This window comes from Manacus candei, unplaced genomic scaffold (assembly GCF_025592945.1).
Source record: "Manacus candei isolate 608988 ecotype Guabito, Panama unplaced genomic scaffold, ASM2559294v1 h1tg000019l, whole genome shotgun sequence".
NCBI classification, from domain to species: Eukaryota; Metazoa; Chordata; class Aves; order Passeriformes; family Pipridae; genus Manacus; species Manacus candei.
In genome coordinates, this window is record NW_026138067.1 from 7,883,187 (window position 1) to 8,027,365 (window position 144,179).

At 37.9% G+C, this 144,179-nt stretch overlaps 2 protein-coding genes and 2 long non-coding RNA genes across 6 annotated transcripts; 2 read left to right on the forward strand and 2 right to left on the reverse strand.

The window, feature by feature from the left end:
- Positions 1–11,996: 11,996 nt before the first annotated feature.
- Positions 11,997–34,942, reverse strand: EIF3E (eukaryotic translation initiation factor 3 subunit E). Its single transcript, XM_051785179.1, has 13 exons — positions 34,803–34,942; positions 33,015–33,129; positions 29,895–30,012; positions 26,723–26,765; positions 26,174–26,278; positions 24,060–24,185; positions 22,581–22,705; positions 21,317–21,443; positions 19,190–19,291; positions 18,672–18,781; positions 13,833–13,935; positions 13,225–13,359; positions 11,997–12,165 (listed from the first exon to the last, which is right to left on the reverse strand). Exons 1-13 carry the CDS (start codon positions 34,890–34,892, stop codon positions 12,127–12,129), a joined length of 1,338 nt encoding a protein of 445 aa, XP_051641139.1. The 5' UTR covers positions 34,893–34,942; the 3' UTR covers positions 11,997–12,126.
- Positions 34,943–62,598: 27,656 nt separating this feature from the next.
- Positions 62,599–77,497, forward strand: LOC127470082 (uncharacterized). 2 transcript variants are annotated; one of them, XR_007904163.1, is made up of 5 exons: positions 62,599–66,717; positions 71,408–71,509; positions 72,526–72,679; positions 72,861–73,021; positions 73,197–77,497. It is a non-coding gene; the product is annotated as an uncharacterized LOC127470082 (long non-coding RNA). The 2 variants fall into 2 exon arrangements; XR_007904164.1 differs by having other exon boundaries at positions 71,424–71,509.
- Positions 77,498–77,513: 16 nt separating this feature from the next.
- Positions 77,514–86,341, reverse strand: LOC127470083 (uncharacterized). 2 transcript variants are annotated; one of them, XR_007904166.1, is made up of 4 exons: positions 86,247–86,341; positions 84,038–84,296; positions 81,162–83,459; positions 77,514–81,055 (listed from the first exon to the last, which is right to left on the reverse strand). It is a non-coding gene; the product is annotated as an uncharacterized LOC127470083 (long non-coding RNA). The 2 variants fall into 2 exon arrangements; XR_007904165.1 differs by having other exon boundaries at positions 77,519–82,415; positions 82,539–83,459.
- Positions 86,342–104,232: 17,891 nt separating this feature from the next.
- On the forward strand, positions 104,233–141,817 carry EMC2 (ER membrane protein complex subunit 2). The gene is made up of 11 exons (XM_051785185.1): positions 104,233–104,358; positions 110,813–110,926; positions 111,593–111,657; positions 115,832–115,917; positions 118,765–118,822; positions 129,655–129,740; positions 129,908–129,967; positions 132,398–132,479; positions 133,616–133,726; positions 134,586–134,690; positions 141,419–141,817. The coding sequence occupies exons 1-11, from the start codon at positions 104,274–104,276 to the stop codon at positions 141,503–141,505; spliced, it is 939 nt and encodes a 312-aa protein (XP_051641145.1). The 5' UTR covers positions 104,233–104,273; the 3' UTR covers positions 141,506–141,817.
- Positions 141,818–144,179: the final 2,362 nt, after the last annotated feature.

The following is a 144,179-nucleotide window of genomic DNA, read 5'->3' on the forward strand; positions in this document are numbered from 1 at the left end:
ATTCCGTGGTCTCATGTACAAGGGGATCATCACAGAAAAAAAGCCAAGATGGCTTTTGAATATGTTCAAGGAATAGTCTAGGCAACCTATGCCAGTGTTTGATCATACTCAGAGTTAAAAAGTGGGTTTTCTTGTGTTTAGATTGAATTTAGTTTTTTAACTTGTGACCATTGCTTCTTACCTTGTCACTGGACACCATTGAGAAGTTTGGCTTTCTCTTCTTCGTCCCCTCCCATGAGGTATTTATTTATACACCAGGATAAGATCCCCCTGAGCCTTCTCTTTTCCTAGTTAAACAGTCCCACCTTTCTCAGCCTCTCCTCATAAGTGAGATGCTCCGGTCCCTGAAATATCATCTTTTTGCTGGACATAAATCCATGTCTCTCTTGAACTGGGAAAATGTGTGGTGGTTCTTCTGAGCTGGCACAGAAAGGCCAAGTGAGATGGACACTTATTCTGAGGTGTTAAGTCTGAGACTGCTTAGAAAGCCTAACAACAAAAGACCTGGACCTGGTTGTGGACACTTTAATCAGACAGATAAACTGTCAGGAACATACAATCCAGAAGAACAAAGGACATACAAAAATGACAGGACAAATATTATTTTAACATCTAACCTGGTAGTGTTGTTTATACAGGGTGAGAAATTTGGCTGAGCACACTTCAGCATGTTCAATTAAATCTCAAGTTGTCTGCAACTGTTTTTGCATTTGACACTGTGATACATACAACATATTTATTTTTATTATTTGCTTTTTCAATCTTCCAGCAAGATACTCAGTCAGTCGTGAGTTTTTCATAAAAACAAGTAGTACCTGAAAAGAGAAAACATGCCAGAGCAGCTAATGAAAATAATTTAATATTTTTAGTAAAAAAAAAAAAATTAAAACTCAAACTATGTACATCATAGAAAATCCTGCAATACTGTGTAATTTGTTCAAACAAATAGTAGAAGAAAGCCACCCTTTAAGCCAACCACCTGAAGTAAGCAATTAGCATAGCTATGCTAAGAATGATTGGTGTTGCAGATATCTCATATGTTTCAGATATCACTAGCTGATATTCAAGCCATTTTGTCACTCTGTTTACACTGCCGGGGAGTTTTGGTTATAAAAAAAACCTTTTTTATAAATTGCACTGTTTTGTATGCAAGCTATAGAAAGCACTTGTGTTTGGGTTACTGGGTTCTCAATCAGTAGATAGGTTTTGCTTTTTTCAGAGATCGCTGGTTTGCTGTGAACAAAGCACTTAAACACTGATTACAAGGGAATGACTCTCAAGCTTGCTAGGGCAGACCTGATCTGAAAATTATTTAGAAATTGCAAAAACAGAAAAAGGAAAAGCCACCCTGGTGCTCTCTGAGAGATGTTGAGGTTCAAATCCTTGTTCTAAATCAGGAAAAAGAGGGACATAAGCCTGGTGCTGAGTGACTTGGGCATGTGTTCAGGCTATACAGCAGACATATCTTCTTCATCTTCTTCATTTGTTTTCCTGATAGGCCAGGTCTCAGAGAGTGCCCACCATGTCAGATGGAATCCAGGTGAAAGAACATATCATCAGCTCCTGCAAAGCTCAGACTGCATGTATAAAATTGGGAATTTAGCTATATGGGGAATTCAGAAGTCTCAAGGGTTAGATTGCAGATATGGAAGGCAGAGCAGGTTTAAATTTTGGATGTAGGCACCTGAAAGTGAGAGGATTTTCTATCACTAATTCAACTTGTGGTGTCACACACAGACACTACTGGTGACAAGTGGGGTAATAGTTATCAAAGAGTTTCCCCATTTACTGTGATCCCACTGCCTGGCTGAAGAAAGGTTGAATACTGTGTTCTTACACATTTCTGCCTGTTAAACTAACCTTGTCTGCTAACTAACATGTCTCTTCCTTCTGGTTTCTTTCTTTAATTATGGTTGAAACCAAAAATTATAAATGAAGAAAACACCACTCTCTCAGTCCTAGAGGACCTGAGTAAACACAGCAGGAAACCCCCCTAGGCTTGATGCCAGACATAAATGTGTGGATAGCTATGCTATTCACTTGAAAGCAAGACAGTTTTGGGAACACATTGTGTAGATAGGACAATACTGCTGTAGGAGCCCTGGCACATCCTTACTTTCTGATATTTACAGGGCAATCCTAACATTGCTATAGTTTAGGGGATTTTCAACACACAGATAAAGTCTGCACTGCAAGTGAAACTCCACCAGACAGGTGCTAGCAGAGCACCAGTGGTTTAGACTTCACCGTGGGCTGTGCACACCTGCTGAGGACACCAAGACCTTCCTGAGATTCTTCATCTGCACCAAGTCTTGCAATGTAGCATCCTCATTTTTACTAATATCTTTAACAGGTAGCTTCAGGCTGGCATGGGTACACCCTCAGAGGTTATGGTCACACCTCTGTGTGTGTTAAGGACATACATCCTTAACTTTGCAAACGCTTTGGATTGTCCAAGCCCTGTTCCAGCACAGCTATTTACTAAAACTTTTAGGGGCAGATCAGGATAATGTAAAGAATAGGATTAAGGCTCTAGTTCTTCAGGGAAGTTTGTACAAGCTTCATTCACCAGCTTGACAGATGCATCTGGAACCAGCATGTGGAAGGATCCTGAAGGCAGGTCTGGACTTGGAAGCTCCTGACTGACACAACAGCTACATTTCTAGTTCCATGTTCCAGGCCATTTGACAGCACTGAGACACACAAGCCACCTATAGTGCTTGGAACAACTATGCTCTTGAAATTTTTATCCTCATTTTAGATCAATCTAGCAATAACAAACTGATTTTTAAGGTTCCTGGCAGGCTGCCCCGGTATGAAAACCCTTGTTGAAAGGAGGGATCATTCAGCCAGACTTCTTCTCTAGCTCTGGGAGTTTGGACTGCAGTGACTTCTTGCTCTGGGCCATCCCCACATCATGTCATTTATTTGTGGCATTTTGTATAAGAGCTCCTATGCAAATTATAGCCTGGAGCCTTTGTCCAATGGATACTGGGAGCTGCACTGGGCCGTTCCACCAGTGGCAAGCCTGCTTCGGTGTCACTTAATAAATCACCATTTCAAAAACAAGAGAAAAAATATAAGTATGTTGGAAATTTAAATTTGGACCTTTTCTGTCATTTTTCTCTCATCACAAATAAACCAAAAAGAAAAGAAAGATGCTTGTGGTACTAGAAACCTTTGGATTGTCATAAATACTAACCAAAACCTCCAATAAGCTGCCAACTAGACTACTTCCCTCAAGCTTATTATTCCATTTCTGTTTCTGCCATTTAACTCCTCAACTGTAATATTTCCATGCAAACAGCACGGTGTGCCCAAAATATCTTATCTTACATTAGAAAGAAAACAAATTTTTTCAGGGAGGACACTGTATCTCTTTTCCCCCATATGGCTGCAACTATGCAAAACCAAAATGGTTTGTCTCTTGGCAGGCAGGCGGGATTCCTAATGAGCCAATACACAGAAAACAGATAAAATTAAGAGACAAACAGCAAAGCATATTTTATCCTCTTTCCTTTCCCATCGTGCTTTGTCCAGGTTTTACATCCCAGTTATTACCACTAACTACCACCAACAGATATTTAGAAATTAAACTTCAACCAGTGTCATTCACTGATGAGCCCCGCATGTTGATGCAAATTTAACGCTTCTCCCCGATATTTGGGGCTATCTAGAATTTTTATCTTGTCCATATCTCTGCTCTGATTTCTTCCTAACTTTGCCTAGTGCTTTTTGATTTTTCTTATCTGACAACTTCTTTTCTCTTTCTTTTCCTCTAACATGTTCCATGTTCTTTCACAGTCTTTGTACTTTTCCCAGGCTTCTCCTCCATTTGCCTTATCCTGTTTCTTTGGACATCCCTTTCAAGCATTCTTCTGGAGTGGAGGCTTCCCTCGTGCCTTCACGTCCTTTGTCTTTACTCCCTCATAGGAGTCCATAATGATTCCTCAGTTTGAGAACAATAAATCCCACAGGGGGAAAATACTGCATCTCAAATTCCCTGCTGCTCTGGAACCAGCAGTGTTGAGTTGATGGGTCCTGCATCATGGATATTTAATGGATGGATGCTGTTGGTTACTTAGATGGAGCCTGCTAGGTGATAGATATCCTTCTATATCCTGTTTACTTTTCTCACAAGTGTAGCACTAATAGATAGAGGGGATGAAAGGGGAGGGCTGCGCTGGCTCCCTCCATGGGATGGGACCAACTCGGAAGCTGTAGGGCAACTGAAGATAAAGAGAACGTGGTGGGGTACTGGAATATGTGGGCTTAAACTAACAAAACATATATCTCTTTGTGGCTCCCTCTGCCTACACGTTCAACAGTCCTGCTGAGTCTGCCTCTATATATGAACAAAGCAATACATGATAGCCCATTAATAATGTTTAATATATAATTTTGCCCTTTTTTTTTCCCAGGAAAAAAGAATTTAGTATTTTATCAGCTTTCAGTTCTGCTGACTTCTAACAAGGTTTTTAGGGTTTTTTTGTATTGTTTAGTTTTTTTTCCTGAGCTGGTTTTGGTGGTGAGTAGGAGTGAAGAAAGAAATTCAATAAGCCTGCAGGCAATTGCTGTACTGGCAGTGTGCATTGCTTTTCATTCTGGAATTGGCATGAAGGCCCTCCAAGTAACATAAGCTCCCCTTTTTGACAGAATTGACAGATAAATTATATACACAAGATGCAGTCAGATAGTTTTTGGGGGGGATCAAGTGAAGGATCGAGTGAAGTCAAAATGGAAAGCTCATTTCACATCAGGGGTATTCCTTCACTGTACTATTGACACAAAGCACCTTTGATCCAAATGGCTCCTACAGCACTCCACAAAATGTAGCCAAGATTTGAAATGATGCAGCTGTCTAAATTAAGTTCCTCAATCTGTAGTTGGCCATACCAGTAACAACTCAATAATCGCAAGTGTTTGACCTCTCATAAATTCTGTTTACTTAGCAGGGACACTGCAAACTATTAGTACCTTTAAGCTGTGCAAGTAATTTTTGCTGAAACTGTATATTCTTTGAAAATACGGATTGAATTTGTACAAGAAACTAATATCTAACCTTGTTGAAAGCCAAAATAGATGAGTGTCCTTGTTTCTTCTAACTTAATTTGAACCTCCTGGAGACTCACAGAAATTATCTGACATTTCCCATTCTTGGTAACACTTGTTTTATATTCAAATTATACAACATATTGGACTGTATTTTCCCTACAATTTCCAATAAATGTTTTCAAAGCTTTGGAAGCTGTCTGCCCTGAGTGAGTTTCAGATCCTCCAGGGAGATTCATAAGGCAGTATGAAGTGGCAAATAGAGAGGAAAAGAAGTTGAAATAAGCCTTTTCCTTATGCAGTTAGGAAGGCGTGGCACTCAACAAATAGTAGTAGTTAGGTCTAAAATAAACCTGCGGAAAAGAAACAAACAGGTTGCTCTCTATTCTATATACTGCTCAAACCTCAAAATATCCTGTATTATAAATAAAACTTCTTTGTTCTTTTCCAAAAATCATTAGGAAAAAGGCTTTTACATCAAGGAAATCATGCAACATAAGGTTCATATAAGTGAGAAGGATGAACTGCAGTTTGACGTAGGATAAACTTTTACTGTCTAGGTGTCATCACCTTTTGTCTCTTCAAAAACACATCAATCTGGCATCACGGGAGGAAAAATGCTCCTTAAAGCAGTAGAAAGAGGGAAAAAAACCCCCTAAATTATGTATTATGTGAACAATTATTATCAAATAACACATTGCATTTATGTGGCCCCTACCGTTGAATGACATAAAAACATACAGAAATAATTAAACTAAAATCCCAAAACTCCCAAAAGGTACTTTGACTTCTAATTCCTAAGAGGGAACACAAATTATACATTTCTTTTCTGTGAGATTAAACAAGAAATCTGTGTCCAAGCCATATGTAGAATCTTAATCCTTCTGCAAGTAGCCATTCAATCACTTTGGTCAAAACTTCTACACGTTCAATGAATGTCTCTTTGTCACAGCACGATATTTCCTTAAATACCATAACTTCTGACCTCTGATATATCCTGCCCAGGGTCATTATTAGAGGAATATAATCTGCATGGACCCACAAACTCATGCAGTGCAGCTTCCTGCCCGTGGCCACTTCAGCCAAGGCAGTCAGAGCTGAGCAGCATGGCCAGCACCTTGCCAAACTACTACTGCAGTTTGTGCAAGCTCCCACAGGCACCACATTTTTTTTAATGAAAATTCTTCCATGTACAGTGGATGTTCACTGCAACAAGAAGCTCAACCTACTGAAACAAGCTTAAACTTTTATGTTCTTTGCATTAAAATTTTTCTTCATGGCCATCTTAGTACATTCAGTGTCGGGTAGCTCCAGGACAACAAGATCCAACATGACAATCATCTAATTCATACATGTTTATAAAACCCTTCAGTTGTGGAATTTCTGTATACTGCATTATGATTTCAACTGTTACTTAGGTTCAGCTTTGTCCAGTGGCCATACTGCACATATGGACACAAACCCTCACACAGAATATACTTTGGGACACACTGGAAAGAGAAGTTGAGACTCTTCCACCAGCACAATGCAGATGGGTGAGGTCTGCCATGCCTGGTCTAGTCTGCTACCACATAGCCTACTGCTCTTTTACAAGGGGAGATAGTGATTGTATGTTGCCTGACTTCAAAATATCCTATCACTGAGGATGCACTGAGCAAGAAACAAATACACTGCTTCTGAAGGTGTGTGTGATGTGAAGTCAGGGAAGACATGCTCCTTCACCCAGGCTTCTAAGGAACCATAGGCATGAATAACTTAATGGAGTATCTTTGGACAGCTGTACATCAGTGGTGGTTTTGCTCTTTGCAAGGCATTGCTCATTCTCACACAAAATGAAAATATTAACTAGGAGGCTTGCAGATTCACATTTCCGTATCTTTAAATTAAAGTTTATTTAGTCAGGGCCCCATTATGCAAATAAAGAAGAAACTTTACAGCCAGTCAGCTGGCTGCTCGTACATGCCAATGATTTTGTTTTACAACCCGGCTCCTGTTGCCATCCTTTCTTTCTTATTCATGAATCCAGCTGCAAGGAGCTCGCATGCACCTCCAATATAGTTTATGGGTGGCCTATTCTTGGAACTAACCACCTTACCATGCTGGTACCCACTGGCCTTGGAAGTCATTGGTGCATGGCCTTGTTCTAAGGAGGGAAGTTGTTGCCATCTTGTTTATTTACAAAGATAGTACCTACTCCAAATCCTCTGCTGACAGTTGCAAAAGGATCAGGGAAGCCAAGTTCACTTTGCAGCCATGCTGTGCTCTCAGTGCTTTCTGCTGATCTCCTACGTTTGCATATTCCTCCTTCTGACTCACAAGAATTCCAGCAGTCAGTGCCTTTTGTTGGCACAACAGAGTCTTAGGCTATAAAACCTAGTGACGACTTGGAGTAGAAAATTTCTGCCTTTCCAAGCTACAGGTGGGATTAAGTTTAAACCTTTTTTTTAATGTACAGCTCCCAGGCATCTGATTTTGCTTTCCTCATGGATATTAAAGGTTAAATAAATAAATGCAGGGTAGAAGTCCCTCATGCCATTCTTCCACTTGTACATACTATAAAAGGAGCCCTTTACCAGAAGCAGCACTGTTCCCCTTATCGCAACCCTCTTAATACAGATCCTTGAATGGCTTTTGCAGGCTTAATTTCTGATGGCACTTCTACAATAGGAATTGGGAAGACATTTATTGAAACTATTAAAATTTTATTAAAATAATTACAAACACAACATCTTCTCCAAATAAGATAGATGAAGTATTTCAACCTACAGAGATTCATAGCTTTACATGTTACAGTTGGTTCAAGAGAAAATTACAATCTTTATTTCCTACAAAAGAAGGAAAACTTGACAATATAACACTGTAACTGCTCAAATTTATTGAAAAAATAAACCAACTTCATTCAAAAGAATCCTTGCAGCACAGGAAGTACAAGAGCTCCCCATCTTCCACCCTTCTCCCTTCCAAAAAATAAAGGAAAGAGAGGGAAGTCTTAAGATGGTCTTCCTCTTTCCTTTCCAAGGCTTCTTTTAGCAGTTACTACAAATATTTTTGTAAAATCCAAGCCAAAACAAGAGGCACAAAGTGGACTTTATCTTCATGTAGTTTAGAGAACAACTATTCTTGGATGTTTATAAAATATTGCTACTAATGAGATTGCTAAAGCTTAGTCAATACAAAGTTGGAATTTGCAATTGTTGTGCTTGAAGTAAGTTTCATCTACTGCCAACCTACTGCAAACTCACACTCGGGCCAGTTTCCCCTTTGCCTTCCCCCTTTTGCTCTCCCCTCCCTGTGCAATTCAATCATAACTCAGTTATTCTGTGAAGACCTCCCAGATTCTCCATGCAAGGAGGACAGTGCGTTACCAATCCCTAGGGCAACAAGCTCAGCTAAGCACCCAGTTAGGCAGGAGGAAAAGCTGTCAGGTGACTTTTGGCAGGGGCAGACAGAGGGTGGTTCACCCTTTCACCCATCAAAACCAGGGAAGATCTATCCATTTACAAGAATGATTTTCAGGAACATTACCTTAACTGTGTAACAGCAGGTGGGCATCAGAACAAATGCACTCTTCTCCAACCACATAACCACCTTTATGGTTCGTGTTTGTTTTTTTTTTAAACAGTGACACGAATATTTTCAGAACTTCTAGGCAGAGACAACAAGAGGTGACTCACAGAAGTACTAAAAATAAATCGTTTGCTTAAAACCCCATTTATCTGAAATCATCACTTCAGAAAATTAGAAACATTATTTACAACATACTTGCAGGTACCTGAGATATCAACACTGAATATTACTGAACCTTACATGTTTTATGATTTCTATTTCAGTGAACTGACTAGCAAATGTCTCTTCTGCGAAGTGATACGAATTATTTTGAACTCCTGTTCTGAAACCCACCTGCGTGCTTAGATCAATTGTTTCAGTGATGACTGCACCAGGATTTAAATGCAAACCCAAGAAACTTCTCACTCACCACCCCCTCCAAAAAATCAAAATCAACCCACAAAGCATTAGTTTTACATGTAAAAGTTGAATAAACTTCATACCTTGAGCTTCCTAAGAAAGACCAAATAAAAAAGTAAGGATTGTTTCTTTACTGAATGTGAAGTTAGTAAAAGTGAAGGGTTTTCTTGTGAGCTGGACTGAACCCCTTAATGGGAGACCCTTTGACACTTAGAACAGCTTATTGGTGCAGGCATTAAAGTGTATAGATGACAAAAAGGTATCTTGATTTCCAATACTTCTACAGAAGGTACTGTTATCATTCTGAGTAGAAGTTTTCCTTTAAGGTTTACACATTTACTCAAAATTCTCAAGCCTGAAAACTTCATGTAACTGACATGTGACTCAGTATGAGGGGAGACTACCAAGCATTTCGGTAGTGTTACAATCTGCACATACCCCTTCTGTGCATACACACCTGGTAGATAAAAGGTTAGAAAAATACAGAACAGAAAGCTATGATAACACAGTATTGTACTCCTGAGATGATTTTTAAAGCTGTACTTTTAAGTAAATTCTTCCTGTCAAAGAGAAAGCTGCATGTAGGCCCTTTCCTTGCTGTTTACAAAGAAACATTCCAATTTTATCTCATTTAAAAATTCTTTAATTGTTACACAACCACACTTCTGTGATTGTGTTACCAGGGATCATGGCTATTACGCAATCTGGATTGTTCTAAACTGAGTGTTTTGGGGCTGTAATGATCTAGTGAATCTACAGTTAGCAATTTAGTCAATCCCCTTGAGAGAAAACTTGAGGAACAGTAAGAAACTTGGCATAGAGCATGCTCAGCCTTAAGAAACTGTTCTCCAAAAGCAACTTGTTAACTTCACCTCCAATTCAGGTTCTTCGTTCCCATCACAGGAACCAACCCTATACATAAATAAAGTGATTCCTTGTGCTGTAGACCAGCATTTTTGCTCTGGTGTTTATAGTCCAGCAGCAATCTACCTTTAACTGCTTATTTCCATGTCTTAAATTCCAGCTGCTCAGCCAACACAACTGCTTTGACAGTCATAAGACAAAAGACATAATTCAAGCACAACCCCCCAAGTTTATTATAGCTAGATCAATTCTCCAAAGGCACAGTTCTGCAGCACAACGGGTTTGCTCAAAAGGAGTGTTGTATGACAGCAAGAGCAACTGGTCTAGGAGCTTACACAGAAAAAAGTGTCAGAGAAGCTGCCTGCAGAACCAGAGTGCCTACTGAATGTGCTAGTTACCAAGACTTAATGCTTTCTAGGAAAAAGGTTTCGAGAAACAATCATTAATTACATCCCCACCCCACAAATATCCCAGTTCTATCTATTCTTCTACAGTCCTTTATGTAGTGGTAGAACACTTCTTGCAGATGGCCTGGGCATCTATTATCTTCTAAGTTATGAAGGTATGAATTTTGCCCCTTCCTCCTTGTTCTCTTTTTAAAACTGAGAGCATTACAGAATTAGACTGTCACACAATGAGAAGTCAGATTAAATCATCTGCTGGAAACCATTACTCTGCTGTATTATATTTTTAAATAAATTATTAGTATGTATATTAATATAACACATTAAATCATTAGTTTAGACTGGAAGGGACCTTTGAAGGTCAGAGTCCAACTCCCTCCTCAAAGCAGGTCCACGTCTACTGGGATGGAGAGGTATTTATTAAATTAAGCACCTCCAAAGGTAGAGATTCCATATCCTCTCTAGGTGACTGATACCACTGCTTTATCATCTTCAAGGTAAAAAAATAAAACTATTTTTTTTATTCCCACTTAGATCTAATTGGACTTTTCCCATGTTTCAATTTATGCCCACTGCCACTCATCCTGACTCCATGCACACTGAACACCGGTTTTGCTGTCAACGCTCCCATCGAAGGGACTGAAGATAACAGTAAAAACCGGTCTTAGCCTTCTTAAGCCTGAACATTAGTGAGCTCTCACAGTCTCTCCTTTCCCAGCCAACTTGTAATTTCAGACAGTAAGCAGGAGGGCTGGTGAGTTAAAACAACTTTACACATGTAGAGGAATCCCAGAACTTAAGGAGTGAAGAGGGAATCAGGTACACAGGTAAAATAAGGCAAAGGTGAGTCATTGATTTTTCCCCTCAACCCTAAATGCAGAATATTCATGCAGAGACAAGTGTCTCTTCCTTTCCAACATCCTCATTCACCTCAGTGATCTGTCATTGAGTTCACAAAATTCTAAAAAGGGATCTTTGATTTTCTCTTAAAGATGCTGTGGTACGTTCTGCAGTGCAAAGGTGCTAAGAAAAACCAGGAAAGCCTGAAACAGTAGCCGAAAACTCCAGAAACTCACACAGCCCCTTCTAATTCCAATAGTTGAAAAAGAGTTTTGTTCTCTTATGTTTGCATCATTAATTATAAGAACTTCAGATTTCAGAATAAAATCTTTAAACCATATGCAGCTCATTCGTCAGGCCTTTTGTAATCCCCCCTCCCAACCAAAAAAACTCTACTCCATAAAGTTTACAACATTGGGCAACATAAAAAAATAAGATCTCAAGCAGGAAAAATTCTAAAGCATGAACGCAGAGGTCTACTGAAATTACTCTATGTGTAGAGTATATTAAGTTTCATAAAGATGTAGGCTACACATGCATTCACTTTTTGAAGATTCTTCTGTAACAAACAAAAACATGAAAGTACAGAAGAAGATTTTGGTTTGACTAAATGTTCAGTGGGGATCCATTTGTTTGTACCACCCACTTTTAATTTTTTTAAAATGCAACATTTGCAATAGATAATAAAAAGCTATAAATCCCTGCCTCCAAACTCAGACAACTCTGGGAACAAAAGCATCCTTTGGTACAAACAAATCTCACAGAACTAACATTTAAAATTTGCAAAATGTGACCCAAAATGCTGTAGAATACTATGGTGCTAAAAACCCCATATAAAACGTAAGGATGTATTCAAGTCAGAGACACACAGACTGTTAAAAGTAGCCAATTTTATTCAGATTATGTTAGATCTAACATATAGTTGCCTTTTCTCAAAAAAGTTACATATTTATGTGCTTTTCAGTCAAATAAACTGATTTCTCCTCACTGCAGAAGTATTTCAATAGAAGCCAGAGTCCTGAGTAGCCCAGTTAGGTGCCTAAAAAATGAATAAATAAGGATTAGAAGTTGTTACTATATTATCTAATAGTTACTGAAATGCATAAGACACTAATTTAAAAGATTTCTAACGCTGTATATGGCTATGAAGTGGGAATGTTGGTAATTAGTGAAGGATACCCTATAAGTTTAAAGCAAGTGTTGATATAGGAGAAATGCATACTGTAATTGAGTTGTACAGCTTGAGTTCTCCAAGCTAGTAGTTTCAAAAATGAAAAGTTCTAGAAGATTCCAATATAAATTTAATTTTTTAGCTATATTCTTAAAAGAAAATAGTAGCACAAAAGTTTCACATGACTTCCCATTAACAGAATAAACTAATGCACCACTGCTTGCTCAACTTCCATCAGTATTTCAGCCAAGCAGTGAGAAAGCCCAATAAGACTTTTATGTTTAAGCTCTTTTACTGTGTGGTTTGTTTTGTCTGGTTGTTTTTCTGCTAGTTTTAAAGATGTATGGTTGGGTCCCTAGTGGACCACCTTAACAGTGGTGTTCTCCCTCACAGTTCCCATACTGTAATGTGGAAGGAGGCAAAACCAGATGATCTTGCCAACTTTCTCATTTTCACTGGTTCTACTAAAACCTTTTGATGATTCATTATATTCGCTAGAATTTCATTGAATAGGTTTAACAGTTCAGGTTTTGCACAACTCCTCCTTCACGTTCCAGTCTTAAGCACCATTCATTCTTCTTTCAGTACTACATATTCACCTACAGGAAGTACAACTCACTTGGAAAAAGTAACTACTTTCCTAGGTTCCTTCAATATCTGCCCTTCTCAGGTAAGGAAGCAGAGCAGCAAATGACAGAAACAGTTATGCAACAAAAGAAGTATCTAGTGACAAGGCGAAAGGTGAGAAGAAAGCAAGAACCGCTGTTTAATTCTCGCTATAAGAAAGTAAGCCTTTTCCAATTTAATTCCTAGTACAAATACAAGTAGGCACATCTGATGAATTAAGGCATAGATCAAGAATTATACTTAAATTTATCTCTCACAACAGGAAGATAGCAGGAATTCAGAAAAACACCTTATACCAACCTCAGATCTCCCACTCTGATTCAGTTTCTTCTCAATGTTCATAGCCAACATTTGACTACGAAAAGACAGACTTTTGGTTTTTTCAATCACTTGTTGGTAAGGTGAGACTGCATTGTTGCCCATGACCACATGGCCCTAAAACCCAGCAAAGACAGAATAAATTTAACAATCACAAAGAATGCAAAAGCCTTTAATGTAATGCTCTGCTTTCAAAACTTTCACAGCTCATCTTACAGACATGATCAAAACGCAATAAATGAAATCTACCACACTTTATACAGGAACAGAAACTTCTGTTTTCTACTGTTTGTTTTTCTTTGTCCATGAAGAAATTTAATGAAAAATTCATTTGTATCCATCTGACTTTAAACTGAAAGAGAGGAGGTTTAGTTTAGATTACTGTGAGGGTGGTGAGGCACTCAAACAGGTTGCCCAGAAAAGCTGTGGATGCCCTGGAAGTATTCAAGACCTGGCTGGTTGGGGTTCTGAGCAATCTGCTACCGGGGGAGGTGTCCCTACCCATGGCAGGGGGGTGGAACCAGATGATCTTTAAGGTTCCTTCCCACCCAAACCATTCTATGATTCTGAGATTCCATGTACAGTCTTACCAGTTTTGAATCCAATTTGGCATCCAATCGTGCATTTCGAATTAGATTGACAATCCATCTTTCTGCTTCTTCGGGAGTCATATTTAGTTTATCTGCCAACATACTAAAAGATAAAAAAACTTACCAATGGTGAAACAGAACCTCTCTGATGTTGGTAAACATGACTAGGGACTACAGAATACAAGTTAAACCACCACAAAATTTGGCACAGTCCAAGATTTGTATTCAATAAATACTGCATACCTAGGAAGCTTTTATCGACTGAAATTACTTTAAAACTTACAAACATTCTCTCCTGCACATTTCTCACCCTTAGTGCTTTACACTGCAAGGAAGAAATTCATATCCTGAAGTATATACTTAGTCTGAACTACACTATACTGCATTTAAATCTCAACCTGCACAATTTGCACATATTTCTATTAAACCTTGCCTACATGAACATTCTTGATTTCCATTTCAGTAATTTCACCACTAACATAAAACCACCACCATCATTATAAAACAAACAACTGAATTGCTTTTATTCTTATTTAAATGCAGTCAGCAGTCAAGAAAGTTTAGACTAATTAGTCCAGGAAAACATTTAGCAAGAAAATTTCTCTCCAAAGTTCAGGAAGAAGAGCCATGACACAGAGCTTGGTACAGAAGATGTGACAGATACACTATGCTCAGGCTTCTTGCAATTTCAAGGAAGGAAGGTGGGGGAGAACCGAGAAAGGAAAAATTCTTAATGAAACAAGCACTCTTGTCCAGGAATAATTCCTTCTAATAGCATTTCCTGTGGCTTTCCAGCTAACTCCTTTAGTTTCCTGCTGGCAGTTGGCTCATAGCAGGCATTTGTAACGCTCATTCTTCCATCAGCTTTCAGACTAAGGTAACAAACATGAGGTAAAGGGCTCCGGGCATGACCCCAGAGCCAGCTGGCTACGCTGAGTTGCACAAGAGGTCAAGTTCTCACCATGTTAAGCCATCTTGCCTGAACATATTTTTCCTCCAACTCAAGTGATTTTCTTCTTGACGATTATCTGTGTCAAGTAAATACTTTATAATCTATCACTTGTTACCTCATCTACCTGGCTTGAATATCTACATACTCTTCTTTATGCAGTATTCTCTCCAATATTGCCCTGATCTCTCACCTTTCTCCCAACTATAAAAGCAAATTAAATTTTTTGTCACAGATAAACACGAAGAGAGGTGAATAGAAAAAAAGAAAGTACTGGACTTGCATTGAGTCACTTCAGCAAAATAACACAACAAATGGGAAACAAAGTGTCTGAGCTTAGGGGAAACAAGGAGAAATAAAATCCAACCTCAGCTGATACCGTTCCAGTAAATTGTTAATCTGAGTTTGAACTGACAATTGTAAAGGCAGGCAAGAACAAAAAATATCAGGGATGTAAATTTTTCTGGAATTATCAGTCATCTAGGCAGAACATGAGGTATTTCAAGAGAATAAAGGTACAAATTGCTTTACTATGCCAAATCAGTGATGTTAAGTACTTGACTTGAAACTAAAGAAATTTCAAACTGAAAGAATGTGGTGTGTGTGTAATTCTCATACTTCTCTTTTAGAAACATCAATAAGATTCAAATAAAATAACACTTCCTCTAGATGCCACAGAAAGGCTACTGCCACTACAATGGGGAGGTAAGCAACACAGCTTTGAGATTAGTGTAGAACCTCTATTCTTGGACATAGTCAAGAATCAACTAGTCAAGGCCTCAAGCAGCATCATGGAACATTGCAGTGGGTCCTGCTCAAAGTTGTAATTGGGTTCACAGGATTTAACCGGATGACTTCCAGAGGTTCCTTCCAATCTACTGCACCTATATTTTACTTTTTTCTTAACATAAAGTCCCTGTGTAACTGGAGGGGAAGAGGGCACAGACTTCTAGAGAGTCATTCCAAGCCAGAAACTACAAAGTATTTTATATCACCTAGCAGATAATAGGTTAGCACTGTTTATAAAGATCATCACTATAATTCAATAAAAATGGAATAATTTTATTAATATGCAAAGACTAGTCTACCATTTCAAGTTACAGTTAATTTCAAAGGGTTGTTTCTCCAAAACAGTTGCAAAATAGTTTTTTAATAATTTCTGTACCTCTGTTTTATAAGGAAATTCACTCATTTGGGTCATGCTAGGGCAACTGTTACTTTCCCTTACTTAAAAGGCAATGTTACTGAACTCCACACATCATCATATACAAAGAAGACCATCTTGTATATAGTTTTCTTGTGTGTACAGTACAAAAGAAGAATGAAGCTCTTCAATTAAATACAGGCATAACAAACTAACCAAAACACGTTCAAAATTAACTTCATCTATTACTCCCTATTAAACATGATATTTCAAACAATAAACCAATTGCATGATGATTTGGGATGTATAAATTTTAACTTACAACTGATAAAGCTTTGTTCTTTGGAAAAATGTCAGCTGCCTAGCAGATGTTAAGTAGTTAAAAAAATTAAACAGGCATTTATTTTCCACTTAATATAAGGAATAGGCTTCCCACTAATTGTTTTCAAATTCATTCTGAATAGTTAAACAGTACTTATCAAGCACTGTGGTATAACTGCCTAGTTTTCAGCTCCAGCAATAGCAGTGGAAATCACTTGTGGACAAAGAAATGCAAGAATGATGCCTCAGTCAAACATCCAATTAAAAGCATTTCAGCTGGCTAATTTCTTCAGAAGCAAGTCTGAAATGCAATACTTATGCATCTCACTTAATCAGCCCAAATCTAATGATTGTTACAGCTTGCAAAGAAGTTTAAGGCTCATGTCCACCATTGAAAGCACAATAACCTACTGAGGACCACCTTATTACTGAAGATTGATTCCATGTGCAATTACCTCATTGGTATGTGGCAGGAATACCCATGTCAGCCTGAGATAAATGTCTCAGCACAAAATCTACCACTTGCCTCAGAACACACTATAATGCTTATAAAATAAGGACACTGCTACCTATATTTAGGAATCACACACACTAACAAGGACAGCCAACTACACTATCTCCTATCATACTTAAACTTGAAATACCACACATAGTACAAAAAATACGAACTGTAAAATAAGTGATATACACTAAATAAGTGACGGTTATCTACCATAAACTTTGATTTGTTAAATAAAGCTTGCTATTTCTGCTATAATGACTCACTGGTATGCTGCCCACAGTTTATCAGTATCTTTTGACAGAGACTTGAAAAATACTTAACACACATACTCCAGACTCTTTGCTCATTGACTTGAGACACGTAAGAGAAGCAGACTTCTTACAAAGACACCTAGTCTCCAGTTAAAAAAGTTTGAAGACCTAGTTTCATTGCAAACTTGTACTTGAAAATGTGCAGCATTCACAGCACTAAAAATAATTTATAGAAAACAGCAAGACACTACTGGCTTTCTATTTCCCAAAAATCCATCCTCAAGAGAATTATATTTACATTTTTTTTCTTCCAAAGGTTTATCCAAACCCCCTTTATGCTTAAATGTGCAGTACTCTGCTTAAGTGATTTCAGATGAAGCATTAGCCTTCCTATAAAAATGAAAATTAAGTATGGAAGAGTTCTATTCCCAGCATCTAGTTTCATTTACTATTAAGACTATGCTTAGAACCCTATACACTCAGCTGACTAAAATGTTCGAAATTCACTGTTTCCCTTTTACATCAGAGATTAACTACTTCAAGCTGATACAAAGGATTAAAAAGTATTTTCCAAAGGCAATTACAACAAACATGTCACCCAATGACTAGAGTTTAAAAGTAGTAAGAATCAGTCCTTTCTCCAACTATACCTATCCATAAAAAAGCAATCCTTTCAATAAGCTTGCAAAACTAAGATGATTTTTTTTCAGGTCCTTTTCTTTTGAAATCAGGCAGTGTTAACTCACTTCCTCAAAGGGCTAAATGCACACATTTGCTCTGGATGCAGGCTGATAACAAGACTCCACTGAGTTTGATCAATGTAACAGTCTTAATTTCTCTTTCTCTGCACTGTTCTCTACCACTGAGATTTTTATAACATTGAGAGTTTTTCACTTTTTTCTTTTTAATTTAAGGGATGTGAAAACATGGGGAATGCAGCAAAGGCCAAGTGGAAAGATCTCAAGCGCTCGTAATATCTTCCTGCTTAGGGTGTTTTTTTTGTAAGAAAGGCATCAGAGCTGATCTATTTGAAAAGTCTGCATTTATAAAATTAATCTGAGTGAACAACAGACATATTTGGTGATTAGAACATAACTCTTACAGATGGATCACTCACTTTGTGCCCCAGAGAATAAGATCCATTGTTTTCCATTTAATAAATGGAAAAAGCAACACGATTCTTATAATTTTCCAAAAACATACCAATAAGACAGACACGGGTATCTGTATCTACCAAATATAAATAAATTTAAGCAATTACTGTATTTGCAATTTGCATTAATTTAATATTAACACTCTACATCAATGTGTGGAACTGAGCTCCAAATGAAGACACCAGGACTTTGACACTGGGTACGAAAGTTTCCATTAAATCCTGTAAAGATCCATGGCAAATTTTTATCTTGAAAGCACTGCTTTTTTCGGGGGTTGGGAGTGGTGGAGAGAGGTTGTTTTGAAGTTAAACACAATAATTCAACTTTGAAATACGATTGTAGTAATTTAAGTATATCACATCAGAGTTATAAAACTAAAACTATGAAGAAAACTGTCCAAATGAGATTTCAGTTAGGATTTTATATGACAACTGAATATTTTACTACTAAAGTTTACACTGTCAAACTGTCATCCATGAGTAATTTTTCTGCACTGACAAATTGCAGCGCTATCTTACCCAATGCTGATACACTGATGGATGCGACAGAAAGTCTCAAATATAAAAAGACGGGCATTCTCAATGAAGTCCTCAAGGCAGGCCACTAAGAAGAAATCATTCACAAGCACCTGCAAGGGTAAGCAGAAAGAGAACACTGAGAACAAACATGGAACTAGTAATTTGCTGGTAGACACTGTCAATAACTAAGATCAGCTACAGTACATCTAAAAAAATTATTGCTATACTCCAAGATGTGGAAAGCCTGAAGCTCAGCCAAATGCAGGATGACCTATTTGCTCCTTGTTCTAGAACTTCTTAAACATAATGTTAAAGTCATGTTCTTACTAGTAAGTCTTGTTTCAATGTTACAAAATGAGTTGTCAGAAAACCCACTGCCAAACAACCATAAATTAAAGTTCATCAGAAAACAGTGGCAATGGAATCAAACACCACTTCAAACAAATTAGCTGGCCACTGTGAATTTTAGAGGTCTTCACTTAAAGGAAAAGGAGTCTTATTAAGGTTTTAAGTCTTACTGTTTCACACTCTCTCAGCTTCTTCTGTGCTCCATCAAAATCAAAATTAACATACAAGCATTCCACAAACTCTGTGATAGGGTCCCTGTATGTGTAGGACTCCTGTCAAGATAAAAAATTGGAACAACATTAGAAATCAAGGCCATGTGGTTACTCAAGTATTCCTTATATTCTTTAAAAAAAAATTAATAGCAGAAACAAGTCCATACATCACATTAAAAAAAAAACAAACACACCTGAACTTCCCAATTCCTCTTATAAAAGATGCAAAATTGTGCTTCCTCCCAATAGACTGGTTAAACAACCAGAGGTATAGTTCCACCTTCAGCATTTAATGCTGCAATCTTTGGGTTAGCAAAGTGTCAAGAGACTAGAACCAGCTCTGTATCAGACCTCCAAATTTCTAAAACATGGTAGAATAGTCTTCCTAAATTCTGATTTCACAGACAACTCCAATGCCAAATCCTTCATCTTTAAACTGAATGATTAGTGATTTACAGGGACAACATAACTAATAAAAATGCTACTTTCTATACACAAAATACTTCCAATTTACTTTGGCATTACAGAAGTTATTCAACGTTCTAAATTACCAGGCACAGACAACACTAGATCTATATACAACTGTGTAAATTCAGATGTAATTGAACATCCCCTTAAGTGTCTCTAATACATATTTTAAGACAGCTTAAGTCAATATCTGTCAATATCTGCTTTAGCACACAGTAAAATCAGCAGATTAAGGGAATTACTAAGAAAGACGTTTTTCTTTATGGATGAAAGTTATTTTTCCTACCCCAAAAACCTGTATTTATGGTCTCATTATTTAGTTTTAAAATTCAGTTTTAAGGGTAAATGTTTTTCGCATCAAAATTATACTTGTTAACCATTAATTAGTAACAATTAGTTAACAATTAATTAGTAATTAACATCCACTATACAAAATAGTCTTGGATTAATCATCTTTTAAATTTAACAGAAGAACAACAAATTGCTTACCTATCAAGTTCAATACTTGCAAAGATATTCCAAGTATAAACAATCTCTTATTGCTACTAGAGCAAACAGCCTACACACAAAATAATTATCCTGTCTGATCCACTTTCAATGTATAAAACCTCTACCACATCATGATTTAATATAACGAACCATACAGAGTAGAACAGTACTAAGAAATAAATATTTGGTAAGAAATTTCAAAATCAAAGCCCAAGTTGGTATTTTCCAGAGGAACACCCTAATGACCTTTTTTATTCCTGCCAACTGTACAAGATAAACAAAAGCAAAAGAAGTTGTAAAATGTTATTTAAGTATTAGAAGTTCATATTACATTAGAAGCTCGATGCTACAATCAGATTTTAGATAAAAGATGAGTCAATACTAATTTATAGCTTCTCATGCTACTTCCTTTGTGAACACTAATGCTTAAGAACAGATTAATGTGGGCTTAAAATTTGATCCTTGGGCTTTGACTGGGCTTTGCATAGGTAGTTACCTCAATGATTGAAATGGATATAACTGTAATAACTGCACTGTCACGTATGTATATGCATATATATATATATATAGTTTATTATTCACAATATTATCAAGTTGAATACAGGCATGATGGCTTTTATACAAGTTGCATGCTGATTTCAGCTAAAAATCTTGGCCACAACCCCACTGATTGCTATCAAGCACAATTCTTTTATTGCTCTTGTCCATGTCTACATCCTCATGTAACTGTGACAACAGAACCGTTCTCAAGAAAATGCACGTGAATGCAAATCAACACACACAATTCAGTGGTTTTAAAATGCATAAAGAACCCTTATTCATACAACAATTCCTTGCAGAGATAGCTCAAAAAGAATCAGATCCAAAGCCATTTCACATATCTCACTGAACAGAAAATAGAGTGCATACTCTATTGTACTCATTGCTCATTTACATGAAAGGAGGGAAAAATTATACTCTGCTACCACTGATCAATGTGCATGAATCAATGTTCAGTGAAAAATTAGTTCACTGACAAAAAACAAGCATCAAAATGCTGCAAGTCCTAACCCAGGCATATATTATTAGAAGAAAGTTATTATGAAGTCCCATTAAATGGCAGAAATTATCAGATATTTCAAACCTTACCTGTTGAATAACCTTGACTAGATCTTTCAGCACTTGCCTACGTTTACGAACATCCTTATTTGTTATGACTGCAGTAGTCAAATATCTGAGGATATGTGGGCACATTGTCTGAATTGCATTGAGATACCTAGAAAGAAAAAATACAGACAAGATGCAGGACTCAGAGGTATACTTAAATTTGCTGATGACTCTAAATTGGGAAGAGCTGTTGACTCCCTCAAAGGCAGAGGGGTCCTGCAGAGAGATCCTGACACACAAATCAGAAGGCTGGGCAATCACTGGAACAGGGCAACCCTGGATGTATGTACAGGCTGGGGAATGAAAGGCTGAAGAGCAGAAAGGGACCTGGGGGTCCTGGTTGATGGCAAGTTGAATATGAGTCAGCAGTGCCCTGGCAGCCAGGAAGGCCAACTGTGTCCTGGCGGGCATCAAGTAAAGCATCGCCAGCCAGTTGAGAAAGGGGATTGTCCTTCTCTGCTCTGCACGGGGGCAGCCTCACCGCAAGTACTGCATACAGTCTGGGGCACCACAATATTAAAGATACTAAGCTCTTAGTGTCCAAAGGAGGGCAAGAAAGATGGCAAAAGTTCTAGAGGGGAAGCCATATGAGGAGTGGCTGAGGGCACTTGGTCTGTTCAGCCTGGAGAACAGGAGACTGAGGGAAGACCTTAGTGCAGTCCACAGCTTCCTCATAAGGGGAAGCAGAGCAGAAGGCACTGGCATCTACTCTCTTGTGACCAGCAACAGGACCCAAGGCAACAGCATGAAGCAGCGTCAGGGAAGGTTTAAGGCTGGATATTAGGGAAAGATTCTTAGTCCAGAGGTTAGTTGGGCACTGAACAGGCTCCCAAGGGAAGTGGTTACAGCACCAAGCCTGACAGAATTCAAGAAGCATTTGGACAATGCTCTCAGGCCTATGGTGTGATTCTTGGGGCTGTCCTGTGTAGGGCCAGGAGCTGGAGTCGATGATGATCCTTGGGGGTCCCTTCCAACTCAGGATACTCTATGATTCTAATTTCTCAGTGTTAAGCTGTTCTAGATTCCTAAATCTACATATAATAAGTTGGTCCTCTCACAAATAAAGTATTTCAATTTTCATTTTTAGTCTCAGCTTTTCCTCAAGAATACTTCCTAAATAGCTTTTATAAAATCAAAATAGGACAATATTTTCCCCTGCAGCCCTAAGCTCAACAAGCTTGCATATTCAAATCATATGCCTTAATTTTGATTTAAAGACTCCCCCATATAGTACAACACAACTTACTGTGGCTGATAGAGAAAAAGGTCAATGATATTGTCTCTCCCTTTAGGATGATTAAAAAACACGAACAAAGACCAGTGGATGAGCCACGTTCTCTGCTGAAGAGACTGCAGTGGAGAGCTGACAGACTGAAGAAAAATGTAACATTAGTTTAAGTCAAACATAACACAAAGTTTGCTTGAACATTAACCCACGGGAACCTCTAATTGCTCAAAATTTTGTGATTTTCCACTAACTCCTTTTAACTATCATCACTCTCAGGCTGAGTTTGAGATAAATTTTCCAATATTATATTCCAAATTATTTGCCAAAGTTTGCATTGTTACAGCAAAAGCAGAGATTTTAGTTCTCCAAGACCACCATACTAACTTAAGGTATTACTTCCCTTTTTAAACTCGAATTTTGTTTCTTGTACTCCCTTTCCAGATGTGATCTGAGAAACTACTTGGCTTCTCCAGCTTTTCTGTTTTACTTTTTAAAGTCTCATAAAAGCTTTTTATTGCCCTACACCCTCAGACAATGATGAAATGCCATAATCACTTTCAGCCAAGAAATAAGAACGTATCTTCATTTAAACCAGCTGATAATGCACAAATAAGGGTTCAGCTCCAAGCTGGACCAAGTAGCTGTATTAGCTTCAAATTTCAGCAGCACTTCAGACAGACTGCAAAGCAACATGTTAAGAATGAACTGACACAGCAACTAATCATCACTCCAAAGAGCATGACAATTAACTACTATGATTCTATACTAAAAAAAAATCTTGGAGTGTAATGCCTAAGTCAAATATTCTATTATAACCACATAGAATCATAAAGGTGAAAAAATTAACAGAAGAAAATTTATTAACATTAGTTATCTGCCACATAGACAAAAAACAATTGGGGGACACCAAAAACCAAAATACCAAACATCTTTTCAAGCCTTTGGTTCAGGAGAGTAAAACTCCCATCTTTGGTCAGTGAAGGCCTATGAGCAAAGAGGAAGACTGAGAGGTCCCTAATCCCGTCAGCTGCTCTGAATTAGTACTGCAGTCCTACTCTCCCCTTGTGTTCTTGGTGCTCATCTGAACTCAGAAGCCGGTAAGAAACCTGAATAGCTGAGAACTGTTTCCAAAAACATTGCCTTCATGAGATAATAACACAGCCTATTTACATCCATTTTATTCTTTACAGAAAATTAATTGTAGAAGTATCTTGCTCTCAAACTCATCCTTAAGATTTTTTTGGTTTATTGGAAATATATTGGAAATACATTTGAAAATATAGCTTCTTTTTAAGGTGTTAAGAAGAAAGCAATTTGAAAAAGAAGGCTTCACTATTTTTCCACGAGCACCCTTTGATTCTCCCACAGCTAATATGAAGGTATCAAGTGAAAAGGTGGTAAATACTCCTAAAAAAGATTACAAGTGATTTATAATAAAACTTGAATACTAGCATGTCTAACATCTCACCTTATTAACATAACCAAGATTTTACTTACATTATTATCTATGGTCTCCTTTAGTCTTGTGAGATCTTCCATGGCTGCATCCCAATTCTGCATCAGTATTTCAGATGCCAGTTTTCCCCAAAGAGAACTCAAAGCATTTCTGTCTGTTGCTGGAACCTATTTTCAACAACAGCAACAAAGTCACACTATTATAATTTTTTTTAAATTATTATTTATGTTTAAAATTAAGAAAGATATTTTCTGGTCGTATTTTTAACGTACAAAATCTCAAATTTGCATGGTCTTAACTTTCCAAAATTAAGTGCTTTTTTAAGAAAAAGCAGTTTAGGCATAGAAAACAGCAGTAAAACTTCTGAAGTAGAAACCAGGAAATTCTGTCAAAGTAAGATAAAGCTCCATGCTGCTGCAGTTTAAGTTAAAAAAAAAAAAAAGAAAAAAATGAAATGGCTGAGCACCAGATGACACACTGGGTCCAAAATTATTTTTTTCCCACCATATAAAAATGCTTCTGAACTACTAAAACGAGGTTATTACAAAGCAGGTTCCTCAAGAACTCATGATAGTAGGTAACCACCTAAAAAAGTTAGCATTGCAAGTTCTTTCTGGTAACGCTGTGCCCAAAGGTGTCCTTGTTACAGAAATGTCCAGTAAAACTGCAACTTTGCAGCAGTGACTATTTCCTGGAAGGGTAGCCCTGAGGTCAAGATGTGTTAGTTTTATACAGGAATGAATTACACTAGGTCATTCACAGTGTCAAATTCTGTTCTCAGACTGGTTACAATAGTTCTTTCATAGATTATGTTACATCACACAGGACTTTAAACAAATCTTCTCCCATCAGAATTAGTAACAAAGTCCTATACCAAGCTATTACCAGCACAAAACCAATACTTCACTTTTTGAAATTAGTTACTTGACATAAAAGAACATAATGCTGAGCCCAGAATTAAGGCACAAAGAATTAAGGACAGCTGCCCACAAACCTATGCATGTAACTTTCATTTCCTCTCTCAGCACATAAAATGAACCTATAACACTGAAAGTCAGCTTTAGTATCAAAATTTAGACTAAGAATTCAACTCATTCCTATTTTAAACCCTATTCTTCTAATTAAAGATATATTTCCCAATTTTTCTTCTTTAATTATAGTAGATTACAGGAATTATTGTGGTTTACTCTAGCAGTATCTCAGAGTTAAGATTACTTGTAGATGGGAATAGAGATTAGACAGCATCAACATATGAACCACCACATGTTTTCAGCAATCACTCCACATGTCTAGGAGACACACAGCTTCTAAGTCAGTATCTTGCAGACAACTAAGGTGCCAACTTAGCAGATACTTTTAGTTTAGCAGGTTCATATGCACTGTGCTGATTCCAAATCACATAACTACAGTTAAGCTATTCACAATAACTGCTTTTAGATACTGCAGCTGTTCTAGCTACAGTACCTGGATTTTCAAGCAGTTATGTTAAATTTCCATTTGTTAGTAAAACAGCACATTCACTGGCCACCAACAATAAATTTACTGTGTTGAGATTCTTACAAGACATTAAATCTTCATTCTCAAAATTCACTCCCACCAGTAACAAATGATATGGATTACAACAACATGAAAAGAATTGCTTTAGAGATGATGGATCTGGTTCTACATTTTTCATTTAAGCTGTTTACATTTCCTAGGGAGATGACTTATACTCTTAAATCCATCACAAAATTCAAGAGAAGACAGATGAGAGTTCAGATAAGAAGCTGGCAGTTCACCACTACCACCAATTACATTCAATCCACCTGCAAGCTTTTCACTACTGTTAATTACATCTGTGCACAAAAACAAGTATTCACAAAAAAAAGTATTCATTTTGCCGTATTCCATAATTAAGTGTTACCACAAAACCTACACATTAAAAAAACAATTCTGAATTCAGCTTTAAAAATAAGAGAACTGCTGGACAATACTGATAATTATTAACAATTATTGTCAACTTTGTTGTACAGTAATTGCCTCAAAAAGCTCAAAAGTATTATATTCTAAGAATTAATACAAACAATTTACTGGTTTAAGTATTTCATTGAAAAAAAACCACCCAACAAACAAACTCCAAAACTAAACCCCAAACCAACAAACAACCAAAACTTACCAGAACCCTAAAGAAGTAGAGATATTCTGCAGCTCCTGAGTAATTACCACACTCATACTGAAATTTGGCATATCTGTAGAGTGTATCTAGGTACTCCTGCCTAAACTGAAAAGGAATACAATAAAAGTTTTATTCACTAGGAAAAAAGAAACATACTGTCACAAGCCAATTTTAATAGTAGAGTAAGCTTCAAAATCTGTAATTTTTCCAAAGACATTGTACACAGAAAAAGACAATAGAAAACTATTATGCTCTCAATCCATGCCATGGAAAGAAAGATTATACCAATATTAGAAAAAGGTGAAATTCTGTATTGCAAAGTAAAGCACATCGTAGTTACACAGGTGCAGCTAACATTAAATTTCAGCTTTGTTTGTATAAAAATTATAAGTTCAAAGGTATAAATATGTTAGCATTAGGCATTCTGCCTATTAGCTACACTGATAGGAGACAGGGCAAAATGCTAGTCCATAATTTCTCAAAGCTGTCAGCTTTGAGAGAGCTTGGGTGGAGATACTTTGAACTGAACTCAACTGATAAAACACTTACCCCGTGCTTCTCAGCTAAATAGTCAAACAGCATCCGACCATCTCTATAATAAAAAGATAGAAAGTGCTGTTTTTTCAAAGCAAACTGATAGTTACCATGCAACACACTACACAGTGCAACACAATTTTAAAGGTAAAATACACAAAATTGAGCACAAATTTTATGTGATCTTCCTCCACTTGTTGGTCAAAAGCAGCTGCAGAAACATAGAGCCATCAATTCCTAAAGTGTCACAAAGAAGCTTCAAAATCTTAAAATTATTCCAATTTTAAATATTTTTAAATAAAGAATGCCACTCAGCTCTTCCCACTTTCATGTTCTAATTCCAGAGTAGTTACTCTAGACAGCCTTGATTTTAACAGGAGACAGGAAAAAAACCAGCTAAGAATAAAGTAAATACAAGTAAAAAGGAAACTTATCCCACTGTTAGCACTGAGGCACAGTGGTTAGCAAGAATATCTCTACCACAGCAAATACCTGCAGAACACAAAACTATAAAAAATAATCGTATTACTAAATTCTAAACATCTAATTCACCCATGGTCACATCTCTGAAGACTATTTTTTATTCAACATTAATACTAAAAGGACAAGCAGTATTATCTAGATCAAAAGAAAGTCTGAGCCTCCAGGAGGCAAGCTATAAATTTCCTGGTACAAAGATACTCCCTTGCACACATATTTTACTGTATTTTCCCATTTACTCTGAAATCAACTGACTGCAAAGATGTTTGTTTAATTAGAACTTATGGTATAAGATTCTATAAGGAACTGGTACGTTGCCAAATGAGCCAAGAATGACAATCCCCAATAATACTTGTGAAAGCAATTAAATAATTTCATGGATTTGTTCCAGTGGAAGATACTTCAAGAATGAGTAATACTGACTGTTCCTCTAAAATTTTGAAGTCAACGTCCTCCAACTTAGAGAAGTGACATGTTTTGGCTTATTCATGAAAGAACTTTTACCTGCTAAGTCTCCTTTACACATCATTTCCCAAACTTTCATATTCCAAGCAGTGCTGTCATGGATCAAAAGCTGTGATCTAAAGCCCTGATAATACGCAGCTCTGAATTTGATAGAGATTCCAAATCACCAGTAGAAATTCACAAAAGGCAAGGAATCAAAAGTTGCTTTCTACAATCTACAGCACACTGTTCAAGGTCTAGACAGTTGGACATCTATCTGCCCAACTCTGCCCATTACTATCTAACCCCAATCATCTGGATTGGAACTACTGCCCAATAACCAAACCCAGAATTTCTGACCTACGAAGTTTCCAGACATTTTACAAACAAAAATCACATACCAGTTGTAAAACAAAACTTGCTGCATATGAGTAGCAGGGTTAATATTCTATAGCATTAGGCAAGTTATATTTCATGCATTTATTGACTTTATCTCTTGCTTTCAAACATGGCATTTTTAATCTGAAATAAGTACTACTGACCAACTTCAGTGAATCAAAAGTCAAGTAACAGAGCACATTTCCCAAGAAATGATAGTACTTTAGTAATTTGAATCCTAGGCCAAGTATTACTATAAAAACTGGATAAAGGCAAAGCAAGAATTGCACAACACCTCTATACACTCAATTAGATGTGAATAGTTGTGATAATACCAGGAATTCCTTCCTTTAAGACAGTCCCAGTTAATAACTTCAAGGCAGTTAACTAATGGTGATTGGGCCTTTCACTTTCAAAGTTACACTTCCAAAATGAGTGGCTCCTGGCTTTGCATAACCCCAAGCCATAAAGCAAATGTAATTATCTTACATGAATAGCTACTCTGAAATTAGATACAAAGGCAGCTTACTTAGTTAACGTTTTTTAAAGCAGAAGATTAAGTACATTCTGGTGATATCAGAATAGAAAATAAACTTTTTCTGATGTGCTGCAAAGTACATTTCATGATTCCTACTGACATGTTGTTTCATGTGCACATTGAGACACAATATACTGCACTTCACCATTTCTACACTAAGTTCTAAATTATTCTATAACAAATTCTGAAAACAATGCAAAGAGTGGAGAAAACACTGGGGAGAAAAAAAGAGGGGAAAGAAAAAAAGGATGATAATCTGTGTTTGAAATAAAGAGTAAATTCTAATCAAGTTCCTCCCCCTCCAGGGACCCATATTCTTCAGGGGATTTATTCCCAAACAAAGGTATACTCAAAGATTTCTGCAGACTAGAAAGAAGAGTTTGTACATTCAATATTTTTGTAAGAAACCAGTAAACCCGAGTTTATTCAAATTCAAGTTGAGCCATAGTTGCTCTATCTGGTGCAGTATGCTCTGTTTGAAATCTTAGGACAGGTAAGGCTGAAGAAAGAATCCAATTAATATTCCAGCGTTTGTCAGACACATTTACAACAGTAATAACAATGTTTCCCATGTACAGGCAACAAGCAGTAATTTATGTCAAACAAATACCTGCCCACCCCTCTATTGAAGGTGCAGGTACTCTTCAGTGATTACAGCTGAACTCTTTCCTACAGAACCCAATTCAAGCTTAACCACAACAGAACTCTCATAGACCTTAGATATAATGTACAGACAATTCATTCTACTTTAATTACTCCCATAAGCAAATTAAGAAGAAATGGATGCGCCTTAAAAAGACTATTATGAGCACCACCTAACACCAAAAAGTTGGAACAGTTTGGGGGTGGGAAGGGTAAGGGGCAAAAGGACAGAACTCCTGAAAGAAATATGTGCTCTGAGGCTGAACAGATGCTTATCCATCAGGCCTCCCAGACTAAGATGGCATTCCATAATGCTTTGTGGAAGGCAGAAAAGAGATTCTGAATTGGTTTTGTTCGTATTTCCCCTCAAAAAAGCCTAAATCCCTTCAAAACCCAAACAAAAAAAGCCCTTCCACCTCCCCAAAACAAATCTTGGCTGTGACTGGACTGCACTGAATGATGACTGTCCCTTGTCCCAAGTTGACTCATGAACATTAAGATCAATAGATGTCTTTTACACAGCAGGAAAAAGCACTGAAGAGAACAAATTATGCCAAGCAATTTCAGTTATCTGACCACAAGCACTACTTAAACACTGTCTGGAAATAAGTGTCCTTCTTTGTAGTTGTTGCACAGAAAGCACTCCTATCATCAACACCTCAGAGGTACCAACAAGCCACCCTGAGAAACCATGTTAGAAGTTACCTGGTGGACTGCATTTGCCTCGTGGTCTCTGGATCCTCAAACATCTTCACAATAGGTTCTGTTTCAGCCTGAAGCTGCTTCAGCTGTGCAACAACAGTTGTTCTCTTCTCACGCAAAGCTAAACACAAAAACAAAACTATTTTTATATAATGTCTTAAGTTGTGACAGAAACCAACGTGTAATTATATGGTGCTGACTTTTGAACACATCTTCCCTATTCCTACCTCGGTTGTCCTCTCAGTCAAGTCACAAACCCAGAGGTATCTAACAATTCTTTGACTTAATAAAAAGCTTCTAATATTTGGTTCTTCTCCTCCTGTGTGGAGTTCTAATCAGGCCACTAAAGAGCAGGTACAGGTGGAACAGAGTCTGTATTAGACAAGGAATCTTCAGGCTTCCACTAAGGGAGAAACAACCTTTTAATTTTAATTAAGTTCACTTATTCCAAGTAAACTTGGGAAAAAGTAAACAGTCTCATGATATCATTAAGATTGATTTTCTTCTGACTGATGATCAGGTTCTGAAAGCACATTCACAGAACACTAAACTGAAAATTGTCAGGAAAAATTTCAAGCAGCTCAATCTGCAAAATTATGATTTAGAGCACTCTGCATGCTTAATGGAAACATTAAGACTTTTATGAAAAATTGGTAGGAAATAGGGTGATTTTTTTACACAGATCCAAACTTCCTGACCAAGTGCTACCAATGCAGTAAAATGAAGCCTTAAATAAAATTCAGAAAAGTCTACGTGTTAAAAAAAAAATAAGAAAAAAATCACCCTGACACTGGCTATGTGACCCAAGAAACATATGGCATCAGACAAGCCAAGACCAAATCCCAGGAGAAAAATGCAGGAAATGTGAAAGTATGCCACACACCAGAACATTCAATGCCACAGTGAACCTATCAGACATTTCTTTTGTGATTTGACTAACCAGGTATTTGAACAGGACATCCAAAGTGGCCAACACCATAATGGTGACCCAACCTAAATCCGACTTGCCTGATAGGAAGTGTTCCAATAAGGAGAAATTATCTCCAACTTCTGTTGACTCTTGAGATTATAAAAGAGGAAGGGAAAACAGATGAAAGAAAAACCATTCAGTTGACTTACTAAGAATACGAAAATGTTTTCCTGCGACATCTCCTGGGTGTGTAATTGTAAGTTGATCTCATGGAAGACAAGACAAAAGCAACTATAAATTGTGCAGGGACATTTCTAAGTATAACCGTGTTAACTGAACTTAGCTTTGAGTACTTTAAACAGTGAAGTCTTAAAAAAAAATAAAATCAGCATAAACTTCTAATGAAGGCAGTGATTCCACAAATAAGAACCACCTGTCTGTACACACATTCTGATAAGCACTGATACATAAGGATGGTACACACCAGAGAGATCCCAGAGTAAGTTAAGGCCTTTGCATAGGAAGCTGTGCAAGCAAGCACCCCGAATAACTGACTCCACGTGCGAGAACTAGCTCTGCTTATGTTAACTGACTAAAAGCCACATATCAAACAATGGTAAGTCATCATATAAAAAAATCCTGCCAAACTGATGATGTAAAGTCTTAGAGATGTTTGAAAAGAGCATAAGAAAAACATTACAAGTGTGGAAATTGCTCGTTTATAATGAAGGCAGATGTCTCCTAGCGACAAAATTCATTCAATTTTCCTGCAGCTGTGACCTTATAACCTTAGGCAACCTGCCTAAATAACTGGCTGTAATCAGAATATCGAAGACATAGGCTTACTATTTCTTGTGCTGTTTACTACTTTAGTATTTTACTGCTAATTTACTACTTATTTACTACTGATAACAGTAATGTTCTTCAACAGTTTAGAAAAGCTGAAGCAGGGAAAGAAAGAGGAGAGCCAGGAATGGACTCGATGATCCCTGTGGGTCCCTTCCCACACAGTACATTATATGATATTCAGCTTCAAGATTTTTACAGCCCTGATATGCCCTTTTTAATCAGTAGAGCTGATAAGTAACCTGACAGTGAGGAAATCCTTACATCTGTTTCTTAGATTACAGAAGTGACACTCTGGTTCTCAATACAAGTCCATGCATCACTGCATATGTGCTCAGTACAACACCTAATGCCAGCAAAGGTTTGGTCAAATCATTGACTCCAATGTCCCAATGCTATCAGTTCTCTTCGTATCTTTCCAAAGAGATGAACTGCCATCTCTGCAGTCTAAAGGCAAGACTCAGAGGCAGAATGCAAAAGCACCCAAGTCTCTTCCTTCTAAGCTGCAGGCAAGACAGACTGTAGTCCCACTAGTTTAGAAAAAGGCAAGGAATTCCCCAAAACGAAAAAAAAAGATGGTGGATATTCAAAGACTAGGTCAGGGAAAAAAAAAGCCAAACAAAAAAAAACCCCAAACCTGAAAAAAGGAACAACAGGAAAAAAAAACAAAACCAAAACACCCATAAAGGATAGAAATTACAGAAAGTAAGATAACATAATTTTCTCCTTCTCCAAGACGCTCCTCAAGAAGATAGAAATTTAAGACGTAAACAGGAAAATTCCCAAAATCATGGATAAGATAGTAAGAGATTAAGTTTCATATTAATTATAATCTTATATACAATTTATTTTCTTCTAGACAAACAGCTATCTATATTTTGACAGAACTGAGGAAACATCTTCAGAAAAGCATCTTCAGAACCATCTTTCTCTCTCCAAAGTCTAAAAATCAGCCACACACAGACAGATTAATGGAGTTACTTACAAAGCAACTCTAGTCTTAACATACTGGATGCTTCATGAATAAGTCTAATGACACCAAATCATTGTGCAATAGTGTTTAATTTGACAGATGAAAAGTTAGTGCAGTGCAACATTAGGCTATACTTTTCAAGTGCTTGAAATTATCAAATCAGCATTGAAATACTTCAGACATCACTCAAAGATTACATTCCTGACAGACCAACAAACCCAAACTTCTCAGGATTAGGGAATTCTATCTGTCTCAGTATTGCACCTCCTTTTGTTAAGGCCAAAGTTAAACTGTATTCTAGTTTTTGAATGCAACAAGCAGATTACCACTAGTTATCTATTATTTTAGATAGAAAGGTGGTAAAACAAGTTTTACATCTAAATGAGCAGCTTACCGTGTGGAATTTCATCGGAATAAAGATTTTTGTACACATCCATGGCAAAATCCACCATGTTGGTATCACTAAGGAGATCCAATTTTCCTTGGAGTAGTTCTTTTTCATTGTATATCTAAAATAGAAATTATTAACAGATTTATCTGAATGGTATTAAAGAGTTTCAACTCACATTATGTAGTTATTTCTACGGCACAGTTTATAGACTCTTGTACAATTGAATTGTTTAAACACGAAATCTCACAGCTCTGTCATTAAATGTGCTTACTATAAAGCCTTTCTACATTTTCCATCTTGGCAGGATACCAAAAACTTCCTGCTATTTATGAAAGCAGGAACTTCAAAGACTAGTTAGAAGTTAAGTAACATTACTGTTCTCTTAACAGGAATAGTAATTCCTATTGCAAAAATTATATATCTATTTTAAAAAATAATAAAACCTTTGTCAGATTTTTCTTACAAAGTACTGAATGCTTTCCACAAAATAAAATGCTGAACAGTGCAGACTAGTTATATTATTTAAAGTGGATCTCAGAAGAGATGCTCAGGATTAAATTTATAATTTAATTGCAGCACAGATTAATCTAAAATATGCTGCCAGGTCTAAAGCATAAGAATAAATTCAGAGTAGCTGTACAACTGGATGGTGTGCTTTTGTACTTGTCAAACTCTTTTTTAGAGATCCTACCCCATAATTTAGCTGTGAGTTGCAAACTGCTCTTAGGTCTTCAAGATGTACGTGAGGGCCAAATCTGGAGTATTCCTCAAAAATACGTTCGCACAAGAGCTGTATTACAACTCACCACACCACATTTATGGACATCTCAAATATAGAACCTGCAAGTTTAACTGGGCTCTGAACACTCTGTTATTCAAGATTAACACTAAAAATAAGTCTGTTTAACTAACTTGAGCCGACTTACAAATGCTAAAATAGTACAAATGCCCCCAAGATGACAGACATTAAGGAAAATCCACGTGCTAGACACAACTAGTTAGGTCAAGTCTCGATATATGCATGGTCTATCAGTTAATTTCTGAAGGCTAAAAAACCATCTATTTTAAACTCAAAACTTATGTCATTTTATGCATTTTGCTTCCACTTTAAAGTAGCTCAGACGAGTACTTCGTATACTTTAGGCTAAACTCTTATCAGTCTACACTACCTTCAGCATTATTTGGTTCTCTGTAGCAATAAAACTTCGAAATATATAAGAAAACCCACAAGAGATAATTCTAGAACGGACTTGACATTTGTTCTCAACACAAATTTGTGATGACAAGCGTTTCAAATTGGAGTTAATCATCTACACTAGCGCAGGCCCACAGACCGCCCTGAGCTCCGCGGCCGCGGGGGTGTCCCTCGCTGTGGGAGTACACCTGCGGCTGCGAAGGAGAGCTTTCGCTCTTCTCTTCATCGAACACTGGGGAGGGAAAGACACTGCGCCAAACCCGAGGAAGGAGGAAGCGCAGAATGAGCTCAGCGCTGCCCGCACACGAGCGGCCTGGGCGCTGCGCAGCGGGATCCGGGACCGGCCTCCCCAGGCCCCTCTCGGCCCTGCTCCCGTCCCGCCGGGGCAGTCCCACACGCCTCGCCCTCGACCCACGAGACGCAGGAGCCCCGAGCTCCTCCCTGCGGAGGCTCCGAGTCCCCCACGGGCCAGGCCCGGCCCGCGCGGCGCCGGAGGAAGGCGCGCCAGGCCCACAGGAGGCACCGTCAGCTTCTGCAGAGCCTGCCGCTTTCCCGCTCCCGCAGCCGGCTCTCCAGCCCCTGGGACAGCCACGTACCTCCTTGACGGAGAGGAACTCCAGCAGCGGGAAGACCAGGTGCCGGTCCAAGAAGTGCGCGATGCGAGTAGTCAGGTCGTACTCCGCCATCTTGGCGCCGGCAGACGGAGGGGGGGGGGGGCGGGACGCGGCTCTCTGTGCGCGCTGCGCCTGCGTGGCCCTGCCCGGCCCCGCGCGGCAGCGGCGGCGCCTGCGCGGTGCGGCCCGTGTGTGTGACGGGGTGCGGGGGAGGCTCTGGGGTCCCGGAGAGGAGCCAGAGGAGGGAAGCGGTGTTTGGGCCGAATCTTGCCGGGTCCCTGTTAAACGGTCCCGCTCCTGTGTCCCCGGCGGCTGTGGGGCCCGTTCCGGTGCGCGCTGTGGGGCCGGGGCCCTTTGGGGCCAGGACAGGGCCCTGTCCTCACCTCGGGCTGGGTGAAGGCGCCAGTGGAAAGTGAGCAGGTCCTGAGGAACGTTTTGTGTCCTGTGGCAGGTCCAGCTTAATAAAGAGGGATTTCTGGAGAGGTGAATGTCTCCTGAAAGTGTTACAGAGGAGTTGTGAGGTGTGAGTCCAGCCCCCCCACTTTGTGCTCCGTCTGGGAGCTTGACTTGATTTAATCTGGTAAAGAGGATCTGAAAAGGGGTCTAAGCTGTCCTTGGCACCAAGTGAAAAGGTTGAGTATTGTTCCATGTTGGCCATGGTTCCAAGCCGTCAGTGGTGAGGCCATGCCAGATGGGCTGCAGTCAGGAGGCTGGGAAGCTGCTGGACAATGGCTTACCCAGGGAAATCCAGGCAAGTGCAGAAATGGAAGAATGGCTAATATTGATGATAACTTACCTATTTCTTGTAGCCAGAGTAGGGAAGCATTGGTACTGGCTGCCCAGGGAAGTGTTTGAGTCACCATTCCTGTAGGTACTTAAAAGACGTGGATGTGGCACGCAGGGACATGGTTTAACAGTGGATTTGGTGTGGTTGGCCCAGATCTAAGTGGTCTTTTTCAACCTAAATGATTCTGTGATTCAATATGTTGTTAACTCACCAGAACACTGAAAGATATAAAAGGTATGTTTACTTTTATACTTGATAAGTTTTCTACTGATTTTTGTCAGGACACACAGTTGGTTCTAGTGAGTCAAGCCTCATCTCTTTACACATTAAGTGTGACTAAAACCTTTGTCACGAGGAAACTTCTTTTTTTCTGGGCAGAGGCATTAAATAATTTGCTTAGTGATTCATATAACTACAGACTGTGTCTATGGTAGCTACAGTAGCTGTTTATGCAGAATAGCAAGTTAATACAGTTGAAGTACAGGTTAGTTCAAAACTTTTCTGGTTTATTTTAATGTTAATGGGAGATGAGAAATAAGGAGGCCTTATATTTATGAGGCCATTCTTCAGGCAGCTAGTGATGTTCTCCCTACCTCAACAGAAAGATGTAAAGGCTTCAGAATTAAGGATATGACAGGCTGGTTTTCAGACTTGAGTCTTCATTGCTGCTCCATGATTACAGTGGTAGAAGGTGCTCCATAAGGGAAAAAAAGTTTGCAGAATGAATTAAGTCTGTTCTTCAAATGACTCCAGTTATTAACACTTTTGTATAAATCTGTGGTGTGTGTAATTTTGTATTAGTAATGCTCTTCTTGGGATATCATCTGTAAGAAAGAATCCCTCTTTTATCTGCAAGACGACTTTGTATTTTTCATAGTAATTGTAGGAATCATTGAACTTGAAAAGGTACCTACGTATTGCTGATGACAAACATTATCTCTGATGGTGAAAACTATCTCCCTGTATTACTTTGCCCATTGTAACCATGTGGGTTTCACCAAGGCGTGTTCAAAGTTGCTGTTGGTTGTTCCTCCTCATGGCAGTGAGGTTACAGAGCTGCCAGTGGAACACAGGCTGTGGAGGTGCCAGTGGAAGACCCTCAGGACTACAAAAGGCTGAAGCATCCAAGGCACCAGGCAGTGCTCAATTCCAGTTGATGAGTGACTGTCTGCAAGACATAACTACAGTACTGAGAGAAAAGGTGTAAAGAACTAGCTGGGGAGAACCTGTTAGAGAAAGACTGTTACAATATTGTACAAAGGGGAAGTGTCAGGGAAACTGTCTTAAATTCCCAAAGTGAAATGTACTCTGTGCTGAGGACTCCTGAGAAAAGAGCATGTCTAAACTGCTTTAGCTGTATGATCTAGTGAAATAGCTGCAGCCTGGTGGAAATTGTTCTGAAATACATTTAAGCTTTCATGGCAAAGCAGTCTTAGCCAGACTTAATTGAATAGCAGGAAAATTGAGTTTATTTTGAACTCTTGCACAGACATCTGACTGAGGAATTATACAAGTTATAGTGACTTCTAGGCCAAATTTTATTTTGACATAGACTGGGATTGAGGTTGAAGTGCTTTAACCTAGCGAAGTGCTTCCCTTCTGGAAATTCAGTTCACTGTACTTCAGATTTCTACTTTAGTTCATGAAATAAAAGCCACTTGGCTAGAATTATCTGGAAGAATATTTTAAGAAAGTCAACAGGAATGTATCTTACTTGAGCTGGGTCTTTTGATTTCATAATTCTTAAATAGTGAGGAAATTTTGTCGAAAGGATTCCTTTTACATAATTGGTTGTTATTTATCTTATTGTTAACACAACAGTGGAATCCAACATTCTTTGAATTGTTAGAAGTAAATAATCACTATGAAATCATAATAAAATATATTTCTGTCTCACATTATCAAAGGGAAATTGCTAAGCTCTACATCCTTTGATATGATCCAAGTCTTATCTAACTTGTTTAATTTTTTATTTATTCTATTTGTTTTCAGAAATTATATTTCTGTCTTTTTTCTTTTGACTTTGTTTATGTCTGAAAAAGTTTTAAATCCTGCATTACATAAATATTTCTACACTTGTTAAAATAGAAATATTTCTAAAATCCAGAATGTGACATCTACGAGAATTCATTGCTGTCAACTATTTCTGGATAGCATTCAAATTTGCACTAAGGGTATCTTATAATTCAGCTGAATCATCATAAAAAAATTATTATGTTGATGTGCTTTCAAACTATTTGAAAAAAAAAAATAAGGAAACACAAGAGTTCAAAATGCAAGTAGTGGAAAGTGGCCCAGCAGAAAAAGACCTGGAGGAGCTGGTCAGCAATTAGCTGAACACGAGCCAACAGTGTGTCCAAGTGGCCAAGAAGGCCAATGGCATCTTGGCCTGTATCAGGAATAGTGTGGCCAGCAGGATGAGGGAAGTGATTCTTCCCCAGTGCTTGGCAATGGTGAGGCCACACCTCGAGTGCTGTGTCCAGTTCTGGGCCTCTCAGTTCAGGAAGGACATTGAGATGCTGGAGCATGTCAAGAGAAGGGCAACAAAGCTGGTGAAGGGTCTGGAGCACAAGTCCTTAGGGGAGTGGCCGAAGGAGCTGGGGTTGTTTAGTCTGGAGGAGGTTCAGGGGTGACCTTATCACTCTCTACATGAAAGGAGGTTGGAGCCAGGTGGGGATCGATCTCTTCTTCCTGGTAACAAGCGATAGGACAAGAGGACACAGTCTTAAGCTGCACCAGGGGAGGTTTAGGTTGGACATTAGAAAGAAATTCTTCACAGAAAGGGTGATTAGACATTGGAGTGGGCTGCCCAGGGAGGTGGTGGAGTCACCGTTTCTGGAGGTGTTTAAGGAAAGACTGGATGTGGCACTCAGTGCCATGATGATGTTCGGTGGTAGGTTGGACCTGATGATCTCAGAGGTCTTTTCCACCCTGATTGATTCTGTGATTCTGTACCACATTAAAACTTTTCAATTATTTGATATACTTTTTCTAGTTTAAGGCTATTAGTAAAGAACTTGTGTAATGGAATTATAATTAAATTACTGGAGTTACTCTGCATTTGTATTAGTGGAATGTGTATAAGCAGGTTTTCCTCACTTGAAAGTATGACCATATTAAGAAGCTGAGGGCAACAATGCTTACCTGGTGGTACTTTACCAGTGAGTGGTGTTAGGCTCTGTCTTCAACTTCCACGGTGATATTTTCTGTATTTTTGGAAATATTTCCCTTATAAAAAATCCCAAACAGTTTATGAAACTATTGTGTTGCAAGATTCATGGATAATTTGAATCAAGTGAACATTTGAATAGAAATCAGGCTAATAAATTCTTTTTCAGGGTTTCAGCCAAACTTAGGTTTTTGTAAAACAGGTAAATGAAACACTTTCCCCTCCCCTCCACTAAGGTGATGGGGAAGAACAGACGAAGCAAGGAGATAGTTATTTCATATGGAAAGGGGTTTTATGTTTACATTGCACTTGCAGGGAAAAATATTCCGTTTCTCATACCTTATAGATACAAGACACCTGTCAGAATAAAAGAGGTGAATCTCTTACACATATAGATGTCTCTGCTGACTGACATCCTCTTAAAGATTACATCATGTATCATAATATACTGACACATGATAGGGTTAAAATTATAGTTGTGAAGAAAAGCATATGTTCCATGGCTTTGGGCTTGTTCTTGGTCTATTACCTTGATTTTTTTAGAGAATACAGTAATATCAAAGAAATGGAGGGGGGAACCTTTTACATAGAAATAGTCTCTACCTTTCCATCCTGTGGTACAATTTTGATTTTGTTTGTCAAGGTAACAAGAAAAGGTAGAAGAAAGTATAATTTTATTTGAAAATAACAAATGCATCTTCAGTGTTACCAGCTTGTCCAATTCTGTGCTTTCAAGAGAGACTTTAAAGGCTTGTTGTAAGGTAGAACTATGTCTGGGAATTAGAGAGTACTTCAGTGAGCTTAGATGGATTGCTAAGGAATAAATGAATTTGGCTCTGTAAGTATGATATAGTGTACTTTAAATACACAAAACAAGTCAGAGGAAATTGTAAGTAAAGCTTTTTATCCCAGAGAATTGGAATCAGTGAGGAAAGGCATAATTTAATCTCAGATCTTTATTGTTGGTGATGATGGATGAGCATGAAAAAAACGGCTTTGCTTTCCAACCCCAAGTTGTTCACAGGAGAAAGATTGGGAGAAAAACCATTGGAGTTCAAGTATACTTGAGTCGGAGATCAGAGAAAAAATGAGACTTTTCAAAATAAGCATGTTCTAAGGTTATTTTTCAAAATAGCTTTATACATTAAGGGGTACAATTGTTCATGCATTAAGTAATTTAAAATTGTTACTCCTTTGATTTATTAAAAGGAAAAAAAAGAAAAGGGAAATAAAAAGGAGAGTTAAAAGGGAAATTTTCCCAGTGGGAAGTATTTTTGTATTTTATATCCCCAGGAAGTATTTGGGAAAAATAATAGGCTATTTTGAAAAAGTTTCAATATAATGAGTGAGCAACAACTTGTAGTAAATATTATTTTGTAAGTTACGTATGGAAAGAACACTACCTGCTGATGAACAGCCAGCAACTCTTACTGTATATTCTTTTTCTGTCCTTGACTGTTGGATCAGTTTAGGTTCAGTCATGAAATATTAAACATTTGTGGAATGATTGTACAGGAAAATCTGAGTTGAAGGTGACACAGATATTATATCACCAGGTTTTTTGAAACAATCATTTAAAAACCATCTGAAGTTGATATAAACCTGGTTGTAGCCATGAGTTTCATGACCTCTGTTCTGTTATATGGTCTTTTTTTTGTCTCAGATACATTTTCTGACTGGATTTAAAAATTTGCTTTCCTTTTCATTGCACAGCAAATGGAGCTTAAAACTATCTTAGCTTAAGATGTTTACCTCCAAGTGATAGTATTTTAAAATCTTTTAAAAATCTTTTTAATACATAGAAAATCAAGAGGATGTTTGTTTCATGAGGACTTGAGTAAAAGTGTTGTGAACTTCAAGCATTATGTATCAAGTGGGTGCATTTCTTGAAATGGAAGATATTCTTTGAGCTTTTTCCGAGTAAGGGAGGGTAAAACAATTTTTTGTCACATTGATGTATGTGAGATGGTACCTGCAGAAGTTTACCAATTTGTGAGGAAATAATTTTCACTGTGTTTTCATCTTTTATTATATTGTAAGTTTTTTAGTGCTGCTTTATTTAGTACTGCATTCGTTTCTTTATTTCATTACTGCATTATTGATCATCTTCCTTTTAGTAATTACTGCACATTATGGAGACTATATTACTCTAATAGGGGCTGCAAATATGTAACATTCATAACCCTGAATTTGACTCATAAGTACAAGATTGTAAAGTACCCAAATTTAAACATTGCACACCCTGCTTGCCATCTAGATTCATTAGAAACTGGTCAGCTCCAACCCAGAGGTCTACAGCTCTTAACATAAGCACGGCACAGCCGTCTTGGAAGCCCTGCTAACTGGAGCACAAATAGATAGATCAATCCCACAATAAACTAATGCTCAAGTAAGTCCCCCCAAGAGCTTATGGGGAGAAACAGGGAAAGAGAGATTTATAATGCTTCATACATGTTCCATCTTTTTCAAGTTCAAAATCCATAGCTTTGTAATCAGGTGGTGGACCTGGCCAAAAACTTCATGTCAGAAAACAGTTCAGAATCAGAACAAAGTGGAAGGGAGCTGTATCTCTTCTACTTCTCTTTCTTTTTTTCCACTTTCTTTTTTTTTTTTTTTAATAAGCCAGCCCACTGGCTTAGGTTGCCAAATAGGTAATTTAGTCTCCCAGAAGGATGAGGAAGTGTTCTCTTGCACCAAGACTAAATTCTAAGAGAAGAGAGTTGTTGGGTTTCTGTCTGGGCAAGTGGGCAAGACAGGTATGGTGTTGTGGACAAATGGTCTGGACATTCATTTCGGGTAACTTAGAAAGAGCTTACAATGAAAACCAGAGATACTCTTTAAATGTGTTTCCCTGGCAGCTGCATATTTACCTGCATTTACTGAAGGAATAATCTGTCATTTCTGAGGATTGTTGTTAATCACTCTGCTGTCAGCCTGCTCAGTTAATTGGAGTCCATTCTCCTGCCCCATTCTGTTGTAGGACAGGACTGGGGCTGGCAATTCTGGTTCTACCTGCTTGCAGTAGCTTCACAGAAGTGAGTAGCTCGGAAAAGGGTGGTGGTGAACACTTGTAGGTAGTGCTAGGTGCCTTTGTTGTGAGAGCCTCTGGGGTATATAAAGTGGATTTAAGGGCAATCTGGAGATATCAGATGAGCATGCTGTATAAATACAGTATATTTCATGTTTGGGTGCCTTATTCAGGAAGTCATGGTAATGGTTACAGTCACCATGGCAAATCCTACAAGAAACTGTATTCAGATCAGTCTAATACATCCACGGCCTTGTGCATCAGTGTCAAACAGACAGCATTTGCTCAGAAAGGATGGGATTCTGCTACAGGCTGCAGGATACTACCCTGTAATGTTCAAGGGCAAGGCAGAGGAACCAACAGCCCATAGTGGATCTGGTTACTTGGGTTCATTCAAGAACCAACCAGGTTAGTGGTTTTACCCTATTAGATTAACTCATACGCACTTGCTTGCCCACAGCATTATGTTCACTAGGTCTTGGCTTCCTTTCCCAGCAGGGAGGTCATGGCTAGTCCAGGAATGCTGGAGACAAAGTTGGATTGTGGAGTGCTGCTCCTCATGGCTACTGCCCTCAGGCATTACAGACCAAGGTCCCTGAGCACCCCCTGGCAGTTATTTCCACACATACCCCCTGACCCCTGGGATCTTTCCTCCAGCTGGGATTTCCACTGCCTTCTTTCCAGGCCCCTTTCTTCTCTCCCCCAAGCCATGTCTTTTTTTTTCAGGAGCCCTTCTTTGAGGCCCCTAGCCTCCCGTTTTCTCAAGTAGTTTGTGTAGAAACACAATGCATGATCGGCCTCCTAATTGGGGGTTCTGTCTCTGCATTAATTGAAGGAGTTGGGTTGTGCCACTCTTCAGTCACAATGTTATCAAAATCTGTAGCCAGATTGTACTGGTTACCAGTAGGAAGCAGCAGTCTTCCTGAGAGTTCAAAAATTCAGTTTCAGATATTCACACAGGTATAGACGTGGTTATCACCTACCTCCTAGTGCTTAAATTTTTTTTTCCTACAGCAATAATGCACCAAAGATGCCTGAAAATACAAAAAGAAGCCATCACTGTTCTCGGGCTTTGTCCATGGGAAGTGGACTGCGTCACCATGCTAACCACAAGAAAAACATTCCAGTCTTACAGTGTTCCCTGTACTCATCTCAAATTAACTTCTCTAGGAGGGATAACATTTTAGGCGCATTTGTTGAGGAGGAAAATTGAAGCAGGGAGATGATAAAGACTTACTGAGAGCTAGCACAATAGATTGGTGGCAGGACTAGGGAAAGAGGAAAAGATCTGACCTCACTCTGGTCTCTCGGAGTACTTAATTGTTGTAGGGGCCTCCAGTCGGTAATGAGTCTAAGACAGTGGAAAGCACAATTTCTCACGGGGGCGGGGGTTGTGGTGAAGATGTTCATTTCTCTCCTTTTGTTCAAGAGCTGTCTTTGAAGGCATTGTTCTTCCACAGCTGCAGTAGCCTACATTCATTGTGATAATTGTGGGACAATACGTAGAATGGATGATTGATACATGAGATAAAGTTGTGTAAGAATATTACTAGACGATCATATGGAGATAATAAATTACACAAGGACAGCTCAAAGAAATAAGCTAAAGACAATTTTAGTAGGGTTCAATGTGGGAGATGGTACAGCAGATCCAAATAAGGATGAAAATGAGTAAGAGAAACACCAACTAAAACATTTGCTGGAGCAAATCACATAAGAGGACATGAGTGGAAGTATTACAGATAGGTGTAAGTAGCTCCTGGGCAGAAAAGGAAACAAATTCTCCGTGCTCATGAAGACGCATCATGACGCACCATGTCATCTTTTTTCCATATCAGAAGGAGGTGTTAAGTGCACTTTTTTCCTTTGGTAGGAAATCCAGGTGTACAGGCAGAGTCTGGATATTTAGACAGTTGGGACTGAGAGACACCACAAAGCTTGCAGATCACTCTGGACACATCCAAGGAGGCAAGAAGGTGCCACAGTAGAAAGATTGCTGCCTTACAAAATGTGAGGTAAATTCAATGCTTTCTAAGCAGAGCACGTTTGTGTGTACTTACCTGAAGGGTGTAGGATATAGAAAGCAGTGAGCCGGCAAAGTTCGGTTTGAGTTTGATTTTTTTTTATTTTATTTTTGAGGTACCCTTTATAAATTTGTTACCAGCTCCATGTTAAGGCTTTTGAGAGACAGCCTTTCTTACATTTTCCAACTCTTCTCGCTATTTATCAATCATACTGTATGGCCTTGACAGTTGGAACTCTCAGCGAATTTAGTTTTAAGAACATCTTGAAAAATTTTGTAACAAGTTAAAAGAGTGAGTAAAAAAGGGAAGATGCCGCCTGCAGTGAGGAGAAATTAGTGCTACTAAAGGAGTATCTGAAGATACCAACTTGTTGTTAACATCCATCTAGTACTTAACTCAAGTTTTTTAGCAGATGTGTAATAAACATGGGTGCTTTAGGAATATGCAGTTGAAGGAGAAATGGTTTAGGCACTGTGGTTAAATGATCACCCTGTAGTCATGGGCTTCTCTTCCCTCTGAGAACAATAGCTACACACTAGTGCTGTGGTTGCCTCTCTGAGCTGGCTCAAAATCCCCATCTAAATGCAGCCTCAGCCAGGAAGGTGAAGGGAAAGCTGACTTTCCTTTCTCACTGTAGTACTTCTAATACAATGTCAATCCGTACAATTGGTATTACTGTTTTCAGTAAACAGACTATAATGTCTTAGATCTCAGTAATTATTCCCTCCTTGCCTAACAAGACTGGTATTTCTAAATGTCTGGTATATCCTGTAGACTAGTCTTCTGTGGCATGATATAATCTTACGGAGTTTGATCCAAACTTGTTGAAGCCAGTGGGATGTGTCAGTTGACTTCAGTGGTTTTTGGAGAGTCAGAAACAGAGGATTTGGGCCAGAGCATTAGCATAACAGATAATACTACCTGCAGCAGTACAGCATTTTCCCCACTGTACTAAATCACCTTAAGATATTTAAAGAGGTCTGATTTTTCTTCCCTTCCCAAAATACTGAAAATATTTCAGTTGCCTATGCTAATCTTTTACAATATTGTCATTTCAGAAATACAGGCATCATGAGCTACATAAAGGCAAAGAATATTGTGAAAGTTATACATTTTAAATTTTGAAGCAACGTGCATGCATGATGTTATGTGTTAAGTTTCGTCCCCTAGGGAAGGTGTGTGTGTGATTTTTGTTTTGTTTTGTTTTGTTTTTTTTTTTTTGGTTGGTTGTTTTTTTCAAGCTTAGTTATTAGGCCCTGAAAAATGGAAGTGCTGATATAATCTGAAATAGTATTTCCTGAAGGGCCCTGCTAGAGCAATATTCTAAGAGTTTAATAAGTCCCATTGTGAGAGTCATTTGTCATTTTATCCCTACAGGCAAATTTGTAAAGGTTAGTGAGGGCTATTTGTCAAAGTTAAATGCTGCTTAAAATTTTGCTTCCAAAAAGCAAGCATTTTATAAATATTCCTAGTTGTCCTCTTCAGATTATCTTCATAAAAATAGTTTTGAATAGGGTAGATGGGGAAGAAAGAGTCTCAAGTGAATTGTTCATATGCTTCCTTAATTTTGACTAATTTTCTGTATAAATAGCTTCTGCTGAGCTTGCACAGTTTTAGTCAAAAAATGAGGATAGTCTGTGTATAAAAACTGTCTGTGCCAATAGCCAATACTTGGAAAAATGCAGGTATTTTAAATAGGTTTGGTTTAAAAGGGGAAACTACTGTATTGGTGGCTAAAAGTGTAGGAATTGTGTATGTTGCTGTTTGTTCTCTAGATGCGAATGATGTTCTGCAATTCCAAAATGTTGTCAGTGTATGTTTCAAATATTTATACTTATAGATAGAAATTAAGCTTCCAGTCTAGTGAATTTCTCCTACTTAACTGTATTAGGATTTAATAAAGTTTCCACATACAAAGTATTTCCAATAGTGGGGAAAAGGCTTATACAAGAACTCTGCCTTTGCAGTAGCAAAATGATTTGTGGTTATTTTTTTTAACATGTTCTTTAAAGCATAATTGTATGAAAATGTCCACAAATGAAAATCATATTCCCCTTAACTACAGCATTAACATTTTACAGGGAGGTAAGAACCTCTCTCCTTTTAATTAGAGCAATCTAGGTTTTTCTTTGTATTTTTCATCAAGTTACTAGTTATTTTTCTGACAGTGCAAAACTGGAGAGTTTAGATGGTTGAATTCACGGTAAGCCTGTCGTAGGCTTATAGAATCTGATTTAACGTAGCCATGAGAGAAGTGATAGTCTTTCTGTGTAACTTGATAACCAGTCACCTCAGTTCATAAATACTGAAACAAAAAAGGGAGTGCTTATTTTCCTGAACGTTTTAATCAACAAACTCTTCCCTAAAGATGGATCAAATCCTCTTTTTTTAATTTATTCAGCATAAATGAATTAAATTGAAACCTGATTAGCCCACAGTTAGGAGAGTCTCTCTGCAATGACTTGGAACACTTGCTAGGGATTAACCTCAAATCCCAGGCACTGTATTCTTCTGCACTGCCTTTTCTAGTAGCATCATTTGTTCATGGTAAGAGACATTAGAGTCCTTCTTTTAGAGGCTACTGAAAGACTTATGTGCCTTTCACCTTTCAATATAAAAGCATTTTAAAATGCTTATATGTTATGATTGGACTCAACAATTCACCAGTAAGAATTTTCTGAGAATTAGTTTGTGTTTCAGTACTTATGAAGCCGAGTGTATGAGTTGCACAAAGGTATTATTATTTTAGTCTAAGCAGTAGAAGAATTGCCATGATTGTAAAGTAGTAATTCCATTAGCTTGCTGTCAAAGCTATGCCCCGCGTCTTTTCTGCGAAAGACAAAAGCCCTTGTGAAAGTGCTTGCTCATTATCGAGAAATAATAGGATACTATGCAGTTAAGTATGACAAGTTTTATTCTTACATCAACAATATGTTAATGATAAGCATAACATGAGCCTGTTGACAGACTGATTTCTTCAGAACAATCATTCTATGTCAAATGTTTTTAGAAATTTGATGAAGAGGTCTCATTTTTAAGGCCAGATCACAACCAAAAGGTGGCAGTATTCTATTCAATATTCATTTGTAAAACAGTATAAAAATGCATATATTTATTGACACTTTTCTTCTAATATCAGATCAAACTGGATGATTGTATCCTAAAAATAATGTCGGTTTATGAAAAGGACTTATTTAGAATGAAAGTAGAAATTAAATTTGTTGCTTATACCTTAAAGCTCACAAAAAATAATCTAGTACATAAATTTTAATTATTAGGTGTTTAGTGTTTCACGTGATACCTACATTGTCGCTAAAAGATAACTTTGGGGCCTGAGTGTTTTTATGGAGTGCGTAAGAGCATTAGAACTTTTTCTGTAAGTGTTGGCAGACTTAAATCATTTTTCCTTCAGAAAGAAAGAAATTAATCTCCACATGCTTTTAATATGAGCCAAAACTTCTGCATTAAAAACAATTTGTTTTATACACCCTAGAGATTCGTAATATTTTTCATAAAGTAAGTGCAGGCTTTTTTGTGCTGAGACAACAGTAAGTTGAAGAATTGTTGAAATATTGCTTTTCCTGCCTGCCAAGTTGTTTAGCTTTACATCAGTGGTTTGTGTCAGAATACTGTGGGATTAAAGTTTGAATATTAGTGGGAGAGAATGCCTGCAAGTGCAATTATGTTCAAGCAAATGTTTCCCTGTAAATCTTGATCCATGGTTACATCAGATGTAAATATGAATTTACTGTAGTTACAGAATAAGTTTAAGCCCAACACAGTAAATAAGTATTTTATTTTAATATGAAATACTTAAAAAAATCCCTTCTTGTTGCAGTCTTTTAGAAATATTTAAGAATCAAAGACCTAGTCCCCAAATATTGGCCAGTCTATTTTCCTGTTAGTATTTTCCATCAGTTTTTTTCAGTGTTGAAAAATTTTGATAAACGTATGTGAGATAGAAGAATTCAGTGGGCAGGACCTGCAAAATGGTACTGCTTTTTAGTATGCTTCCATATTCACCTCCAGTAGAGTATAAATCACACCTATCAATCTTTTGTAATGTCAAGCAAAACCTGGTACAGTTCCTGAGGGCACTGGAATTAATAAGCCTTTTGGTACATCACTGCCTTCATTTTCTGCAATAGCCCATTCACTGCATCTCTGAGGGCAGTTACTTTTTCCAGAAAAAACAAGGAAACACATTTTTCTTCAAGAATTATTTTGGTGTTCTCACATGGACAAGACAGTGATGTGAAATTTAATTCTTTGTATAACCAAATGAGGCAGAGCATTATATCAGTAGCACAAACTCAGGAAACATCATGAAGGTAAGGATGAAGGTATTGGACAAATGTAGTTGGATACCACAGATATAACTAAGAGACCAAAATGGCTGATATTGTTTTTTCAGCAACAACTCATCAGTTTTTAACAAAAAGTCCTAAGGAAGTACAAGTGTGGAAATGCTGACTTCCCTTATAATCTGTTTCCTGCTGGGCTCCAGTGTTTGTGATCCGTCTGCTTCTAGAGTCCATTCCCAAATAGTATTTTAGAAAAGCTTACTTGTAGAGAAAGGCCTAGAAATTTCCTGAAATTATTCTGGGAACAAATCCAGATAGCGAAAACTCTGGGTATATTCTTGTATGTTGATATCAGAAAGAACCATTGCTTATGGCAGTGTGTTCCCAAGATATTGAATATATCCCTGGAGGAGGGGAGAGAAATCCTCTCAGTGGTGTGTCACATTTTAAGGAAATTTGATCAGAAAGCACAGCACAACTACAGCAATAATATTTTTACATTACATTTCAAATTGTGAAAGCACATCTACATCTAAAAGCTGTGGCATGCACTTTCAATAAAGTGTAGTTGTTGCAATGGGCATCGTGTAGGTTTATGCATGTGCAATTACCTAAGAGAGCAGATGATGCTCGCTGTTTTCTTCCTATAATTAAACGAGCAGGGGTTCATGCATGCAGGTATTACCCTTAGCAGTAAAGTTCTTTGTGATCATATATAAGTAGAGCTTTAGGTTGAAGTTTTGTCAGCTAAGAGAAGCATGAGCTCCCTGAGCAGAAAAGAAGAAGCAGGGGAAGTATTTAAAAGGTTTTTGTGTTCATGCATGGGAAGAGGTTTGCATCTAGAAATGTGTGTGCTCTATACCATATACTTGCTGCTGTGGATGGCCTGTGCCTGTGCACTTGTTTCTAGGGGCTGCTCATTCTGCTCTTTAGAGAGGCTGTGGTTTCCTCTTGGACTTCTGCCTTTGCCAACACCTTGTTTTGCCTCTGTGCCAAATGCAACCATGGGTGGAATGGAGGAGGCCGTGCTCAGGGATGGCCATTCCTGAAGTATATGTCTTGCATCACATATTGCTCATCCAGTAAGAGTTATCCCTAAGTCTTGCTGATACTTCATTAAAAATATAACTGACTTGCAAATTTTTGTCCTCTGTGTTCTTCCAAGAAAAACTTGTGATGTGCAATAAATTAGCAGTTACTACAGAAGTGTGCTGGTGTTTCTGCAGTAGACCTTTCAGAGCTAGATTCCCAGCAGTGCTTCCAAGCTTCAGTTCTAATTGAACATACTTGTTTTACTTTAAAATATATTAACTGGTGGGCAAAACTTGCCAAAATCTGGTTTATTATATTTGTATACCTCTACTCAGGATTGCTTTTGGTGAATAAAGGCAGGGCAGGACATAGTTTCTAGGAAATTTTGTGTCTCTAAGGGGTTTTGATACTATTTAACTTGGGCATAAAATGCAAATCAATCTACAAGGGAAATATAATTCTTATGAAACAGTGCCCAGATCTCTTGGAAGTTATAGGGAGACTTTTTAGGGACTGAAATAGAGTTGCGTACGCCAGCATCTCCTTTGAAGATGTTGTTAATGATGCCATTGCTAAAGAAAATAGACTGTGGCATTGATCCTGTGCTGTTTGTGTGCTCTGAAGTTGCTGTGAAGTAATAGAAACTGCAATTTTTTCCTAACATTTATTTGTGGCACTCAGGTTTACTGTACACATGTCCTTCATGGCACATAAGCAAGAGCCCAGTACTGGTTTTACAAGAAAATGCTGTTTATATTGGAGATTATTGGAGATGGTAGTCCAGATTCTGTAGCACTGTCATCCTCTGCTTCTGTTTTTTGAGATTACTCAGATCATGTATTTTGAAGAAATACATCATGCACTTAATATGTATTTTTCTCTAGAGGATTAGGGGGTTTTGTTTTAAGGGCTGCTTTTCATTGTGTTGTATTATTGTAGTATTTTATCTTTTCATTTTTCTACCTAAAATTTAGAATGCTTTCAGGACATTTTTCTATTTTAGGAGACATTCCTAATTTACAATTTTTAGTAGCACTGTGCAAGGGATAAATATCTTGTTCTATTCATCACATTCTTCCTTCAGGTGTGGATAGGGAGGACTTGAAGGAGGATTATTCCTTGCTGGAGCTTTGAACTGGCATCCTCTTGTGGAGCCTTTAGCAGGGGAATTCACTGGCTTTAAAGAATTTAAAATAGTGGAAGTCGTGAGGTACTAACATAAGTGGGTTGCTAAAACTTAGCACTACCTCCTTTTGCCTCCTGTGAGCATGATCTGGCAAAACCTTAGTTAAACTTCTCAGATGAACAGTTATTCTTGCATGCAAAAGCCATTTCGTCATGTGCAGTAGTTTCTGGGATCACGTGTGAGTCAGTTTTTAACCTGGTTCTCTGAAGAAGTGAGGGTTCTTACCCTCTTAGTCCCTTTGTAACCTGCAGGCCAAGTCAAGTTTAAAAGTAGGGTAGAGACCCCAGAAGGGAGAATCATCTGCAATGATTCCAGGGACTGAAGACAGCCCCTGAACTTATTTATTCATCTGCTAGAGAATGAGAGACTTGATTTTCATCTGGATTTCCTGGCAGCCAAGTAGAGCAACACGTACATGTTAGCCAGCCCATCAGGTATGTAACCAGTGGCAAAATGTAGAGCATATGTTATGTCCAACAGAAAACAAGTACAAGTAGATAAGGAAGACTTGAAGATACAACTGCAAAATGTGTGTGTGTTGAGGGGCAGGCGGGGGCTGTTGGTGCTCATCCATGAGACAAAAAGACAAAATCAGCTTTTTCTTTTCAAGAAATAGTTGATTGCAGCTAATCAAGTATGCAACAAACGTTGAACACTGTTTTATTAATAATTGCTATCTAATGTAACTACAGTTGAAAATGTACCCCTCTACTCAGCCCTGAGGAGGCCACATCTGGAATGCTGTGTCCAGTTTTGAGCTCCTCACTACAAGAGAGACATGGAGAGCCTGAAGCCAGTCCAGCTGATGATTAAGGATCTGGAGCATCTCTCTTCCGAGGAAAGGATGACGTACTTGGGCCTGTTCAGCCTTGAGAAGAGACAGCTGAGGGGGCACCTCATCAATGTCTATAAGTAACTGAAGGGAGGATGTCAAGAGGATGGAGCCAGGCTCTTCTCAGTGGTGCTGAGCAATAGGACAAGAGCCAATGAGCAGAAAATGATGTGCAGAAAGTTCCACTTGAACATGAGGAAGAACTTCTTTACTGTTGACTGTGCACTGGAACAGATTGCCCAGAGAGGTTGTGGAGTCACCCTAAAGAACAGTTTGGACACAGTCCTGTGCATCGTGCTCTAGGATGACCCTGCTTGCACAGGGAGGCTGGTTCAGGTGCCCCACTGTGGTCCCTTCCAACCTTACCCATTCTATGAATATATGGTCACACAAATTAAAGAAATTTAATGTCAAAGAACTTAGCACTGTTAGACAATTACTGTCAGTTTTGTGGACTTCTATGCTGAGTCTCATAGTCATCCCAAATTTATCTGAAATTATTAAAAAAATCTACTTAATACAGTAGAACTTTAAAATGCTGGAAATCCTCAGGGAAAAGTACGTCCCCTAAAATGACAGGGCACATCCATATGGTTGACACTTAAAATATCTTATTTGATCTTTCTGGCAACCAGCCTATAATCAATCTGCAATAAGACCTTTCTATGTATCAGACTTAAGGAACTGCTGAACTCATGAGAAATATGACAGTAGAAGTGAACTTGTTCATACTTCTTTTCCCATAGTGGTGAAGTAGAGATCTAATACATGACTGAGGGAAAAGGTGTGGGTAGTTCTGCTTGAAATTATGACCCCAGGGGCCTTGCTCTTTTGGGTTTAGGTCAAGGCTAAAGCAAAGATGGTGTTCTCTATTCCCTTAAAAGGATGTCTGTGTTGCTAACACAGCCCCTTGCAGGCATGAGGAGTTACTCAGAGGAAAATGCTCGTGATTGGCAAAATATGTGTAGAGATCACAGCTGTTACTACAAATACTGAAAACGCCTTCAATAGCTCTGAGCTTGAACAAAAACTGTCTGGCTCTAGCTATTGCTGTTGTAGGAGCTAAAATTTATTTTCATCTCTGTGTTACTCTGACCTACCTGAGGAAAACAGAGTTTAGATTTTGAAACATTAAATGGTTTCCGTAGGTACAAAATGTAATAATATCCCTTAATGAAAGTGTTTAAGCTGATTTACACAATGGTAGCATAAATGGAAGCTATATCTGTTTTTCACAGAAAAGCCAGTAAGGTGACCGACTGCCCGCTTGATAACAAACTCATGTGAAGCAGCCCAGAGCAGAACATTTTGCAGATAGAGGGTTCCAGAGTTTATAATACACCTTAGTTTGTGCAAACTACAAAACACCAATAGGCTATCCTAAAAGGTGACTTCATATTTGCATATGTATTATTAGCTATTCTGTCCATTTATAATTCAGTATACTTTTAAGGTTTGCTAACAGGACTGTAATAAATACTGCATCGGCAACTCCTAAAACTGCAGGCTTGAAAGTATGGGATGATTCAACAGGCTACCTTAACAACAGCAACATGTCACCTCAGTTCACTAAAATAAAATTCGCTTTTCCAGATTTTAAACATCAAAGTTCAAGTTAGCTTAGAATACAATTCAGTGTATTTGTATTTTGGATTTCACTGCTCATAGCACAGTACATCACCCTATTTACATCAGTTATGCTGCAATTAAAAGAGTTGTAGGATCTGTATCAAAATACAACTGAAACATTATCTGGTTTATTAATTGTAATGGAACTACTCACTGAACTAGTGTGAACAGGACTGATTAATGCACATTTAAATCCATTCACTCAAGTGGGATAGTTTTCATTGGCAAAAATTTACACTAAGGAAAGTCCTTCTGTTTCTGCAGATCTTTGTATCTGTTGCAAATGAGGAATAACTAAGTTCAGGGTATGTTAATTAATTATTAAAATGCTCCTGATGTATTTCAAGTCATGTAAAATAAGGAATTGTCCCATAGGTTGAGAGAAGGGAGTGAAAAAAAATAATAAAATAAATACTTTTTTTGCCCTGATCATGTTAGGAGTATAGATCTGTGACCATACTTCTTCAAGACTTTCTTGTGTTTTGATTGATTGATCATCTTTTGCTTTAATATTCCTTAAATATGATTTTCTCACTGAAAGCAAACATACTAAATAGAAATGCAGTGTGACAAATACAGATTTATTATAACAATCCAAACTGTTGACTTAGAAATCCACAGTTTTCCTTGTAGAAAATTAGAAATATTTGCATGGGAAGCACATTCCAGTATTGCAGGAAGCCTTTCAGAGGTCAGAGGTAATGCAGTAGATCTAGCACCTGTAAAGCGTTGTGTTGTGGGAGCATCATGGAGATGAGGGAATTACAGCTGTTTAGCTCAGGGCCTAGAGCAAGTATCTCACACAATCAACCTGAAGCAGAATAGTAAAAAGAAGCATCTTGCAGATTTATTTTGCCTCTAATTTTGGAAGCTCCTTGTCTTTACTTGTCACTCATGTTCAGAGGTGTCATATTTCTTCTTTCAGGCCAGTGAGTATCATGGAAGAGATTAACCTTTTCCAAAGCAGCATTAAAACCTGTCCGTGATTGTAGGAATGTGATTTTGAACTTAGGGCAAATTGCAAAATATCTCTTACACACTTCTAGAGCAATGTAGATGCAACCTACATGTGGAAATACAGGAGAGCAGTCCTGGATGAGGTTCCACCTTGCCCATTCCTTCTGACTTTTAAGTATTCTAATCACCTTGGCCATTGATAAGGTTGTTGGCACAATCATCGGGGGGGGGGGGGGGGGGGGCTAGCACCAAATGATCACCAAAAGACTGAATTTCAATAAAAGTTCAGGAGGTGAGTTTGGGAAGTAGTGACCGTCTTTGAAACCCTCTTTAATGTGCCACAGCATCCTGAGTTTGATGCCTCACGTTTGACAATCTCTTTCAAAAGAGAGATTAAATTTTAGATGTACTTTTTCTGATGTTACCATTGAGCAAGGAGGAGAAAAATTTCACTCCAGGTGTATTCATGTTAAAGCAACTTTCACTGTAGCTTCGGTAATTGTTTCAGTAGAACAAAAAGTCAAATGACTGATCAGATGCCCCCATTGACTAGTCCTTCAGATTTTTCTGCTCGTCAGTAAGAATTTTGGCTTTAGACTGGAGGAAGTAGTTCTTAGGAGCTTAGTTTTAGAATTATTCATGATACAAAATAGTAACTGTAAAAAACTAGTAGGCTGAATAATTTAATTCACTGAAGCGCAGAGAATACATGTAAAAATTGTTTACCATTACTGGGTAACTAAAGACAAAGGCACCATGCAGGATAGCTGGCTGAAATGGCAGCTTTCAATAGTCTTTGCAAGTAAAATTGCCTCATTTTCCCCTTTGTTTAGATTTCATTTTGCATTGTATTTTTTTAAGGAGACATCATTAATCTTTCCAGTTTTTCTATCATCCCTGGGTCCCCCGTGGCTTGGGACTGCAGATCTTGATAATTTTGAAAGTTCCTGATGTCAGTACATCCATGTAGGACTGTGATCAGAAAGAGAAAAATCTTATGATGATGCTGTCTTTGTCCCTAAGAAAGGAGTTGCAAAACCAAGCAGTTCGCTGGAGTCTTAGACTGCAAGTCCCATAAAACAGTTTGCCAAATGTGCAAATTTGGAAACTTTGATGAATTTTCATCGTCTGCTCTGAAAACAAATTCTTTTTAATAGTCCTGTAGGCAGCATGGATGGGAAGATTCATTACAGTCTACTGTAACTACGTCTGTGTATCCTCTAAACTTTACGTGGGTGCTTAACCATTATTGTCAGGTGTCTGGTGTGGTTCATGAGCTGGATTCCTTCTGTCATCCACCCATCAGTTGCAGTTATGAGGTGCTGCCAGGAGAGAAGGAAATCTCTTGCTGTCACATTGACTGTGGCGCCGGGCCCGTGCAGGCAGACATAGGAGAAGGTTGCCTGTACTGGGGCATTGACTTGCTCTGCTAGAGCCCTTTTCTCAGTGACAGTTCTGTGTTTTCACATAGCTTTCTGTCAGGCTTTAAAATCAAACCAACCTGTGGAATTGAGAGCTTGCTCAACCCAGAAGGGTGTTGCTCCAGTAACGTAGGAAGCCTCTTTTTAAACTGCTGGTGAAATCTTGACAATGTTCCCATCAGTGGGAAGGTTTGAAGGCTGGAGGTTACCACTGACTTGAGCAGGATTAGACTTTTGCCTTGTGTGCCTATGCTTGGCTTATAATTAAGTTTCCAATTCATTTTATAGATGCTGAAAATGTGTGGTGCCAGTTGACTGCTGTAGGACCTCAGTAGGATGTTCACATTTCAAACAACAAATTTTTTTATCTCCTAACTTCTGATGAGATTTTAAGAGCAATTTTAGATGTTTAAACTTGACCTTTCATCCACTTCATTAATTTAAGGAAAGCAGTAGTACCTGTCCTACCTGTAGCTACTAGTAAGGTGAGCACAGAAAGCCTACATCATCATACAGCAGTCTGGCAATTTGCTGAAAGTGCAAATGTTCTCACTTGCCTACCAGTGAGTTGTCAGCTGGGATTTCCTTTTCTTTGCTGTATTATTCCCTGCTTTCTCTTTGTGCCCTTGCTGTTAATAAAAAACTCAATATAAAAATCAAATGGCGAAATCCAGAACTGATGTATGAATATGGCATTTAAGAACTTTTTTTTTCCTTTTTTTTTTAAAGACAGGTAATATTTGCTGAATATCACCAGTATGTATGGCTCTGTGGGTGTACATACCAGTGCATGTTTCTGAGTTTTTTTGCAATAAACTACGTGATCTTACTTTTAGCTTTTGTGATCCCAAAATCTTAACACCACCCTATAACAAATGTTGCATTTACATTAGCAGATCTCATCACTATATATCTGTGAGTGCTGTGGGGCTCAGATCAGTTGAAGACTGCTCTAGTTAGGTCTGTGAAATAAAATACATCTCCTAATCTTAGGTGGAGAATTTATGCAAAGATAATGTTTAACAATAAGGATGCCAAGGAGAAACTAATCTGAACTGGGTTCTTCACAAGGAAATTAGTTTGTTAAATACTGACAGAGAGACTGAGTAAAGGGTATTTGCTTTTTTTTTGGTACATGTACACACTATGAACACAGGAAGATAGCTGATTTTTATTAACTGCAAGGGTGCATTTTTTACAGTAAAGAAATCCATGTGCTTTGAGGAGATAGTTAAGATTGTATTTCCTCAGAATGATTAATGACAAAGGACATAGAACCAGACACCCAGGCTAACTTTGAGGATGAGTCATTCAGATACAAATATTAAGTAAACTGAGTTATTTTCATTGTGCTTCTCTGAAATGATGTTTAGTATATAGCCCAACAGTGACAGATTTTTGGTCTAGCACCTGCAGTGTTCTTTTTAAGCCTTATGGGTTTTCTTTCTCATGTAGTGATATTTTTTCATATCTTAAGAAGACTTACTGAATTTAAAAACAGTTACATACCCTTATAAACTTCTGTATGTTATGTATTCATTTGCTTATTTGAAGAGAGATATGACAAGGAGCCATTTCTGTATGTAGTGTATGAATTCTACTGAAAAGACTTAATTATTCACTGTGAAAATCCATTTACCACAGGGTAGTTAATTATCATATATTCACAGATGTTTTGACAAGTGAAGTTTGAAAGGTTTCAAAGGATGACATTTCCAGCATCATCTATGGAAGACTCTTGATAATCAAACAGGAACATCAGTATGAACTATTTCCTAGTTTCAATGTGCTCCTTTTATTTTAAATTCTTTATAAGGAAAGAAATTACTCAATTATAGTGCTCTTCTGTTCCTCCATTCATTCACGAGCACATCCAACAGTCCTCTAATAATATCTGAACAGGTAGCCAATTTCAGCCAAATTTGACTGAGAATTAGAGGTCTCAAAACTATTAAGGTCTTACACATTTCATGAAAATTGATACTAAAAGAGAGAGACTCAAGTTAGTGCCCTGCTGAGCAAAGCTCACTCACATCTTGCCACAGGGATTCTGCTTAAGTGATTGCAAACTCACACTAGTGAAGTTAAACAAATGTAAGTACTGGCTAGATCAAGCCTCCATTTTGTAGTGAACAACAATATTGGGTTTTAAAGTTTTTGCAACAAAAGTTTTTCGTGTTCTTTTTGCATTTGGCCCTCCCTTGACTTTTGTTTTTGGCAACTGAATTTTTGCTTCTTCAGCAAGAAGCTGCAAACACGTTTTTAAAACTGCCCTGGAATCGATGTCTGCTGAATTTCAGGCCCTTTGTAACAACCTCTGTGTTAAGCTTACAGTTCAGGTGTTACTAGCAGATTGTCTTCTGTGACTTGTTATGAGGAATCCTGAGAAGTTATGGCTTGATTCACTTTCATTTTAGATGGATCATTAAAACTTTTTTTGGATGACTGATATGATTTGTTTCAGAGGGATTAATGAAATCCCTCCTGGTAATGTGATAGACCAATTAAGGTTTGTTACTAGGATAAAACGTATTGCTTTAAATATTTTCAACATGGTTTAATTTCCTTTCTTGCCAAAGAACTCTCTTATTTTCATAGCATCTGCCACTTTTAATCTGTAAAAGTGCATGGCAGTATACCTTGGACTACATTCTTACTGAGGCAGAAGTCCCACTCATTTCAGGATTAAAATTTTATTGTTAATTATAATGGTTTTAATCTCGGTTAGTCCTCAGTGGGAATACAGACATAAATATTTGAATAAATCTCTTTATTAAACCATTTGTTCTGTCAAAGCTGAAATATTTAACACATCTGCCAGAAAGTGCCAGTTGAACATGCTGGATGCAAGCCTCCTATATTCACAGGCTTCCAGGCTGGTACCTTGGTACCACAGGTGAAAATTTATAGCCACCTGGCACCAGAATCACTGCCCTGCCATGTTGCTTGGCTTGCTGGACTTTGACATATCACCTCTCCATAGGTGACCTATATAGGAGTTCCTCTCTATGGTCACTCAGGGTCCAGGGCCAAGTGGTCCATTGACAGTCATGTCTCTTGCTTCTCTGGGAAGCTGTGCTTGCATGATACAAAGCAGAATGCACAGCTCCTAGGGCATTTTTCTGGAGTTGTTAGTGTATCCATGTAAGTCACCAGGTTTTACCAGGTCTGGAAATTATGATCTTTGCTGTTTTCATGGCCTTGATCATGAGCCTACCCACAAGGAAAATAAGGCTTAAGGCAGCACAGGAAACTTTTTCCTTAACTTGATATAACTTTAATACTATCTCTTTGCTTATAATCATCACCTTGGGTATTTTCCACACTTCCACTTTTGTGATTTGTAATACTGTACTGAACTGCCTTCACTATTGATTTAAAACAAAACTGCGTTCATTTTTCTCACCATTGTTGAATGAAACTGTACAAATAAGATCTGTTTGGTATTTGCATGCTTCTGGATACTAAAATATTTTGTGTCATCACTCCCTAAGCACAGGACTCATGACTAAGCATCACATCAGAGTCTGAGTCATAAAGGACTGTAAGTAATGTCTGAATTAATATATGCTTCCTTGGAAGCATTTCCACAATTATGTCTTGAAGCTTTCCCATCGGTAGGTACATTAATCTGTCCACACCATGGGAGAAGCAAGAACTGGGTGCTTTTTCTAGGTTAACTCTTTTATTTTGAGAAAAATATAGAAGGCACAGTTCATCAATTTAAGCTAACTTTCCAGCACAGTGTGTGCCAGTGTTGATATTTTAGTGCAGATAAGAAGTGCACTTTGAAACAACACCCCTGATTGTCCTTACTGACTGTACTTTACTTCTCGTCATGGGGTGGGTTTTGGAGCATATGGTCTAGATTTCTTTGGATGTAGCTAAATTGGAGTATAGATTTCAAGAGTGCACCTAAGGCACTCCATGACCACTAGGGCATTTAGTCTATGGGACCAACCTAGAGTTAGTCCAGAGGTCTCTAAAAAAAACCCAAGACAAAAGCAAGAAAAAAACCCCTAAAATGTGTGTACTGTGGATGTCAAGTATTTCACCCTGAGTGTTCTGCTCTACCAATGCTGTACTCCTGGTCTTCTGTGGATGTGAAAACCACAGCACACAATGCAGATGTTACATGCTTTTGAAGAAGAGAATATCTTGGAGTTATGAGAACAGTAGAACCACCTGTCCATGTTTCTTCTTTATCTCTTTAGAAATTGTTTAAGCTTCCCAAACTCCTTACTGAGCAAGAATGTATGGGCACTATACTGTCTTGTGTTTAGTGTCTGGTTAACCACTACAGCACTGAACCTTGTCAAGACACATACTTGTAATGTATGTTGCCCTTCACTACTAATTAAAATCATCAGCTTCTTTGTGTATAGGGAGGATGGGGAAAGCAGAGAGGTTTTCAGATGTATATTAATTTGTTCTTACACTGATTTTGCCTTTGTTTCAAAGGAATTATTCTAGAGTTGCTCTGTTTTAAACAATGAGAAAATTAAGGGTCATGGCTTGCCATCACCATTTTATTTATATGCCCCAAAATACCTTGGAGGTTATTCAAATAAATGCACTCCATTCCATTTACTTGACTGTCTGATGGCTTAATCATGCAAATAAATGTGAGGATGATATTTATTTGACTGTCCATCATGTAGTGTCTTTGACTGGACAGTAAAGCATACTTTCTTCATACTTTTTTTTTTCCCCAAAGAAAAAAATTAAATTAAATGCAAAAAACCCACCCCATGCTGTAATGCTACAGTTGAGATTTTAAACACACATAAGTCAGGACATTCAGAGTTATGACTCCCTAGAGCTTGTAGCTCAGCCATGTTGTACATGTGGTGTAGATTAAAACAGTGATTTCCTCTCCTTTCTGTATTCCTTTCTCTTCTATGTCTTTTCTTCTTTTTCTTTTAGCTCTTTTATGGTGTCTGTTCTGGAGCTCCTCTGCGGGATGGGTGATCCTGCAAAGGCTCTGGTTGACAGGCATGGAAGCAAATCCTGTACATGTGAGACTCTGGTACTGCTTGCAGCAGCAGAGGAGCACAGCAAAGAAAAGAGGGAGCCCAGGGACCACTTCTGGGGAGGCCAGAACCTCTCTGCATGGGGATGGTCCTGCCTCCACTACATACTCATCTCACACTAGCTATTCTGTGCTGTCCATATTGCAGAATTTTCCAGATATTTTCCTCTTTTTGCAGGCAACTAGCAACAGGACAAGAGGAAATGGCCTGAAGCAGTGCCAGGGGAGGTTCAGGTTGGACATCAGGAAGAGTTTCTTCACTGAAAGGGTAGTCAAGCTGAAAGGGTAGAACTTGCTTCCAGGCTGCCCAGGGAAATAATGGAGTCACCATCCCTGGAGGTGTTCAAGAAACGACTGGATGTGGCACTTAGTACCTCGGTCTAGTTGGACTTGATCTTGAAGGTCTTTTCCAATCTAAATGATTCTATGAAGTAGCACATATTTTTCTTTTTCTTTTTTTTTTTTTTAATGTATGTGCACTTGTCTTGACTCTCTTCCTTGCTGTGCTTTATTCATGCTGGTCTGCGTTACAGGGGGCGGCAATGGTGCGTGGTAACATAACAGCAAACCTGTAGGTCCTCATTCTGTGAATGTCACAGATACTCTGTGAATGAGATAACCAGACAATGTGATAACATTTCTCCAGAGCCAGATATAGCCCATGTTGACAGACAATAAAGGATGGATGCTTCTCAGCATTCATGTTGATAAAAATTATCTGAAAAGAATATGTGAGTTCCCACTATTATTTCCTGGATCTTACCCTTTTTCCTTGATTCTTTTTATATTCTGTATTCCTACATAACTTGAAGAAAGTATTATACACTCTTTCATGTGGTTACTGTTTCTTTGCTGGCCTCACAAATTACTTGCAGTGTTTTCTGACTTGGCATAGTAAAACTCCCAGAGTTCCTCAACAATATAAATTTCTGGAGACCGATAGGTGTAAATTGCCCTGAAGAGAATGCTGGTTTCTTTGCAAGCCTCTAGGCCAAATCCTGTAATGGAAGAGCTCATCTGTCCAACTGCTTTTTTTTTTTTACAAGTGCATATCATTATACCAGTCTCTGGATTTTCCAAAGAAAAAATACTTGTATTTGAGACTGTCATTATTAGTAGTTGCAGATTTTTAAATTTTATAAACATTGAAATAACTAAAATATTATTCTAAATCCTTTTGAAATAATAGTTTTGGTTTAGTTATTGTGTGTTAAGCACTTACTGTAGTAAAAATAAACACATTTCTATTTCAACTTATACAAGCAGGATATTATTTCCCATCTCCTCAGGGCAGGGATTGTACTTTTCCTTGTATCTGCAAATTATTTATTCGAAGAGGGGCCCTATCCTCCATACCGCATCAGCATTAATACTAAGTGAGGATCTTCATATGGAAAATATTGAATCTGAGTGCACGGAATTTTGTAAATACGAGCAACCTATTGTACAATCATGACAGCACTTTTCTGTTTCAGCTGCTCGTATTTCTCTCCTTGGTTCCTCTACATGTCTTTGTTTAATTGACTGGAGGGGAACAAAGCAGAAAAGTGAGAGCCTAAAATTAATATCTGAAATGCAGTTGCTCTGAAAAATCACTTTCTGGTGTTCTATGAGGTGGCTAAAGGATTTATGTTCTGCTATGTTGAGCGTGATGAGTACATGCATTGCTGATTTAAGGAGGAATTCTGTCTCAGGTCTAAATCTTCCCAGTGCTTCATGGACTAGTCTCCACTATGTGCCAGCCATGCTCACCCACATTCCCTTGGGAACAGTGTTCCTGGTGTTGTGGGACTGCTGTGTTTGTGACGAACTCAGAGCTATTGCCTCTCTCCATCCAGCCATGTGCACAGTGGCCAGTCACATTCAGCTCTGGAGCTGGTACACCTTTTTCTGATGGGTTCAGTTTATTGGGTTCAAGTTTACCTCCTTTCTAAAGATGGCTCTTTCCTCAGGCATGTAAGAAAAGATCATCCAGACATAAACATGCTGCATCTCACTGTGATACTGTGACGGTATCAGTAACAGACTAGCTACTAGTTAGCAATACTAGTCACATAATAGTGTGTCAGTAAACTGTCCGTAATTAGTGTGCTGTAGCTGTCTTTACACATTGGCTTCTTGTCTTTACACAGTGGCATTGTGCTTGGATGCCTCCCATGACAGCACACTCGGTGAGAACCTCATTGTATCTGTGTTGACCCCTTGGACAGTGTATTTGGAACCTTCCTGATGAACTCTGCCTGTTCCTGCAGGTCAATAGCTTTATCGTTTGCTAAATTCTTGCTTACTTGGTCATGGAGCCGAAATCTGAGCAAGGTTGAAGAAGTCCAAGAAATAAAAGCAGATGTAAAGGAATTAGGTTGGGTATGTGGTTTTAGTCAGTGTTGCCAGTTCAGTTTCTATTTTACAACAGGCTTTAACATTGGATAAATATTGTATTTTTAGTAAAAGAAAATACTTGCTAGTACAAAAGAAAGTGTATTCCAAGATTTAGTGGGAATTATACTACCTTTTTGTCCTTGGTCTGAAGAAAGAAATAAACTAAACTGATTCAGGGGCCTGGTTTTGATAAAATAAGAGGAGAAATTCAGGGCAATCACAAAATGGGAGAAAGTAACAGACATTATGAGAAAATACTGGCTAGAGCAGCAGTCATTGCCAGCACTATACTATAATTGAGTGTACCAGGTTATTGGGTTTGTTTTTAATGAAATCCTGCAAAATCCAGTACCTTTTGTCCCTGGTTAAATATTTACAGATTATATTTGAAAGTTGCTATCTGAATTAAGTTAAAAGATCCTACTATTTTGTATCTCACATGTTTGCATAAACCATATCAGTTCACATTTAATAAGGTTTGCTATCAAAAGAAACACAAACTGTTTAACTTAACATCTGCGGCTTTGTCAGGTTTTTAGGGGTTACATGTCTGAGTAGATTTATTTAACTCAAAGAAGGAATTATGGAAACAATTAAATTTCTTCCATATTTTTGTGTCACTGACAGGCTTCCAGTTCAGCTTTACAATATGGTGTTTCTTTGTATGCTGCTGAAACAAGACATTCTGCAGGAACAGAAATCTACCATTTTTCTTATCGCCACAAGCATATGATATCTGCCATCAACAGTTGGGAATGTTTCCATTAAAATAAATATAAGAGAAAGAAATATTTCAAAACACTTTTAAACTAAGTCCCAGTAGGTGTATATTGCAAGAGCACACACCAATGTAACTCTGGATTATATTGATTTTCATTTTTTTCATTCGTTGTGCTAAGGCTGCCTTAGATTATTTGTTTAAATACATTCACATATTTACGTGAAATTGCTCTGGTTATGCACAATGTGCCCACCATTAAAGGTTACAGTTTGGATTTGTACTTGCTTAGGGAAGATAAAATAAAAGCAACACACTTAAACATGCCAATTGTTGTCAAAGATGCATTTTTCAAAGGGCTCCCCATTAATTCTTTCTTTCTTTGTGAACTACTATTGTAAATATGATGCTGCTGTCCCACAGCAAGTATCTATCTGGAAAGCCAGGTTATTTTCAAAAGCAGTAGAAGACATGCATAGTGAGAAAAATTACTTGATAGTTCATCGTGTCCTTCCTGCTTCTAACAAAAAATTGTTCAATACAATGTATTTTCCATTATTTTGCCCTCTCCACTGGCATACAGTTCTCTATACTTTCCTGATGAAGTCTACTCTTGTGCACATCTAGCTATTACAATCTTTTGCAAGTCTGTAAATCCTCCTAAGAGAATCCCTCTTTTCTCTGTTACATACTCTTACAGTGCCCTCCACAACTTTTCCCAATGGTAGAAATTGTGAGTGGTTGCCACTGTCATGACATAAGACTAATTTACATTCTTCTAGTCTGCCGAAGAGGAACTAGTCCTTCATAGGGTTTGTAGGATCCAGCTGGAACCAGTTAAACTTTTTTAGAGCTCCATCTTTGTGACCAGCTCAGATCAACTAAGGAAAGGAGAAAGCTTGTCCTCTTTTTCATCTCATTAGCACAGGGCAGTGTATTTGAAATGTATCAGACAAAGCAAGAATATTCGAACTCTTTTAGGTACTGTAGCTTTATGCTAATCGTCATTGTCCTCTCGGTCAGCCTCTATGGAAAAAAAATGCAGTATCCATCATCTTGATTCACCTGAGAGAACTACACTGCCTGAGCTATTGTGAAGAGAGAAAAGCAGAAAAGAAAACTAGATTTAATTTTGGGCAAGATTTGTATTGGAGACCCCAGGTCTGGACACACCACTCCAGGTGGGGTCTTGCCAGAGTGAAGTAGAGGGGCAGAATCCCCTCCCTCGCCCTGCTGGCCATGCTGCTTTTGATACAGCCTAACACATGTTTGACTTTCTGGGCTGCAAGTGCACATTGCCAGGTCATGTCCAGCCACTCATCCACCAGCACCCCCAAGTCCTTCCTGGCAGGGCTGCTCTCCATCTGTTTAACCTCCAACCTCTTTGATACCAAGGGTTGCCTCGACCCAGGTGCAGCGTCTTCAACTTGATCATATTGAAGCTCATGAGCCACCTTCCTGAGCTTGTCCAGATCCCTCTGGGTGGCATCCTGTCCTTCACATGTGTCAACCACAGCACTCAGCTTAGTGTCATCTGCGAATTCGATAAGGGTGCACTCATTCCCTTCATTTGTGTCATTAATGAAGATATTAAATATGACTCATCCCCATACGGATCCCTGGGGGACACCACTTGTCACTGATGTCCATTGGGACTCTGAGCTGTTGACCACTACCCTCTGGATGCAACCAGCCAACCACACTTATCCATCTAATAGTCCACTCATCAAATACGTCTCTCCCCAATTTAGAGAGAAGGATGTTGTGGGGGCCTGTGCCAAAAGCTTTACAGAAGTCCAGATAAATGCCTTGTGGATGGCATGAAAATGTAAGAACCGCCAAAATAGAAGGGCAGCTGTCTCTAGTTTTTCACTGGTTTAAAAACTACTGATAATCCTAAAATAAGTTAAGGTCTGCTCAGTAACCTGAGACAGTAGGGTGTTGTTATTCTGTATGTCTGAATGCCAGTTTGAGCATTTTTTGGAAGGTGGAGAAACTCGAAAGGTTTCATCCCTTTGTCCATGTTCTTGCACCTGACACACATGCTCCAACACTAGGAGACTGGAGGACTGTTGGGTTGGGTCACTCAGCGTTCTTCAGACAGGAAACACTCAGAGGCACATCGTGCTTCAGACTGTTAAGTGAGAGTTTTGCTCCAGAGGGAAATGTCTCTGAATTAAAACATACTTGTTCTCACCTGTATGAAATTATCTGGGTTTTGGCAAGTGGAGCTTATTCTATCCCCCTGTGTAGTAGTTGGCTTTTGGATTTTTTAGGCCTTCCTTAGCAATGGGGGTCAGAAATCTAAGGAAGTATTCCATATCATCCTTAAGCGTAACACAACATAAAAATAAGGCACAGATAAGAGAGTTCACTCTCTTCTCTCTTCTGGTGCCTGAAGGCGACAGAAGAGAGACCGTCTCTCCACAGACGGTCTTTGCTTGTATAGGCCAAGGCCTGCCATTATCTCTGGTCCTTTTGGGAGGTGTGGGGAGTTGGCTGGTGCCTTGCACAATTCTGTTGTCTCGTTCAGGGAAGTATTTAATTTGTTTTTTTATTTGTTTATTTGCTAGCTCTCTATTAGCGGTGTATATTTGGAGGGAATTTGTTTTTAGGGTTTTTTTTATCCCTGTTTCCCCCTCCCTTTTCCCTTTTTTCCCCCTCAGGAGCTTCCTATTGTGTGTATAATATATTTAAATTGTATATATAATTGTAAATATATGTAAATATATATTTTTGATATAATTCCATTTTTGTTTGGACTTCCTTCGGTTTTTCTGTGGTTTGTTTTTTTTTCCCTCACTTGACAGAGTGGGAGGAGGGGAGGAGACAGCTTAGGCTGGGCAAGAGAGCCAGGTCAAACTTACACAAATTCTCTGTCAATCCCTCTTTGTGCCAAGTGGAGAGCAGAGATGGAAGATGATCTGCTAATGGCAGAGCTGAAGAAAATTGCCTGCATGCCTAAAACTAACAATGGTTCCAGCTCTGGAGACACTGGTTCAAAACTGGTATCACGACAATAACTATCACATATCCTTGCATTTGAAGGCGTTTACCATCATCAAGAAAGGCTGGAGAGGAGCCACCTCAGCTGATGGGAGGGACTCTCTGCACAGCCTGTGCAGCACAAGGGCAACACACTGGCAGGGCCTCTCCCAGTCCTCAGAAGCAAATGAGCCCTATATCCCGTTTTTAGCCTAAAAGACTTTTCTGCTGTTTTTTCTCAGAGTTTCTACCAAAACCCAGCAGTTTCGGGTGTGCCCGCAGTGCCTCCTGCCAGCCACGGAGCCGCAATGTGAGTGGAGCAGCACCTCAGGCTCGTCTGTCTGCTCCAGCAACTGAGAGATGTTGCTTTGCTTCAGCACAATGGAGTGGGGTTTTGTAATGAAACCAGCTCTGGTGAGTCAGAGAAGCATTTGTCACATATTCCCTATTTCTAAGTTTTCCTCTCCTTTTGTCCACAATTAAGTGGTGATCAAAATCAAAGCTAATTTAGTAATGTTAAAGATAAGTTGCCCCAAGCCCAATTTAAATTAAGGGGAGTTTTCTATTGATTTCATTAATTCATATTGTTGTGGAGGAATACACTGCCAGCAGCTCAGATCAAAGTGGCAGATAGGAGAAATAGAAATTTGCTGTTTCTTCTGAAGTCTTGGAGGAGGAGGCCAATATGTCAGTGCAGAGTATTTGAACCTCTCATGGAGCACAGTCCCTCCCTGTCCCTTCAAATTAACTGTGCTTTTGGCCAGTCTTGCCTTAGGTTTCCAGGTATACATGAGCTTGGGACTAAAAGCAACAGTAAAGGGCCAAACCTTAACATGATTGCTATTTTCTTTGCAAACAGAAAGCAGACTTCCTAACCTTTCCTAAAAACCGTTTGTCAGGCTGTGTACTCTTGAAACAAATCAGATGAGGTTTCTATCAACATGCATAATGATTAATTAAGAGGAATAATTCATAGAAATATAGTTCAACTGCAGTTCTTAATCAAATAATCTCTTGTATCAGAACATTTCCCAGACTAATTACCAGATGTGTGGAGTCATTCTCTTTCTATGTGCAAATTTAACTTATGAAAATTTCATGGAGCTAAGAAAAAAGGTGCAGGAAAGCAGAGAGTTTCCATCCTCCTACAGACCCAAAGGGGGATGACACTGTAACAGTAAGAGTCGGAAAAATCTGTAGTAGTTTTTAAACTATTTATCCTCAGGAGAAATTAGTTTTCCAGAAAGATGGGAGTTCTTTAAGAACAAACTTTTGAATGAGAGAAGTATCATCAGTATTCTTTCTTTCCTTCTTTCTTTCTTTCTTTTCTTTCTTCCTTCCTTTCTTTCTTTCTTTCTTTCTCTCTCTTTCTTTCTCTCCTTCTTTTTCTTTTCTTTGGGATGATATTTTTCCCCTAGGTACCTGAAGAAAAAGTGATGATTACAGTAAGATAAATTTAAGAGGTATTCCCTATCTAGGGACAGTGGTGACATTCCCATAAATCATGGGTAACCCTAACACATTCTTAAAGAGGCTTAGTTGTCATACATAGGTATGCCTGTTCCCGTCATATTTATCTTTCACTCCACAGCTTATAGAAACCAAATTGCTGTCATCAACAATTATTAATCATCCATTTACCCTGCTGAGACATCTAATAAAGCATCGAATACAGAGTTTGAACACTAGAGAGAAGGAGGGAAAATGGAATGCAAATTTTGAAAAGTAAAGGGAAGAAAAATCTCATGTAACATCTGTGCACCACATGTTCATAAATTACAGTGGGCCTGTGAACGTTTCTTCTCTCATCTATATGTCACGCAGATTTAATAGTTCATAATTTCATGAAAAACAACATTATTATGCACCATGCTTAAAAGTAAGTGTGATCAGCTCTGCAGCAGCACGGCAAGCTGCTTTCCACTGAGGGCAAGCTGTTATGCTTCAGCATCTCGTGGTGTCTCAGTCTTTGCGTGCAAATCCCCTTCTTCATGGCAAGACTGAGGTGAAGCTCCACTGAACTGCAGCTTGGGAGGCTGGGCCCGAGTGTGATAACCTGTGACTCTACAAGGAAATTAGTGTTTTGCGCTTAGACCACCAAAAAATGTTGTTGGAATGTGAAGGCTCTCCGAGAAACACGTCTCACTCAGAACACAGCCTTTCCATCAGCAGTGTGTTGTAGAACAGGGTTTTTTAGCTTGAGTAAAAAAAAAATAAGAAAATATTACAAAGTTAGCATATTTTACAAATTTTTTATCCAACACTATATTACAGGTGTTAATCTAAATATGTGTGCTTCCATCTACTGAACTGAGACAAGCCAAGGGTGTACAAAGGAATACAGTTAACCAGGTTTGCTTTCCCCTTTTATTTCTGGTGAAATGTATCCATCTCTGCGTAAAATCTATGTGAATCATTAAATCCCAGGTTTTGGGATGACTGTACACCCACAAGAAAAATCCGGCTATTGCATCTTGTAAACATTTATTCCAAGATGTGGAAGAAAGTGGTGATTTAGATGCAGAGCTAGGAGCAGAAAAGTGAGGGAGAGAGACAAGTCTGATGAAAGGAAATCGTGCTTTTATATTATCTCCCATTCTTAAAATAACCTTCTTCACCAAAATGATGACATCCTAAGGAAGAGGTAGAGCTTATAAATATGCAAGGGTTTTCCCCACATAGATATGGTTAACTAGCAATAAACAAATTGGAGACTACAAGCATTCCAGGGGTAGTGTGCTAAGCACACTGGCAATAGTTTGACTCCTCACAGCCTAAAACATTTAAATTTAATTTAGTTGTAATATACAACTTTAGAATCTTGTTCAAGAAAAATGCAGCTTGGAAACAGTTTCCGGCTTGAGAAATTTTCATCATTTCTCTTTTTCTGCAGATGATTGTTCTGATTTAGGAAACAATATAAAAGATGTAAGGGACTCCAGACCCAATTTGAAGCATTTCAGATTGTTATTCCAAAGAGAGCACAAAGGCACTGTCTTCCTCTGCTTAAGTCTTCATTTAACAAAGTGCTTTAGCACAAGCTTATAGAATGATTTAAGTAGGAATTTTGTTAAATTTGGTAGGAAATTTTGTTGCGGTTATCAAATCCTTGCAGGGGATTGATTTCTGTGTAATCAAATTACTTTGTTATATGACAGCCTCGTATTTCTCATCTGAGGGCTTGAGACAGCTACTGAATTTTACAAAAGACCATTAATGGCAGTGCAGGGCAGGCAGTGCCTCTCTGGCATGAAGATGACTTTCCTGGCTGACTTCTCCAAAGGAATTCTGAACCTGCCAGGGAGTTTAACTGGGTACTGCATGCATTGAACTTTCAGAGCAAGCAAAACCCGTGGATCTGCACAGGGGCCACCAGCCAATGAACTGACTCCCCCAAACCAAGTTAAAACAGGAGTCAGATGTTGGAACCACCTTGTTGGAAATTGTGTTTGTCTGCAGCTGCACAGCAGAGTACTTCCAGTTGCTCCAAATACATGTGTAATGCATTTTTGTATAGGAATTAAGAAAAACTGTGAGTCCAAAATGCCTTAGCAGGCCAAATTTCAGGTTTAAAGGTCATTGTAATTGTCAGAACAAATAATAACATTTTTGATTTGTCTTTTTCAAGGATAGAAAACATAGTGGCGATGTTTTCATAATGAGCAAAGTGAGACTGTAGTGTTTCTGGTTTACTCAGCAGGAAAAGATTTCCTGTCTCTCTCTTTCCACTGTACTGTTGACAGGTGAGCTGGGATGATGCTGTCTTGCAGACCTGCTGTCTCCTCACCCTCCAAAAGGTTCAATTCTGGGGTAGATGTCCTGTGAGTGTGCGAAATTAAGCCTTTTTTTTTTCTGTCCTGGGAAAATGGAGAGTAGAGATCAGTTCTGCAGTGAGCATGAAGAACTTCTGACTCATACTTAATTTGATCTTATCTAAAGCTTGTTGAGTTTAGGAGAATCCTAAGCATATGGTACCAGGAGACCTATAAGATGGGAATTGTGTGTTCAGGAAACTGATTTCAAATAGGAAACAGAAGCTCAGTGATACAAGTGCACCAGAGATAAAACAGGATGGGAAAATACACACCTTCCTGGATGTGGGTTTGTTCCCAGTTGAACTCCAAGTACAAGAAGGAGTTTTGTAGTCTTTGACTGACTGCAGCCCAGACAATTCCTTCTGCTGCTGGACAACCTGGCCCTCTTGTCAGCACTGGGAGAAGGATGGAGCCAGAAAGAATTTACCACAGAGGAGATGATATGTATGGGGAAAACACAAAGCAATTGTTCTGTTCTGATTTTGTTGGTGGGGGACTGCAATGATGCATCTTGCATGGGTAATATGGCTAAAAGTACTTTACACAGAAAATCCTGAGCAGAGCCTGTGTGAAGCATGTGCTCACTGTAACGGTGTGAGCTGCCTGTAAAATGGAGTTCTGAATATCCTTTCACATATTGCCTGTGCTATAACTCCAGAGAAATTCATACCTATTGCTGCTGGTGTGTCACAAGGTGGCTTTGCCCCAAAAGGATTTTGAATTGCTTTGTGTCCTGCAGCTGCAAGTCTATCCAGGAGAACATACTGACTCCTGGGACATTCTGTGCTGAGAAGGCTCTATGGGAGACTGAAAGACTGCAGATGTAATCAAAAGTGGTGAAATCAACAAGTAAAGTGGGGAGCATTTAGTCCATCCCTTAAAAGGATAAAATGTTTCTTTGCAGCCATGGAAATGAAACAAGGATCAGCTTAATACCTGAACACTTGTATCCTAAGCTAAAATGCACGAAGAAATCAATGTGTCATTGCACTTCTGTAAGATAAGAGAGGGAGATGAGTGATCGGCACTGAGGTCTTGGTACCTCGGTGTGGTAGAATCCAAAGATCCATCCAAGTCAGAGCTTTAATTTTCTAGCAGTGGAAACCAGCATTTTGGAATCTCAGAATGGAATTTTGTCATTGTACCCCAAACAGGTAAAAGGAGTTTCCCAGCAAAAAAGAAAAAACAAACATTAATTTTATTTTATGTTACAGTATTTTTCTTTATTATATATTTTATCATTTTATACAATTTTGCAGGAAGTAAAAGTGAATAATGTCAATTTACAGGAATTCATATTTCCAGATAAATAATAAAGGAAAAGTGGATGTTTCTGCCTCCTGATTCTGGGACTAACAGCTAAGCTTATTTCCTGATTAGTCCCTATACAAGTGAGTATATGTGAGAATTTTTTCACAAAATGTTTTTTTATTAAAATGTTGCTTTGGATTATACTGAAATACTTCCTTTAAATTTTATTTTGATGAAAAAGATATTGAAGGTATTGTAAAATTTAATTTAAATTATGAACATAATTCTTGCATTGTATTATATTAATTTTAATTTTTCTAAAATTTTTATTTTTGCTTTATTTAGGTATAGTAATGTTAATATGTATTATGCACATGCAATATCCATGTGTCCAGCTGCTTCATTATCAAACACAAGGTCTTTTGGCTTAGAAAGGAAATAAAAGATGTTTCAGTGAAAATTTTATGTGAGCTTAATGATGATATCTTTAAGGATTCTGAAAATGGAAAGTAACTCCTTTTTAATGAGGCATAATAAAATAATGTAAAATAAAATACCAAATAGAACATCACAAAATACTGTCTTGAAACCCTCTAAATGACAGCTTTCTAGCATGCAAGCAACTGATTTGGAAATACATGTTTTGTGGATTTTTGTCCAATTGAGTTTTTCCCATATATACCAGCGTCAACAAAACAGTATTTAGTTTTGTGTGAGCTTTAGTAGACAAATTCATTTCTGAAATTCTAAATAGAAATTGCAAAGACTCAGCTTTTTCTTCAGTCTCATTAGGTAGTTTAGAAAAAGTTAATTTACTTCTGCCTCTTGTGATTTAACTGCTTGATCTTCCCATCAAAACAACTCTAGCACTACCAAATTTGACAGCGCTGCATGCTGAGTGAGGATTTGGGGTTTAGAAGAAATCCCTAGAAGGGGCTGGGATGCTGAGACAAATGTGTTTTCCCAGAACACATTTTTCTTTACTTGGAAAAGGTAAAACACCTGAAGAAAATAAAACTCAAGATTTTGAAGACATCTTGTGTAGGACTTACCTGATTTTATTGTTCATCCTGCATTTTTTTGTTTACTTTTTTTTAGAGCCTCCATTGATTTTAACAAAATTAAGTTTATGACATATAAACATATCTACCTATAGGCTGCAGCCGTGTTCCAGCTTTATGTGATTGAGGCATCTGAAGAAGGCTCAAGAGGAGTGGCAGAGGTGCCTGGAGTATTGAATCTTGCAGTTCAGGGAACATGTGTTAGAAACAGTAGTGGAGGAGGATTGAACTGACTCATACACAGATCAGGTGTGTGTTAGTTTTGAATGTTTGTGTCAGTACTGGCAGGTGGTGCTTTGGGAGCAGGGCTGTGGAAGGTGTGCAGCACCAGCAGCAGCAGAGACAGTTCAGAGGCTGCACTTGTCGGGTTTTAGCTGGTATCTCTTGCTGGTGGTACCTCCCATGCATGTCTTGCTGCTTCCCCTCCCAGGGTCACAGTCTGGTGCTCACCAAAGGAGATAAGCTTCCTCATCTGCGTTTTGAGTGCAAGCACATGCTGAAAGTGGGAGGAGAGTTTTCCTGAGATGACAGAAGCATATGTGCAGATAATGTCTCTTCTTGCATCTAGCTCTCTTCTGCAAAATACCAGTGGTGAGTGGTGGTAACTGAAATAAAAAAAAAAAGAAACCAAACCAATGGAAACAATGAGAATGATAGATAAACTCAGTTTTGTATTACAATAGTTGTTATCAAGTTACTGTCACAGGATAGTTTTGCCTTGTGAAATTCCTTTTCTTATCAGCTCTCTCTTTGTCTTGTCTTTCAGATCAAGAAGATACTGGAGCTTGCATTGTAGATTGTTACATTTATGGAATTGAGAACAAGGATAAAAATGTAAGTAAAATGATAAAAAAGTCAAGAAGGGGAGAGAGCAAAGACCTGCTTGCGAGCCTTTACCTTGAAGACATGGCCATGCATGCCAGAGGGGTGAAAGGAATCCCTTGGAGAAGGCAGGATGGCAAGAAGCCTTCTTCAACCTCTGGATGTTCAGCACACAAATCCCTGAGAAGGCCAGTATTTCTTGAGAATACTTTCTTCCATTAATTTTTACAGCAAATAAAGTAGTTGAAGAACGTGGAAATACTTGGTAGAAGACACGTGGCTATGATGCCAGGTACAGAAAGCAAACTGTAGATTTGTTATAACTTTTTCCTTACATTTTAGGTTTGTCCCGAAGATTAGTTAGCTAGTGAACAGAAAATAGGTGTAATAGAAAGAAAAGCAGAAAGAGGCCACACTTAACATCACAGAGTAAGATTTTTTTCTCATTGGTATTTCAAGTTGGATCCTCAAATCCTTTTTCCAGACTCTATAGCAAATAACCATATCAGAGGAAGAAAGATAAATGTGACTATAATGTGCAGGCAAAACTGTGCATAGCTCATGCATAAAAGGATTCTGGATTTTGAGGTCTACTAAATCAGTTGAATTTTATTGCAATATGTTTCTTTGGTTCATTTGTTCAGGAAGAGAGCATATATTAAATATGAAGACAATATATCTAGGATAATAATGATTTTATTAGTTAAGAAAGCAAGGAAACTACGTAATACCCTAGTATTCCTTTATCTGCTTATCCAGTGCTAGTGTAATACATCTTCCTTCTTTAACCAGGATTCTAAATGAATGACAGTCCCAGTAAATTATTGAGGTCCTTCTGCCCACTTTATAAAGGTTGCATCATCCAACAAAGATTAAAAAAATAATAAATGACTCAGGTGGACAATGAAATTCTAAATTTCAAGTATGAAATGGCTACCCTCATTCATGTAAATTGTACCATGAATTTTTACTTTTAAGACAAAAATTAATTCAAAACAAATTTATAGCACTTCCCCTGTAGAAAATTTGCTGCAGGAAAGGGCTGAGTTCACTGAATAAATAAAATCCCCCACCCCTAAATATATAGCGCATTAATGCAAGGCATCTTCATATTGATGTGCTGCCAAACAGTCATGATGGCTTATTTCTTTTTGTCTAAAGTGTAAGTTTTTAAGCCATCAGCTGACAGTATTTTTCTTTATTGGCTTCGGTTGGACCGTGCTCACTTACTATGGGTGGACATTAAGCATTTAGTTTGAATACACTGAAAAGACTTAAAAAAGCCTTCCAGATATCCCAGCTTTCAAAAATTCCCATCTCTCATTAAAGATGTGCCAAAGCACAGTTTTAATTAATAGCCCTGAGTGATTTTTTTTTAATGTCAAGATTTTAATAGAAAAATGAATTAGTAGAAGCTTTGAACAAACTTTTCAGTAATTTAATTTTTTTACATTTAATGTTTAATATAAATTTGATGTTGAAGAGCAGTTCTGTCCCATACTGCCTGTGTGCCTGCTTTCTGTTGCTGTAGTACAGCTACTGGACACCAAACTGTGAAGCTCCCAGATGCTGTGTAACCTGTTTAGGAGAGGTGAGCTCATTCCTCTGGTTTCACAAGTCCCTTCAGAGAGGCTTTCTGTCACTCGTACAAATGGAGGCAGGTGTCCTGAGGTCTTTCTCACGACTAGAGAACTGTTTCAGAGATTTTACCATGCAGGAATTCATGGCGGAGGCAGAGATTTGAGAGTTGTGTGGGAAGAAGTTGCCAGCCTGGCTCCCGAGCTTGGGTCCACTGCAAGTGGCAGGTGCTCCTTCCAGCAGTGCCGCGCGGTGGCACATCCGTGTCACTCAGAGAGCGCCTGTGCACGGAGGAGGACTGTGGGAGGAAACACCTGCTCAGCCATTTGAGCTGTGCCTCATGCCAAGCCACGTGGAGCTGTCAATGGCTTTGTAATGCATTTGATCTGTGCTGTGTACTCACAAATATTGCTGCTGTCTGGGCTGGATTTAATTTTGGGGGGATTGCAAGAAAGTACCTTGGGAAGGACTGTATGAGGAGAAGACACATAAACCTTTCTTCCTGACTCAACTTTGTTATTTTCACAAATGTGGAACACATTTGGTTGGTATCCCATTGATTTGTTTACTGCTTTTGTGTCCCACATTTGCGGAGGCTTTCCAAACACAGATACTTCTCTCATCTGGCCTGGCTCTGACTACTGCACAGAAACCCCTGGATAGGTGGGTGGAGTACACGTCCAGGGCATTTTGGGTGGGCGTGAAAGGGAACACAGTGAACTTTTAAAGTAATCTGGCCTCTACTTTCAGGCTTGCCTGTGGCTCAAGTGTAAAAATTATGGGATTTGTTTGGGAAGTGATGTTAGACAGTATCAGCTATAAGCACTTACCTTGGTTGCACACAGCTCACTCTTTACATGATCTGCCCCTGGATGTGGAATATTACAGCACTGTTACAAATTATTTTGTCTGTGTGCTTTGGAAAGTATGCAGTATGGCTCGCTTTCAAACATCACTTCTGTTATAAAAATCAGTGGCTCCTACAGTGACCTGAAACTAGTCAGGTAGGATTTTAAAGAGCAAAGAATTTCACAGATGGCTGATTTGTTTCTTCATTCTGCTATGTGGAAATAGTTCTGTGTTTCAAAAAAATATTTCCCCCTTGCATTTTAGATAAGACTATTACTAGTTTTTCATATAAACACAATTCCCAGTTTGGGTGGGATGTATTTCAGTCAAATAAAACTGAAAGAAGGAAGAAACCCATCCTCTCAGCTCAGCCTTTTTCCAGCCAGAGCCCTCTCCCATGAGTCTTCCTGCTAACCATCATTTCAACTGGTCTTGCCCTCTTCAAATATGCTGAGAAGTTAAGTACAATCTAGCTCCACTGCCCTAACACCTGACATATCTGCCAGAAGGGCTGGGAGGTCTAAAGAGGGTATTTTTTTTCCTATGTATAACCTGAGGCCTAGTGTACAGACCCTGTTATACTGTAGTCTTTCAGAAATGGATTGGCTTCACTGAAATGCCTCTGCAATGGCCCAGAAGAAGACACTTCCCCAGAAGCAGTTGCCTAGCATGCATCATTCTTGGCAGTATCTGCAAATAAACTTCTTGTAATTGATTTAATAATTTTCAAATAAAAAAATTATGATAGCTGCGGACAGCTATAAATAACAGAAATGAAACACATTATTTGCACTGTGCCTTCACATGCACTTGTTTAGCTCTTTCTGCTGTTAAGTTAAAACATCTGTTTCTATGGAAGTGGAGCATTCCATGCAACAAACACAGCACTGGAAGTGACCCACATATTAAATGACAACATTTGACAAATTCTAGCAGTTGATTACCGGGGAGGAGTAGACTGTGGTTATAATCAGAGTAAACCAAAAAAATGTGTACCTTTATAAACCTAGAGTTTAAATGAAACATCTGTACTAAATCATGATTGTAGAACAGCACTGTAGCCAACTACCAGACCATATGATAATGGGGTGTTTTTAACGATCCCTATTTCCATCGCATCCTCCAAATCAGATCCAGACTGTGCCCACTGGCATGAATTCTGCTGGAAACCAATTGGGATAGTGTCAGGCTACAGTGAATATTGTAAGTTTAGATACAGATACCCATAAAATTTAGTGATTCCAATGCCTTATGGAGATTATAAGCACAGGTAGAAACTCAGGTGAATATTAGCAGTAGTTTTGTAGGCTACAGACTTTTCCAGTCATGTTTTAACCCCTAGAAATGGGGGATATGTTGCAGTGACTGTGGAATCTTATTTGTAAGGAAATATGAGTGTATAGCAAGAAAGTGAGTATTAGAATTACAGCAATGGGTCAGCTGGTGATAAACTAAGAGTATTGAGTCTGGCACCAAACTCAGGTTTGGCAGCTCACTTAAACATAATTCTTTGGGCCTGTGAAACTGGTATGCAAAAGTCAAGTAAGTACAACTGTCTTTGAGTGCTTTCCATTGCTGTTAAGTGGATACAAAGCAAAAGAAAACTAGTTTAGTCTAGCTCTTTATGTAGATTCTTAAACTGATGTTCATTAATAGCATCTGAACATACACATTTTGTTATTACTGCAGAATATTCTGTGAATTAATTAAAAAACACAAGCAAATGCCCAAACTTTGTATTAGCTCTACAAAGTCACTACAATCTTTCAAAAACGGGGGGAAAAAAAAGCAAACCCACTCTGCAACTGAACTACATTTTTCGTTTTAGGTGGCCTACAGTAGAAAAATTGCTGTTGTGTTACGAAGACCTGTTCATAATTCCTTTACCAAAATGAGTGATGTTCAATAAAACTGAAATATTGAAAGAGTGAAATATTTCTGAAGCGATGATCTAGAAATAGTAGTTAATTTGGACATGTAAGGTTCTCATTTGGAACAAGTAGATAAGTGCTGTTTGGCAGGAATAAAAGGACAGGCTACATTAAGAGGGAGCAAATAATACAATGAGTGGTAGTGTCTAAATTTAGCGTTAGCAGGACATACTGAAAATACTATAATAATCAAAGTATCTCATTTATTATAGCTAACCTGTCAGGGCATTATGTCCATCAGGAGTTAATGGGATTCTTATTTAATAGAGTCACAGAATGGTTTGGGTTGGAAGGGATCTTGAAGATCACCTAGTTCCAACCTCCTTGCCAAGGGCAGAGACAACTTTGACCACTCAAAGCCCATCCAGCCTGGCCTTGAATGATTCCAGGGGTGGGGCATCCACAGCTTCTCTGGGCAACCCATGCCACTGCCTCACCTCTCTCACAGTAAAGAATTTCTTCTTACTACCAATGTAAGCCTATTCTCTTTCAGCCTAAAGCCATTCCCCCTTGTCCTGTCAGTACATGGCCTTGAAAAAAGTCCCTCTTCATTTCTGTTGTAGGCTCCCTTCAGGTACTGCAAGGCTGCTATAAGGACAAGGGACAAGTTTTTAAGATAATATGCAAGTTGTAAAATGGGGGGTTAGGGAAAAATCTGTACAGTATTAATTTAAAATATAAAGTTGATGAATTTTGGTGGTCCGATACTTCATTTTAAACATTCTATTTAATTTTGCAAATAGTGAATGAGAAGCTTAACTACTTAGACCACTGCCACGGTGGAAATTGTGACTGGTAGGCTACTGAATTCTAGAATAACAACAGGAAAGTGGACAACCAGTGTCACCAATGTGCTTAAATACACAAGAAATTCTGAAATAAAAACTTTGATTACTTTGAAATAAACACTAAACTGGGAGGTGGGGAGATGGGGTGTGGGGAAATGTTAAAGCTCAAAAGACTTAGAAATACCAGATCAACTTTGGGTTTATATTTTATTAAAACTTTTTCACAGATTTCTAAATGTTATTGTCACAAGAGACTATTAGATCATCTCGCCTGACTTGATCTTTCATAAAAGCAATGTCTAGAATGTCTAGAGAACCTCTGAAAGGGCTTTTCCTCATTTGATACTGTGTAACTAATAACATACAGTGCCTTTACACAAAATTAAATGCTGTGTCATATAGATACTTAATGAAATAATTCTCACAATATATTTTGTGCACACCCATTTTGATGATGATGTTTATTTCAAAATCCAGTGCAAAAGTATTTACTTGAGTTTCAGTTCAACTGGTTTGCTTGTGGTCATAGCATTCAACAAATAACACTGCTTAATCAGGACCATCTAAATTTTCCTTATTTTTTGGCCTCTTTCAGTATCAGGCCATCAGTATCTATTTCAGTGTATTACTTTCTCTGCCATTTATAATGGCACAGATGAACTGTTGTATAAAGTTGAGAAAATATCTCTGAACCTGCCAACACCAGTGTCTCATTTCTCAAGCCTAACCTTCTGGTTTGGAAGATTTTTACAATGGTTGTATGTCTGACTAATGAAAGTTGTCAGCTTAATCTGCCTCGTCAAGTACACTACTAACTAAAGTTCTACTTATATTGAGGAAGAGTGTTAGTAATTGATGAAATCATTCCAAATTTTACATAAAGGTGGTTTCAGAGGGTTTTTCTACACCACAATGTGGAGGCTGCAAGTTACACACTATGCTTCATCAGTCATGAACAGAAGAGCTTTACATGAACAGTAAATAACAGCTAAATTAAAGGGAAGGGGTATTTTGTCCAGATAAATTTTAAGACACCTTTCTTAAAAATATGTTAGGCAGATATTCTCTCAACAAATGCAGCTACATCTTAAACTCATGATTTTTAGAACTCTCTGGTATTAAACTCACTCCAGCAGAAAAATTTTGACTCTTGTAAAATCAGTGAGCATGACCACTACCATTTTGTAACTCTACTGCATTTTTCTTCTGGTATCATGTACCATTATTTAATTCTACTTTACCATTTGTATGTTGTGTGGGATCCTGACTGTATGGCATGACAGCTGAAAGTCTGGCACACATTCTTGACAGCTGTTTTGAAGTGAAGGCTGAGATGCGTGCTGTGTCTGGAGGTGCTGAGGTTTGAGTGCAGACAGTCAAAAAGTCCAGTTTCTCTTTAGGGATGACTGGGATAGATTTACAATATCTAAGCTCTCATTCAGGAAGGGGACTTCATAAGGATCTACTCAGGCAGATGCTGTTGCAAAATCAAAGCCAAAGACTATGGCACATTTTGTGACACTACAGAATAAGTTAAATAAAACCAAATTAAGTATTACATTAGAGAACTCCTGAACATTGCCTATACTACCCTGAAATGGCAGCCAAAAGGTGTATATTCTCTGTCTTGTTTTCTTCTAATTTTTAAGATGTACTTTTGTTTAATTTTACTGTATGTCAGTGTAAAGTTGAATCTAGACTTCATAACAAACTTTGTGGATGACTGGAGAATTGCTAAAATGGTAATGCTATCAACCCCAAAAATATCAAGTCTAATTAATTAAGATGCAGTGTGTCTTAAAGAAGTATAGTAGAAGGGAAGGGAGTTCACAAATTGTTTTTTTAAACTTGGTTGGTTGACATTTTTGTTCTGGGAAAAGGATGATCCTAATATGATTGATTTCATGTTCTGTCCAGCCAAAATTTCTTAATGCACACATTTGTGTCACATAAAACTAGTACATTCTTATAGTTACAAGAAATCTTAAATTTTTAATGACATTATAAAAACACAATCAATGTTGCTTAATTTCAGAGCAAAGTAGAAATTCACTTTTTACACTTGCATATTTTAAAAATAAAGGTGCCCAAGTTCTTCTACACACTGTAGCCTTCAAGGAGTGATGCATTTTTGGAAATGCAGACCTTCCACCAGCAACACTTATTCCTGAGAGTAGTACTTGCCACATATTTCTGATTTCTATTTATCAATCCAGAATGTTCCTCCTAAACTAAAAGTATCATGGGTATGTTATAATGCGTGAGAAGGTGATAGGATTGGCTGGAAAGGTGACTGCTTTGGTTATTGACATTTCCTTGATTCTTTCCTAAATCTTTTCAGCCTTCTGGCTTTTGGAGACAGGTTGCTTCCAATGAACTGAGTGCCAGCCTTGAATACTGAATACATCTCTGAAGCAAAAGTGGGGTTGGTGGGGAGCTGAGGATCACTCATGTCTGCACTATATCCTTCTTCAAGGTTGTGTTGTGCCACATAACAACAGTCTGACCTCACTGTACCATATTATTCAAGGTGGATGGAGTGTTCCCCAACTCTGCACAGTTCCACAAATCCCCTTTTGAGCAGAGGATCTGGCATCAAGATGCCCCTTTTTTCTCCAGCACACATCAGTGCCCAGGACAGTGAAGCTTAACAGGCTCTGGAAGGAAGAACAGAACATTTGATAAAGCCAGCTAGGAATGCACTTGGGATGCACTTAGAAGCTTTGGTGATGGTCATTACAGAAAATCCAGACTTGTCTTCACCATTGTGCTTAAAGTGGTGATTCCTATTGAGTGCCTCCTTCTGTGCTGCAACAGAGCATATTCTTGTTCAAGCACAGCATCATACTCATTCTTCACTTCCAGTTTCAAGGCTGTATTTTCATTTGAAGCCAGTGGGATTGTATCATGGAAATGCAGGAATCCTTGCCAAAATCAGCCAACTAAGAACAGGTGGTCATCAAAATAAACTTCCCCTGCTGTCATATTTTGAGAAGTTCAGTAGAGCCTAGGACAGCCTGAGAGCACTACAACTCCTTGTTGAAGGCTCTGTAGCAAATAGAAGTACAAAATGTAAGTGTTTAGATTTTTGGGGTTAAATCCCATCCAGATCATTGCAGTACACAGAAATGTGCAACCTCAAAAGAAAGACTTTCTCCATCTGAAATAAAACATTAGTGTTGTTGAAGTACTCACTTTCCTGAAGCAAGCTCCATCATTAGATGGTCTTAGTTGAGTTCTGACACTCAATCTAATCAATCTGTATTAAAGAAGTAGAAAAAGAACTTGACTTTAGCTTTTAGGAAAATTACATATTTAAAGGATTTGAATATCAGCCACAGAATGATTTTACATGAAGTGAAAGCTACTGTTAGGAAAAGAAAATGGAGAAAATATCAAAGCTACTTAGTCAGCTCCATTTTTCTCTTAAGAAGAGAAAACTTGACCATAAAAAAGTTATTGTTTGTTAGATGAGAGACCTGTACATTCCTGATTGTTCTCTTATATTTAAGAAACCTTTCTTCTTATTCACCTTAATATCAGAGAAAGTTTAAATTACAATTTTACCTCTATGAAATGTTAATTTTCTGTTTTCCCTCATCCAGAATAGGTTTGAGAGACTGTGTAGTATTTCAAACTTGTAGGAGCTAGTGAGGTTTTACTTGCAGAATCAATGGCCAAACAATGGTTGGGTGATCTAGGGTTTTCTCTGCACCCAGATGTTATATGGTTTCCAGAACTTCTGTGGTTCAATATGAATATTTAATTTTTTTTTTATTCTGTGCACTAAATCATTATTACATATTATTCAAATCATTATTACATATTATTTAGAGAGTAATGGAAAACTGTTAGCTTCAGCATAGTATAATAATACAATGAAAGCCTGAATTATAATTTCTTTGACATTTAAAATATCACTGTGCACCTTTTTAATTGGAAAAAAATATACTTATTTTTAGCTCTATCAGTTGCTCTCATGGTCCCGTACATTAAGTCTTGAGAAAAATTTGCCATCTGAAACATAAATTGAAAGGAAAATTTGTGTCTGAATTAACAGATGACCTTGTGATTTCTCCAGTTCCCCATTAGATTCCTGTAAGTACTGAGGGCACTGTCTTCTGAGTGCCAAGTACCCACCTATACTGAAGTTCTCATATTTGAATGGTCACCCCGAATCAGTTCAGGGACCCAGAGCAACATCAGTATGTCTGACACTCCTATTCCACAGTCTGATACCTCCACCTCTGTTTAAAGAAAGAAAGGGAAAAAGAAGCAGTGTAGAGTGCATGCCAGTCTCTTCTGTTGCTAGTTTAGTCTTTCTTTCTTTCTCTTGGTAAAATAACAGGACTAGGAGAAGAGCAGATCAGTGCAGACATCTAGATCACACACATACACACACACCAAAATTCACTTTGAAGAATAGTCAGTTCTGGAGCTGGCAGAGATAACACTGCTTACCTGGCTGTTATGCTTCTAACTTTTTTTAAGTACATTATTTTTGGTTTCACTCTCTTTTACTTGGTAGTGTCTACAATGTTAGCCTGACACCAAAAAATCCCTTGATTATTCATTGCAGCTTCCAGGAGGCTGACTGCTACTTCTGCCAGTGAGTCATAGGTATGAGACTTTATTAAGCTTGAGTGCACATGATGCCTTGCTTGGCATAGTCATGGCTGTGTCATGAAAATTAATGACAAAATATTTTTAGATCATTTATTGATTCACTGATTTGATTTATTTTAGTCACGCATTTAAAGCATCTCTCTTTCATGTTCTATGTCAATTTTCCTAGTTAGAAAGAATGGACCAGCTTTGCAGAAATACTCAAATCAATCTTTATATTGATTATAAAAGACTATCTCTATGGGTAGGTCATTAAACAGTCCCTTTACTGAGTAAGGTACTTGGATATTGTAAACCCTGCACAGCAGCTCCAAATGAGAAATTGTACTTTTCCATTGTATTTTTTCACTCTGGACTCACCAGATGTAGCACACAGATGTAGTACTTGTAGTTCCAAAACAGCTGTCAACAGTGTGTTCCAAAATCTCAGTTGCCCTGGCATTCAAATGGTATTTCACAAGACATATAAGTGGTAATGTCAAATTAAAGAAACAAACAGCACTACAGAAATATCTAATGGATTGATGGAACAGTAAACAAGATCAGTGGAACTCTTTTCCATTTACCAACTCAACTGAAGTATTTATGTAAAGGACTGTCTTTCCCAAAAATGGCTTTCTCCTCTCTTTTTATAATTTTGGCATTGTTATATACTTCTTTTCTCTTAGTTCTGGTATCACATTATGTTTATTTCTTCTATTCCTATTGCAAAAACTGTATCCTAAGTAGGATTATTTCTTCAGTCATCTACTAAAATCAGCTTTCTACCTTCCCGGAAACTTATCACATTGGTTAAAACATTAATATTGTGATAACCTACCTTGATTAGGCAAACGTACCAGCATAAGACTATGTTGAAGAGCTGCACTTAAGTCATATCTATACAGATATTGTAGGGTGGACCCTGGGATGTGTTGCTGAATACCCTGCAAATCTTGCATTATGTAAATAGAAAAAATTTTGGTAGCTTCAAGTTGTGGAAACATGAACCAAAAATCTGGTGGGGATCATACCAGTATTTAAAGTCCTTCAGAGAGCAGGCACTCACACAGCTCTCTCTGGTCCTCCTGCTTCATGTTTCTAATCTGTTGTGTGTAGTCTGCATTCAGTTTATTGTCCCTCTCCCCCTCATCACTCTTCTGGTGTCAACCAGAAGCCAGCTGGCTGGTCCACTCTTCTTCAACTCAGCATAACTTTGGGGAGTACCAGAATAACACAGAACTCCCTCCAAGAGGCCCAGTGGCTGCCTTTCTCCAATCAGGCTTGACGGATCTGCCAAAGAATTCAAAGAATATCTTGTTTTACTACCACATAATGACATACAAAAAATTCTTCCCCTTTGAATGCTAGAGTTGATACTTTTTATCTGCGAAGTCTGTAAGACATGGCACAGCCATCTCCCCTTTTCCTTCCCCTGTTGGGTCTTTGCTGTGTGCACACCATGCAGAGAGAAGTTCGTGCAATACCATCTTAATGTACTTGAGCTCAGCCAAATGCTCCGTGAGGCAGAGACTGAGGCCAGGAATAGAGATTTAAGAAAGCAAGCTCTGGAATCACCATTTGTGGAGCCAGACCCTAAGCTAGAGGTACATGAGCAGCTCACTGTGGCTCTAACAGGCAGAGGTGGGTTGAGTGATTGCTTCCCAGTGAAACTCTTAGGAACAAGGAAAATGGTATTTCCAACTGAAGGACTAAGCATTGCCTTATCAGGGAGTTCAAGACAAGTCTAAAGCAGCTGAAAAACCATAGTCATAGAGAAGGATTGGAGATATGAACTTTGGAGTGGCCAGGCTAGTTTATGGCTCAGTGCAGTCCAGTGTGGCTGCAGTACCCAGGAGGGTCTGGTCCTCTCCCACCAAATACTTGGTTCCAGGATCCAATATGTAATATAACTGTTCAGTTACTGTTCAGCTGCAAATGGAGCTTGTAACTTTATGATTGTCAATTGTATTTACTTTGAAAAAAGTGTTTTGAGAAGAAAAGTGTCTAAGATAGTTGTGCTACAGCTCATGGTCTTTTGGTGTGGTTTGTGAGAAGAGAGAGAGAAGGCCATTCTCAGCCAAGACCCATGGGCCAGAAAACTCCTTATCCCAAAAATTCAGGACAGGGATGAACAGCAGCAGCAAATGAAATGAGCACACCCTCAGTAAAGTGTTTTAAAATACCTTCTTGAAAGTAATAATTTTCTTAGTTAGACCTACTGTGAAAAATTTATAATTCTTTCTCTGTTTTCTCCCCTGGTAAAAGCTGTACGTAGTTTTTAAGCAGTCATAAATGGTAGGGTTGCTGTAATCCCTTAGTCTTGCCTGACTGCTATGTGTATTGTATGTGGTATGTTATAAGCTGGTTTTCTGATACTGGTTTCCTGTCATTAGTCAAACATCATTTCATCTGGAGCAATGATTGATTTCCAGATGAAAGGTAAGGGCTCTGAGAAAAAGGACAGACCAATAATGTTTTCACACTGGTGAAAATCAGGAGAAAATTCAATTCAATATAGTTGTTCTGCATTTACATCAGTGCCACTTCACAGAATCACAGAATCACAGAATCTGCTGAGTTGGAAGGGACCCACAAGGATCATTGAGTGCAACTCCTGGCCCTGCACAGGAGCATCCCCAAGAGTCACACCATGTGCCCAAGAGTGTCATCCAGACACTTCTTGAACTCTGGCATGCTTGGTGCTGTGACCACTTCCCTGGGGAGCCTGTTCCAGTAAAGCTAGATACAAATGCATTGTTTTACAGTGGTAATTTTTCACACTAATTAGCGAAAGTGGAATAAAAAGAAGTCCTGTGTTATGTGGGGATGCTCATGAATCAGTATTTCTGGTTTTGTATTAGCTAGCTTTTCAAATTCTTGGAAAATAAATTCTCTCCAATCTTCTACATGATTTAGCAGAGAAAACAGCAAAAGATGACACCTGGGACTTCTACTTTCTGGATGTTAGGAGGTTTGGAAAAGCCTTTGGACTGGAGATCATGAAAGACACTGTCAGAAATGTTTAGGAGTATGAAAAAAAATACCACGTAGAATATTTGTCTGAACACGTCCACAAATCTAATACCTTTAGCCCTTTAATACAGTGGTAAGAGTCAAGGGTCTAGTTAGAAATATTTGTTTAAATACATGGCTTCTTGCCAGATATAGTGATTGTCATATACAGAGAAATGTGAGTGCTTGCTGGGAGGACCCTAGGGTGATCTGAAAGACTCATTTTACCTTCCCATCTGGCACAGGGCTCAGGGGGGTTAGATACATATCCCTGCTGAGCCCAGATCTACCCTGCCCGTGACAGTAACAGCTTTGGTCCGATCAGACTGTCAGTGGTTGTGGTGTCGCAGTCACATTCCAGCACCATCATCCTGCACTGAAGAGCAAACTGTTGACAGAAGTCATAGGAGAAAAGGAATATGAGAGGATTACATCTGATTTGACTGTAGGGACTTTGTATTTAGTTGATTTTTATACCATTTTAAAACTTTCTGTGTTAGAGAAAAGATGTTGAAAGGCAAAAGAATAAATCAGATTCTGTGCACGAACTGTTTACTGGAGAGACTGAAATCACTCTTGCTGCAGTTCCCTGTTACAACAGATACTGCAATAAGCCTTTCCAAAGATTTCCCTAGCATAGGCATCCAAGGGAGCATGGCAGCATATGTGCTTAGTAAGGGTTAATATAGTCTGGCACAGCTAGGAGGGTAATTGAAGAAGAAGACATTGTAGCTATGGCTCCTGGTGAGAAACTCCTTTCCTGGAGTGTGCTGGAAGTCATGAGGCCAAAGGCCAAGTGACTTCATTCTTCTCAGAAGAGGCCATGACACACATCCTGGAATGGCACATGGAAATTTGAAAAACATCTTACAGGGGCAGAGGCCTCCTACAAACACCAGTGTGAGCCCCAGGACATTTTTCACTTATGATTGTCAATTTAATAACCTGGCACATCTCTCTGAACAAGTAGGGGACAGATATTCAGCTAATACTTGTAGATTGCCCCAATACAATCACATAGTTTCATGCCTGTCTTTCTGTGGCCTTTTTAGATAATAAAACCAGGCTTTTTTACCCATTTAGTGAATTCTAAGTGCCAGCCTGTAGAATCTCGTCTGCTTCTTAATAACCTTGATAAACACACATATCTCTTACATGAAGGAGGATCTTTTCTTAGAACTGATGTTTTAAGGATTAAGTTACAGAGAAACTGCATTCCATATGGGCAATACAAAATAAAACCAAACCCAGCCCAAAGTATAATAATGTCAGAAGAGCAATAATTTGAAATGAGGTGGCTTGTTACAAACTGCAGTCTATTTGGAACAGAAGTCCAATCCAACTTCCTTCTCCCATGTCCTGGAAGGTTCAAAGGTTCGATTAGTTATGGTCTGTACAATGCTGTAAGATGCTCATGTAGTGCTCTGTAAAACAGCAAGTCTTTAATTTCCTACCACAAAATGATGCATTTATGCTCATCTGAAGCACAGAAATTAGGAGCCGCTGGAAAACGTGAGATGGACATCTAGGAGCTTGGGTATTAGTTAAGGTTAACAAGCAATGAGTATATAGTTATGTCTTTCATAACACACCTCTGCTTTTAAGGAAAACAGGATACTGTAGCAAATCATTGACTTCAGTGGAGTTATTCCACTTTGTACTAATAGAGGATGATGGACATTCTACCTTCTTAACAAAAAGACATGCTTCCTTGTAAATTCATAATCTGATGATTTCTAGGAGCATTTGTTCTTTCAAAGTCTATCTGTCAGTATGACAGTTGCAATAAACCAAGACAGTTACCTAAACATTACGTTATGGGAATGTAATTCATATACATCTACATAAGCATAAAAAAAAATAAAGAAAAGATAGCAGTACAGTACAAGACTCCATCATGTTCATAAAGATCTTCAGTATAATAACTGATTAGCTTTGGAAGGCATAGATGTCCATGCAAATGAAAAGGTTTCTCTTGGCTAAATTGCCGCTTTTTCTTTACAAAATTTTATAACAAAGACATGACCTATTTTTTCCTCTGATTCATAGTCATCTAATGGCTAATCTGTATAAATCCATTTTCTTTTATTGCTAAGTGTGCTCATTTGCTGGTGATTGACCTGAAGCCACGGTCCACACTCTTCAAGGAGCCTCCCTTTTAGAGAACAGACAGATGGGAGACGGCTTTGTAAAGTTCGCTGCAGATCTCAGAGCCCCTTTGGGTCCCTTATCTGGGAACAGTTTCATCCATGTGGGAACTTGGCATCAGAGTGTACCACAGAGGAGAGCCTGGCACCAGCCTTGTAGGACGGGGACTGGTTTTTCTGGCTGAAAGGTACAAGGAAATCAAGCTCTCACTGGGAAAGTATTTCTTAGCTCTGGAAAGCCTGGGGGGTTTTTTGTTTACTTTTCTGTATATCATGTTACATTCTTCAGAAATGCAATCATATCTAAGCAGAATGAGTCCAGTGTCTTCTTGTGTTATACAGATTTTGATGCTGTGTCAGACTTGCAATAAGGCTGGAAAATAGGGTGAAAAAATTGCCTGCAAGTACTTGCTCACCTAGAAGAAAAGTATTGGCAAATCTGTCATAAAGCAATGTTGCAATGTTTCCAGAAATACAAAAAAGCATTTGTTTTGCCTTGCTAGTGGAGCAAGAGCCCAGCATTGAAAAGCTAATGGGAACCCTCAACTACCGTCAGCTGTTATACTTTGATGACTTCAGTAACAATATAAGGCAGCTGAGGGTTTCCCATATGGGTCCTTGCTCCCTGCTCTGCTACTGACTTATTATATTGATGGTCTCAGCTTACTAATTTGTGAAGAAATGGCTGCAGCAGTGTTTTTTCACAATTAATCAGCAGTTCCCAAAATATTTGAAAATCATAGTGGAATAAAGCACTAATAGTTTAGGGCAGTTTTCAATGTGGTATGAAAATCAGGATGTTAATCCTTCTGTTTCAGATCAGTCTTACAGTTAAAACGAAAAGAATGTGCACTACCATCTTTCGTCTTGAGATAGTGGAATGTATTCACCTCTACTTGGAGAAAAAAATAACCATAAATTGCTTCAGCAAATTACAGTCTAGACTTGCTGATTTGTTTTAACAACACAAGATATCAAACCCATATGCAAGTATTATTGTTAACTGCTGTTCCTAAATGCCTGTAAACGCATTGTCCTGTAGACTAAGTATCACTGCAGCCAAGTAATTACTTAGATTTTATGTGGAATTTGTAACAGGAAAGGAATATTCGCTATGTCACTTGTAGGAGTCTGGTTTTTCTCTTCCCCTGACATCTTTAGACAGTGTGGCTGGGTCATCACTATCATTTGACAGCAATGCAGCTTGCAGAAGATGAGAAGGCAATTTGTGGTTAGGTAACACCGACACAGACAGTGAGCTGTGTACCTCCAACAGGAAAACGAAACAGGAGTCAGGCTGCATTTCATTTTTAATCCTTTTTTGTGGTTGTCCAAGTTTATTTTTATAATTCGTAGTACCCACAAGATGTACTCATTTCCTTCAGAACAACAGCTGTGGAACGATGGAGGATTACCTTTGCCGTTTCCCAGCAACTAAGCTTTGCCTCCTTCTAGACGATGGTGAAAGTTGCCACTGACTACAGTGTTCTTTCTTCCTTTGATAGGCTGTCATGTTCAGCCAAGCACATATATATCAATTAAAGGGCAGTCACAAGTTCAAATATAGTTCCAGTGAAAATAATATACAAAATAGGAGTGAAAACAACATAAGAAAACTCTGCTTTTCATGGGCCAAAGGTTTTTACAAACTATTCGCTATAAAATAGGTTGGTTCAGCTATTCAAGATTTTCAAAGCTCTGGACAAAGTCATCCGATTGTATTGTGACAGTGGCTTCTTCAGCTGGGACCTACTGGCTATGTCACTGGCTAGTTAATTTTGGGAACTGGAACAGAGTAATTGTGATACGGAATTTCTGTGGTAAATGAGTGGAGTTCAAAATTAAACAAAAAATGTCACATATGCACAAAAAAATCAAGTAAATCTGTTCCCTACAAGTGAAATGTTGCCAAAGGGCATTGTAAACATGGAGCAACTGCACCTGCAAACAAGGCATTACCACTCCCTGTCCTCTGCAGTGTAGATTTTGTGGTATGTGTTTGTTCCCTCATGTCCTACATACATTGCTTTCACAGAATATACAGGCAGAACAATGAGGCCAAAGTGATATTCTAACCAGACTGCTTCTTCTGCATACTGACCTTTTAAATGCTCACTGTGTAGTCCAGCATCTGACTAACTGCACTTAGCTCCTGCAGGAGTTATCCTCCCATCCCCTCAGGATAAGGCAACAATTTTTGGGAGAAATTTGTTCTGAACATAGCAACAAGGCACTTGCAATCTTCTTTATACAATCACTTTTTCAGTCTTGGCTTTATCAAACTCAGCAGATAAATAATGTATGCCCTTCCCATTTCCTATGTGAGATCATGAGTGAGGAGCTGCTTCTTGACAGATGTCCAGGGAGTATTTTCAGAAGTGTTTTTTCGGTCAAATGTAACCGTTATAGCCGTCTAGTCAGTTTAGCAGTGGCATCTCAGTTTTCAAACTTCAGCCAGGTTTCTCATAGCTGTGACTAAAGAGGTTCAGTTAGAACTTCCTAACAGAACAAAAGAGCTCTTTTTCTCCGCTTAATATTACTTCAACACATTTTTTTTTTTCAGTTTCAGAAAACTAAAAGGCGATGCCTCTCAACTAGGGAAGGAAAAAAATGAGGACATTTTGATAGTCTAAAGAGAGGAATGTAAAATGAAAGTAAGTAAGGCACAAATCCTGAGGTCTTTGCTTATAATTGTTACAGACATTAAGGTAGAACTTCTTTTGGCATCCGTGGGACATCAGGATTTTGGGCAGAGCCTTTCCTACAGAAAAAAAAGGCATTTTTGTTATTGAATTAAGACAGAACATGAGAACAGTAAAAAGGCACTGGTAGAATATCCATGCATACTAGGTTTGACCAAGATTATAAGTTTCAGTTGTTTGCTAAGAATTGATATCATTAACTATATGTAAAAATACAAGTACTAAATCCACACAAATTACAAACCAAGAGTTACAAAGATCTCTCATACCACCTCTAGTACCCTAAGCTGTAATTTCTGAGGAACTTAGACATTTTTACAGTTATAAAAATACTAATTTTCTTGTTTACTAGCAGGGAGAAGTGAGACAGTAAAACACATTCTATCTGAACATTGCCCACTTTAATACAGGTTGGAACCATCTCATTTGAACTTCCTACAAATGCCTAAATATACCATTCCATCATTTTATTAGTACATAAACTGTGCTTCATGCTTCAGGATCACAGCAGAACATAGTGTGACCCATAGGATGGCCTAAGAAACTATGTGTTGGTAACATATCATGTTCTCTCTTCATAACACAATTATGAAATGCAAATTGTCTGAGAGGTAAAAAGACCACAGTGTATAGCTCTCGATGACTTAATATTAACACTTTGGGCAGTATTAACATATTACGTCTTGCTTCTGATTTACTGGAAAACTATATTGCAATGTGTTGCAGACCCTTGCAATTTACAGAAATAAAAATTAAATGTATTGAGTAGGTTCAAGTTCAGTAAATTCAGGACCAAATAAATCCCATATGTTATCTGTGGATCTCTTCAATATACTGGTGAACATCAACTACTTCATGAGATCTTACATACTAGTTTGTCATCAGATTGTAAAACATTTTGCCTAAACTGTCAGTAAATGTAAATCTAAATAAATACTGAGTAAAATGAAAGATGGTACCGAAGTTAATGATAAATTCCCTTCATCAGTAGAGACTTTCTATCTCACTCTGTTCTTCAGAAGTAAAATATTTTTTGAGCAATAGTCTGAACTACTTGGCTGAGAAGTGGTCCAGTAGCAACACTTAATGTATGGTGAGGTGCACAGTAGCTATTTTTTATGACAACTTTTGCACATTTTTAGTTCAGAAATAGTTTGTGGTTCATGTAGTGGAATAAGTTCTTGTTCCTTTCCACATAATGTCCCTGGGGTTTCTAGCACTGATACCTTTGAGAAGAATGTTGTGGTTGAAACTTTCAATTGCTGTACTAATGCATCTCTGGTACTCATTGTAGAACTACTGTGCAATTGAGGGGAAGACAGTAACAACTATTATTTTTAGCAGCCATCTATTTGCCAAGCAAAGTGCTGATGACTAAATAATTTGTTACACATGCACTGGTCCAGATTCTGCTTGTCTTTTGCAATCAAAGCTCTCCTTGATGTGTTTAGGAGAACTGAGAGTGCAAGTATAGCCAATTCACTCCCCTAAGCATTGAAGGACATATTTTTCTACTTTTCTATCCACTGAGCATGAGCATACCCTGAAAATAATACTAGTAGTATCAGTCAAAGAGTGAAAAAACATTTAATGAAAGTGAAAAATTTTCCCTTAGATTTATAACAGGCTCGTGCAGGCAGAAAAAATATAAAAAATAAATACTCAAAAAAAAAGTGACAATCCATATTAACATCTAAAAGCAAGGATGCCACAAATCCTCTGCCACTCACAGGTCAGTGTCTGAGCTCCATTCCTTTGATCTCTGCCATATCTCTCAATTCACATTTGCTGGTAGTCTCATTCACTCTTCTTCTAAATGGTATCCTGTGACTCTGTCTAGGCTAGTAAATCAAACAGTGTTCCCAGGAAATTAACTGCCTCCACTGTTAAATTGCCAGAATAGTCCCTGGGATGGCTGTGTCCAAGGCTAGCTAGCAATCTCCCAAGTAATTCAGGAAGTGCTGAAGCCAGAGATCATTGCTATTTGGATGCAGCCACCATGTCTGACCCCATCAGACCACAGCCTCTGAGACCTCACCCAGGGTAAATGCAGTTCTTTCACTAAGAATTCCAGCATCTGACAGTCTGAATTCCATTGCCCACAGCCATGGGCTTCTTTGTATTACTAGAGAAGTACATGAAGTCTCAATAACGCCCTTAATTCTCACTACAAGGGGTCTTCCACCAGAAAGGTCTCACATCCTGGCATCTGGATCTGAGTTCAGGTCCTGGGATTGATTCACTAGAAGCAACTCCACTGTAGGAGTATCATGGAGACTTTTATCTCATAACATCCAGATGGTTCCTATTGCAGTAAGAGGTGATCTAGCGACGAGCTCTCACTTCTGTTTCTATTATGCCAGTTCACCAAGAGATGTTATGAGTGTAAATGACAACACAGTATGGTTTCTTACACTAGAGAGGAGCTGTTAAAATGTTTATATTCACCATTTTTTCCCTCTTGTCACATAAGCTGTGTTGCCCCCTCATCAGATTTTCCATCTGTGGCTTGCTTTCAGAAGCTGTAAGACAAGCAGTTGTTCTGCAAGGAAGGGCTGTTGACATCAAGCTGTGTTTGAGGCAGGTCTGGAGTGCAGTTTATAAGAATAAGTTATTCTTTATTATAAGAATAACTTCCCTTATTCTTTGGTTCTTTTTAGAAAAGTTGTAGTTAGACAAAAGGCAGTTGATTATTTTATAGAAGTGCTTTGGTTCCCTGATTAAGTCTGGATGAATAGCTACTCACGATCATCTAGAGATATTAAAATTTAAGATCTAGAGATGACTGAAGCAGAAATTTAAAAAATGATCATATGAATTTATTTTTTGTGGCCTTCAAAGATGTTAAATTTTACAGATCCTACACCAGCGTTCTACTTACTGACCTCTAAGGACACATTTTGCATTTTTACATTCACTGCTGCCTTTTCAAAAAATGGCAGTTTCATGGAGTGGCAAATAACTAATAAAAAAAGACATGCAAAGGAAATAGTTAAAAATAGACAGCAGAATTAATCATTGGACTAAAGGAAAAATAATGCATTTTTAACTCATACTTCCAGCACAATCTCATTAAAATACCTCTCTAGTTGGGTATTTGCTTCATCTTCTCACAATGATATTAACGTAAGTAATTTTTTATTACTTAGGACACAAAACAAAAGTAGTGGGTGTGTGAAAATACCTGGACAGAATATGCCCTTGAATTTCCAAAGAAGGTGGATGTATGCTTTCACAGTTTTGGAAAGGCATGATATTCCCTTCAACACTGTGCTACTGGCCTTTACCAAAAGTTAGTGAGATGTGAAAAAAGACCAAAGAAGTGCTTGCAGATATATTTTAGCATAAAAAGTAGCTTGTTACAGAATTTTGGAAAAATTTCCTCATGCTTATCAGCCTATACAGAAAATGAAATAATATACATCCTTTTGATAGTAGCTTGTGAAGAACTATATACTAAAATGCATCATATGAGTACCTCATACAATTTATTATTATTGCAACAGATTTTTAATGCTTGTTTGAAAGTTGTTAACCGCTGAGTGATAAATACTGGATCAATTCTGGCATTCAGAGAATGGGGCTTACAAACTGCAGTAAGGTCATAGATGGTACAAATGTACCCATTATTTGTCCTTCCACCAAAGAAGTCAGTGTGTAAGTGAACCATAAGAGGTTCCTTAAGGGCCCTGAGGACCACGGAGAAAGCTTATGAGCATCAGCCTGGGAGGCATTGGCAGGATATGCAACATGTGTGTTTGGAGCAGATAAGACACACAGAACCTTGGACAAGCTGAGATCTTTATTCCCCCCACTAATAACATTCCCAATAGGGTGCAGGTGCCTCCTGTTATTTCGAGGAATTCCATCTAGCTTCCTCAGCCAGGATGTAGAAAGCCAAATATGCACAAAGTGCATCCAGCCAGTGCATACTATTACAGCCTGTAACAATTGCAGAATGGTGGTGGACAATTCACTGGGAAAGCTAGAGGCAAGAAGGCATGGTTTCCAGAGTCACTTGAATGCCAATATTATAAATACTATACATATGATGATGACCTGCTTTACCTTTTTACAAAACATGGGAAAGTGGAGGTAATTTTATTTATTATTGGGATAATATCTGGATACTGATGAACTCATTAACTGATCTGAAAATCTGGAAAGGACTCCCAAAGGCAATGCAGGTCCTAGTTCAAGAGACTAGGGAAATTAGGAAAGTCACACTGAAACTTTAGTGTACAATAATTACAAATTTTTCAGGACCACTTTATGGTCAATAGCACTTTTATAGCACCTTTTGTTATTGAAATTCTTCACATTTTTTTCTTACTTACTTTTTTTGCCTTCAGAGAAAAGCATGAGAAGGACAGAAACTGTTTTACAAAAAGCAACACCACCTGTTTTATTATATGAAATGTAACACATATACTTCTTTCTCCTCTGCATATATACACCAAATAAATACAGCCCATATGGCACTCTGAGTATGTATATGCTCACATTCATGCCACACATAGTTATCGTTTCAAGAAGTCACCTGCTAACTTGTGCTATTCTGCAAACTGAAGTGCTCCTACTGCTGCAGTACTGCACTGTGGAAGATGCTGATCTGTAGGACAGATGTTATTCCTGATAAATTCTGATAGTGTATAAAACATTTATTTTTCTGCTGAATTAAGTATTGATTTAATTGGAATTTTTCTACCTCCAATTTTGAAATCATGGAACACTATTTCTAAGGCTTGTCATATTGCTTTGGTGGTTTGCAATATTTCAGTAATGTCTTTCTGTTTCATTGCAAATGCATTTATAGCAATAAATTGTTCAACAAACACTGAATTTTATTAAACTGGCAAAATAAGTGATAAAGAAAGCTAAACAAGCTCACAGTCAGCTGTGCCAAAAACAAACAAATGTTTTCTTTTAAATACTAAAATAATGTGCAAACGAGGCTCGACAAAACTAAAATGCAGAATAATTCCAAAACTGAAGTGTGTATAAAATTAAAGTTCAAGAGCAGAATAGTTACACTCTCCAGCTGCAGTTCCACTACAGAAGGGATTCAACATTCCATGTGTAAGGAAATCCTTCTGCCATTTTCTCCTATCCATGGGCACAGTGTATTGCTCTTTCAATAACTTAACTGAGCCTTGTCCCTGAGCTGGAGCAAAGATCCTCCTTTTAAAGCTTTTTTAGGGTTAATTTTCCCCATCTGTATTCACTGATATAGAACCAGAGAACAGTAGTACCAGCACAACTGAGGATACACTGTGCTCTCAGGGATGAGACAACAGGTCTGGATGGACAAGACAGACAACTTTTTACACCAGTCTTGCTGCCTAATCTTACATATGGTGTAAATATGGTCCCCCTAGAAATCATGCCCTCTACAGTCTTTTCCCTTTGCTTTGTACTTTCCCTTCCCATCTTTTCTCCCGTGAATAAGTGCGTAAGAAGAGGGGACAGCCTTGGCCTTGCAGTTGCTGAGCTTCTTCAGCGCCCACAGAACAACCATCAGGGTCCATCCTCTGGTCATCTGCAGCAGCACTGCCATATTCATGTTGATCAGCAGGCAACTCACCCCACAAAGCCCCATTCACACCCATTTCGGTGTGAAATAAAAATGGTTCATTCAGTGTTTTGTTTTAAATTAAGTAGATATAGTTTCTCCTAATTTCCTCTTCTCTCCTGTCTTGAGTATTACAAAGCTACAGTTTGCATTTTATGCTTTTATCGTGACTACTCATATCCAAGATGGGTAATGCAGAGGTGAACACTGAAAGGCAAAGCAGCTGCAGTCATATTAGAAGGTAAGTTATGGTATTCTTTTTCAATTGAGTAATAGGATGTCATAGAAACATGAATTCCATCTCCTAATGCAATCACCCCTGTTTTGTCTATTCTTAATACTCTCCAGTGAGAAAGACTCCATAATTTGCCCAAGGAGTCTCTTACAACATTTAATTACCTTCATCATCTTTTTTTCCTTGGTGGATTGCAATTTTCCTGAAAGTGGGACATAGTTATGGCTCATACAAAAGATCTCTTTGACTAGTCAGGGCTTCATTGCTTTCTTTTCAGTTGCTCATCTTGTTCAAAACATATATATGTTTCAAAAGTTCCTGCCTGGAAAAGCACTTCACTTCATGCCAGTGAAGAACCTTTTTCAAAGACACTCTTTTACAAGTCTGGTGACTGCAAATATTATATAGGAACAAAGGGGCACAATTGTTTCCTTAACTCACCAATTAGTAAATTTATAAAAACTTGCAAATATCACTTCTCTACAATGGTGAGAGAAAGGAAGAACATCATCAGGGTGAAGAAAGAAGATGCTCAGAAGCTTTGTGTTGAGAACTTTAATGGCCCATTCCCTAAGAGAGAGATATTTCGTAAAAGCAGGGTCCTCTGTCCCATTTTCAGTGGCTGCAGCAAGGACAGGATATATTCCTCTATGGAGAGTTCCTCTAACTAAACACAGACATTATCAATGAAGACATCTGCAGCTGAGTTAGTCCTCTTGATTCCCTTTACAGTTAATGGAAAGAAAGATCTGCTTTCGGTTGTGATTCAGCTTATGCCCTGGACACCTTCTATAGGATGAGATGCACCTCATAAATGCATAATTTGCTCCACTGACTATAAATTGAACCTGAGATCAATAGGTTGTATATAGACATCTAGACTGCATGCATTTAAAGTGAAGTGAGAGGAACCCTTCTACTGCTGACTTTTAGCAGGAATAGTTTCCATGGAAGGAGTCATTATTTGCAGGCAAAATCACAGCCTTGTTTTGATTAACTTTTTTTTTTCCTGAAGCTGCAGTCTGTTAACACTTACTCATGCAGATTGTAATGATGTATTGTATATTCTTTTTAAATCTTATGTAACAGCTCTAGTGTGTATCAATGTCAGGGTAATTAGAATCACAGTTTTGACTATTATGAGGCATTTTGAGCTTGGCTTGTGCTTCTAAAACACTATTTCTGTCATTTGGCAGCCACATTGCCAAGGATGTGGGGAGATGTGTAAATGATTCACTAAAGTTTCTATCCCAAGTCAAAGCTAGTGAGAGCCCAGGAAACTCAGAATCCTCTGTTTTCATTATCCTTCCATGAGAAAACTTCCTTCCCTCTCAAATTTTTCTCCCAAGATCAAGCAAAGAGGACAGAAATTGAGACTGCCTGGTAGCTCGGGGTGCGACTGAGGCTGTGCTACAAAAAGCATCTGCCGAGAAACTCCCCAGACCATCTCATGGAGCAGGGTCAGAGTGCACAGCTCTGCACTTGATGAGGGATACCTGCTATTGCAGTGTCCATATTCTACTACTGCTCTTCAAGTCTGTTTCTGTCTCCACAAAGAAGTCCCAGGCTGAAGAAGAACTGGACAAAACAAACAGAAGATTAGTGTGAAGAGGACTACCAAGTGTCTAAATTCAGGATTTTGTAGCAGGGTACATAGTCAAGTCATTCTTGGCCGTCTAATGAATTTCTTTTGATTCCCAGTTGAGCTGTTTCATATGTTTGTTGTGCTCGTGGCTCTGGTAGCAGCAGCTCAGGAGGCTGCTGCTAATACGTGCTTTACTACTGCAGTGCTTGTGTTCCCTGTAGCTCCTCCACACATGCCTCATTCTTTGGACACAGACTCTACTTTTCTAATCAGTGATTTGAGTATGAGAGCAATTGGTTGGCCTGGTAAAACAGCAACTAGCTGACAGTGTGGAAACTCATAAAAGTTGGCCAAGTAACCCTGAACAGTTTGTAAGGAAAATGAGGGGTTAAATGACAAATAACAAAATATACACTGCCACTAAGTTTCTAAGAAGTCAAGGCAAGAGAAGGCCTGGAATACCTAGAAAAATTAAAGTTTGACACCTCACAAACTTATCCAAACCACAGCAGGAGCTGGCAGTGTACGTTGGTGAGCACCATGTAAAACTGATGTCTGTGAATACCAAATAGCAAGATGGTTAAAACCAGGAATAAGGCATTTCAATTTAGATAGTTAGACTGTGCATAAATGGGGAGTAAGTCCTTTGTTTTGCTTTAGGAGTTTAGGTAAGTTACATGAGCTCCCCGTATTTTGATTTTCTCATCTCTAATACCAAACTGAGAAACATGTATACAGAAACTGGTTATTTTCCTCAGTATGAAGTGATTCCTTGCTCAAGGAACAGCATGGAAGCCACTTCTGCATCTGCTGAAGCAAGAATGGATTAGCTATCAAGCCTTCACCATCATTTTACCTTGGCAGGTAGGATAACCAGTCCCTGTGTTCACTACGGTTTATCTTTCTTTTTAATGGTAGAAACACAAACCACTGTATCCATGAATAAAACATACTGCCCTACAAAGAGATCGTTTTCTCTCCAAGTCCAGTGGTTGTCCAGACAAAGTCATCTCAGAAACACCACAAAAATAATGAGATGTAGCTGAACACAAGGAGAGAACTTGGGAAAGGGAACAAAGTTAATAAATAAGGACTGGGGGAAAGCACAGGAGAATTCTTTGTGAGACAAACACGTAGTTCAGAAATGAGAAGATTTTTAAGTGGTCAGGATGTCAGGAGGGCGTTAAAGAAACATTCCGAGAGCAGACTTCAGCCCAGGGAGAGTGCTGTAATTCCCCTAACTTCAGTACAATTTATTTCAAGTCAGTCAAAAAAGACCCCAAATGTATATGACACACTACTGCAGCTATGAGGAGATGAGTAACCGGGCTGGGAGCTGGAGAGGTGAGTGCAGGAGGGAACATCCAACCCTCCCTGAGTACAGGCCCACAGGCACACAGCTGCCTGCCGTGACCCCACCATCCTTGAAGGAAATCCATGGAACCTGCTCAGCTGCAGACCCCCGGCCCCAAGCCCTCCCTCTGGCTCTTCCCATCCGCTTCCCCTAGAACTGATGGCTTGGGAGTGCTGGCATGTCTGCTGCCCCAGGCAAGGGGCTTTCTCCAATCCCACTGTCTCTTGTCCTCTTTTCTAGTGCAAGAGAAAAGGTCTTGTCCCTGCAGCCACCTGGGCAAGACATTTATTTCTTCTGCTCTGCCCTCAGAGGGGTATTGCTGCTTGCTATGGCAAGCATGAGACTGCTGAGCCCTGCAAGCCTGCTAAGTAGAGTGGAGCATCTGCCTGAGAAATGGGATAGAAATTGGATAAGAACTGTGGCATTAGATCAGCCAGTGATGTGCAGAGACTGCTCCCTCCACACCTGGCGCAGCTGTCATGGAGCACTGGGGTGGCAGGGCCTGACTCTGCTCCCAGCAGGGCTGGCCCCATTCCTGGTGTTCACTGGGAGAGGAAGGAGGCCAGCAGGAGTGGAGGCTGCTCTGGCCTCGTGTCCCATCCTCACCTCCCTCCTGACCCCAGCAAAGGCTGGTCCTTACTGCAAATTTGTTCACTTTAGCTATGGGAAACAGCAGCTTCCAGCACCAAATTTAAGCCTCTGCACTATATTACAATTATTGTATTCTTACACTTCTTTAATGCCCACAGGTACAGTTAAGCCTCTGCAAAAATTATTAATTAAGCTCACAGAGAAGTGTCTTTAGGACAGCAGTGTCAAGCTTGTCAGTTAGTCAGCTAGTAAACATGAACTTTGAAGCATATACTACCTTACCATATGGACTCAGAAACTTGGATCTGTGGTGTTTGTTCATCTCATGCTCATTTTAAAATCAGTCTCAGAAGGCTCTCAGGGTACAGTTTAGAGTATCAAGCCATAAAGGAAGTGTTGTTTGACTTGCTTAAGGATTGTTAACAATGTCAATTCATCAAGTTGATTTATATTTCTTGTTTTCCCCAGCTTTCCGAAAGTGTCTCCTCTTTTCCTTTTTTTCACGGCATGCTGAATGATGTGATTCTGGCATGTTCTCCAGTTGTGGTTGTCAATAGCCAGGAAGATTTATAGCCTAAGGATTGTCCTTTAGCTTAGGAGTCAGAAAGAGGGAATTAATTTTAAATTGGCTGTAAATAGTAACTCTGAATTAAAAATTGAAAATCATACTGCTTTGCTATGTGTGTTCCAATATGTAATAGTTTGTGCTGGTCAAAATGATATGAAAATGCCTCAAACTTTTCAAGATGACTTACAAAATTTTTACCTGGCATTTCTTATTGTGGTGATGCTGTGATAAAACTTTAAAGCATGTTAAAATGTTCTCCTCTATATATTACCTGTCATAGTAATTCCCTTAAAGTACATGTATTAATTTATTTTCTTACCTATTTTTTTCACTTTGGTAAGTTTTAAATTTGATCCAAGAAAATATCTGAAGTTCTAACACTAACAGATGAATGCCAAGTAGGGTCAGACTCAAAGGCACCTACATTAAAGTGCAAAGTCCTTAAATTGATTAATGATTCAAATTTTTTGAATTCCCTGTAATTTTCATCCACTAATTTAACTTCTGTAACTGATCTTTAGCATCACTAAACAAGAGAATAGTATCTTTAAATGGTCCATACAGAAAGTTTGTCCATATCTTGCACAGTGGGAAAGTGCATCTTAACAAGCAAATGAATCATTGATTCACACAGAAGATAAACTGTCACTTTATTCATTCACAACATACACAGATCCTACACATGTACATTCTTCCTTGTGCTGTGACTGTCCTGGAGTTATTTTCTCCTATGTCCTACCTACTAAAAGGATGCCACCACTGATACATTAGTAAACTAACACCACCACCCTCATTACCGAACTAAAATAGATCCTAGGCCCTATTTAGTAGGTGATGAGCCCAAATGTCTCTATATGCCCCATATCTCATGCACAGGACACAGACTTCCATGTTTTGCTATACTGGTAAACTGCAAGTTAAATTACTACGCTTTTTTTCCTTGGCTGGTATCACTTTTCTGAACCATAATTCTGATGGGATTATTACTGAACTGACTCATTGGTTTCATAATAAAAGAGAAAGGTTTTTTTAGTAGCACACCAAAAATATTTTTTTTTCATTTTCATTTGATAATCTGTAGAACTAGCTGTGGTACCCACAAAAAGTAGGTAATGACTTTTCTACACTTTTAAATAATCCCCTCAAAAAAACTGTGCATTTACAACTTAATATGTGAGATTGGGATCATTGCCTTTCCACTTAGTTCCTGCAGAAGTGGCACAAGAGCAGAAAATGACAGATCCAGAAAAGAGATTTCACATGACTCTTCCCTTTTTAGAGCATTTTAAGCTTTATTAACAAAACACTTTGAATTAAATGATGAAGCTCCTTGGCATAAGAAACTGCTTTAAAAACCAGTTTTAGTTTCCAAGAAGAAAAAGCTTAATACCAAAAACATTTCTGTTTCCAACTATAACAGTATCTGGCATAAGGGGATATTGTAACAATAATTCCCATCTCTTGGTGAGTGTGGATGGTTTTCTACTCCACAGTAAGAGCAGAGGTATGCAGTGGAAGGGTCAGCCTTGAGCTCGGCAGAACACAGTGTATGTGATTTTAGGCAAGTCGTTCGAGACTATGTCCAAGAAAGGCAGGAGGCAACACTTACAGTGCATAACTTCAGGACCCGGTCTCGTCTTACAGTGCAGGTGGAGGGCTGCACGTCTCGGGAAGGAATCCAGAATAACTGGGGAATTGCCTAAATCTAGCTAGGAGAGAGATCTGAGTAATTTCTGAGAACAGTAACGAGACTGAGCCCCTGTGGGGTACCGTCTCCAATCTCTTGCCGAGACGAAGTTGTGGGCAGGTGCAGAAGTATAAAGCTGGATATCCAGGGAACAGCAAGTTCAAACTCCTCCCAAACACTTCAAACACATGTTTCTGAAATTTCAGCTCCTTCAGCACTAGGTGACAGCTGACAGGGCTTTTAAAAGCATCAAATTTTGGATTTATATGCTTAAAAGTTCTGTCTGTCTCACATTAGGCATTATAGCTAGCTCAGCAATCCAGCAGCACTGAACTCTGCAAGTTAATTTTTCATTTTACCTCAGCTATTTCAGTGTTACCCCGTAATGTGCAGAGCAGGTGCGTGCTAAATCCTTTATGGATCTAGCCTGTAACCATTCCATAGTCACTCCTTTACCTGTAAAACAGGAATAGCAGTTCCCTACTCATATACTATGAGAATAAATACATAAATGTTTTTGGAAATGTTCAGATAATACAGACACTGGCATTTTAAAATCACCTGGAAGTACAGCTGCGCTATACAAGGCCTAAACAATTCAGTCACCTAGAAAATCAAAAACCACTTTAGAGGAAAGAAAGTTTAGGCATACATAGTATTTTTAGATCACCATTTGAATTCCAGTTGAGGCCTTTTAGCTGTCAAAATTGTGACATTTAATTACACTGTAGATAGTATTAAGAATTAGTAGTTTATTCTAGTCAGGGGAAGGAACATAATGAATACAGAAACAGCGTTCTTGATTCTAGAGTTCATTTGTTGATGGAGCTAGGGGATTAATTTTGAATATGGAGTCTGAAGCATTTCCCATAAGAGACCTTATCAGAGTTAAATGTCAAGGCAATTACGTTTCTGGTGATATTTTCTAAAATCCAGTGCCTTTTGCCTATAGAATCACAGAAGCAATTACGTTGGAAAAGATCTCTGAGATCAAGTCCAACCCATGACTAAACACCTCCATGTCAACTAGACCATACATGAAATTAAAAATCCATCGCCTTATTTTTTAACATCTTCAGTGGAGGCACATTTATCTGCTGAATACATTTATCCGATTTCAACAGTGAAACGGGGAGCCTCATTTACTAAGAAACCATCTTTGTGTCTGGTGGTCGGCAGAAGCCGTGATGTCGGAAGATAAATCGCGGAGAGGACACAGAGGTGGGCACGGCTGGCGGCCCACAGCCCCACTCTTGCCTGTGACCCCCTCAGGGCTCCTCCGCCCCATGGACACGAATTTGTTATGTGGTGTTTCACTGCCCACGGCGGGTCTGGGGCAGCTGCAGAGAACCCGACGTTTCATCCCTGACGGGTCGTGGCGCCTCCAGGATCCCGGGCAGGGAACGCTCGGGCTCTTCTCACGCCGCACCCAAACCACACCAGGCGCCTCCTCGCGCGCCGCCTTCCAGGTGCACAACCTGGACGTGGCCAAGTTATGTGGAATATAAAACAGGAAATTAACCTGCAGCCCTCAGCCTGGGCTCAGAGGTTTTAACCCCGGCAAGGCCCCTCGGCCTGCGGGCGGGACAGGACCGGGGATCGTGCAGGTGCCCCGTCGGTGGGGCCCCGGAGTGAACACAGACCGGCACAGCCCCGAGCCCCGACGGGGCAGGCGCCGGCTGCCTGGTGCTCCGGCCCCGCCAGCTCCAGCCCTTCGGAGGCTCCGGTCCCACGGGACGAGGCTCTTCCCGGCCGCGACGCCGCGGGCGGGCGCAGAGGGGACTCAGGGCCGGCCCCGCTCCCGCCTCCCGCCAATGACGGCCGGGCCCGTCACGCGCGCGTCACGGGGCGGTGCCAAGATGGCGAAGGTGTCGGAGATGTACGACGTGACTTGGGAAGGTAACGCCGCGCAGCCGGCGCTCCGCTCCCGCGGCAGGGGCCGTGCCGGCACCGACCGGCCCCCGGGGCGCGGGGATAGGCGGCGCTCCTGGAGCCCCGCAGCGCGGCGGGCCCGGGGCGGGCCGGCGGGCCCCAGGCGGGCCCGGGGGGCTGGGGCGAGGGGCGGCGGTTCTGCCTTCCCGGGCTGTGGGCGGCCGGCCCGCCTGAGCGGCCAACAGTGCTCGGCCCCTGGGTGCCCGCAGGTCCGGCGGTGAACGCGCACCTCGCCCGGAGCGCCCCGCCGGCCTCCCCGAGCCTCCCCACCGAGTGCCCCAGCCGGCCGCCTCCGCTCCGCGGGCTCGGAGCCCTCTGTCTCCATGGCTCGGACTTCTCCGTCTCCATGGCTCGGACCCCCCCGTCCCCAGGGCTCGGACCCCCCGTCCCCAGGGCTCGGACCCCCCGTCCCCAGGGCTCAGACCACCCGTCCCCAGGAGCCGGCAGCGGCCCCTCCCGCCGCCCGTTCTCCCCTCAAGAACACAGCGCCACCAAGAGAAAATGGCCTCTTGGCTGGGTCAGCAGTTTGTGTCATAGTTCATCTCTTGGTGAACTGAAAATTAACTTGATGTTTTCTTTAAATTTGATGATAAGCGTTTCTGGGGGAACTCTCAAGAAGCTCTGAAGTGACACAAAAGTTTTTTAAAATCCTGCCCCCTCGGGTCTTTGTAGCTTTCATGTCTGCTTGATCATAATGATGGTTTATTTTTCATATATCAATACTGTTTGAGGTTTGCTCGACATTCTCAGTGGTCCTTCTTTCATAAGCAGTACGTGTTCACATGTGAGCTCAAGACAGCACTCAAGCCCATTGCAGTCTCCTATCAGGAATAAATCAATGGTTCTCCATAATTTTGACCATAAACAGGGAACCTTTAGCTGTGTACCATATGCTACACACATACAGTAGAGAAGATAATGCAGAGAGAAGCTGTGTGATCATTGGTTTTCATTTATTTACTGCCAATCTGTGAAGAAATAATTGAGTAATAGAATAATTCCCTGATCATGAATCATTACTTAGTTTGGTTTTGTAGATAAGAGGAGGAATATTGAAGGGGATGTATTTTAGCAGATGCCTGTAACTTGTTCATTGAAATACTGCCTATGCTGTCTTTCTTGCACTTTTTTTTGTAGGACTCTGAAGCAAAACAAAATGGAGTTTGACACATTAAGTTTTTAGCTCAAATTGCATTAATCTCAGAAAATATATCAGCTGTTTCTGAAGAAAATAATAGTGTAACTGGATGGATAAGGATGAAGAAGTGGACTTGCTTACCAGTCTGTCTGGTGGTCAGTTTATAGGTAGTGTTGCTCTGGTATTTGCTTGCATCACCATGATGTCGTTGACTAATTGGGAAAAGCTTGGTTGCCTGTTCTTCTGTATCTCCTGTGAAAAGGTGTGTGAAGCTCAGCTTGGATAGTGAGCAGGCAGGCTGCTGTTTGGGAAGGGAGATTGCAAGTTGTTAACACTGCTGGTGTTATTCTTAGACTTACCCAGTGCTCTAAAAAACCTTGTGTAAAAAACTTTTCTAGTTTTTATTTTACTTAAGCAGCCATTGTTAAAAAACCCAGGAATTTAGGTGGGTTTATTTTTCCTCCTATTGTTGTCAGGTATCAGTGATGGAAAAAAGAAATGAGATTTTTTCACAGGATGGGTAATGTGCACTGTGGACAGATCTCTGTACATTTAGATCTAGTTTTTTTGGCTGAGACCATTATGGAGTGTATCCTCTTATGTAGAGGCCAGGTGTAGAATGCTCAAGGTTGCTGCTTTTGGACTTGGCTACTTTATGCTGAGATTAGAGTCCTACTCTTAGAAATAACCTCCATGTTCTATTTCCGAGAGTTCTGATTGACATTTGTGGCATTGTGTGTATAGTTTTGCATATGGGTGTGTAGAATGAGGAATTTTGGAGGACCAGCTGATGAGTTTTATCATATCAGCTTCTCAGTTGGTATCTTCTTCTGTCTAAATGGAAGGGCTGGTGTGTAGGGGAAGATCTGTGTTAGTACAAGGGGCTGTCTCCACTTTAAAAGCACACATCTGAAAAATTCTGGGTTTTTTAATCTCTGTTTTAAGAGATGAAAAGTAAAGTGGAGTCCTGCAACAGGTAATGGAAAGACTCTTCTTAAAGAAGAAGTTTTTTGTCTTTTCTCTCTGTGAGCTTTAACAGATCCCTGGTGCAATGTGGCTTTTCATGGGTGGGGTGATCCCAGCACTGTTGTGACCTAGTCCCTAGCAAAAAACTTAAACACAGTTCTAGGAATTTAATGTAGCTCATTTTGAATCTTTCTAGAATGCTTAATTTCTGTGAAACCAGGTGTATGGCTGATATTTATCTTAAAAAATGTCTGTTATATATACTCAGGCCTTTCTAAACAAGATGTTTTATACTTACATACTGCTCTAAGATGAATGTGTGATTCAAGGTTTGGGAAGTAGAATAACATGAGACAAATGAAATAGTTTGTACCTTGCTTTGGCTTTTACGCAGGTTCTTTGAGACAGAGGTTGGAGTTCAACCATGATTAAATGTTGTTAGGTAAATATGTTGTATGGGGGATTAGGAAAGATAGCTGAAAATAACTGTGTTTTCCACTGTTGGAGCTATTGTCTTTATTTTTTCTTTCTTTACTTTGTTGCTGTGTCTCAAGCTTTAAAGTGTATTTGGAAATCTGTGGAGCAGGAAAACCTCTCAGTTAACTTTAGGGTCTTGATGGACTTAGATGATCCAAATATGGATTCAGGATGCTATGATATTAAAAGAGAAGCTTATATATGGTTATGTGTCATATATTTTACAGCTTATTTACTTGAGACAAAGATGATATGTGCTCCTTTTCTGTGGTCACTCTTGCTAATTATCCTATGGAAAATGGCATACTTCCTGCTTCCTTCCATAGTATTAAAGAAACTATGTGGAGTGACAGGGAGCCAAGAACTGCAGGTCTGGCACAGGAGCATGATGTAGTAGATTAGCACATCAGATGGCAACTGATGATGTGCAGCCTCTTACCAGGAGTTTCTTGAGCTGCATAGAACTTCATAGAGTAAATATTTATCATATTGTCAGTGGTACGTTGAGGATGAGTTTGTACCATGAATGGAAATGTTAAAAGAAAGCAAACACCTGTGTAACTTCATTTTAGGAGCAGGTTTTGGAGCACACAAGTTAGTCTCTGTGCATAGAATTAGAGTGATCTGCAAACAAGCACCAGTCATGATAGTAAAGAACTACTAAAATAACAATTGGCTTTCACAGAAAATGCATCTGACATATTGTCAGAATTGGGCAGAATAAACTAAGTTTTCTTTACCTTGCGGAGAAGCATCGTGGCATTAACATCTCAAACCCTGCTAAAATGAAGCAGTGACTTTCAGCTAGTGATGGCTGAGCTTTGTGGAGATCTTTGAGTGCTGTCACAGCAGCTCTCAGTCAATAATTCTCTTCCCTGGATATCAAAACCAAAATGAGAAAGGAATGGCATATTCTCAAAACTAGATTTCTCTTTATATAAATTGAAAACAAGTGAAAAGAGTATTTTTTTAAGATTTTTATTAGATCATTATGCCTGTTGCTTAAGTTCTCTGTATTGTTAAATTAGTATTGCTGTTTTCTGTATTAAAAATTGCACTATTTAAATAGAGGCACTTTAAGAATTTTCATTACATTTTCATGTGAGATACTTTTTCCAAGGAGTTCTTCTTAAAATAGCATATATGTGAGGCCATTTTCTTTCAGATGCATATATCTGGGAACATGTTATATATGAAAAGAGAAAGTTCCTAACAAATTTAAAAACTTCCACCCTTCTATTTTTAACGTCCCTAGTCATTAGAGTCCACTTTAGATGACAAAATTGTTTCCTTCCTGTGACTTAGGAACTCAATTCATATTTTGTTTGTTTGGAAAGAGTAGGAAATCATTTTATCTTCATCATAATCTGTGTGCAGTTAAGTGTTGTTGAGGTTGTTGTTCTGTTCTGTGCTGTCTTTGCTTTTTTTTAGCTATTCCTAATTTAGAGTTGTAATCAAAGGGACAGATTAGTTTGCTCTGGGTTTTGTATATGAATTTATGGGGTTACAGCAGACATAGGTGAGTTGCTGGGGTTTTTTGCTGTAGTTGAGGCCCCATTGACAGCTGAGTTGTCAGGGTTAGTGGCAGCATCCTCAGCGTCCCACTGAGCCGACTGTGCCTCTGCCTGCACCTGCCGTGTGCGAGTGGACAGAGGTGAGCTGTGGTAGGAGATCTGGTGGCTGTAACAGAGGAACAATATACAAATGAGCTCTGGAAATATAATGGCCGTGGGGTCCCTGAGCGACTGTGGTAGCAGCTGTATGTCAAGGTGACATTTTGGAGTTTGCAAGGGATGTCTCTGCCAACAGTGGTAATTTCATTCATTTCATTGAGTGCTTTTAGGTGTCAAGGACTTGAAAACTATGATCCAACTCATCAAGGAAAGTATAAGTATTTATAGGAGGATTACTTCATATCTGGTTGCTCAGGCCAAATGAACTGACACCTTAAGAGACACAAAAATAAAACCCAGGTTGTATCTCTTGGCTTGCAGTAGACTGCTTATGGGCTTTTAGGAAACAGCAAACATTGTGACAAGTGCATCTGCTCCTTTGAACTTGTAAGGTTTTGATTAATATGTGCAAAGATTGCCAATTTAGGAAAACCCAATGTATCAATTGCTCACCATCTGCCTATATATGTGACAGAAGTCATAATTAAAACTAGACATTTCTCTACCATACTTTTTTTTCCCCCTAAAATCCCTGATTGCTCCTGCCCAGCCTTGTATTAGATGTCTCCAAACTTAAGTTATTGTCTGAGTCTTTGGATACCTTTCTTAGTAAAAAATTCATTGTTTGACAACATTGTAAAAAGCCTTGTGTAAGTTTTACTGTAGTTTTTAGTGTTTTCTTTCTTCTACCTTTTACATAAAATTCAGTATTTCTAAACCAAGAAGTCTTTCAATAGATTCACATTAATGAGAACCTTTTTCTTCACTTCATTTTTCAGTCATCAGCTGACGTTCTAGTCACTGTCCTACAGGTGTTTTTGTGTTGCTGTAAATGCCGTACTTGTGTGATGAATGGTAAATGTGCATTCTGTTAATACATAATTCAGACACTATTCCATTTGGAATCACACTGGAATGAAGGGATTGATAATTTCCAAGTAAATGAGTGTGTGGAAATCAGACAGCTTATTTATTTTTAGGCATTTAAGTTGTCAACTTTTGTGAATGTTTGTGTTCTCTCACATTCTTGCTGTCTAACGTTGAATTTCCAGGGACCATCATGTGTCTAGAACCATTTAACTTTCCCTGTGCATATGAAATGTAACACTGTGGTGGTTTTGGTTGAATTTCAAAATACAAAATGTAGCACAATAACAGTCTTATGAGTGAACCGAGATCACTTCAGGTAGATGGAACAACATTCAGTGCTTAATTTTTAACTGTCATTTACATTAGCTGTGTTTTGAAGTGCAAGAAAAACTGACAGTGTTTAGGTCTATCGTTGTATTTGTTTTTCCAGCTGTTGTAAAGTTTTTAAAAAATATTGGCAATAGTTATCCTGGTACCTTCTTATTAGTAAAGCCACTATTTTCCTTACGTTTCCTCAAAATCTGTTCTTGTATATAGATCATCTACATGTATATAAATGTATGTGTATATAAAATCACAGTCTTATCCTGGTCCAGAGGATAAATAAAGCCTAGGCTAGGCAGTGCTCTCTAGCTGACTCCATGAATGTGCCTGCTCTCTTGGAAATCTGATGCATAGTAAATGTAGTCTTGAAACAAAAATCCTAATGCTAAAATAAACTATCTTTTCTGTCTTGCCTAGATAAACAGTGATATTTCTTATACCTTTGGGCATTTCTCTGGTATGGAAAGCCTTCAATTCCATGTCTGCCCTTCTTGGAGCTCCTTTCTCTATGAGTGTCTAGATTCATTTTAGAGTGAAAGTTATAATAGTTTTTCTAATATTTCAATTGAAAATTTATTCACCTGTAACAGAAATGCAATTTTAGTGTTGTTTGTAAATGCATGAAACTACTTGGAAGAAATCTCTTGTAGCCTATTTTACCTAATCATGGATAAATTTTATTTATTGGATAACTAGGTATAGGGTTTTTTAGTGCATATGTTACTTTCATGAGAGACTGCAAACTTTGAAGGTGGATTGATTATATTAGAGCATGAGCACAGTTTGTGTAATAGGGTTTCAGAGGTCTGGTACATCTATCTGTTCTCTGGTAGTTTTTTTAATATTAGTAGGAGTCACGTTTTTAGGTCTGTTGCTCTCTAAACCCATTCTTCCTATGCATATGTCCCAGAAATCACATTAAAATTCTATTACTATCTGTAAATATTATTTTTTTTCTTCCCTTTGCCCACAGATATGCGTGATAAAATGAGGAAATGGAGGGAAGAAAACTACCGAAACAGTGAACAGATAGTGGATGTTGGAGAAGAGTTAATTAATGAATATGCATCTAAACTTGGAGATGACAGTGAGTAAACAACTATTATTTTTAAAATTCCCATTGTCTTATTTGATTACCTCTTTCTGGTCTCTATTTTATTTAACAGCCTTTTTGTTGTCTTTCTGTATGTCATATTGATAAAATATATATTACTTTCTTAGTCTATTAGGCTGTGGTAATTCCAAAAGTTTATTTTTTTCCCAAATATGGGCTGCAGAGAAAACATGTAAAAATTACCTGATAGAACTGTTAGGTTGCTATATTTGTAGTTGGACTGTTATATGAAAACTTTTGTTACTTAGCCATTATTTGACTGATTTTCTGTTCTTCAGCACTGTGGCAAAAATTGAAAAGTGGCTGTTCTGCAGGGCTGATCAGAGAGCAAGTCCTAATGGGGACCTGTTTAGAAGATTGAAATTATAGTGTTGGGAAAAACAGAGAATTAGAGGTTTTTTGCCTTTCAAGATGTCAGAAGGTGCTTTAGTACTAAAAGCACTAAATTGATTAAATATATTTTTAATTAATTCCAGCAGTTTCTTAATTTGTCCTTGTTTCAGCAGTGGTCCATGAGAGTAGAAGGGGAAAAATATACAGACAGAATTCATTAATCCTATTTATGTTATAGGTGTTTCCTTTTATCTTAAAAAAAAGCAAAAACCAGTTATCTTCATTTATTGTCTCTTTTTTGTCCAGTTTGGATAATTTATGAACAGGTGATGATTGCTGCCCTGGACTGCAGTCGAGATGATCTGGCATTGGTAAGTTTTCACATTGGCTTTTCCTTCACACTGTGCGTTTTTGTCCTGGGTATCTCTTCCAGATAGTTTTTTGGATATTCTGAACTCCACAGCTTGGACTGGTGGAAAGAATATCTATCAAGAAATACACTTCTGGGAAGAAACCGCCACCACCTACCTTCTCTAATGTGTAACTTTTGTTTAGACAGATCACATCTCTTCCAATAGCCATGAAAATATTTACAGCTACTCTGGTATGGGCTAAATGTCAAGAATAATATTGAAGTTACCATATTGTACAGAGAGTGTTTGTTTATTGAAAACCTCTCGAATTATATTGGTTTTTTGAATGTTTTGAGGTAAAATGTCCATTCATACATATCATGTGTTATGTTGGCTACCATCAAAGAAAGTCATTGACATGTTGGAGCAGGTCTTCAAGATGAATAAGGAGCTGGACTGCATAATGTATAAGGAAAAGCTGAGATCTGAGTTTGTTAAGTCTTGAGAAAGCCAAGAAGGGATTTTATTGCTGTCTTTGAATTTGTACTAATGGGAAGGTATAAAAAAAGGTGGAGACATGTTTCTGTAGATGTGAAAAAAAGAGTGTGAGACAGAAGCTGAAACAAAGGAAATTCCAATTAGATATTAGGAAAAACTTAGTGAATGCTTTATGATAAAGGGCACAGAAAAGCTGTGGAATCTCTGTTGGAAATGCATGAAAATAGATTGGGATATGGCCCTGCACTCCCTTGGAAACTGGCTCTATTTTGAGTGGGATTTGGAGCAGTGAACTGCAAAGGGCCCTTGCAATCCAAATTATTAAGTAATTGTTGATAAAAATATTATTAATGGATATTTGAGTTTTATCAGTTTGTATGCAAATTTATTTGAATGATACAAATAACAATTTAGATAAAATTAGTTTATTTTGAACTATAACACCTGTTCGTTAGATTAAAAATAAAAAAAACACTGAATCGAAAAAAAACCCCAAGTAACCTTAGCTAATCCTTTAAAGGCATCAACAGGAAAAAGGAAAAGTGTATTTTGCAGAAAAATTTTAATAATCTTTTTACCCCTCCTTCACACAACAGTTAGAAAAAAACAGAGGCTTGTCTTGTGCCCTTAAAGGCATCAAACTTGAGCTTATTGTAAGTAAAAAGACATTTTCAGGACTCCATATCTTTCATGGGGATTACTTCTCCAGTGCCTTGTTCTCAGTCAGATGGCAAAATACCTCATAAAGTCATTTGGGTGAAACTTAATGGAAGGAGTCAGACTAGAGGATGCCGTTGGGAGAAGGCCATTTTGAAAGCAGGCAGAACAAGTTTATCTTGCATCCCAAATGCATACAGCACAAGACTTTGAACTTGTTGTGAACCCACTGAACTTCCCTCTCTTTTGTTCCTCAGAAGAAAATACTAATGTAGTATAGCTGTCTGTTTAAACAAAAACAAATAGACTTACTGATTAAATAAATACATTTCTATGTCCTGATTTATATGTAAAAGGGTTTTGGTCTTATTTTCAGGGTCTTTTAAGGAAGACTTTCACAAAGTTGTTGAAGGAGCCAGTGTTGAAAGATCAATTGTGAAACACTCTTTGTTTTTACTAACCCTGGCAGGGATTTTAAATTTCAGTTTCTGTGCCCTTTAAGGAATAATACTTGAGATGAGGGAATGCAACGTTTTATATGCAGCTCAGAAAGGAGGTTAAAAGCTTAGAGGGAAACCTTAGGTTTGTTTCTTAGTTTTTAATTTGACTGGTTTATAATAAAGAAGTAGTTAATTCAAACAAGTCAACATCATACATGGCATTTTACTGCAGCTGTAGCTCCAAAGTAGACAAACAGCTCTGGAACTTCTGTTTTTTTCAGCAGTGAGCTCTTGACAGCTGTGATGCATTTTGCTTAGGGGGACAGGTCTCATCTTCTCCAAATGAGAAGGCTGAGGTAGTTTTCAGTGGTTTATCTGACTTTTGTTTTTTCTTTTTCTTTCCTCGTTTCCTTTCTGTCCTGCACAAACTGACTGTGTAATGCATGTCTCTGCTGCAATCAGCCAGTTGTTTCACGCACATTTTAGTGCAATCACCTTGGCAGCACTTGTACTACCAGTGTTTTACCTGCTGAAGTTCAGGTTTATATTTCTTTGCCTTTGTCAGACCTTTAAAATTAAAACCCGTGACTAAAAAGTCAGAATGCAAATTAAGTGCAAATTAAAGTTTCACATACAAATAACATTTGCCATTGCAACTGCTGAGTTTCTGAGAGAATCTCGAAAGTAGATTATTGACGTGGTGCCGAACCAGTCCTCAATAACATAAATGACTATGGGGATTACAAGTTAAGTTTAAAAAGAGGGTATTCAGTGCTGCTGAGTCCAGAACATTTTGAAGATGTAGCTGATGTAGTTAATCCATGCACTTTTTTTTTGTGTTACAGTGAGTTGTTCATAACTTTCTCACAACTTTTCCTGTGACTTTATTATGTCTGGTAGTGTAATCTGCGGGAGTTTATTTTGGCCTTTTGGCTGCTGTGTTTGTTTGGGTAGTGATTGTGTAGTCAGATCTAATGTATGACTCCTGCACTTGAACACTAGTTCTTTCATATTGTCAATGAGATTTTTTTAAATGTAAATGCCCATCTTCAGATTTTGGAGTTCAGTATTGTAATGTTACAATTATTGTAAATGTTACAATTTTTGGTATTTGAACGTTTTATTGGAGAAGGGTAGTAGGTGTTTTTATATTAAAAATCACCATCCTTCAGAATTCCCTGATCACTGGACCACAGGTGGATTTATTGTCCACAAAAGTTCTTTTTAAAGCCTATAATGTTGTTTGGGTTTTAAGCTGAAGTGAAACTACTTTTCTAGAGTTTCATGTAAATTGTCCTGTTTCTTAAGAACATTCACTGATTCGTTCGGACATCATATAACATGCTGCTAAGTACATGTAATTTTTTATGACTAGAGCAGCAGCAGTTCTCCTAGACTTCACTCAAAGTGCCAGTAAACCATTTCTGTATTAAATCTGAGCCTTTCTGTGTGAAATTGTCTTGTTAAGATCTTGGTCCTTTGCAAACTAAGTTGATTGTGATAAAATAGTCTATGCTTACTTGAGGCTAAGCATTACTATTTTGGTTACTGTTTCCTTTCTCTCTTCCTTGTTTTTTAGCATCTGGGAGAGATGTGAATATTCCTCTTGGATGTACTCTAGCAACCTGTTTACAAAAACAAACTATTACTTCTGTACTTTTTCCTTTGACCACTGGATGTGATGAGATGGAAGAGATTATGTCGATAGGCCTCTGCTAGAACCTTAGCTCTGAAGAACAAGTTTCAAAGCTGAGTTGTATAAAGTGTCTAGAAGAGGAGGATTCAGTGTGAAGGTTTTAACATGATTTAAACCACTGCTGTCTTTGAGAGCTGTGGACTGTTCTGCCTCCCACCATAACGAGTCAGCTGCAAACTTTGCAGTGCTAGATATCTAGCCACGTTCATGATATGGTTACAAGTTAGTTTTGCTCTGGGGAAGTTATGACTCAGTCCCTCTACCAAACATCCTTTTTCACTAATCCAGAGAAATCTTCCTGTGATGAATTCTTTTTATCCATCCCAGGTGTCTCACTGATTTCAGGAGTTAAAACCTATGCCTCTTCTTCCAGCAGGCTGTACCCAAGCCAGTGACAAACATTTTCTTTGGATTTCAAAGTTTTATTTTAAAAATAAACACAGAGCTTTGTATTAGCATAGTTTGTTCCATTGTGAGATATCCATTTATTAAAGAAGTATCACATAAGCTCTTACTGTCTTTTTTTTGTTTTTTTACTGTCTTGTGTTATTACGCAGCAACTGAGAAGACTTAAAGTTTTAATAGTATCAGGGCTGTTTTAGTAGGTGAGTTTAATTTTCTAAGCAAATAACTATTTCCAAGGAGGCCTCAGAATCTAATGACCTGTATGGAAGATATTTCTTAAAACCAGTCTTCTATCAGAGTTTCTGTTTCTGACTTTTTCTTTATCAATGCGTTGCTTATATCAAAAGTTGGTATTTACTTTTACTTAAAACTGCCATTCCAGGTTGTTGAATTATCAACCAAGGCCTTTTTTTTATTTCTTTTTTTTTTTTTCTTTTGTTGTCTTCTTCTGTGTAGATGTTTGTATTCACAGTAGTGTTTTTGGTTCTTTGTATAGTTTTGTCTTCAGGAACTAAGGCGGCAGTTTCCTGGGAGCCACAGAGTTAAACGATTAACTGGAATGCGATTTGAAGCTATGGAAAGGTAAAAACTGATTTTTAAAAAATGTACTTTCTGTCTGGAAAAGTGTTTGCTCTTTCTTAAAAAAACATTCAGGCAAAACATGAAGTCATGGCAAAGTCATGGCAAAACAATGCTGGGCAGTTTCCTTATAGGAAATAACAGTGGTGCCATGATCATATTATAATTTTTAGACATCTCTGTTACATTTTTGCAGGTAATGTGCAGTGTTTCATTTTTGCAATCTTCCCATCAGATTTCCTAGACCAGAAAGATCTCTTACTTGACAGTAAAACACTGCACGCTTTTTTGGCAAATTCTGTGAGGTATATATTTCATCTCTTAGAGCTAGAGAAGCATATGAAAATGAGTGCCATCATTTTTTTGCCTTAATTGTTCTTCTGTGCTCCTCATTACTGCAGGGTGCAGCTGTTTACCCTTGTTTTCTGAGTGTGGGTAAATGAACTTAATAAGGAATAAATCTATGGAGTTTGTTACAGAAACAACTCAAAAAACACACGGAGTAGAATGGCAGAACCTAAATATCAGACTGACCTTTTTGAAATATCCTATAGAATGGTTATAACATATGAAGTTTAAAAGGAATTACTAAAGTAATGAACAGATTAAAACTTTTCATCTTTCTGAGATGAATGACCTCAAGGCTAGAGGATGACCTTTATTGTCCACCTTTTCCTTGGTTACATAATTGATATCAACATTCTGTTCTGAAGCCCTTGTCTTGGGTGTTGAGAAGGCCTTCCAGCTTTCAGTGCCTTTGAATACTGGCAGATCTGTTCTGTGCCCCATTTTGCATACAGAGTTGGTGAGCTTTGGAGCCTTTGGGCCATCTTGATACAGAGGAGTTGGAAGTACACCCTAAATGCGTTTTTAAAAAATATTTATTTAGCAAATGTTCTTCTGTTACATTCTTGCAAAATTAACTTTGAAAATGGTATTTGATATGAACCACCAGTGATTGTCCACTGCATGAATCAAAAAGAAAGAATAACTGGACTTCATCCACAGGAGCCATCTCAAGGTGACTAGATATTTCAGGTTTCACACTCGCTTTATATTAAATGTGTATTCTTGAAGAAGTTCCATTAATCTTAACTCTCTTGTCTTCATTTTATATAGGATAGGAAGACAGTGAGAGAATGGCAGCAGATTTTCCCCCTCCTGAAACCTATTCAGAAGTACAATAGATCATAATTCAGTTCAGGCTTATGTGACTGCATTGAAGATGTTATTGCATGGGAACATATCTTTGTGGGAGATGACTGTTGCACAAACATTACTTGTGGTTTCAGTAGTGAAGTGCTATTAATCCACAGTTTTCTGAAAGTGCTCATCAAATTACTTGACAAAAGATCTCTGTCAGGATAGATCCTTGAGATTGGAGTATCAGGGAGCAGAGGCATTAACAAAAGCCGAGGTTTCATCTTCGTAGATTTTCTCTAGAAGTCAAAGACAGAGGTTTCAGCTTTGGGTTGTGTTGAACAGGAATCCATCTGCCGATGCTCTAAACCATGCCCTGGTGAAGCCTGTCTGTCTCCACTGACTGTAAAAGAAGTCTAGGAAAACTTAGGTCATATTTTCAGTTGAAGAAGGGAACTTCTTGTTAAATTCTAAGTGACTTGTAGGATCTAAGAAGGGTCCTGCTTTCCCCAATAGGAAGAGGAAACCATGAAGAACATCCCCACAGACTGAGACATCCTTGTAGACACTTGCTAATCAAAATAATGATATCCTGGAACTTCACCATGTAAAGCTGGGATTATGACCATCATGTTCAGTCTTCTAAAATGCATTTGATAAGGTAGCAACTAACAGAGAACATGAATACAGCATTTTACAGCACATCTGCTAAAGTCTGTCCCAGTCACCTTCTACTCGTTTCTGCTTTTGTGCTTCCTTTCACATTTCCTCTCATACCTTATGGTAACTGGACTGGACAGCTGAGCTCTGCTCATGGCAGCAGTGCCCACAGAACAGTGAGAGTACGTAAATGAATGTCTGAGGTGAGAAGGAATGTGTATCCTCAAAAATCAGTCAGCAGTACCACTGAAAAACAGCTTGTCAAACTATACCTGAGGACACAGTGTATGCCCTGGTTCTGTGGTGATAGCACAACAACTGTGTAGTCAAAGGTGGTTTGAATTGAATTATTTCATTTGTCAAGTTTGGGTCATGTACACTGCTGACTGAACACACAGATCTCTTTCCCAGAATGTTTGAAGCGCTCACAGCACCTGAAGTAACCTGTTTTGAGCATACTTCAAATAGCAGAATTAATTAATTAAAAAAAATATAAAAAAATATGGTGGAAAACATTTTCTTTCAAGACTTATGTTATAGTCTGGGGTAGATTCTTCTGTGAATCTTTTCAGTTTGATGTATGCAGCTGCTTTTACTTTTTAGAAGTCACAACAGAAGAAACTTACATGAAGTTTTAAATTATAACAGTGAAGTGAAATGTCATTATTTTGGATTACCTTTCAAATTTTGGAGTTTCTGTTTCTTGGGAGATGTGAAAGGGAGTGTAGGGATGTGATGGTTGGATCTGTTGGGTATAGAAAAAGAGAGGTCAGGAGACTAAGATATTGGGTATAGAATATCTAAGTTGCTGCTGAAACAGTATTCCATGAAATAATTACCATGTGGTTTTTTTAACTTGGTAACATGAAATACTGCTGTTGATATTTAGCACTCACTCAAAAGATTTTTTTATAAATATAGTTTGCTTAGTATATGTGTATTATATTTCAGTATAAGAAGTGCAGGTGGGTTAATAACTATTGCAAGGACAGTCAAAAAGTCAAGAATTCTGTCTTAGCAGAAATAAATGCAAACAATTTCTTTGAACAGGTATGATGATGCTATCCAGTTATATGATAGAATTTTACAAGAAGATTCAACTAATACAGTAAGTTTAAAAGATAATTCTAAACTGAAATGTTTTGATGTTTGAAATTTTAACTGTTTTCTTTGTCTCACTGTGGAAAAATGTGTGTCTGTATTACTGTGTTTGTTTCCTTTAGTTTCCTAGTATAATAACCTATGTTACCTTCATTTCATGATGAGAAGACATGATGTAATACCTGCTTAAACACTGATTTTAAAGACAAGGTTATAATTAGCAATCTTTCCAGCAGTCTTAGTAGCATTTAGATTGGACCTTTCAGCTGTTTCATTTCCCTGAATATTCGGTATTTAAAAGACCAGTATAGTTTGCCATTTGTCTATTGTATTCCTAATGCTTTATCTTACTTAAAGATTAGCTGTGACTACACTCAGGTAGTGCTTGAATAGCACCTGTTTTGATTTATTGTCTGGGACACTTTACCAACTCTTGAATCAAAGTGCATAAAGCATGCCAGTCGTATAGAACAAAGTGTGAGGCAGACTGTACTGTTCTTTTAAGCGTTTTTCAAATACTGGTTGTGGAAGCCACAGTGAGCTATTAGATGCCAAAATAAAAGTCTAGAGAAACTTGTTGCAATATATTTTCATGCGTTTTTTCACACAAGGATAAAATTAGAAATATGAAGAAACTATGGAGTTTCAAAATTTTATGTGACATGTTGGAAAGTATTGAGGGTATATGTTTGTGTTACTTGGTTTTGAACAACTGTTTATTGGGTAAACTTCTGTGTAAATGTAATACTTGGGCTATTGCAGATGTTTTGGCAGTCTCAGGTAGACTTTCCTAGGTGTGTGTTGAACCTCTCCCTTTCTTTGGTCAGCTTATTTGATGGGCTGTGCTATTCAGGAGGGGAAAACCCACAGAAACACAGATAACTGGGATTAACTAGGGTATGCCAGAGCTGGATGTAGATCAAGTGCCATCAGTTAAAGTAAATAAACCATTAAAAAACCCCACGAAACAAATTAAAAAACAAGCAGCAACAATAAAAAAACACCCCAAATCACTGGAAAGTTACTTTCAAGGCAACACATCTGAAAACCTTAGTACCAAGTTAAACACTCGGACAACAGCTAAGTTTAAGTCTGTCTGTTAGCAGTGATAGAACTGAGAGATTTTGTGCAAGAGTAAAAAGAACTATTTCAGTTCTTCATTCTTATTTTTCACTCTCCCTGGAACAGTAGAAGTTTGAGCTCAAGAAGTTTTGAGCACAAGACATGTATCTGTCCACAGTAAATGGTGGATTTTATGAGTGTATGGCCCAAAGAGTTTCAGAGACACTAAGTTGTAAGAACCATGGTAAACCAGTATGGAACCATTTACAGTGTAGTCACAAGAACAGGTCACCAAGGTGCATTTTATGACCTTTTGCTGACGCCAGTGGAAAATGGAGCACCATATTACAATGACTTCTCTGGACCACAGATCTTTGAAGTGTGCATTTCTGGCAGTTTTACTCTTCAGCTGTTGCAACATAGCTATCATCATCCGAGTGGTTTGTTGGATGGTTTTATAAAACAAAGTGATATATTTAAATAAGTAGAATGCAAGATTATTTCCTAATTTGGATTTTCTCTGTAACAAAATTATGAAGATCCAAAAAGTTGTAATATTTAGAAACATAAGTTCTAAATATTAGAACAGTTGCATGGTTGGATTTCTTAAGATCTGAGAATAGAATTGGAGAATGTTAAATGCAAAGTGGAAGTTCCTTGCTGTATAGCTGTAGAATAGGTTGGGTAAGCCTTACATGTGAAGAGTGAAGGGTAAGTAGAAAGTTTTGATAAATTGTCATGTGCAGGTTTCTGTGTGTCTTTTACCTGTTAATTATTTCCATGCAGACATGTGGCTGCTGTAGAAGATAAATATTTCAAGATTTTAAAAAAACAACTGTTGCTGAGTTTACCTTGGCACTCACCTTACCTTATAGACATTTCTTCTGGTCTGCTGACACATGGAGTTGCTCATATACATTAGACATTTTGGCAAGTCCTTGAAGTGAAACATAGACATTTGTTCACATGAATCATGTAAAAATCATACCTTGCGTTGACTGATCAAATAGAAGCATGGGAAAAGCTTTTCCAAAAAATTATTTCTTTTAGACACATAGCAGACTTTTCCAGTATGAAAAGTGAACTTTGAACTCAAGTTATGTAAATGGACATTTACACTTTTGAATGAGGTTTTGTCGCTTGCCAAACACCAAAATTAAGATAACAGTAATTATTTAATTTCATTTCTTACGATAGAATTCAAAGTAGTCTTTGTTTTTAAAATATCATCTCTCAGTGTTTTATCTCACTTTGAGCTTACTTACTGAAAAAGATGACTCATTTGACAATGGAGCAATGTTAATGTCACTTCAGAGATTTTGTTGTATTTTTCAAAGCATGTAGGTGTTGAGTAATGATCTCTCTCTTCTAAAGACTTTAACATTAAGGAATGAAATGTGACTTCTGTGAAGTGCACAACTTGCATACATTTCAACAGCATAAGATTTGGAACCTTTTCCATTTTTGTCCATTTTGTTGAAATGAAGGCATATTAGAGCTCAAGGTGGCAGATTACTCTGTTATGAAGGCTGCATAATATTTTCTATTTTCTATTTTTTATTAAAATTTCACGTAGTATCCAATTGAAAATCTTTATACTGATGCTGTATAGTGACTAAGTTGTTTGTAGATCTTCAGATAAAATGCTTATTCAGACAATTATTCAGACAATGCTGTTCAGACAATTATTGTCTGAACAAAAAAAAGAGGGTCATTGTTTTTTTAGTAGCATTGGTATAAGGACTTTTTTGTTTGTTTTTGCTGTTAATGTATTTCATTGAGAAATCCTTATTCTGCTCTGCTTTAGAGAAAAGACTTTTAGTTAGGCAGCAGTCGGGCCCTTCTTGAGGTAGCCTGTCCAGGAATGCAAAGAAGATTCTTGATGAGAACAGAAATTGAGTTCATGTCTCAAGACTTAGGCTGGTGTCTGTCCCACTCCAGTCATCCTGGTGCATTGGCAGTTTCTCCTCATTGTTCAGCTCAACTATCAAGACGATTGCAGAGCATTTGGTCAACACCAGGGGAAAGTGAGATAAGACACACAGTTCTACCTTAATTCTAATCCGCAGAAAATCTGATGTCTTTATTAGGATAATTCCTCTGCCGTTTTTCTTGCCACTTTTTCAGCTAAGCTTTTAATACAAGAAGACACTCTGTATGCTTGCTTAGCTTAGGGCATGTGAATAATCTCATTAACTTCATGGGTTTAGTAATGAAGTTGTGTGAACAAAGAATTAAAAATTAAGATTTTCATAATAAGATGGTGTTCTGAGTGAAGGTGGTGTCTTCCAGTGTTTATAAAATAATTCACTAACAACTCTGTTGTTTATGGGAGCGGGCAGGAACAAGTGTATGCATATGGTCACATGAAATTACACTTTCCCTTACTATTGAGATTCTTTTTGTAGACAAGCTGTAGAAAGACATCTTTCAGAAGAGGCACAGGAGATGATTGAAGACCTAAGGGGATACAGAATACTGGAAAGATTCAGAGCAAAATCTTAGTCCTTAGTATCATGTAAATAGTCAACAATATATTTCATGAACATCCGAGTTTATTTCTTTCTGTGATTGTGCATTACCACCACTGACTGTATAGGTAACTTTTTTCCCCCCAGCTCCTTGTTTCTAGAAAATAAGATGGGAATAATGAGCACTAATTTTGAGCGTTGGATATCTATTTATTATCTGAACTGTGATAATTCCTTAAAATTGCTGTAGTAGCTGTGCATTCATTTTGAACAGAGACATCCTGTGACGATCTTGCAGCTTTGTACCTTGACCTATGGGATGCTCTAAGTTGCAAAAAGGAAAATTGCTCACCAAATGAAATATCTGCTAGTAGAGGGAATTTTCTGAGGTGATGTGTATGTTTCATTAAATATATGGCAACACTGCCAGGAAAGACACAACTAGACCTAAACTTAAATGTGTATGGTGGTAGTTTTAAAGGGAGTCAAAGAGCTCGGCACTGTGTCTGATGCAGGATAGAGTTGGTGAGAGATGTGAAGAACTGCAGCTGCCCCTTCGGTTAGTTCCCAGTGAGAATTGATGGTTAAGCTGTGAATGCACTATGTGGTTCCTAAAGAAATGTGCTTTACTTTTGACAGAGCATCATTTATGCTTGCAGGGGTTTTTTTTCTTCTTCTTCAGTCATGATCGGTGAAGTGAGAGAGCAGAGTGCATTCCACCATTTTCCCCATGTTTGGAGTCTCTTTTAAATGCTGATGGAGATTTTGTCCCTCGAAATTAAGTATTTGAGAACATAAGAACAGCTGTCCTTGAGTCGTGGTGAAAGTCCATTTTACTTGTCCTGTGCCTGATAGTGACCAATAGCAGATACCAGAAGAGTGTAAGATAGGGCAATCACAGTATGCTCTGGTCTGTTCTATTCTACCAGTTTCTATTCATGTTGCAATTTTCCTGTGCCAGAAGTGCCAACTCTGTTTTTAATAGCTCTTCATGAAGTTTCTGCATAGATTTATTTTTAAACTTGTGAAAGCTTGCTGCACCTGTGTCTACATCATCATTCAGAAATTAAATTTTGTAATTTATTAATTAATGCCTCTAAATTCATATGTTACTGTTGACAGTTATTTTCTGTTCACTTTATTAATGCTCATGACTTTAGAGAGCTTTTACTCTTTTCTTCCCTGTAAGCTTAAGAAGTCCTAATGTCCATCATTTATTGTTGCCATTCTGTGCCTTGAAAGCCTGTTGCTGTTCTGAGTGTCATTTTTCCCTATATTTGGGTGAGAGATAAGAGGACAGAACAGCAGTCAGTATTAAAAATACAAGAGTATTAAGGAGTTACAAGTAACAAAATGGTGCCAGTGATTTGTTCTCTTCTGTGTTCTTTTCTGATAATTCCAATATCACAGTATTTTTGGTTTGGAGTTTTGGGGCAGGGTTTTTGGATGTTTTTAAGACCTGTTCTGAACTGATATTTTATAGAACTGTTTGTTGCAACTCCAGCATCTCCCTCCTAATTTGTCCCTGGACAAATTCAGACAGCTTTTCTGTGTATGTTAAATTAGTATTGTTTTATCCTATATGTAACCCTTTATCAGTATTAAATTTCAGACGCTGTTTTATCATGCTAATATTCATTATTTTGAATGCTATTCTTTGCTGTTGGCTTTTGTTCTTTATACTTAAATAACTCCTTATCATCATTTAATTTTACATCACTATTACTTCCCTTGTTAGTTATGAGTTTGCTGAGCAGTAGTTTTTAGTACAGGTGATTTTTGGGTTCTCGGTGCAGAGAACTCTTTTCTCCTCTATTTTATACCTTTTGACTAATTTATTTATCCACATGAAGACCTTGCCCTGTTAGACTGTGGCATCTTAGTTTCTTTCAGAGCTTTCAGCTTCAGAGTGAGACATCGTGTTGAAATTATTTTTTAAGTCAAAGTTGACTTTTAAATGGATCTTTATTCATCCACACTCTTAGTGTCCCCTTGAAGAACTCCAGTAGGTTAGGGAAGCCTCACTTTCCTCTGTGTAAACAGTTCTTAGTTTTTTTTGGCATATAACAGTTTTCATGTTTTGCAATTCCAGGCTTTAGTTTTTTAGCCTTTACAGCTTCTGCTGTATGCTGATGTTAGACTTTATAGGCTGTTTATTGGATACCCCCTAGAATTCTGTAAAAAGTTATATCTTGCTTTGACATTATCCCTAAAGAAGCAGCTTGAACTCAGCAGCTCTGTGCCTGCATAGGTTTGCAAGATGTACCCTGATTTAACTGTCTTCCATGACTAACTTTGAAAAACTCTGAAGTCTGGTAAGAGTACATTTGTTATTGTGGTTGTATTCAGATTATGTGGTATTTTTTGATATCTTTGTTGTAGTTGTTGACACTTCTGTTTTGATTTACATATTGCAGTTTGAAGGAAAATATTTCAATGTATCAAACTCTTGGATCAAATACACATTTTTTAAAAGGTTAAAAAAATGAAAAATTTCTTTTTAAGATGAAAAATGATTTGTTTAATGCTCTAATAGTTACACAGATAGGAAATTGTTTCTTTCTTACACCTATCAGTCCCTGAAGGTTCTCCTACTGGTACTTTCTTTGCAGCCATGAAATTTAGAACACTCTTAGACTTTCCATTGGTATGTTTTACTGATAAAATGCAAAAGTTGATAAATGTTCAAGTCCTCACTTCATTCTGAGTCTACTTAATGATAATTAAAAGGAATCATGACAAATATAGGATTAGTTCTTGTGCCAGATTGAGGATTATTAGTCTTTAAAAGAAATAGCTTGGAAAGGTTCACTGTTTAATAAATATGTACATACTGAAGTTCATTAGTCCATATGATACTGATTACAGTGTAAGTGTTTCTTTAAGATGCATATATCTTTCAATTAAGAATTCTACATTTACAGAATCAACCAATAACCATTCTAGTGGCTTTTTTAAACTCTGGAAAATTGTTAGGGGGAAATTCATATCATAGGATCTGCATGGTCAAAAACTGCAGATCTTGTTATAGCACAGAAAGTTTTGCCTTTTCACTTAAAGTAGAAGGAGAAGGGAGATTGAGTTAATTTTTGTATGAGGCTTGTTCTTAAAAATCTTACTATTGTGAAGAACTGAAATGAACCTCTGGAATGTTATTTTTTTATCTTTATCAGTGCAATTGTTGTGACTATTTTAGTAGGCTTCTTAGATTTCAAAATAATCTCACATCCCTATAATTAAAAATAAATTTCTTATTGATATTCTTGGTGGACTTGAAATTAATGATTGAACAGATTTGAACTCTGCATTTTGTAGGTTTTTAGTATCTTGCAACAGGTACCCTAAAAGTGAATTTGTATTTTGTAATGTGAGGGTTTTGGTAAAAAGGGCCTTAAACATAATAAAACATGAAATTACCTGGTTTTCTTATATCAGCTGGCTGTAAGGCAGATAATAAATTGGATACATTAAATAAATGGTAGGTAAAGCTTCTGTAGAATTCGTAGGAGTCTGGCTTTTCTTATCAAATAACTGTTTTTGTCTGGTAAAGTGGTTATTAGTGTTGGCAGTGGTTTTGCTCAGTAAAGCCTTTTTTTTTTAATTTGTATGGAAATAAAAATTGATGCTGTGTGTGTAAATCCTCATTGGTTATGCTGCTGTCCTCAAGATGCTCTGCAAGCACACCGTGTGTGAGCCCCAACTCACAGAGCAACACTTAAGCTGATGCACACAGGGAGCTCAGGGGCAATATAAATCAGAACAAGAATTAGAAGTCTGCAGCACACAAAACAGTGCATGTTTTGCTTGTAGTGCAGGCCTTGTTGTATATATTTTTCTTGAAGTATTGACTACTGGAGTCATTGAATTTGGAGTTTTATTTTAAGAAAACCTGCTAGACTTTGTGATTCAAAGAAAAACTAGGAAGTCAGATGGGAGAATAGTCTGTGAATACAAATGAAAGCAATAGTAGTTTGTTTTCATGTGTTTGTTTTTTCACCTGTCATATCACTCCTGTGAATCAGAGATCTGAATACTTCAGATTTATTGTATGTATCTTGGCTTTATGGTTTTATTTATGTGATGGAAAAGTGTTACAAATTGCTTTAAAATAACCTCTACATCCTCACTGACTTGTTTCCAGAGTGTTTAAAGAGACTTTAAAAAATTCTATGCTGCTATACAACATTTTTTACTCCTCTGTTTATCAGCACTGTTGTAAGTGGTTGAACCTCTCTTTTGCAAACTCAGAGTTCTCTGTAAATAAAATTATCCCAGCATTTTTAGGGTGACGAGAGCATAGATTTAAAGCCCAGATGCTGCTTTGTTTTTGGTGATAAGGAAGGTGGATAAAAAAGGAAGTTTAAATACTATTTTTCCTCAAATAAGAAACAAAAGTGTAATTTGGAAGAAATTTTTCTGGGATTTGGTGCAGTGGGGAAATTCTGTCAAATGTATATATAACTCGTTTAACTCCTAAGTGCTACCACCAGAACATGTTAATTACGTCTAATGCTTCTGTCCTGATTATTTGATTGCATTAGATGACATGCTTGCTATAGGTAAACATCAATTTATATTTGTGACTGGAAATAGTTGTAGCTTTTCATAAATTAACATCTTGAGGCTCCAGTGATTTATATTACTTGGGAGTGCTGTGCATAAGAAATAAAGCAGCCATGGAGAAAAATCTATTTCCAGGCTCTTTTGGAGGACTGACTTGGATGTGATTGAAGGAGTTGCCTCAGTAACAAAGAGGAGGGTGACTTATGTAGACTGGTCCTGTTTGCTGTTGCAAATTAAGTTGTCATATGAGTTAATTGATTTTATATATTTAATAGATTATTTTAGCTCTCAAGAGTTTACTTGTGGTCACTCTTGATTTCTTTTTCTTTAAATTTTGAAAATAACAAGCGAATTGTTAATCCAAGAGCTATATTTTAAAGTCGATAGCCTGTTACCTGCAAAAAACCCTCTGTCTCCTGTGGCTGTGCAGGCTGTTATCCCCACTTTTCCTTCTCTCCTGTTTTGGGCTCAGTGAGCAGGTCACTGGGCTGTGGATAATACCAGCTCTGGGTAGTGAGTTAACACTGCCCTGGTGTTCCCCCTGTAGCAGGGCGGTGACCTGCTTTACGAAACACTGTGAGAACTCTTCATAAAACGTGATAGAGAACAATGGTTTTGATCCGGGTTTTTTGTTCTTGTTGCTGTTACTTTGTGGTTTTGTTTAGTAATAGCAATATGATAAGTATTTGGGATTATTCTTTTTGTATTTAAAGAAAATCTTAGAATCAACCAGGTTGGAAAAGACCTCTGAGATCAAAATAAGTTTAATTATGCTGTTATCTTTATTTAAATAAAGAAAAAGCAAAAATAAACCGTGTGTGTTGTTACAGTGATGTGTCAGCAGTTAAAATTTCCATTTATGGCTTTTAGCCAAGTGTCTGCCAGTAAAAGTAGAATGGTGTATGTAACTTCACAGGTTGCAGTTTGACAAAGAAGCAGTGGGGAAAAAAAATTACTGTGGATAAACCCACTACACTGCCTGTGTCCTGATTTGTCCCCTGGTTGTTCTGATGAGTCTTCTCCCTGTGTGTGCCTTACGTTTGAGCAGAAGAGTGATGTTGAGTTGTTTTCACCAAATTTTTATCGAATAGGTGTTCATGGGGGAAGTAAAGGGGGTGAACTCAAAGGAAAGAATAAACCTAGAATCAGTGTTAAAAGCATTTCTATCTGGGCTATTTTGGTGCCTGAACTAGTTTGCCACTCTCCTCTTTTGGAAGCAGTTGACTTGTTCAAATGATGATCAGAGGATAAGAAATTATTTAGGACTGTAGTTATGTTTAAAATACTGTAAAAATAAAAGAACTCTTTCAGGGTATATGTGGCTGTGAACTTAAGGTACATCATGAAGAAATTGATTTCAGAGCTATCTGAAATTCAAATATTAAAATAATATAGGATTTTGCTAAAGAGTTGTCCATTCCCGTGCTATCAAGGCTTCTGTAAGGTGATACCCAACTGTATAAACTCTTTATTATGAAATAGGATGAGAGCTATGAAGGAAATAAGCAGTGGGCCTTAGTTACCAGAAAAGTGTGCTTTATATTGTTTTGTCATTAATGTTATCTCATGGAGAAATGGCATCTCGCGTCTGCCTGCAGTGGTTGTGATCACCCAGGAGAACAGGGGTTATTGCTGAGGCAGGAGGCTTGATGGTGTTTGTTTGAGGCATGTTATGCCAGAATTTGATTTTACTTTCATTCTGTCAGATTCCCAATCTGATGACTTTCAGGCTGGCCAAGGTGTGGTGCTCTTTGCTCCGAACTGGGAAGATTTCTGTTGTTTTGAATCACACCTCAAGTGCATCTTGATTCTCAGTTGGTTAGAGCATGGTGCTAATAACACCAAGGTTGTGGAGTTGATCCCTTTGTGGGCCATTCACTTCAGAACTGGACTTGATGATCCTTGTGGGTCCCCTCCAACTCAGAATAATCTGTAAGATTCACAGCCTAGAGGCCTGAAAACTGTAACCAACATCCTTCAGAAGCTGGAATATTGGATTGGAGTACAGAATAATCAACTATAAGAATTCTGTATATCTTTTCTCCTGGTGGTCTGTAACAACATTTATGGACTTCAAAACTTAAATATATTGTAATTCTTATAACTTATATTTCAATTTAAAAAGTATAAAAACATGTTCCACCCACATATCAAAGCACTGCTCAGGTTTTGCCATTGAAATGGCTATTTTGTATTCCCTTTACATTGCAGAGTCTGCTTTCTGCTCCAAGAACGATGAGAGACTTGTTTAGGAAATTGGTGTGTATTTAACATTAATTAAAGATGGCATTCAGCACTCCAATAAGAATATTTTTAAATGGCTGGAAGCCATACTTATGCTATGGAAACCCAGATGCATCTGTGGGATTCTCTAAGACTCAGTGGCCATTTCTCCTCTTTAGGCATGGATCTTGTGAATGAAAAGGTGGGGGTCTTTGGAATGGCTGAAGATTAGCATCCCCTGCTGTTTTGTAATTATCAGAATCTGGACAGTCATTTATTTGAATGAAATAATGCATACAGTTTATGCCTCCAAAGAAAAGCCTACATAATGTGATTGTAAGGAGAGGTTTTCAATCTCTCAGTGGGATGTCATAGGGTATGTTTATAAACTTCAACCTAGCAGTTTCTCTGCAATGGAATTCCAGTGGTATTGAGATAATAATTTGCACAGTCAAATTGCTTTCCTTACAAAAACCCAGGGAATTATGAGGCCTAATCCTTTATTAATGTCAACCCATAGGCAGCAAGAAAGCGTAAGATTGCCATTCGAAAAGCCCAGGGGAAGAATCTCGAGGCCATCCGAGAGCTGAATGAGTATCTGGAACAGTGAGTGTCTTACAAGAAAATACGGATTGTGTTTTGCTATTCTGATAAATCTTTTTAATTAAAATGGAATTTGCATTTAATTTACGCTTTTGCTTCCATGCTGATCATTTACAGAATCCCTTGCACATTCTTTCCTTTTTTCCTTTTTTCCTCTTGTCTTTATACAGATTTGTTGGAGACCAAGAAGCTTGGCATGAACTTGCAGAGCTTTACATCAATGAACATGAGTAAGTTGTTTGCTAGGTCCACATAAAAACTGTTAATTTGAAATCCACTCCATGTAAGTCAAAAACGTCAGTGGTTTTTTTTGAAGGACTACTGTTACAAAGTATCTCATTTCCAATATAGCAGGCATCAACAGGAAATAATTACCAACCTTATTTGACTACCAAAAGCTTTAAGAAGGCATTTGATTTTAAAATGGAAACAGTTTACTTAATTACCTGTATGTTTCAGTGATTTTTAAAAATCTGATATTTTAAAAGAAGTGGTTTGAATGTAGCAGGGAACAGCACTTATTTCCTGTTATTTTTCATTCAAGTGATGTATTTTACTTTTTAGATATGTTAAATTCTTTACTTCTAAAATCAGTAGATCACAGCATCTGAAATTCTGATTTTCTTTTAGCCTACCTCTCCAAGAACTTTTAGTAACCTTTTTAAAAAAAAAAAGACAAAGGAAAACATGGATCCAGAGTCAGAGGCATCTGGTCGCCTGGGTACAAAACCCAATGCAGTCAAGAATGCTGAATGTTGTAGTAACTTGCTTATTGGATATTTAATGTTTTTGTTAGCTTTTTTTATTGCTGTAGTGACAGGAGGAAATCCCAGTGTGAGAGGATTAGCTCAAAGCCTTAGTGCAAGTTTTCTAATATCACAGCATTAATTCTAACCTCCACCCAAAGGCGTATCTTTTTTTTTCCTCTCTTTCTTTAGTTCTTCAGCCCAGCCTGAATTATATCGCATTGTTTCCTTCCTTCCTTTCCAGAGGGTAGTAAAAGAATCAAATTGTCAAGGAAGAAATAGCTGTTCTCACTGTGATGAAAAAATTGTTCCCCTGTTACCTTTCCTTCCACTCCATTCTCAAAGAAAATAATTACTAAACTCTTTTAAATGCTGACTTAGACCTAAGGAATAATGTAGAATTTTGATATCCAGATTTCCATTTGTTTGAGGAAATTTACCAGCCACTTTTCCAAGAAAATAGCTATTAAAAAAAAAAATTGGCTAGAAAGGTATTTAAGCTTGTCAAATCTGTCGGTACGAAAGTGAATGATAGAGTGGTGCAAACATACGTATTCCATTATTGGGTTTGGGGTTTTTTGCTATAATATTTATTACAAAATTGTGCAATAAAACCTTAGAAAGGAATTGGTTTTGCTTGTATTAGTCTTGGTCTGTAATTCCAATAAAAAATAATATATAAAACTCTCTTCAGTTCATTGAAAGAATTTACTCTGCTCACTGTACTTTTATGAGCATCATTATCATTATTTTGATGATTAAATGGGGAAAAAATTGTACTCTTGGCTTAAAAGCAGTTAGTTAATTTTTTAAAAAGAAGACAATTCATCAGCTTCTTTGTTTTATCAGGCTCACAAATTTAGTCTGGTTTGTGAAATCACCATGCGCTTATTGTTGTTCATAAGCACACATAGGTATACAAGATTTATACAGTCCTCAGTTCTGCTCTGTTCTGCAATGAGAACTGTGACTTCTGCTTTTGGTGGCTATCCTTTTATCTCCAGATTAAAATAGGTACACGAGTATCATATCGTGCATGGGAGAAAACCTCAGTATATTTATTTTAAGATACAAGATTTTACAGATTACATGGTTTAATACAGTCTCATAATATCTAAATTGCTTTTGCTGCTGTATTAAATATCTACCCACACTACCATTATAAACATTGCATCTCTGAATTTTAGAATCTTATCATGTAAACTGTGGAATAATGCTATCACATATCTGTAGACAATGCAAATTCTGCAGAAACTTATATTTGTTGAAAGATTATGAAGCTAAGATTCTTCTAAATAAACCTACATTTTGAGCTTGACTTCTTAATTCTTTCTGAAAAAATTCTTTCTGAAAGCTTTCACCAAAAAAACCCAAGGGCTAGTCTTTTCAAATGATAAGTTTTTTGCCCATTTGGTCCGATGCTGTTTGCATACATAGATTTGAACTGCTCTTAGTATGTTTTTTTTGGTCTCACTTCTATGGTTGATAAAGTTAACTGTCATTGTAAATGTTCTGGTCTGTAACTTGGTTTGTGGATCCTCAGAATTTTCTTGTAGGGAAAAAATGAATTAATTTGTAGTCTCAGTTCACTGCCTTATATCTGATTCCTGTTTCTACTCATCACTCTTGTTGATAAGAAATAGCACTTATTAATGAGAGATCAGGATGTTAAATTCTTTCCATGAGCTGTTCCATATATACTCAGACTATTAGATTTTGTGTATTTTTTCCCTGTCTATAATGTAAATGGAGTAATTTGATTCCAAACATGATTTAAAAATGAAACATTTTTATTAATTGTGAATCACAATTTTATAGGGGGGAAAGTAAGACTTTTATTGTGCTGTAAAAAAAACTGAAACAAAGAGCTGCATATTCTTGTTTCATTTTGTCACTGTTTTTTATATTCCTCAGCTATGCAAAGGCAGCCTTCTGCTTAGAGGAGCTTATGATGACTAATCCACACAACCACTTATATTGTCAGCAATATGCTGAAGTAGGTATTTTCAGAGAAATCAATTATGTTTGACTACATTTTCTGTTTTTATGTTACAGAAGTGGTGAAAATGGTTTCTTTAATTTTTCCCTAGGAGATTTAAAAGAGTATACAGAGAATGTTGACATCTCATAGAACTGAACATGTTAAGAAAACTATGTTTTCTTACTCACTGTGACTAAGCTAAGAGTTAGGGCAGGAATTATCGTAGATAAAAACTCATTTTAAATGAACTTTTCTTGTTGAAGTGTTTATGCACTTTTCAAATTAAGTGCATGAGAAGTTAAAGTTCCACAACAATGCTGCTTAGAGGGTTATGATATATTGCCTGTTACTGTGGAGTCAGATCTTGGAATCCACATACGAAATTTTGCCTGAAGGAGCACTGACGGAAGAGAGGCGAAAACTAGAGGTAAACTTAGAAGTTTTAGCTCAAGGTTTTAGCCATTTGCAATCTTGTTTTTCTTTTCCAGAGTATGTATATATTTTTTTCTAAATTGTACTGTTAAGTCCTTAGGTTGGGTTTAATTTGTTAATGTGGATAAAATTGGGTTAACATTAAAACTTGAAAATCTAAATAGCTTTTGGGTAGAAAGACTGAACGTGTCTTCTAGTATTTATCCCTCTTTTTGTTGATCTAATAACTGGCAAAATGAATAGAAAATCAATGGAGTAATCCTCTAAACTTTGTGTGCTATTTTGCAGTTGAATACATAATGGAAGGCATTGTGGTGGTTTGTGTACTGGTGTCCTGCATGCTCAGGGAACACAGGGTCAGTGTGGATTTCTGGTAGTCAGAATTTAGCTTTAGAGTTTGTACTATTTTTCTCAAGAGACTATCTCAAGGTTTTTAGTCTTTATAGGTGCAAAATAATTACTTTTGATTCTTGTAGCAATAAGTTAATTAAATTAATGCTAGCTTTTTTTTTTTTTTCCTATAGTGAAGTAATTTAAAATTCATATAATGAGAAAATCTTGGATTTCTCCTAAGCCAGTATTTGGCCTTTGGTAGGACTCTCTGGTTTAAAACAACCACGTGAAACAAACCTGAAGTGAATTTTCATAATATCTTTGCTTCAGAGCAAATGCCTGAGGTATGAAAGACATGCAAGTTTCAAGAGCTTATCATTTTACAGGTTAAATACACTCAAGGGGGTCTTGAAAACCTTGAGCTATCAAGAAAGTATTTTGCACAAGCACTGAAGCTTAACAACAGAAATATGAGAGCTCTGTTTGGACTTTACATGGTAAGCATGAGTATATATTTTCCGTGTTATCATTTTGAATATGTCTGTGCAGGTGTATTATCCTTTACCATTTGCTGGTTTGGTTTTTTTCCCCCATTGGTTTAACATAATAGCTCATATTATTAACACTGTTTTAATACTGGCTATGGACAATTTTGTGCCAGTAAGTACTCCTTACTTGAAGTGCTCTTACCCTTAAGTGTTGCCTGTGTTTTCCAAAGAATTGTAATTATTGGCACATAAAAGTACGTTCTTGGAAAAGGATTTAAAGTCATATTCCTCTCTTCCACTGAAGAGTACCAGCACAGTAGCACTGGTTCCTTGCATAGTGGATTTATTTATATAAGTGAAAAGTCTCTGAGATGAGTTTAGTTCTTAAGTAATATTTTTTATTTTTTCAGGTGAGGGTGTCCATAGTTTATGTAGAGTCTTACCTGCTTTTAAAATGTGTTTTCTGATGCCACAGGGAAGAATGTCATGTTTTTAATGGCAGTTTGGACACACAAATGACATATTTTGTACTGTCACTGGTACACACATTGAATGGGGAAAACTAATCCATAACTCTGACTTTAGGAAAAGCAAATTAGATTAGCTGATCATGTCCATGTTTGGTTCTTAACTCAATACATAACTGAACTGCAGTCTAGTGTAGCTTTAATTAGAACAATTGTTTAAGAAGTTTAGCTGCTTCTTATCTGGATGCTGTTTGCCAGCAACTTTTAAAATCGTTTGTCTTTTTCCACTGTCACTGTGTCTGGGACTAGGTCTGCAAAGATGCTGAATGTTCTCAGTATATTCAATGTACGTAAATTTTGTGGTTACACTGGTTTTTGTTCTTATTTTATTGTATTCATAGTCTGCCAGTCATATTGCTTCCAATCCAAAAGCAAGTGCAAAAATGAAAAAGGATAATATGAAATATGCCAGCTGGGCAGCAAACCAAATAAACAGAGCATACCAGGTTAGTACATCATTGCTTTATGATACTCTTAACTTGCTGTATAGTTCTTTTCTGCCCTTTTATCAGCTGCTGTTCAAGAGGTTAGATATGACATGTAAACCAGTGTCATTTGCTTGGATTTTTTTGCATTCTACTTGTTTGGTTTCCTAGAAGCCATAATTAATATAAGGTTGGTATTTTCCATTTATTAATTAGTATTATTTACTTAATAGTTTTAAACAGATTTTTTTCTACTGACATTAACTGAATGTAGACTAGTGTAATGTTGGCCTCCAAGACTTGGTTCTACAGCTATTTTAATAAAACTTGGTGTGCCTTAATTCTTAGAGTGACTTTGTTACCCACTTCTATTTTACTAAAAAAGAAGTGGAAATTCTAGAATTTGGTTTTCCTCGAGTTTGCTCTGACATTTCAAAATCATATTTAATGATGTTTCTAATAATTACCTTAGAAATTGTGACTGAAGTTGGTTTTGCATAGTTTTGTAGAAAAATGCCTGTTGAATTGTGAAAATGCACTTTGTAGGCCACAGTCAAAGCTTGCTGAAATCTTTAGGAGTCTTTTCAACTCTTTGGAAAATTATGCTTAAAATTTTGTATTTGCTATTGTATTTTAAATCTTTATTCTTTTCTATAACTCTGAATGAAAACACGTGTTAAGACATAGGTTCTGCTGTCTATGCATCCCAAATATAGTTTGTCTATTTGACTCCCTTACAAGTATTCTTAATAATCTGCCAATTGAAGTTTATATATAAGTAATCCTGAACATCATCATCATACTGTCCAGTTCTCCTCAGAACTTTTTTTTGATCAAAAATGTTCATATTAAAAGCAAGACTTTATATGCATGTAACATTCCTTTCTTCCTGCAATATTTCAGTATTGGAACCCCATATTTAATTTTTCTCTTGTTGCTTCTATTTCATGGTTAATACTACCAAATGGCCTTTTTACCAGCTCCATCTATTATGGAATTAAATTAAATTTTCCTTTTATGGCCAATGGAGTTTTCTTAGTACACACTGTATGTCAGTTCCTTGCCAGCAGTGCAGCTTCTTGGGGCTAACACGTTTTCAATGTATTCCAACTTAGAGGTATTTTCCATTTCTCCTAATTGGCCCTGTAGCCTCTGACTGTACTTTACAGTGAAGAACATTGTAACCCTGAGTATATAATTAAGGATTTTATACCTGTGTACCTAAAGTTTATTTCTCTCTTTTACTCTTTAAATGACTCTGCTTTAATAAACCATTTACTTGCTCATGCTGGGAAGGTGTGTATGAATTAACTGCTTTGTCTGATGTCCCATAAATAACCAGGGCTTCTTTTGACTGAAATATGTCCGACATGCCTGTAAGCATAATGCTGATGGAAAACTCAAGTATTGCAGAATTTAAAAAAGAAAAGGGAAAAAACACAAAAAACCCCCAACCAAAAGAATCAAACACCCACAAAAAACCCCTTGAAGAAAGGAATTCCTATGGACTCACCACTGATAGAACAAAACAGGTTTTAAAAGATGTGTGGATTTTTAGTGAAAACTACTATCCAATGCTTTACATCTTAATAGAATAAACTACTTAGATTAGAGTGGATTTGCACATGTTCCATGTAAATATTGTGACTGAAGTTCAAAGCACCTGTTAGCACTTTCAAGTGTGTCAGGATGGAAATGTAAAACCAGTGTTGGCTGTGGAATGACCTAGAAGACCTAGAAATAGGCATCTCCTGGTTCTAAATATAATGAATGTTTAATTATGACAGTTTGTATGTAATTGACTCACAGCAAGATAGGCATGCCTGGGTTATTGTTTTGGTTTTTTTCTTTTCTTTCTCTCCACATAGCTTTCTGTTAACATCACACAGTGTCTCTAATATTAAACATGAATTTTATTGGGAGTGGTGGTGGTGCTGGGGGGGTTTCTAGGTGTGTGTGGGTTTGTTGTTTTTTGGGGGGGGGTTGTTTGAAAAAACTTTTTTTTTTTTACTGTTTTTTGTGGAGTCCTTTTGGATCCTACATTTAGCATTTTTGTTTGATGCTTACCGGCATAGTCCACATTAACACAATTAACATATCTATATATATCTTTCTATCTATCTATCTATCTATCTATCTTTCTATCTATCTTTCTATCTTTCTATCTATCTTTCTATCTATCTTTCTATCTATCTTTCTATCTATCTTTCTATCTATCTTTCTGTCTTTCTATCTATCTTTCTGTCTTTCTATCTATCTTTCTGTCTTTCTATCTATCTTTCTATCTGTCTTTCTATCTATCTTTCTATCTGTCTTTCTATCTATCTTTCTATCTATCTATCTATCTGTCTATCTATCTGTCTTTCTATCTGTCTTTCTATCTGTCTTTCTATCTGTCTTTCTATCTGTCTTTCTATCTGTCTTTCTATCTGTCTTTCTATCTGTCTTTCTATCTGTCTTTCTATCTGTCTTTCTATCTGTCTTTCTATCTGTCTTTCTATCTGTCTTTCTATCTGTCTTTCTATCTGTCTTTCTATCTGTCTTTCTATCTGTCTTTCTATCTGTCTTTCTATCTGTCTTTCTATCTGTCTTTCTATCTGTCTTTCTATCTGTCTTTCTATCTGTCTTTCTATCTGTCTTTCTATCTGTCTTTCTATCTGTCTTTCTATCTGTCTTTCTATCTGTCTTTCTATCTGTCTTTCTATCTGTCTTTCTATCTGTCTTTCTATCTGTCTTTCTATCTGTCTTTCTATCTGTCTTTCTATCTGTCTTTCTATCTGTCTTTCTATCTGTCTTTCTATCTGTCTTTCTATCTGTCTATCTATAGGTATGTTAAACACATGTCATAACTTCTTTGTGACTTCATACATTTGTGATATGTTGCATACTTCAGCTGCTCTTGTTAGCTCTTTGGGACATAAAGTGAAGTGTGTGATTGGAATGACAGGGGAAACTTAGCTATTGAGAAAATATAAGTGCTCAAGCTGGGATCTGGCAAGTAAGTGGGGTGAACTCCCCTTCCTCCTCACAGAAGTCCCGGGAGAAGCTCTAATGACTGGGCTGCACAGGGTCGCCCCAGCCCATCCCTCCTGACCGTGTTACAGGGCTGCAGGAGCATTTGGCTGCTCCAGTCTGTGTTTAGAGACTTGTAACATCCAGTGGCTACAGCAAATGGTGTTTGGTGATGTAGTAGGTGTGGGTTTCCCCTGTGAGTCAGTGTTGATTTGTTGCTCCCTTGGTGAGCTGAGCAGTTGGAAAATGTCATCATTTGGACCTGAGGATAAAACCTTGGTTGCTTGTGCCAGGGGAAGCCCTTATAGTATTCCTCCCTTAATGGAGGGATTTTAAGCCAGGTTTTAAGCTAGTTATATTATCTCTATAAATCCTCCCAACTTTCCACGCATTATCCACCTGTAAAGTAAGAACCTTAAGAGCTTGTTGGGTTTGGCATTGGCTTATTTTATTGGTTGGACCTTCTCATACTGCTAAATGAAATATTTCTGGTGGTCATGTTCTAGAGAATAAGATGCATTGAGAATCCTGAATATGAATTTGTGCCTTTAAATTATGAGATTATTAATTCAAAAAGTTACTTTTGAGCAATTGTCTTGCAGTGAGATCTTTCCCCATTTCCAGTTTGAATTCAAACTTGAATTACCAGCAGTTTTCTGAGTAATTCTGGGAAGCTGCCTTTATTTTTTCAAAGTACTGGCTATAGTTGCTGGGTTTTTTTATTATCATTATTTTATTTTATATGCAGTTTACTTGAAATATTTCTACTGGTTCCCTTCTTTCAGTTTATTCTGTCATTCAGGCAGTTTGCTTTTGGAACTTAATTTTGCTTTTCCTGTGCATTCCTGCATAAAATCAGAACTTTTTAGTTTATTGTCATTTAAAGAAAGCAATGTTTGAGTATAAAAAGGAAACCTTATTTCACCACTGTTGGTTAGACCATGTAGCAGTGTCTTTGCAGGAAAACATGATGATACAGAATAGTTAAATAATTTTCTGAAAAGCACCGATATGTGACATCTGGTTAATATATTTATTTTGATCTTAAATATGTAACCATCCATGCTGATTAGTACTTCTCATCTGTGTCTAATCTAGGAGAAATGTAAACTTCTGCAGGAAGACAGAAAGGTTTTGTAGCTAGAGCTGCTGTATGGAGCTGGAATTCCTGGCTGCCAGCACATCCTCTGAAAAAGAGTCATTATTCTCAGGCCTCTTAAATTTAGTTGACTGGGTGGGGAAAAAAACCAAATAAAATTTAATTTTTATTTTTATTTCAGAAATTAGTGAAGTACTTGTTATTCTAAGAGTTATTATTATTATTAGCTTAGTTTTGCCTTACCACTGGGAAACTGGACTATTCTGTCTATGCAGACCCTGCAAAGGATTTCTCTCTGTTCTGACTGAGGACATGAGTCACAGTTACTTTAAGATCGAAACAAAATGTGGCTACCTGGTGCTGTTCAATTAGGTAATTGGTTTAGCATGTCCCCTGGCAGAAGCATTTCAGCAGAGGCAGACAGGTTTGATTAATGCTCACAAGAATCTTTAATGTGATCCTACTCATAGTAATTTTCCAGATACATGCTTTTTGGGTACATTGCTAAATTCTTCTGTGTTAGCAATCTATGTGTTATTTATGGCTGGAGAGGGGTGATTTTGTTACTAACCATTTGGGAAACAGAAAATTAAATCATGATTTTAAGAAATGGATTCCAGCTCAATCAGTCAAATTGCTGTATAATGGCAGAATAGACAAAATAATTGTTTGTCAGGGCAAATTTGAAGTAATTACATTTCCAAGTGTACTTCTGTTTGTTATGACGCAGAGTTTGGTTTTATTTGTTCAGCTTAAACTATATGTCAGTATCATGAAGGCAGCTGCTCTTGAAATTATCAAGTAGCGTTTTTTTAAACTGATGTCTTATGTCAGTTTTGCTTTCACTGTCCATGAAGTGAATAAGTAAAAGTTCTCTTATTTTGAAACTTTCCTCTGCATGCTTTCTGTGTGTCTTGCCAAATGTGCTTTTTGAACACCGTATGTTCAGGCTTCTCTGCTTTTTATTGAAATTTCTCGATGTTTTGAATTTGAAACAATTTTTCAGTTGAGGTTTTGAGTTCTGTTTTTTTACCTTGTATTTGTGAAAGGATTTGGAATCCCCAAGTATCTGTGTACTGTGAACAAAAAAAGGATATTATATTCAGTCAGATCTAAGCAAAAATTGCTTCTCTCACTTCGGAGTGTGTTAAGAAATCTTGGATTTTCCTCTGACTATTGCAGGTCACTGTGGAAACTCTACAACCTGAAGAGTGGGTTTATGCATACTACTAGAATCAAAACATAGCACATCAGTTAATCACATGGAAATATTAAATATGAAAATATGGTGTTTTCAGTACATCTCTTAACTGTAAAGTGTTGCCACAGTAACAAAATTTCTTTCTTCTAACTATTTAATTTGCAATAGCTTATCATTTAGTGTGCCAAAACTATTTTTTTAAAAACTCAGTGCTGATTGGGGATCTCAGTGCTAGATTGTAGCCTGGGGGTCAAAAGCAGGTTAACAGGTCCTGCAGCTTGTTGCTGGTGTGATATTACCTGAGTTTGATGATTTAATCTTTCTTAACAGGTCATGAAGAGTTTGCTAAATTAAGTTAATTACAAGAGAGAAGGGACACATTATAAATCAAGGACTAAATATGCGAGACACCAGTGGTATTTGAAATGAAAACCATCAAATTGAAAATTTATTTAGTGTTTAGATGTTAACATTTAAGTAGAGAATAGGCTGCTTTAGTACAAGCAAGTTATAGTTACTGCTTCTGTAATTTCTTCACCACCCGTCCCAATCCCAAATGCAAAACTTTTTAGTGCAGGTGTATTAGAAGTGGTCAGGAGTTTCATTTGACTGAAGACCAACCTAGTCCATAAATCCACTGTGTTAGATAAGGCTGGTGAGTGATGGGAATTGTCAGTACTGTTAGAGAAACTCTTTTGAGGTCAACATGGGGTGGTCAGCATCTCCAGTCCTTGTACCACTTCCTTTCCCATTTGGCTGCATGTGTCTTAGGAAATCTAAAGCCATTAGCAGTACTTATTACACTGTGTCTTTCTTTCTTATCAGAACAGACTTTATTTTTAATGTTCTCTGAAATTGCTGTTGTAATAGCAGGCTACAATCAACTACAAGGTCATCACTTACAATTACTTTGAACCACAAAATATAATTATATGTTGTCTGGACTATTTTATAGTAGATTTTGATAAGTAGAAGTTTCCTCTGACTAGCTATAACAAAAATAGAAAAAAGACTGGCTTTAATAACAAGTCTAAGTCTTGCTATTATTTAAATTATTAATGTAATCTAATTTGGATTGCATAAAAATAAGTCTGAAATAAAATGTATGTTAAAGTTTAGAGAGCAAACAAAACAACATGAAAATCTCTGTTCAGATAAATGTTAAATTTCAAAGTGGAGTATTAGCGCAGAATATTCAAATTCAGAGCAAATTAGTGAAATTGAGTTCTACTATTAAGTAATTTTTCATTGCTTCACAGAAGGATGGTGATGTAGCTTGTATTGTGGTAAAAATTCTGAGTTTTAGTGCTGTCCTCTAAAGTTTGTAATGAATAGAGTTAATTTGTTATATTTCATGTTTGGAACTGTTATTTTCACAGGATCTGTGCACAGAATTTCTGATGTATGAATTATAGCAATCCTTTCTTTCTTGTTTAGTTTGCAGGTCGCAGTAAGAAAGAAACTAAATACTCTTTGAAGGCAGTGGAAGACATGTTGGAGACCCTGCAAATCACTCAGTCTTAGTTTGGCACAGAGATCCAATATGAAATTTTTCAATACCATGCTCAACCTGTGGGTTATGTTACTGTAGTGCTGTTAAAAGTTAATTTTGTATTGATTAACGTCCTATATAAGATAACATTTTATGAAAAGTAAAATGCCTATTTATTGCTGCTATAAGAAATATGATGAATACCCACTGAAACGAATAACTTTATCCACATAGAAAACATAAATTACATGCTGCACATCATTTTCTTCAGATTTTTTGTACCTACAGTACCTGCTTCTAAGCCATAATTTGTAGAAATAAACTTGTTACATGATTTAAAAAAATAGTGATTTATTGGTCTTGCAAATGGAAATTATGAATTTATATATGTAGATTAATAACATATGTTAAACACTTTTGTCTTATTTGCATATTTAAGAGTAAAAGCATGCTACTGATATGCATTTTCTGGAAAATGTTTACCATACAGCAAGGAGTGATTATGAGTACAGTATAGTAGAGAAAAAAAAAGTTGATGTTAACGGTTTTCTTAATGAGTTGATATCCAGTACTGTAGAAAAGGAGAAAACTTGCTTGTGTACTTGGTTCCAGAGATGCTCTTGTACTGGCTTATGGCCAAAGACATTTTTCTCTGTGGTTTTATGGGCAAATGCTTCCATGTCCATGTAATTCTCCGCTCAGTATATGCATATGCACTTTTTTTATTCCTTCTCCGTGTCCTTTGTTGCACATATGTTCCACATCATGAATTTCAAAACCACCTGAACGCAAGTCTGCGTGTGCTTGTCTGTACTCATTCTGTGCCTGCGGTCTGGGCACCCCTTCGCTGTGGGGTGGCTGGTGCTTTATCTCCACAGTAACCAGGGGGAACTGCACTGCAAGGACGAGATGAGACAGCCTGTTCAACTGCCTTGTACTGACTGGAGGATGGTGTTTGTCACACCGTCAGCATGTAGCATCTAGCACACTGTAAATCATACTGTGTTTGTCTTTAGGCACTGGTTTATTTACTCAGATAATTAGTCAAACACCCGAATTCATGCATTTTGCAGTTCTGATCATTCTGGATGTTGTTCAGGTGTGTAATGTGGCAATTCAGTTGCACAGCTATCATCTCATTTATTACAGCTTCAGTAAGATTGCATAACAGCAGCAACATACCCTCAGCAAATTCTAATAAAAATATTGCAATGTAGTTTTCATGACTGTCACCATCATGATTTGACTTTTAGATTTTATACTGCCTACTCTATATAGATGGGTAGGTTAAAGGCTATACCAAAATGTCCTTTTTTTGATCCTGGACTCGATGTAGTGAAGCAAAGTTGAGCTTCTTAAAGCAGCAACAAAAACTCTCTTTGTTAGTTCAAAGCTTGGAAATGTGTGTAACTGACCTGGTTGTTGCCTGAGACTGAGCCTTTAAGATCTCACTCCTGTTGTCCATAAAGTAGGTTGGAGTATGATAGTGTGACAGGATGGGTGCTATGCCGTGGGAATTGATTGTATGTGGAATCGTAAATTAACCTAATTCACTACTGTTGAAATACAAAACTGCAAATACTGCATAGTATTATATTAAATCATCCAATTCTAACCTGGGGGAATAGTGCAGATCCTTTTATAATAATAATTCACAAACAGATCTGAGAACAGTATTTGTGGCTAGATTATATATATTTTGGGTGGAAAACCAAGGAAGTATATGTAAGCCTGTGTATTTCTGTTCAGACTTGTAGTCTTTGACTGTAGGAGTGTGCCATCTAGAGTTTTAGGCCCTCATAGGTGTTTTTTTTCTCTTTTACCTACATCGCATGTAACTCGGTTGCATTATAAAATTTAAAATGGTGTGAAGCTGTACTGAAGACTGAAGCAGTGCGTAACATTTTACCTCCAAGGTATTAAAAAACAGCAGTGCAGTATTTTTGTGCAACTGGCATCTGTGCCGCTGGAATGTGTTGTACATGTTTTATTCAGAGGCAACTTTTAATATAACAATGTCAGACTTGGTTATGTAGTATATCAGTTTCTCTGTAAGAAAATTTGTTCTGTTTCTTATTTTCAGTGATTTGATGAAAAATTTCATGTCGTTTGGCTGCTTAGAACTTTTTCACTACTGCTTATCATCTTTTGAAATTACTATTTAGCACTCTGATTTGTGAGTGTATTTTGGCATAATTTCCAGATAGTAGAGCTTACAAGTTGACCTTGCTAATATTTCTAACAAATTCAAGTTTACTTCAAAGGTAAAATAAATTACTCCTATGAAAATGCGTGGGCAGTCTCTGATACAGTTATATAATTGAAGCAGTGGAAGTTGAGGGTCTTTTCCATATTCAAATTAAAAAAAAAAATAATTATCTTCTGTCTGCATAGGAAATAACTGTATGAAATGCCATGCAGTCTCAGCAAGCAAGGAGCTTGCTGAGAAGGGAAGTTGTGATATAATATGATTTTTATAAAAGTAATTTTCCAGTTCTAGTAAACCATTTTGTAATGTCACTGACACTGTGTTGCATTAAAAAGTAGGTTTTCAAAGAATGGGTTACTTAATTAACAAATGAACTTGATTATATTTTTGTATTGTGCTCTGACAGTGACAAATGCTACACAAAAAATTTATTATCAAGCATGCAGTCTCCTCATTCCAAAATAAAAGGCTATGTTTTCATATTGTTTCAGTTGACA

Coding starts and splice junctions, on each gene's coding strand:
- EIF3E (XM_051785179.1), bottom strand. CDS start 34,892: ATGGCGGAGTACGACCTGACTACTCGCATCGCGCACTTCTTGGACCGG. Junction 30,013..33,014: donor TTCCGATGAAATTCCACACG/GTAAGCTGCTCA, acceptor TTTTGTGTTTAG/CTTTGCGTGAGAAGAGAACA. Junction 12,166..13,224: donor ATCAGAGTGGGAGATCTGAG/GTTGGTATAAGG, acceptor TTCATTTTTTAG/GCACCTAACTGGGCTACTCA.
- EMC2 (XM_051785185.1), top strand. CDS start 104,274: ATGACGGCCGGGCCCGTCACGCGCGCGTCACGGGGCGGTGCCAAGATG. Junction 129,968..132,397: donor CTTTACATCAATGAACATGA/GTAAGTTGTTTG, acceptor TATATTCCTCAG/CTATGCAAAGGCAGCCTTCT. Junction 134,691..141,418: donor AAATAAACAGAGCATACCAG/GTTAGTACATCA, acceptor TTTCTTGTTTAG/TTTGCAGGTCGCAGTAAGAA.